Raw genomic sequence first — 120,479 nt, forward strand, 5'->3', positions numbered from 1 at the left:
CTTGTAGCACAAACTAGCTCAAAGTCATGTTTCTCTCTAAGTCCTTGGAGTTTAATACTGGGCCTAATGCTGGGTACAGAGCTATATGAGTTTTAATAACCATTTACATATTCGCACACACACCTTAACATATCACAACAGTGCATCCTCTTTAGAATAAATTATTAAATCATCAAATAATTTCTTTTGATAGGATGATATATTTTAACAGTTTTCTTTTCAAAGAAAAGAAAACTGGCCTATATTTAAATATATTAAAGAAACATTAATACCTATGTAGCTAACTTTGCTGGGATTCTACACAGTGGTGTGCAGGGGCTGCAGAGAGGCCTGAATGGTGTTTTTTAGCACATCTCTTGCTTTCACCATTCTTCATTTCTGCCAGTCAAAATTCCTTAATTGGCATCATACATCTCTGTGAAGCTGAAAAGCTAAGATAAGATCATGCTCCATTACATGTGCAGAGATTTACATGTGCAGAGATTTCCATAACCAGATTTTCCTATTATCATCAAGGTTTAAAACAGCGCAATGGGAATTAGTCATACAGAAGAAGTCAGGTATAGAGCTCATTTCACAGGAGCACTATTTGTACTATAGTACAAGAATAAGAGTTTCACTGTAGTTTTGTATAACATCATTTACCAAAAAAAAATTGGATGGATTTGAAGGTCCATCTTTGCTCGTATTGGTAAAAAGCTAGAACTTCTACAATATGTTTTTTTTAAAGTGTCTAAAAGTTACAGGTCCTTTTCACTATAAAATAAATAGGTTTTAGTTACAGTTTGTGAGAGATTTATGAAAGTGAAAACTTTTAAATAGTTTCTTTTTTTCAGATTTTAAGTCAACTATTACTGCAATGTCTTTTAAAATTTTTTAAAATGCAGAATAAAACATTTCTTTGGTTATTCAAAACCCTAAATATATCCTTAGAGCATCTGCAATAACCTATATTGTTCCTTTGTTTGAAGCTTCCATTCAGCAATATCTTAACTGAGATTTTTCATGGGTTAAAATATGTTTGCTAGCAGCCCTGCACCTTTTTAATCTTTGAAGACATGCTATCTCTAAAGAATGTTTTAGATCTTTCAGCTTTAAAACACCTGGAAACATGAGTCAGACTGTCTTTGTTCTGGTTTATTTTGCTGGTGAAAGGCACAGAGACTTCATGAACAACACAAGTGTCAGTAGACATTTGGGTGCTTTTGACCTAGTGGAAAGTCTTCAGTTGTTTTCTACCTGACCTGCATATAAGAAGCAACTACACACAGTAAAGCTTTGTAGCTGAGAAGTTGCCATGCCTCCAGGGTTTTGCAGGCAAAGGTTCAGCAGTCTTGCTTAAACATGTCAGAAGTAGCCCAGACTCAGGTGTGGAACTGGTGAATCATTTGGCAGAAAACCTTAAAATAAGATGAAAAAATTGTCCCAACAAATACTTGGGCCTACAGCTTGAGCCAAGAGATAAGGAATGGGGAAGTTCTTTTTATTCATTGACTGAAGTGGTTAATACTACCGATTAATATGTTAATTTCTTCCTTAATGTGCGATTTTGTGTTTAAAGCCAAAATTGTATCATTGGTGTGCACACCACTGTGCATAAATCTGACACGCTGATCCGCTGCCAGCAGGAACTACAGCCGTTTGTAACCACTGTCTGCTCAGGGTACTGTCCCTAGTAATCCATAGCACCGTGCTTGCAAAACAAATATCCTTATCTAACTATGTGTCTATCTATTTCTGTAGGTGTAACAAGTTAAATAATGAAAGTAAATAATTTTGTGAACAGTGAAGCTGAATGAGGCATGGTATTTTTTGCGTATCTTAACTCATTGCAGATTCTCAGTGCCATTCTCAATAGTCATGTAGAAATAAACACCTATGGCACATGCGCCTTTGGATGGATTACAGTGCTACATTACAAATAAACCCCAAGCTATTGTAAGGAAGAGTCATGAGAGAGTTAGAACACTGGAACATTTTTTTGTAGTGTAGTCACTTTGCCATAAATGCTTTTCTTGGTTTGCTGATTTTGTTTAATTCATAAAACTAAATAAGTTACTGTAAAAGATTTTAGGTCCTAAAATTAAATCTGTGTATTTTTCTCTTTCCCTTGGAATATTGCTAGTATGTTTGTATCTCAACCCTGAAGACCCACATCTAGTATTTTATTTTGTTAAAAAAGTGTGTACTAACTAGAAACTAACATGAACTGTAAATATATCCAACAGGTAACACAGAAGTAATTTGCCAGTTTTTGTGGCCAGAGTGCTATGGGGCATGATTCAAAAGTTGCTTTTTCCATAGGTGAAATTACAATAGAGTTAAGTCTGATCATTTAGGCAGATCTAACAGCTTGCCGCTTTCCAAAAGGGCAATTTCCTTTTCCCTGCTCTATTCTTGCCTTGTGTTTTACTGCTTATTTTACACCAACTCTGATGCTTATTATATTCCTCCACAGGCTGATTCAACTCTTCAGCTGCCTAATCTAGCAGAAAACTAATTCACCAAAATAGTGGATAATTTAATTCTGGTTTACAGAGTTATATCAGAATCTGCAAAGTATCTGGATAACAATAGCAAAATGAGGAGTTGTATACATGCAGCTAAGCAACTGAGCTCAGAATTCTCCTCTGTTTCCAGTGATAAATTGTCTATGTCAATCTGCCCCTTAGGGTTCTGTTCTTCAGGTGATCCATAGATCATCCATAGATTTGTCTCTCTTTCCAGTGATTCCTTTTTCAGCTCAGCTCAGCTCAGCTCAGCTCAGGAAGCAGTCACTCCCTCTTATCCACCATTAATTGAAGTCATATAGCATTAAAAAGAACCATTCTTGAATATTGAAAAAAAGTGGTAGCAAATTGATTCACTAAGACAGAAATTTTATAAAGTAGGAAGTCTGCCCAGAATAAATGCACACTGAGCATTATAAAAGCACTTAGTATTGACAAGACTTTTTTCTTATTGAAGTCAACACTAAATTATGTCAACAGCAGTAAAGCAATAATGGATATGGTTTTTGAGGAATTCAATTACTGTGCTTAATGAATAAGATATAAAAAAGATGCTTAGTAAATTAAGATACAATCGTAAGTATCCCGTGCTCATGTCAGTGGCATCAATTAAGCCATGGTAATCTAATTTACAGCATCTCAAGACAAGAAGAAAGCATAAAGTCTTGCCAATGTGTTTGAGCTCTCATTCAAGGATGTTTTCAGAAACTAGAGTTCTTTCCACTTGCCTGTGGTGAATTTTCCAGTGGTGTATTTATTTCACTGAAAGTCTATCCACTTGTTGGCAGTGTTCCTTTAAAAACAAATCTTTGAGAAAGGCAGGTAGCAAATGACCTGATAACACTGTGTTGAAGAGACATATCATTGTTTCTAATCAAACAGTGTAATTACTGTTTTTAAATTAAAAGTGTAAACAATTTCAGGTATTAATACAATCCTTTCATTTTCTCTCTATTAAGGAAAAATGCTTAAATGGTAATGCTTTAATGCTTAATGCTAATACTTAAATCTTAATGCTTTTAGCCCCCTTTTATTCCTGTTATCCATTCTAAGCAGTAGATTGAACTTAATGGGGCTTTTTGTGCTTCTTAGTGCTAGTTATGTGCTATTGTGAGAAACTAGTTATAGAATTGTTGCTGATATTAAAATTATAGTTTGCATCTGTCCTTTGAAAAGTCTCTGTTCATACATTTTTACCACAACCATATATAGAATGCTGATTTCTTTACAAGTGATTTAACAAGTTATTCTTGTTATTAGAGTAGCAGTATGTTTATAAGACTTCTGCAGAGAAAGTAAATGCAGTCTGAGTCACAAAGTAGTGCAGTGAATACTCATGGGTGAGATATTTGATCACACACAGGTATGTGAACTTTGCAGCTGATGGCAGATGGGAAAGATAGTTCTGGGTGGTGTACAAGAACATTAATTTAAATTCAACTGGCCACTTGGTCAGGCTAACTTTGACCCAGTAAATGATATAGATGTGAACTGATAGGCAATCCAAATAGCTGCAAAGCAACATCATTTACCAGACATGTACCACTGTCAGATAGCAAACCTTGGCATGGATTAGAAATTCATCATACCCACACCTCTGGCTCCAAATGCAGGAAATAATTACCAGTAATGAAAGCAGCAGTAATGCACAAAACTGTTTCTGGACATAAGATACCGTACTGGATAAAAACTTTTTATTTGGAATCACTTTTGAGTATTGACAAGCCCTTGAACTAGAAAAACCAAGTAATTTTGTAGTTCAGCTTTTCTGAGGGGATTTATCTGAAGATCTCATGCTCCTAAAAAATGGCTGGTCCTCCCTTTATTTTCTTGACACCTTTCACTGTAGTAGTTCCTTCAAGCCTGAGTCATACAATGAAACAAGATATTGTTGCAGAGAAGAAATAAGAACAAAATAGAGCATAACTTATTTATGAATCAAATAACATCAAATGTCAGCCTAAGGTCTCAGAGTTAACTAGTCCTGTCTACTTTTACTCCATTATGCAATACTTTAAATACATAATTTTTTGAAAATTTTTTAGATTAACCCTAATTCTCAAGGCTCTTTATACTGTAGTATTAATAGTCCACGCTGCTGATATGAATGGGTAGACTGACAGCTCTATTGGCCTCCAGTAGTTTTACAATTAATTACAAAAGCTGATTATTTAACTCCATAAATTCTAGACTGATGACTGGCCTTCCCATAGACTGGTAAGAGAGAATGAAAAAATCGCTGTGTTTCCTGAAAATGAAACTATGGAAATGAAACACAGTACCTGCACATTAGTTGAAAGAATATGCTCAGTTCTCGCTCTGGTGATATCTACGCTAGTGTAGAATCATCACCATTATGATACAATAAAATGTCTCCAGCATATGGGACAGTTCTCAGCCAGGTAGGGGAGAAACAGAACTCTGTTCTCAGTAGTTTTAATTGTTATGATTTGGTGAACTAGGATACTCCACTGCAACAGTGCATTTCCAACTCCAAAGGAAGGGAGGGAAGGGAAGGAAGGGAAGGTGATAGGGAGGGAGGGAGGGAGGGAGGGAGGGAGGGAGGGAGGGAGGGAGGAAAGGAGGGAAAGGAAGGAAAGGAAGGAAAGGAAGGAAAGGAAGGAAGGGAAGGGAAGGAAGGAAAGGAAGGGAAGGGAGGAAGGAAGGAAAAGAATATCATTGTCCAGAACAACTAACTGCAAGTATGCTTATGCAATTACTATTCTGGTGTCATAACATCCTAGTTTGTTTTCTGAAATACCCACAGCATGTCTGCACTTACCAGTCCCTGTCATAATTAAAATGCCATTCTTCCTATCCTAGTCCCTCCATCCACTTCATTAACCTCAACAATATAGGAAACCTAGGCAGAAAACCCAGGCTACTGTTCAGAAACCTTGGACCATGCTCCTAAGAATGGGGTATGGAGAACAGCTCACTTGAAGCCTACAACTTTGAACTGTTCACACTAGCCTCAAGTCACCCTCAGTTACACAGCAACAACAGTGACCAAACAGCATGATGCCAAGAATGTTCTAATTACTTCATCAGTCTTAGGAAGTACATATCTATTGAAAATAAAATAGGTAGTTGTGAATAACATCCAAGAGTCTTGCAGTTCTGTTTCTGGGGAATCCGTATGACTTGGATTGTGTGTGTAGCAGCCTGTTTGTGCTAATTGTTCTGAGAACTTCAGCACTCGCTAGTGCTACCTTGGTTGGGCATTGAAAAATATCACTGTCTTGAAGCAAGAGAGCTGTGTAGAGGCTACAAGGAGGCTTGGAAGACTCTGCTGTAAGTGAAACTTTTAAAGTACTTTTCATGTGGAGGGAATCTTACAAAACCCTTAATGAATACCACTAGATGCACACAGTATTGGAACAGGATGATGCTTGATAGGATGTCTGGCTGGAATGCAGAGCATGCGTTTTGAAACACCAGTGTTCTGTGAGGGGATATAATACTAGGAATATGCAATATAATCAGCACGTAACAATGTCAGGGGTAGTTAACTGAGCATTCAACAACTGCCTCGGATCATTTAGCATTGATTCACAGCAGTATGTTTCAAGCATAGATAATGCTTTACAACTGCCAAATGAGAAGACAAACTGCAAATACAACCAGTCACATTAATGTGAGAAGGCTAATAAGAGAAAAAACATCTCCATAGGCAGCAGACAAGATGTCCCTTCCATATTTAAGAAAAAATTGTGCGAGATGAGTGTGTGCCTGAAGGACGCTGGTATCTAATTATAGCATTGCCTCACACAAGCTCTTTCTATGGCAAAGGTTTCTGGGCACACCCTCCAGAAGCGAAATCTGAGCTGTTCATAAACAAGTGAGGCTGGGGCTGGGAAGCAGAGGGAGCATACTGCCTCCCCAAGACAGTCAGCTTTTTGGCAGTAAGGTGGCACCTGAGCTGCACTAAAAAGGACAAAAAGTTCTTAGGCACATAGAAAAGTCTAAATTCTCTGTATGATGAGATGGTTTTGCACACATATTCTTTCTGTGTGATGTGTGTTGGTTTTACAACGTGTGTATTTGTTTGAGATTTGAATATACTTAGCTTAGTTTAATTTTACTTCAGCTGCTGCTCTTATAAGCACCAGAAAATACCATCCTACCAAAAAATAGGTGCCAAGCTTAGGAAAAGAGCTTTTTTCTTCATTCAGTTGTGATAAAATACTAGCAAAGAGTTGGATTTCAAGACCTAATAATAAAAAAACCTGTGGTTATACCAGCAAGATGAGATGAAGTCACATCAGGGGTTTTTTTAAATCCCCCTTTCAAATGCCAGCTGATGAATCACAGGCCAGAGGTAAAATATTCTTAGAACAAATTTATGGTGTCATGTACCTGATAATATTGAAATATTCCTACTTGCCTAACTACTTTTGAGATCCAGTTATTTGGTATATTTCATCTTATGGACAATGTATTTAAGCTACAGAACAAATATAGGCTTTAGCTGTTAAAAATTGGAGGTACACTGACACATGTCTTGTACACTTATGCTTGGAAAAATGAGAGTGATAAATAGCAAAATCTTCAAGGAAAACTCAGGCACTTGCCAGAACCAGTTGAGAGCTTTCAGGGTACGGTATACAATTTTGGAAAAGTATGGCTTGCAAAACTGCATTTTTCCCCTGGAAATGTGCTATTGTTAATAAAATGTTAGCTAACAAAGATTTTTCGCATCAGATATAGAATTCCTAGTTGGAGATAAAGAGAGATTTATCTACGTAATTACTTGGCAGTTATAGTAGTCTTCTAAAATGCAGGTGTCAGGATATGTCTGCATTTGATATTTAACTCAGCCTGAAGAAGGCAATCCCTGCCTGAGCTGAATAAGTACCAATTATTTCTTGTTCTGCCCCAGTTAGGCTGTCTACTCTGTTCTTCTTTCTGTTGTATCACTAGGGGCAGAAACTGAAGAGTGGGGTGACTAGAGACATAGAATTGTAGAACTTGGGTCAGCCATCTTCTCTGGCTTAGCATGTGCCTGTAAAATACACACAACACCCAAAAATACTACACAAAAAAGTAGCTCATCCTAAATCTAAAGAGTCATCTGATCTGCCAAGATGTTACTGAGATAAAGATCAATTATATGTCCTGAAATGTTGGGGTGAACTTGAATATATCGAGGACTTGATTTTAGGTCTCTGTGTCCTGGTTAACATATTAATTTTTGCAGTCTTATACACACTATGTATTACAGCTGAGTCAGTATTAAGGTCAAAATCTCTCCCTAAGAAATGTGTTGCTAAGGTCACTAGTGAGACAGATGGTGTGATTCTGTGGGCCAGAGCACTCACCTCTAGGTCAGGTAAATCTGAGCAATCAAGTCCTAGGTAAGTGTCCTGACTGCTAGCAATATAACTGAACAGTATGAAACTTTGTCTTGGTGGTGGTTTGGTTCGGTTTTGGTTTTTTTTGTTTAGTTGTTTTGGTTTTGGTTTGTGCTTGGTTCAATGGTTGGTTTGGTTTGGGGTTTTTGGGGGTTTTTTGTTTGTTTTGAGTTTGTTTGTTTGTTTTTCTGCAGGCAGAAAATTGCTTTTAACATTCCTAAATTCATTTTTACATAAACTGCAGTATTGTTTTCAGATAAGCAGTCATTCCAATTTCTCTCCTTTCAGTCCTGCATTATACATTTAGTAAAAACTCCTTATTAGTTTGTTCGGCAGAAGGTGGATGGGAAGATTTCACCAGTAGTAAAGTAATTCAATCAGAAATGTCAGAATAGAGTAACAACCTTCCTTCAGAGTAGAATCACATAATAAATTGTATTCATCAGACTGTGTCTGCACACAATCATTTACAGTGTACCTAATGACTCCCGCAGTAGTTCATCACATCATTGTAACTTTATCTTGTTTGACCTCTTCTGTCTATGACTTCAGAGTAGCCAGGTGTGCTATTGTCTGCGAAACTATTTTCTTCTGAAACTGAGTTCATGTTCAGACAAATCACTCTACAGTTATTTTGTGCAAAATTACTTAACATGAGGAAAATATGAAGTATTTCATGGAACAAAGCAAGTACAGAAAATGAAGGAAAATTACGTAAGAAAAATGGCTGCCCATTACCAATAAAAAACCCTCCAATTTTGAAAGAATTACTAGACATAATTGGTAGTGGTGAAGCAGAAAGAAGAGTTCCCAATAAGCCAATTTGTATAGATACCGAGTAATATATTTTCTGGTTATTTCACAGAGGACTATTAGGGTTACTAGCAGATTAAATTTGTTGTAAAATTTTCATCTTATTTAATGTAAAGAAAAATTTTGCTGTATGTAGTAGTATTTCTCATAATCTGGGACCCTGAACTTTACAGGAAGTGGAGGATGTCAGATACTGTCAGGAAGCAGCTCCCCACTTTGTTACCAATTTGATTTCTCTCATATGAATGAGTACTAGCTGTAGTAACTAGCTGTAAGAGTTTACACTAGCTACCTACCTTTATCTTCTAGTGGCAGAGCACTCTCCAGGAGAGGAGAGTGACTGTGATCACATGCAGCCACGGAAGAATAGCTGATTCTTGCTTCTTTCCAGCCAGTGCTGGAAAATTCAGTTAAGCTAAAGGCAGATGAGCTTGCAAAGCATTTAAAGAACACTGTTTCTGTGTTGGATGTGGCTGAAACAAGATTTCTGAGAAGTAAAGCATTTAACCAAAATGAATGTGGAAGGGGAACTATTTATTATGATGTAAAAATGAACTAGAGATAACAGTGTGGTCAGTTGCCAGATACAGAATCTCTCAGGTCCCAAAACCCCTAGACTGGGAGGTAGTGCTCTGGGCTTGGGCCAAAGGGTGCTTCAAATTGGTCATCCAGGCCTTGAAAATGCCTAGTGACTTTGCACACCTAGCTGCACAGTCTTAGCCTTCTGTTGTGTGAGGCAGCTGGATGCTTCCTGGCAGTCTGCTTTCACAGGAATAAATTATTTTTTTCCGTCAAAACCATCAATTTAATAATTTTTAACAATCTTAGAAGTGAGTCAAAGCATTGTAACTGCTGACTAACTTGAATGGCTTGTATAGGGTATTTTGTTGGCTAAATGCCTTTAAGGCAGCATACCAATAAACCCTCTCCAGAATGTTGTGCTATAGGTTCTCAAATCAGACTGCTGTCTTTTTGTGCTTTTACATATTGCTCACTGACCTGGGGGACATGGGAGTGGGGGAAAACAGGGTGTGATATTGTACATCATTTATTTCACCTATTATTATTATTTCACCTATTCAAAATAGCCTTAGTGATTTTGAAAATTCTAAAATAACAAAGTGAAGGAACACACTTTCAGTTAGGGGAGAAACAGAATTAAGAACTTGCCATGTAGGAAAGGAGTTGATACCAGTACACTCTTCTGCCAGGCTTCTGACTTTATTCTAGAGAATTTTTCAGGCTACCACTGAGAGGAGACTCCATTTTAGTCCACTGTTGCAAAAAAGGCTCTCAAGGGAAAGTTTAAGTAGAGAGTGAAATCTTAACAGAAGGAGATGGGAAAGTTTGGAGTGAGAAAAATTGAAGAAATCATTTGACTTGAAGTCATATAGAAGGTCACTGACAGAGCCAAAGGTAGAATTAAATCATCCGACCCATTATCATATATTTTCTAATGGTCTATTTCTCATTAGCAAGTTTCTGGAAGCTCCTATAAAGAAATCTAATAAATATGTAATAAATCTATTTACTCTGTCCTTCATCCTTCCAGCTGAATCAATTCAGCCTGCACCCAAAAGCTTGTAGCAAGATCACATGCGTTTTTTTCTGTTACCAAAACTGTAAAAGATAAAAGCAAGGCTTAATTTGAAGAGAGGAATAGAAGGAAATTGTAAAAAACATCTACTCACTTTTCTACTGTTAAAGGTTTATATCTCCAGGCCGATATTTACAGCATTGTATCAGGACAATAACATACTCACAGCCCTTTGTTTTTTTTACAGCAGATGCTCTTTCCAAACATACTGGCCAGTTTTTGAACAGGGAGAACTACTCAAGATTCCTGCCAGTTTGCATGTGCACATTTGCTCTTGCCAGCTTTACCACGTTTGAGTATTTGTCCTGAGATTTTCTTTCTGAATGAACACTATACCCAAATCACGACCACCAGTAGAGAACAGAGGTAATAACATCCTTTCTCATTTAGATCAGATGTATCAGACATCATACCAATCCTTTTTAACCTGGGTTCTGCAGGCAGTCTGAGGCTGTTGAGATCTTCCCGCAGCTGTCTGATTCTTCTAGTGATGGTATCTGACATAATCCCTTTGGTTTACAGCCACAATCCATGGTTCTCTGGAGGCTTAGAGACAACTAAATAAAGAAATGTCAATCAGTGCCTGATCTGGGTCAGCTTTAGTCAAGCACCTCTACCAGAAGACCAGTTTCTATCAAATACAGTAGACAAGGTAAACCATGGCTTTAAAATATGTAACCATACTAGTGAGTTGTGAGCTTTTCTTATCCTGACTCCTAAGGCTGTGCATCAGGAGAGGCTGCATCTTCCTAACCAGTGACTTGTGAAAATTCCCAAGATCGCAGGAGTAAGGTGAGTTTGTTTTCCTGCAAAGCAATGCTCCAGCCCATTATGGCTCTAATTTATAATAAGTTCTGCTGATGTATTTTGACTACATCTTTCTTGAGGTAGGTTTTATATCAAGAAACAGAGGAAGTTATCCTATCATGCAATAGAGCACCTACTGAATTTTGTAGAACTTCTTAATAGTGATTAAAACAACTCCTTTTAGGGCAGTTTTCTCAAGAAGAAATTAACTTTGATATTAATGAGTTTATTAGTATGAGAACTGCATTTGGTATTAAGTCCTTTGGCCCAGTATGTGGTCTCTAAAGGTAGCACATTGCTGGTGCTTAATAAATAAGTATAGGAAACAAAGGCACAAATAGAAACACGCCTTTTCAGCTTCCAGAAAACTTGTGTGAGACAGTGATTATTGATCATATGCATGTAAGTAAGGTATGTTTTCCAAAGTAAAGCCTGAATACAAACACAATTATCAGAAGATTAAATCTCTTCCTGTATAATTTGAGAAGGGCGACACATATTACAGTAGTAAGAAATACTGCTCATAGCAATACATTTGAAGTAGCTTATATCATACTATATAGATAAACACTGAACTAACACAGACGTTGGGCTAAACTGTTACCAATGATTACATAAATATCCAAACTTCATCTTTTTCCTTTAATCATCTCCAGTACTCTAAGACACAAGTTTAATGAGATTATTTGTGGTATTCTGTGCTTCTAGTTTGTTTGTTGGTGTGTCTAAGCATCTTCTACCTCATCCCCAGAAAAAGTAAAATGTACTGCCAGAAAAATTAGTTCTAACAGAGAAAAAAGCTGATTCAAATGCGTGAAGATGAATAGAAATATTTTTCAGCAATAATTAGAATATTGGAATTGTATCCTCACAGTGTTTCTCATAATTGAGTTTATTTTATTTCCTTTCATGTACAGCAAGATTATTCCAATTAAAAGCATTTCTTTACCCTGACAGCCAGTAAGAGTGACTTGTTAAATAAAATTTTTGTAAAATTAATTTGTTTGTTACTGTTAAAAAAATGACTCTATATTATTTTAATCTCCCTGTAAAGTAAGTTAAAACTGTTGCCTTTATCTAGTTCTTTGTTCATTTCCCACAAGAACGTATGGACTGAATGATTAAGTTTCTTCTGCAGTTGCAGTAGATAATAACCCATATTTTCTCTTTATTTTTCTCTGCCTCTGTGATAGAGACAATTCCTTGGTCCTGACAGCTATCTACATTATGAATAACTCATATTAAAAGCTGTGCAAAAGAGAAAAAGAAGAGAATGCAATTTATTAAAACCTGGACCAAAAGATAAAGCTGGAATTGCATTGAGAAGCACTTCTCAGTAGTAAATCTGGCTAGTATCTATCTTAAAAGCTATCTGGCTATCCCAAAAGGCTGATGCAACTTGGATAACATTACATTGCTTGTCAGAGGTGATCTAAGGAGAAGAGAAGCACCTACATCTTCCTCAGAGTTTTGTGGGACAGATGAACACCATCTGTGATAATCAGAGCATTATTATGACAGGATTTTAGAGATTTGACATCATTTTAGAAACCTGTATTTGCAAGTGTATTTTTCCTTTGAAGGTTCAAAGAGCTGCAAATCACTTAAATCAGGTGAGAACACATGCCAAAGAGGACTGTTTACTGAGCAGTTCAAGGTGCAGGCTGCTTGTTGGTACTAGTCATCTCCAGCCTTTTTAACTCTGTTGAGCTGAAGGAACAAGAAGCATGCAGTACTACAGTAGAACATTTGTCAGGAAACAAACAAACAAAAAATTACTAAAATATAGGTGAATTGAGTTAGAACAATTCACACAGAGACCAGAGACACAAGCAATAGGGGAGACCCCCTCATTAAGTCACAACGTTCAGAGCAGGCTAGCTTCCTTTCCAAGCTCCTTATGAATCCTAGGGTTGGCTAAGTCCAGTCTTAGTGTTGGGTTTATGTGCAATGGGATTACCTATGCAACGTTTATAATAATAATAATACTGAGTAGCTACAGGGATTAGTAATGTTTCATTACTATTAAATCAGCACTATTTCAGTCAGTTACCAACGATCCATGACATGTAAGAGATGTCTCCACCTTGGGTAAGAAAGCATATCCTAGTCTCAGGTGAGGAATTTCAAACCTCATGAGGCATCACTGCTGAAAGAGAGAGTCACCTGTCATGCAGTCCAGCTGCAGTTCAGGGAGAGCTCAAATTTCGTCCATCCTCATGGTAATATTTTAAAAGTGAAGTAGTTGGCTACTAGTCAGTAGTAAAGACAAGACAGATGTCTTCATTTCAGCTGTACTCTCTTGTTCTGTACTTTAGTTGTCTTGTACTTTTGGGTTTTGAAACTATCTCTGGAAATATTTTTCTGAGGCACTTTCACTCCTTTATACATGAGTCTGGAGCTTAACAGCATGCAGGTTCACCACAGGGCATGAGGACTGTTGCTCCTTAGTCAGTCTGAACAAAGGTGTGGTTGGGGGTCAGGTGTGTTTGTTTCAATCACAAGATCAATGCTAATATTACATAGTATTTACTGTGATTTTATGTTTAATGCACTTTAATGCACTTCATACTTTTCTCTCATATTGACTTAGTGGTAAAGTATTAGAAAACTTCATGTTTGTATTCAGAAAACAGCTTGCAGTGAGATGGTGTCTATGATTTTTGTGAATTTTTTTCTTGAAAATAATATGGGTTTTATGAAAACGAAGGAAAATACTCAGAATTTTAAACCTGCGATGTAATTATTTCACATACGCATAACGAGATCATGTTTTCACTCATTATTAATCCTCCAATGAATTTACACTTGACTAATACAAAAGGCAGCCAAGTTTTTTTTTAGAAGCTAATGATTGCAGTTCAAGTTATCAGCTGAATGAACATGCATACTGCATTTTTTCAAGCAGCTGGAAATCTGCCCAGTATACAAGACAGAGATGATTTCACTGGCTATTTATCACTCTGCCTTTCTGACAATCTGTCCTTCCCGAGCAAGCTAATTTTCAGCTAACTATGGCACTCGCTGCTGAGCTGGGGTAACTCATGTTAACACGCAAGCTAAAGCCTTTCAGTACATGAGGTCACAGAGGCAAGAAAAAGTGTTCTGGTCTGTAAACAGAGTGATGGACAGAAGAAAACACCTGAGGAGTTTTTGTCACTCGCCAAGGCACAGAACTGCTACACTGTACTCTTTAAATGTACCAGCTGGCAGAACCAAGGAATAAAAAAGGTCAATGAAGGCATTTGTATTCCTATATTACATTGCAAGCGTGAGAACTGCAAATCAGAGAGATGTGTTACATTGGAAGTGGCTTTGTTTGACATTATCACAGCTGACAAGCAGCAGATGGGACAAAATGAGACTGTACCTAAGGACATGCTATTATTAAATATTAACCAAAATGTCAGTTCTTTGTACTGTAACCACTCTGGCAAAGTTCTGTTTACCTTCTAACAGAAGGCCAGTTATTTCCTTGCCTAGCTGAACAGATGTTAATTTTTCTCTTTTAAATTTCTTACTAACATACAAGACAGAGGCTGAAAAGTAATTTTCTACTTGCTTTGCCTTTTGCAATCATTTTGCCAGACATTTGTTACATAACTGATAGTGTACTAATCAGCAGAATAGTAGTATGGTTAAAATCGATGTACTTTACCTTAAAGGAAAAATCCACAAGTCAGAGAAATAATTCTTTGGAGGAAAAATACAAGAATGCATGGATTCTAAGATGCAGCTGCAGTTTACAGATACAGGGTTGAGGTAGCAGGTCTTGGTTCAACCCTAAAGAGTCGCATGTAATGTCAGTGTAGTCTCTTTCCAGTCAAGTATTCCAAATAATCTGGAAAAATTTTCCAGCACATGGGAAAGCAGGAAAGAAAAAACATTAGAAATGGAAAGAGGGAAATTCCTAAGAAGTATTTGATAATAATATGTTATGTTTTGATCTAATTGCAGTTCACACACATGCACAAAAATATTGCTCAGTGGTTTCCTACTAACTCATTTTTACAACTGTGAGAAGTAAACAGCCTAGTCAAAGGCCTTATTTCCCACAATTTCCAATGCACTTACTGGAAAACTAAATTTTAATTTAAAAAAATGAGAAAAAGGATCTCTCCTGGTCCATATCTCAACTCATCAACCCTTTGTTTTATTTTCTCTTCCCTGTCCGACAGCAGGGGGGAGTGAGTGAGTGGCTTTGATGGGTGCCTGGCATCCAGCCAGTGTCAAACCATTATAAAAAAAACTTCAGATGAATACTACTAATGTTTAGAGCTTCTCAATCTTACCAGTCTCCCAGCCAAGACTGTTGTCCAACCAGGTGTGGTATTCAGGCAGATATATGTAAATATGTGGAACTGCGACAAGTTCCTGGGGTCACCAAAGTCCAGTTCTTGGCTAAAAAAGGCAATCATGTTACAGAATCATTTCTATGAAGAAAATTTTTCTGCAGGAAATTATGGATTAGGTCTATTATTTTCTCTTTATTTTTATTTCAGTTAATGTTATTACTCTTTGAAAAAAATTTTATACCAATAATGTTATATGAAATATGTTTACTTACTTAATTTACTTTTTATAAAATGTTAAGGTTGGAAGAGACCTTAAAGATCATCTAGTCCCAACTCCTGCTGCCATGGGGAGGAACATTTCCTATATACCAGTTTGCTCCAGACCTTACCAAACCTGGCTTTGAACTGGGCCAGGATTGGGGACATCCACAACCTCCCTGGGCAACCTGTTCCAGTGTCTCACCTCCTCACAGTAAAGAAATTCTTCTTAATATCTAATCTAAATTTCCCCTCTTTCAGTTTGTACCGATTACTCCTTGTCCTATCTCTACAGTTCCTGATGAAGAGTCCCTCTCTGTCTTCTCTTTAGGACCCTTTAGATACTCGGAGGTTGCCATGAGGTCTCTACACAGCCTTCTCTTCTCCAGGATGAACAGATCCATCTTTCTCAGCCTGTCTTTCTGAGGGAGGTGCTCCAGTCCTCTTATCAACTTTGTGGCCTCCTCTGGATTTATGCTGGGGACCCCAGAGCTGATGCAGAGTTCCAGGTGGGTCTCACCAGAGCAGAGCAGAGGGGCAGAATCCCCTCCCTTCCCTGCTGCCCACACTGCTCTGGATGCAGCCCAGGACACGTTTGGCTTTCTGGGCTGGCAGTGCACATGGCTGGGTCATGTCCATGCCTCTCACCCACCAGCACCCCAAGTCCTTCTCACAGGGCTGATTTCAATCACTTCTCCACCCCAGATGTAGCTGTGGCTGGTATTGCCATGACCAAGGTGTAGGACCTTGCACTGCAAAATAAGCAATCTGCATTTTATCTTTGATATTTCAGGAATGCTTTGGCTTTGCACAATGATTCACAATAATACAATGAGGAAATTTCAGTATTTCTTATGAAAAGAAACTTCTCTTTTTTCCACTATTCTTTTACTATTAGAAAGGTAGCAGAGTATTTTGACTGCAACAACACATATACTGTTGCAGTTTGAGTATGTAAGGATAATTTCTCCTCTCATAATACCACATATCAATTTGGGAAAGCAGCGAATGACTATATGAGATTACAATGAGACAGGATTTTCTTTGGGTTTTTTATTCAATTAAAACAAATATTCAGGCTCCATTAGAATTACTGGAAAATTAATGCCACTTACAGATATAATGGCTATAACATGCCTTGAGTCAAGCAAGTTTATGGTCAGAACCGAGTAACTCTTGGATAACAACCATCTGGACTCAGGGCCAGGAATTAAAAGGATATTAGACTCTGGTACCCAAAATAATAATGTTTTATTGAGTCAGTGTAAAAGGCAAAGTGGCAGTTCATAACAGAATGTAATTTCAAGAGTGAAAGAGTGATACACTAATTGGTTAATGTGTTAAAGGAGTTTACAAGTTGCAGTCTTGGAAAATATATATATCTACACTTTCTAGTTCATTTTTATGGTAAGAATTATTCCTCAAAGCTGGATTCAGTCATCAGAGACTCACACATATGATGCTTTTTTCAGCAGTAGGAAAGTCTGTGCCAAGAATACCTGTAGTGGTCCACAAACCAGTCCCACTCTAAAGTCCTCTCAAAATCTTCTTTGTGACAGACAGAAAGCAGATTCATGATCCCAGCCACTACTGCTGTGCTGTGGGACATGTGGTTGGTCAGCTTTCCAGTGGCCTGTGGGTGGAAGTGTTGTTGAGGAGAAGAAAGGTGCAGTGTGGATGCAGATCATGCCTTCTCTTTAGCCATGCTGTTTCACATTGGTGCTGGAGTACAGCAGATCCATGCTGGAGGAGGTGGATGTGCCTGAAGGAGGCTGTGACCCTGCAGAAAGACAGGGTAGAGCCTGTGGCCCCATGGAGAGAGGAGCCCATGCTGGAGCAGGTTTGCTCCATGGTAGACCCATGCTGGGGCAGTCTGCTCCTGCAGGACCCATGCTGAAACAGTTCATGATGAACTGTAGCCTGTGAGACCTTAGTGAAGAGCTGTGTCCTTTGGGAGGGAACCCACACTGGGGCAGTGAAAGAGTGTGAGGAGTCCTTCCTGTGAGGAGGAAGGAGCAGAAGAGACGTGTGAAGAGCTGACGTCAGCCCACATTCCTCATCCTCTTGCGCTGCTAGGAAACGGAGGAGGTAGAGAGAATAGGGAGTCAAATAAGGCCCAGGAAGGAAGGAGGGATGGGGGGAAGGTGTTTTAAAATTTGAATTTATTTGTTGTTATCTTACTTTGATTTGACTGGCAATCAATGAAATTAATTTCCTCAATTCAAGCCTGTTTCTTCTTTGATCCTTCCCTGTCCTTATCTTGACCCATGAGCCTTTGGTTCTATTTTCTCTCCCCTGCTCAGCTGAGGAGGGAAATGATAGAGTGGCTTTGGTGGGCACCTGGCATCCATGGTCAACCCACCACACTGACAACTGAAAAGTGAGGAAGCATCTATATACACTTGAGGTCTTCTCTTCTAGTCAGCTGAATTATGGCCACAGTTGTGACATTATCTCTTCTGGGCAAGAAAAGGCACATTTCTTATGTCTGTTCATGTGGGAATAGTAGCAAATTATTTATTCTATTGTATATTGCTGTTTGCCAGCAGACATCTAATAATGTCAGAACCAGTGCCTCAGAATCGGCTCTATGAGATTCACATCCTGCAGAGGAAAGTTTCTCTGTCGGTTCACTTCAAAAGTTTCTGTTCCTCCTACTCCTCACTTTGAGAAGATGAATGAGTGGTTATTTGAGAAAGCAAGAGCAAGTAAATGGTTTACTGCTTAAGAGCTGTGCAGAGTGGACATATACTCTCATCTCATCGTTTCTCTCCACAGGGTGTTACATCTCATGGCTAGTAACAGGTAGATATAATTCTAGTTCTGGTAGGTCTGTCCCTTCAAAGCAGGTGACTATTGGTATTGACAGATGGAATTTTGCCGAATTATAGTAGCTGACATAGTACCCATTACTTACTGTTCCACTACATAATATTTTCTATGGGATTGGGATAGTTAAAGAGATGCAGTCCTCAGGAAAATTTTTTGCAAATACTGCTTTTTTTTCATGGGTCCATTTCAGAAGTGATCAGATTGGACATAGCTCTGAGCAACTTGAGCTAGTTGAAGAATGTCCCTGCTCATTTCAGGGGTGAGTTGGACTAGTTGACCTTTAAATATCCCTTCCAACCTAAAGTATTCAAATCATTCAATCCCTCATGTTGGGTAGTTGAAGAAGAAAGCCTAATCTGAATTATTCCAAACTGTCCTTTATGTTTCAGAGGAAAATATACAACAGGCTAAAAATATTTTTTATGTTTAAAAAGTCACTACATTTCACCATTCCTTATTAGAAGTGATCACAGACACCAGCTCCAATTGACAGACATCCTCCAATTGAACTTGCAATGAATATTTTAAAGGGAGATACCAAGGATCACCAACACTTTCCTCCCCCCCCAAAAAAAGGTTTCTTTGCCAAAGATGCATTGTTATAAAGTCCTCGGTGGATAATCAACAGCCACTAGTCTCTTCATGGTTCAAACTATGAATATTCTCCAAAAACTTGGTGAACTCTGGGGGCTTCAAGGGGACAGTGATGTGGTGGATTGACCTTGGCTGGGAGGCAGGAGCTCACCAAGCCCTTCTATGACTCTCCTCAGCAGGAGAGGAGCAGAAAGAAAATAACATGGGAAACAAACTCTCATGGGTTTAGATACAGGCAATTTAATAAAGCCAAAGAGAATGTTGCCTGTGTGCTAGCAAAGGAATGAAAACCCCTGAAAGACTTCATTCTTTATTTCCCACCAGCAAGTGATACCCAGCCACTTCCCAGGAAGCAGGACTTCAGTACATGTAGTAGATACTCTGAAAGGCAAACACCATAAGCAACAAATGGCACACCTCCTTCCTCCTTTCACTTAGGTTTTGTACATGGACAGACATCCTGTGGTGTGGAATATCCCTTTGGTCAGTTTGGGTTGGCTGTACTAGCCATGTCCTCTCCAAGATCTTGCCCATCCCAGCCTACTGGTGAGGGGTGGAATGTTACAGGGAGAGGCTGGTGCTGTGCCAGCACTGCTCAGCAGCAGCCAAGGCACTGCTGTGTTGTCAACACCTTTCCAGCTGCTAATGCAAAGCTCAGAACTGTGAGGTCTGCTGTGGGAAAATTAACTCCTCAAACATTAACTCCTCATAACTTCCACCTCAAACAGAACCAATATAAGTGTGAAGGCTGTACTAGATGTGTGCAGAAAAAACCCTGGCATATGTGTGACTTATTTTATTTGTGTGAGTTACATTATCCTAATTGAGGAGTCAGCCATTTGACTGCATTTGAACAATCTGATTCTGCTTAAAGTGCCTTTTATGGCTTCCAAGCATTCTAAAATGCAAATCTGCATATGGATTGCTCTCGAGGCGATGGTGAAATCTCTCATTATGTAATATGGCTACGTTTGGTCATCTCTAAGCCAGCAGACACTCAGTAAATGGAAGCAATTAACCTTATATTTAGTCCAATGAGATGAAATGTCAGAGAAAAGGACACCGACCTGAGGCATAGGAATAATTTATTAAAGAATCAGAGCTGTTGTGGTTGCCTTACAGCATGTACCACTGTACAAGTCATCAAACCATTTCCCTTTATAAAAGCAGAATTTCAGGCTTCAGCAACTATTGTGTGTATGATTCTATTGTAGGAGCTTGATTATTACAAAACTCCTTGGTATTTCATCGGGTTACAGCCCGTTCTCCTTTTTTGTACAAGCTACAGAAGAAAAATGACCTTCAAACTGTAATTGTGGGAAAATGCAGGTGTTGAGAGGCAAAGTCCTTTTTGTCAACGCAGTGCAATCAGGAGCTACAAAATGGTTTGTGCTCCTGCTGGATATTCAGAACCCGACAGGAAAGCTGTGGCTCTAGGAGCTTGTGAACCAAAGAAGGACTATAGGAGTTGTTTACTGCACAGAAGAGCATCAGGACACATAAACACATTGTAAATGACAGTTGCTGACTCTCAGAGGCATGAAGGAGCACTTGGCCTGAATTATCTGGAATAGCATCTTCTTCATTAGATCCACACAGAGCAAGAAATCAACAGCAAAATCTGCAGCCCATCTTCCAGTAGTGGTACAAAGGTACATGTATGGCCAATCTGAAAAATCGAACAGCATAACTGTTCCTCTTTCCACGATAACTGAAACATTGTGAAAATGAGGTAGGACAAGGCTTCTGAGAGTCATTAATTCATTTTCTGCTTGAACTAGGGAAAAGTCAAAACACTACTGATAACACAATAGATACTCTGTTTCCACTGTAGATTTGGAAATGTTTAAGTCAAAGTTGCATGCAGAAACTTAATTCAATACCTTACTTGTAGTTGTTATGATTTAGCCTCTAATTACAGAATTATACTTTGTGTTTTCATAGAATCCAGACTCAATTACTGCACCAGCTGGATGGATTGCTTGTTGGAAGCCTGTGTTCAATATTACCTTCCTTTCTTGCTTCATACAGACCAATTTGAAAAGAAAATTATGGAATTTCTCCTATCTCTTGTCCCAGTAATTGCCACTAATGTATTTCTGAAGTGTGATTACTTGCCAGTGGCTGAGGCTGAACCCACTGTGATGTAGTGTCTGCTTCAGCCTTCCAGAGGAATGTTTATTGGTGCTTGTGTTAATTTCCTGGAGTTTCTGTACTTGAGCTATACCTCAATTCCCTGCAATTGATCAAGACAGGCTAAATGTTTTTTAGCATGCTGAACTGTCTATACTTCTGTCCTAATTCTCTGCTGAGAAGACCATTATGAGGAGTGTTCAGTTCCAGTCTCTGACCAATGAAAATTGGTCATGAATAAATTATGAAGAGGAATTATCCTGATAATTTTCTTGAGAAGCACACAGATTGACACCTGCAAAGTACTATTTCTTCTTCATTATCATACTGGAAAAGTAATTGAGTATTCTGAGCCTGATGTGAACGAGAGTTACAAGGAACGGAGAAATTTTTTTCCAATGTTTCCAGCAAATCTGGAAGCTGTGAATTTCCAAACTGCTACTTCCACACATTCCGACAATGTAATGTAAAACCCTTTAAACCAGAGGTTTTTCCTAATTAGAAAACCTATTTAGCCCAGAGAAATTAGAAATAAGTTCAGAACAAAGGGGAAATTTTTTTTAATTTTTTTTTTAACCAGAAGTCTCTGGAATTTAGCTGTGATGATTTAAAAATTATTCTTCCTGAACAATGGACCTAAAACAATGCAACAGTACCACTGCCAGCAGGATCTTACATCTTTCCCTGCACTGTACCAAAAAATTCCTTCTTTATTGAATCTTAGGGTCTGTTTTTTTCCCCGCACAGTATCTGCTGCCCCATTCCTGTGCTCCTGACTCATGGCAATATGGTTAGCATGACTAATGCCATTTAATATGGCAAAGAGCTGTTGCTGCAACTGAGTGGTCAGGTGTCAGCCTCCTTCCTCCCCTTCACCAGGTCTTGAAGGACCCTCACACCAGGCAGACTTATCCACCTCCACCTCATCCTCAAGGTTCCTGGGCACTGGCCTGACTTCCCACCTCCTGATAGCATTGAAGGTCTCAGGCACCTGGCCAAACAGGTTGTGATGACCCAGCCACAGAAAAATGGAGCATACCATCACACAGAGAGTACTCTGTAAAATTGAGCAGTTAAGAGCCCTAGGTAGGACTTGGACAACAACTGCTGCTGGATAGCAAAACCCATGAGCCCCAGTTACCAGGGACACCTCCACTGTTTTCTGCTTCCAGTGAGGATTGACTATAGATTATGATTGTTTTATTGAACTGCAAACTAACCACCCAACCTGCAGAGAGTCCAGGTGATGAAGAAACATCAGTTAAGATGTTAATTTAAATTCAGTGATATGCTACTTATAAAATTGTGCTACACTGACACAAATTACAAAAATTCTGTGCCACTGTGATCATAAAATTCTATACTGTGCTGATCATAAAAATTGTCTTTAAAAAAATAAATATTTAATTATAATTACAACCTAGTGCCATCATTCTGCTGAGGTTCTCCAAAAGAAATAGTTTGTCCTTACAGTTGCAGTTGATAAGCAGAATTACAGAACAACAGTTTTCAGTTTAAGGTTGAATAATGACATTTTAGTAGGGTAGTGATCAGGTACATCATATGGAAAATTGTCATTTTATTCTAGTGGGGGGTTTTCGGTCAGTGTCTTGCCTTATGAAGCACAGGAACACAAGGACTGGAGAGCAGCTTAATTTTAGGTTGAACAGAACCTCCAGACAACTCTGGACCTCTGTCTTGCTGAAAGCTGGGCCAGTCTAATCTGAATATTCAGGGCCCTCTCCAGCAACAGAGATCTCAATACCACTCTGTATCAGTCTGCAACTTCTTCTCACTGGGCAGGAGGTCCTGTTACTACCCAAAGGTTCTGTACTGCACTGGAACTCAGAGCAGAGAAATCAGAATTCTGAGATAATTGTACATTGCAATGTGTGCTTTCAGAAAAAAAAAACAAACAAAAAATAACCCAAACAAGGAAAAGTGCTTGCTACAAAATGACAGAGCTCCCATTTATCCAGCTGGTTCAGGCTAATTCAAGGTCCCAACCAAATTCTCTAGTCCATGGAGAACCCCGTGTTGTTACAGCCAGATCTTTGTCAGAATTTGGTATTGTCTGAAGGGTAACTGGGATTGAAGGACACAATTCCAATGACTCCAGACTGCCTGTGCTCCAAGCAAATCTATGATGCAAGTCACAGCGGTGACTTGAGCCAGAGATTTCCAGAAAGAGAGGCACCTAAAGATGCAAGAAAATGACAACTGTAATGTCTGCAAGCACCCTACATCCTAAATCCAGCTGGCTTTATGAAGCTGCTTTTGCAAATTCTGCAGGATATCTGTAGGTGACAAAACCCTTCAAAATCTGACTTTGAAAAGCCCGTGCAATTTAAGAAAGCTAAAGATGATTGAATGTGAATTTGTCCTTGGAGGCAAAGAGATTATCACAAAAGTAGAATTCAAGAGAAGTATCTGGTTGGATTTTTTTTTCTGCAGCATGAGAATATGGGACAAATTGGTTGGACTTAAATAACTAACACATGCTCACAGTATAAGAATTTCTCCTTACTTGGGAATAAACTAATTGCAGGAAGATGTCACCCTGGAAAGCAGAAAAATCAGAACTTCCTAATAATCCTATATTTAGTCATACATATGCACAAAAATGAAAACATTCAGCATTTTGAAAGCCTGTGGATAACAGATTGATCTCTAATCATCACCTGGGTGTGATGCAACATACACAAATAGGAGGAATCCAAATGCATTATGGATGCAACACACCCTTTCTCAACTATCTGACATTAGTCACCGAGAAAGAAGTGCCTCAAGAAAGGGAACATTTCTCTGTTTCGCAATGGCTGTTCTTAACATGGTGAATGCATATGATTTTTTTGCCTACCCTAAAGCCATAACAACCAAAAGGATTTTTTCTTTCTAAATTTCTTGTGGATATCTCAGTGTGAAGAGTTGATCAATACTAAAAATTTTGGACTTGTTTTCATGCAAGAGGACTGTAAAGTGAGACACTTTAAAGGACTATAAAGTGGCAGCACTTCTTGAGTGTTTATTAATACAGAAAGTACTTTGTGCTGCATGTTACTTCTACTTTTTCTCCATCTTAATTTGGAATGCACTGCATGTACTGCAACACTTATTACACATGGAAATCAGAAGTATGAGAGGAAACAAGACCTTATAAATTCCAGAGAGGATGCTACTGAACTTCATTATTTAATTAAATTAATATAATTAGAGGTGTGCACACTTAGCACAAATTAGTGACTTGTGTGCAATGATATGCCTCTATCAAAAGGTAAGAGTCTCCTTTTTTTACTAATTCTCTAAATTGAAACAAGTTGCAAATTATTTATACTTCAAGAGACACAGATCTGAGAAGTAAGTGTTCTATTCAGATCATAACATTTTAGGATTCATTATTTCACAGAAAGGGTTCACTTTCACCATCACACCTCTATCCTTGTGTCTAGTAAAAAAATCTGCTGGAAACCAACCAACCAGAACTCATAAATGTGCTCAAAGTTCTGAAAAAGATTAAGCCTGTTTCCTCCAAAAATCCATGTGAAAATGCTTCAGAGCAGGGACTAGGAATCCTGCAGGTGTAGGTGTACCCTGCACGAGCAGACTGGGATTGGAAGGCATCTTGTGCACATGCAAAAGTGTTGTGGGCCTTGCAGAATTAGACTGGAACAACTTCTGAGGTTAGACAGACAATTGAATTCTTAATTTTACTTCTCTGCTATGCTTGTCTCGCCGATTATTCTGTCCTCATTCATAGGTATTGTCCAGGTTTGGGTTTTCTATTCTGTCCTCATTCATGGGTATTATCCAGGTTTGTTTTTTCCTAGAGTTATGCAGCATGCCTGTATTCTCTCACACTGCTGGGAGGCAAATTAAGAGAAATTCTGCTATATTAGAGAAGCTGCCCGGCATCGGTGTGCTTTTGCTCACTTTTCATCTCACAAGCTGCTTGTCCTCACTGAGCCACAAGGGACAGTATCAGGCCGAGTTTGAAGCTCTCCTGAGGCTTTCTTGCCCCTCCCATGACTGGCAGAACAGGAATTAGGGAGCTGCTAGACCTCTGGGTAATGACATCCTTTGAATTTTAAACAAATTGAGGCTCATCTTGCTTCAGGGCAAAAATTTGCCCTCATACAAAGGGCCTAGAATATACCATACCCAAATCAGCAGCTGTTGGGAATCTTATAACCCCCTGAGAGACCCGGGTATTAGCTAGTCAAGAAACAGGACACTACTCAGGCTCAAGCTAAGAAGTTGCTCTGAGAACAAAACTGTAGTCAGACAGGATGAATATGCTGAGCAGAGATGGGAGACCAGCACTAAGCATGTAAAAAGAAAAATGTTTCCATTTGCTGACGACAGTAAAGGGAGCATGCAACCCTCCTTTCCGCACAAGCTGATGAAAATGCTGCAGGAAAGAACTACAATTGAAGCCTGTAGTCACAGTGGAGGTTTGTTCTCAGGAGCCCACTAAAACATACAGACATGCTTATGTTGAGCAAGCAGCAAGGATAGTGACCAAACTTGGAGAGAATGTGGCTTCTTAGAGAGAATGTGCAGCCAAGAGCAAGGTTAAAAGAGTCAATAAAACCAGATAAAAACTTCATATGGAAATCTAATCCATCTTTATTTGATAAAGATAGTAACTAATGAATATGAGTCCATTTTGCCCTCATAATTCATGCCTGTGGGTGGTGTGTAAATACACTACAAGTATGTGTCTGACATTGGGCTTCCACAATGCTAACTGGGAGCTATGTAGGTTTTTGCCAAAATGCAACAGGGCAATACACAGATGACTTGTAATGATAAGTAGATAAAGGTTTCCTCTTCTCTTCCCTCCACTATTCTGAATATAAAAAGGTAAAAAGAGCTTCAGCTCCCAAATGGTTAAAAACAACAGTGCAAAACATGATTAGCACCTGACATCTTCACACCACTCTCCAAACACTGCATGACATTGCCTTTCTCATCTGCAAAAAAAGGGTTGCACTCAAGTCTAATTTTGGGCCACCCTTCCGTGCAGAAAGCATGCTAGGGAAGACAGATGCTATCACTCTGAGCATCTCCCTCTTCCTTCTTCTGCCCCCAGTTTTATATGCTGAGTATGACACCATATGATATGGAATATCTGTCTGGTCAGTCAGGGTCAGCTGTTCCGGCTTGTGTCATCCCAAGTCCTTGTGCATGCCCAGTCTACTCACTGCTGGGGCTGTGTGAGAAGACAAGGCCTTGGCTCTGTGTAAGCACTGCTCGTCAGTAACAAAAAAAAATCCCTGCATTAATAATGCTGTTTTCAGCACAAATCCAAAACATGGCCCTGTAATAGCTATCGTGAAGAAAATTAACTATACCCCAGCCAAAAGCAGCACATCATATTAAGAACTTGTCCACAGCTCCTAGTGAAACTAGACTGTTCCTGTGCAGATTTTCAAACTGAAAAGGGGTCTGCTTCTTGCTCATCTCTCTGCATTGATGGGCTTGATGAAGCAATAGAGAAATGGTGCTTTGCACGAAAGTATAGCTCTGGAAAACTCTGTCACAGATTTGCATTGGAGGAATGAAAAGTTTTTTATTGCTTTTATTGATAGGTGTGAATTCTGAGTAGTGGAAGACTCAAAAAAAATGCAATTTTGTGAGGCGTTCTCTAACTCTTCATTTGAAATTGCGTGCAGACAGAAAAAAACTGCAACAAATCTCTCCTGCCACAGATTGCAATGCACGACTGAAGCACCACAGATCAAGCCATCACCTGAGCAGTTCTTCTGTTTCCTTGCCTTTTCTATTGTGGCAGAGGCTAGAAACAGGCCTGGAGATATCAGCCTGCAAGTATTCCTATCCCCACCTGAACATCCATTCAATGCCTCCTGCATTCCCTAAGACCAGACCAAATCAGCACTGAGAGGAGGACTAAAGATACAGGTGACGCTATCACAGCTGAGTAGACAGAACTTGGGAAAACCTGCTGTAGTATACGTTTACCTTTGGGCAGATGGCGAAAGATTAAAAGAGCAATACTAAGTGGTTGGAACTGTGGTGGCCCAGATGACAAATCCTTCTGGTAACACACAAGCTGAGGAGCATGATTCATACAAGTATCATCTCTGCATTTGATTTGCTGTAGCCTTTACCTAGCAACACACATGGGAAAGGTACCTGCCAAAAAAAAAAAAAAAAAAAAAAAAAAAGCAATATCCTGTTTGTTTAACATTAGCCCTAGCCAAAAACAGGGCTCGGCTCCTTTTTAGGGGCCAGCTGGAGCCCTTCTACCCTACCACGGATGGGAAGGGGGACACACAGGTAGCGGTGGCAGAGAATTCAGAGTTCACACTGTGCAGGTGGTGGCTGCAGGTATCCCGGCCACTCCAGACGACAGGCGGAGGCACCTAGGAAAGGAACGGAAAGGCACCTCCGGCCCCCTCACGGCGGCAGCTCCGCTGCCCCACCCGTTTGAGAGCGCAGAGGGGAAGCCCCGGCCCCGGCACCGCCCGCGCAGGGCCCGCCCCTCCGCACCGCCCCGCCGGCACCTGGCGCGGCCCCGCCCGGCCGCAGCGGTGGGCGGGCCCCGCATGCAGATGCGTCCCCCGCCTCTCCGGTGCGTGCTGAGGTCAGGCTGGGCTGCGCTGCCAGCGCGGAGCAGCGGGGCTGAGGTCGCGGCAGACCCGGAGCCGCGGGGGCGGGCGCGGAGCTACGGAGAGCGCCTGGGTCGGGCCGGGAGCGGCTCCCTCCCGCCGGCAAGCCGGGGGGCTCGGCGGGGCCCTTCCAGCCGCTGGCAGCGGGAGAGCGGCGAGTGCGCGGAGCGGGGCGCCCGGCCCGCCCCGCCGCCCCGCTCCTCCATGCGGGCGGCGAGCGGGGCTGGGGCGCGGGGCGCCGGGGGCAGCGCGCTGCTGTGCTGAGGCCGCGACCGGGAGAGACGATGGCCAAATGGCTGAACAAGTACTTCAGCCTGGGCAATAGCAAGACCAAGAGCCCTCCGCAGCCCCCGCGGCCCGACTACCGGGAGAAGCGCAACGGTGCCGGCAGCGCGCCCCGCCCCGAGGGGCCGCCGCACCTCCACCTCCACCACCACACCTCGCCCGGCTTTTCGCGCCGCCGTCTGCGCGACGACACCAGCGACCTGCTCCGCGCCTATCGCGCCCAGAAGGACCGCGACTTCGAGGACCCCTACAGCGGGCCCGGCTCGTCCCTGCGCAAGCTGCGCGCCATGTGCCGTCCGGACTACTCGGCGCCCGAGGACCTGGGCGAGGCGGCCCTCAAGGCTTCATCCTCCTCCTCCTCCTCGTCGTGCTGCGCCACGCCTCCCACCACCGGCTCCCCGCACCTCTTCCGCAGCCACAGCGAGCGCCGCCCGGCGACGCCACCCGACGTTAAGTACATCTCCCCCAAGCACCGGCTGATCAAGGTGGAGAGCGGCGCTGGAGGCAGCGACGGCGCGGGCAAGAGGCACAACAAGGGCTCCAAGCAGCCGACGATTGCTGCCCCCTCTGCCATGAAAGATAAAGTAAGTGCCGTGCTCCTGTACCCCCGCCCCTGTAGGCTAGCTAGTAGGGCTGGAGCTGTGTCAGCCCCTGGAAGGGTTTTTGGCGAGAGGACCAGCTCCTCTGCATCTGGAGTCGCCGCTGCTCTCCGTCATCCCTCACTGGGTGGCCTGGCCCTCTTTAATATCTTTAATATCTCAGGGCACGCAGGCCATGTGCAGGAGTGGCACGTGAAGGGATGGTGGCCTGTCCTTTTGGCTTCCAAGCTCACCTCCCCACTGATGGAGTAGGTTCACAGGCGTGTCTAGCCCTGCTTTGAGGCGCTGCCAACCCCATGATGGGTACCAAGGCTCTTGGGTCGGTGTGCTCCTGCAGAACAGGGTGTGGGTCTGTAGGGGAATGCCTGGGGAGTGCTAGAGTCCCTTGAAAAACCTTGTGCATGTGACCCTAAGTTGAGGCCTCAGCTCCACTGCATGTGGTATGGAGCAGTCATATACCAAAAATAAGCTGGAAAAAAAAGGAAGAGTGGTGCCGTCCCAAGCCATACGGTCTGTTTTTAAGAGGAGAATTTGTCATTTGTTTTTTTATAAACTTTTTTTGCCTCCTAGTTCAGTGTCAGAGGTGAGGGAGTTCAAAGTCCTGTGTTGCAACAGCATGGCAACTTCCATGATACTGTGTTTCCAACTGGCTTGTCTGTAGCAGACTCCCCACACACTTGCACAGTTGCAAATGCTACCCTGCCTTTGACTGGTCACTCTCTACAAATTTTAACAAAATAATCTAGACACAGTACTGGAAAGTGGTGGACTGGGGAACTCAAGTTACAGAGAGAAGTAGCGTTAATTATTTTTCAGGCACAATACATCCCCCCACCTGTGTTGGTCTTGTGAGTATAGTTTAGTTTTTCTCAAATATTGGAAATAAATATTTTTCTATTTTGTTAATTTGCCTTTTCAACTTCAGTATAATAGTCACATCACAGGAATTTCAAGTATGTGCTGAATGTTATCAGTCTAAATGATCTGTGTGTACATGTTTAAATATGTAATATGATTGCATTGCCACACTTCCATGACAGCTTGATAAATGATATCTGTCCAGGTGGAATTCCAGTGAAATCTGCTTGTGAAAGTGATGATATAACGTGAAAAGTCTAGGATTTATTCTGTTGTCTTTGTAGGTGTAGTTCCTGACTGGAAGCAACTTCTTTTGTGGAAGTGATTAATTAAAAGTTAGCAACCCACTATATATGTTACAATCTATTCAGTCTTCTATAAATTTCCTATGTTGATAATATCATCTCTTAGGGGAATGCTTCCAGCAAAAGCAGCTGCTTGGGGCAAAATGTTTCTTTCTTTTTCTTTTTTTCCTTTTTCCTTTTTCCTTTTTTCCTTTTTTTCCTTTTTTTTTTTTTTTAATCATTGTTCACTTTTAGACCCTACTGAAATAATTTTCAAATCAGAAAATACATATTTGTTGCTAGGTAACGTGCTGCTTTGTATGGTCATAAATCCATATGCTGTTTCCAAACCTTTGTTGCAGGTTCTAAAACTTGTAGGCAAAAATCCTGTCATGTTGACATTTCTTTCAATTATTGTGAGAGAGAACTAGATGTGACAATAAGGAAATCTGAGCATGTCTGAGAAATAAAACCATCCCTGTGCCTAAAAAGCCAACTGTGCCTGCCTGCAAGAGCATTTGGATGTGAGAGGCAACATAGCTTGCCTTTTGTTCAATTGTGTTATTTTCTCTCAGCAATGGATTTGAAATCTCTCTCATTTCATAGCCCTGAAGTGTAGAGTTTGACAGGTGATCTTGGTAGTCAGGGGTCATAGAGGACAGGCAGGGAAGTGCTTCTCTTCTACACCTGTGATTCACAGAGGAAGAAAAAGAAAGAATTTAGTCAACAGAGTGTCTGTAGTTCAGTAGCAAACAAAGCAAGTGAAAATTTACTTCTCAAAGAAAAATATAATAAAGAAGATGGTACAGATGGAATAAAACCCCCCAAAACTAAAAGTCTGATTTCAGAAGAATCATAGACATGCTAATAACATTTTACGAAAATCTGTGTGTAACATAGCATAAGCTAGTAAACCTTAGGAATGAAAAAAGGATATGCCATATAGGTCTGTCTTCATAAAAGCATGTTAGTGTTTAATGATCCAGTAATGTCTATTCCATTCCAACATCTCTGTTTCACTGGGGATTTTTTTCTGGTTTCATTTACCAGGATGGAGTGCTGTTTTCCTTTATGTGTTAATGGAGAAGTGAGATGTAGGGATTTCAACAAATTCAGTGAGCAATTTTATATCTTCTGTGGTTTGTCATCAGTAAAGAATTGGCTGAAAAGCTCAATTGTGGGTGATACTTGAAAGAGTTACTGGAATGGGAAGGTGATTCAGGAAGGTGCCTGTTTGGTGTGGTTACTTATAAAGGGCAATGGCAAAGTGTGAGTAGTGACAGACTGGTTAGCTGAAATCCCTAGAGGAAAAGAAAATTGCAAACTAGCTGATTCAGGGGATAAAGGAAATGGAGATTTAAAGCAGTAGCAGATGTGATTGTATTTTGCAAGATTTTTGGACAGAGACTGTAAAAGTAACCACAGAGATGTAATGTATCTGGGATTCAGGAAGTTTTGATGTGTAGCATTAGAAATACCAACTAAAGCTGAAGCAGACAAACCCAAATTGTTGTGCACCTTTTAATAGCGAGGCGACTAAACTCTACAACAGATACCTAAAGGAGAGTCATAATTTCCAGACATCTTTGAATTCAAATTATTGGGTGGATTTCTTTTTATTATTTAAGTAATACAGTTAGGTGGATTTGGGGGCTTTAACAGTGATGTTTACCTTCAGACAAGGGGGAGCAGGTTGTGTTAGAATTTATGGCTGAAGCAAGCTCAGGTCCTACAGTATGGTGGATAAAAAAATTATTGGCTTCCATCTTTAGTGCTGGCTTGTGAGAGCTTAACTTATTTGCTTGCCACAGAGGAGCTAAGGAGTGTGGGCAAGTTGAAACAACATGTAGTTGTATTCTGGATCAATCTAGAATCTCCTCTATTTGTGTAAGAATAAACGTGAGACTTGGTTTAAGACCAACTCAATAGGCCAACCACTTGTGAAATGGAGATCAAAAGAAATGAGCTGAAGTCTTCTTGGGTGATTGTCCTCTATCTGGCATTATGGTGTGTGTAAATCCATGAAGTAATAATTGAAGGGGAAGTGTCTGTGTGAAAGTATACTTCGTATATGTTTTCACCTATTACTCATTTGAACCTAACCATTTCTCTGCCTGGTTTTGCAGCTGAAGAATCTGGGACACTATTCAAAGACAAGCTGTATCATACTTCATTGCAGGAAGTTCTTAAGATTTAAAAGCTGAGATCGTAGCATATGGTTCTTTAAAAGACGTTTAATTTGTAATGAGCAGCGTTTTGCACTCTCAGTTCAGCAGAGACAGAACAATGCAACAGTTCTGTATATTGAAAACAGAAGACACTGCAAGTTGCAATATCCAATTCCACAGGTGTTAAAATAATTTTTGAGACTAATGTCTCTTTGCCATTAGATAGGTTTGTTTGTAAAGGTCGGTTACAAAATGTGGTAGTCCTCAAGAGAGGGACTCTGAACAAATAAATCTCTAGGCAGTTATACGCTTACAGTCCAAACTCCTTTTCCCTCACATGACAGTCTGGACAAACAGGAACATTAGGGTCCAGGGTCTTCTTACTTCTGGTTCCCTGTTTTGTTACCAGCTGGTTGCCGTTGGTTCTGCAGTCCATATTGTAGTATGGTTGTTGCAGTCTATAAGCTGTGATCTATTTTTTTTAAAGTAATATTTAAAATGCTAGCTTTGTCTCTTTTAATTATTATTAATGTTCATAATTATTAGCTCCAGGTTGTACTATAATCTCTGTTCAAATTCCACAACACAGCCCTATAGTTCAGATAAAGTTCCACCTACAGCCTAACAAATCTAGCTACTGTTTTCAAGCGAACACTTGGCTGCTTTCAAATAGTAGAAAATTTTCAACAACAGGACAGGACATATTTCATGCAGTAGAGAATTACTTGATTCCACACAGTCAGAGTGGATCTAGTACAAAATCATGTGAATGTTGTGTGGCAGGAGCAATCAAGCAGGCAACTGTGCAACCAACCAGGCAACCGTTCAGGACAGCAGAGTTGCTGGTCTGCAGTTCTGCAAACAGTATCTATGTGTGAATTCTACACCTGTATAAGACAAAATGCTCTTCTTTCCATGGGATCCAACTCAGAAGTATATGATGCAGAGATCTGTCTGCTAGGTAAGCATGAGGGCTACAGCTATTTGCTGTGAAAGCTTTTCCTCCCAATGTCTAAGAAACAAGTACCTTTGCACTAGACTAGGGAAATTCTTCTTGAACTTCTAACATCTTGCATAAAAGTGATTAGACTCCACAGAACATTATTCATATCTTTATATGATTAAAATATTGTTGTAAAGGTTGACAAAATCCTTGTCTTCTTTACGTAAATGGAAGGTCTATGTTTTATTTGATCTTTAAACTGAGAACAAGTCGTGTGCATTTAACAGACTTTTGCAGCTGGTATTTCAAGATGCACTGAGAAAACACTTGAAAGATGTCTAAGCAGTACTGAGGTTATTTATATCAGTAAATATTGTTTCTAGAGATCCTAAACTACAAATGAACCTTCATGTCTTATTCCCATGTTTAATCCATTGATCAATGGATCAATGGCAGCAGAGTGTCAAGCTGCCTCTCCTTACAGTTGGTCCTACTCTGACACAGTCTTCCTCTCTGCATGTGGCTCCCATGTGGCTTCTTTGACTCAAAGGCAGAGCTCCCATGGCTCTGCCTTTGAGTCAAAGAAGAAAAAAATAGTCGTGGCTGCTGGTCTTGCGTGAATTGATTGGGCAAGGCCATGTGTAAAGGCAGCAAGCTATCTTTTTTCTGTGTATCTATGTTGTTATGATGCAGCTGTAATGCAGCTAGAAGTGCAATTTTTTCACATATGTCAGTCTCATGATTAAGGGACTACAGCAGTCTTGTGTACAGCAAGATACTCAGATACGACCTGAGCCGTTGGAGTCTTGGTGACTTTGGGGCTTTTTGGAATGATGTGGTAGGCTGTTCAGTTACAACTATGCCTGGCATGTGCATTGTGTGCACAGCTTGGAACACTCTCAGCTCTGGAAACCATCCAAACTGTCAGACTTTTGGGCAAAGCGAGATCCATGCAGAGAGAGATATCAGCAATTGGAAGGTGTGGAGATTTAAGGAGGGAATGGTAGTCTTGTGGAAGAGTTAATCATGTGTATACCTTTGCAGTAAGTATGTTAACCCCATTGTAAGAAAATACGTCAGCTACTGGATTCAAACAAGGGGACTGGCTCACCTATTCTGAACTGAAATATCCTTATTTACTGGCAGAGTGTAAATAAACACCTTCCGTGTGGCCTTATTCTCTCAAAAGGCTAATACCTAAATGCAAGTGACCATAAGGGAATGTGGCAGGGTGGTGGACCTTTGTCCTGTTTCCTCTCTATGCAACTTGTGTATCCAATCTCCATGAATTGCTCCCACTTGACCCCCAGTGAGCAAGATTACTGCATCATTCTTTCATCTGTAGATTGCTATGCCACATAAGAAGACTCTAGAGAATTTCTTGTAAAAGTTAATTTTTCATCTGTGAATGAGCAGTAGCTCACCAAAAGTGTTAAAAGAACAAATAATAGTTGTAGTAGTAGCTATGTCAGCTATGTCCTTATAATTGCACTTCTTTTGGCATTGTGGTTTTATGTTAAAGTCTCAGAATGATAAAACCACTAAGGGTAGGAGACAAGGAGAAAATATATATTTTATATTGTTTAATGCCAAAAGGTAGTAACAATATGTATATGACTAAATGTAGTAAGGCTAAATTGGATTGTGAAACAAAAAAACTTACATAAAAATGAATGCAGTGTTGCAGTTTTCATGGGTCGCAAAAGAAGACAGGTGAAAAGACTCAGAATGTCAGCAGTGAGTTTATTGCCCTACAGGTTCTGAGTTTAAATAAAAGTGAAAACTGTATGGTGGATACCACATATTGTATGTGAACATACTTTTCTAAATTACTGAACTGAGTCCAGAGCAGTCCATCAGTGTAGGACTTGCACGTCTTCCATCTTCATGGGAACCATAACATCCGTGAATGGATTCAACTGTCTACTTAATCACATCCTCTGATCTGTGTCTTACATCTCTCTGGTGGATACATCTGCTGGCTGATCACAAACTGTTGCTATAATAGTCTACAAGTTTAAGTGAATTTAGGTTTTCTTGCTACATATTTTGAAATTATTTGTAGAGTTCTGAAATTTACATTATATGTATATACAAACACATACATAGACAAAATATGATATATAGTATATAATTACTATTATGTGATATCTTATATACATAAATGTATGTATTGCTGAGAAAGAGGTTGTGGACATTCTGTCTCTGGAAACTTTCAAAACTTGTGTGGACAAGACCCTGGACAACGTGGTCTAGCTTTGGTATTATCCCTGCTTTGAGCAGAAAAGTGGTTTAATTCACCGTGACCGCTTCCCTGGGGAGCCTGTGCCAGTGCCCAGCCACTGGGTGAGGAACATTTTTCTAATATCCAATCCAAACCTTTCCAACACAACTTTGGGCCATTCCTTCAGGTCCTCAGAGATCTCATGGAGTGCTTTTCCCCATTCTATAGATGAATTTGTGCAGTAAGTGAATGTGGAGTTAGTCTGATGATAGACTCTAATGTACATAAGTATAGCTTCTTCTGCAACAGCATGAAAGAGTGAATAGGGCTTCGTTCAGATCAAATGTTCAGATCTCGATGGCTAGTTGAGAGTGATCAATGGGAGACAGTGATACTGTGAGGACATTAAGCAGGGTTGAGTACTGGTGATGTTCAGCAAGAAGGAATGAATTGTACTTTCTTCTGTAGACTGCCCTCTGAATTTTCACGTGGGTATATACAGGAGCTGGTTTAGGTAAGTCTGGATGTGAGCACAGAAGTACCAAGACTCGAAGCATAGCTAAAACAGCACTGCACGATTCTGTTACAACAGTGGGGCCACCGAAAATGCAGCTTTCTTACCACTCCATGATAGCACACATATTACCTACAGCCTTTTCTTCAAAACTGTCCAGGTAAGGAAAGACTGTTTTACATATCCAAGTTTAGGTAAACTTGCAAGCCAACTGTTAGCATTAGCACAGTTGAGATCTATACATGGACGTGAAACCTTCTATAGGCTAAGGTTATGCAGTTTATTGTGATTTAAATGCTATTCTAACTCTAAATAAGAAATCAGGCACAGCAAGAATTGTATGGGAATGTTTGTAATTATTTTAGCCTGATTAATGAGGAGTAAGTATCTAGAACAGGAAAAGGTGAAGCTGTGTTTCTTATTTTAAACATGAAGTTTGCATGTAATCTTCTAGTTTGCAATCAGATCTTGTGGCCAGTTTACCACTGTATTTGCTTGGATCACTGAAGAAATGTCTGTTTTTACAAGACTCTTTGCTCTCCAGAATCACTGACAATGGAATAGAAGAGAAGTTTGCGTCTCTAAACACCTTTGTACATGTTCTTGTTTGTGCTGAGCACTGCCCCGTGGTAAAAAATATGGTTTGGCTTTTCACCCCTTTGCTGCCCTGTGTCAGTGTGGTTGTATCCTGGACTAACAGTATGCTGGGCACTGTTTGGAAGTGGAGGCATTAATACGAGACCTAGCAGCTGAAACAGAATAATGGTGGAGTCTGCCAAGAGATAGGAAAGGACTGCGGTGCAGATCTTCCTGGATATGTCACTGTTTCTGTAATTGTTGCTATTAAACAGTCTATTTACAAGGAAGCAGACATAAGGTGTGGTTTTGGAGTAGTTGTGCATTGTCCAGGAAGTGTGAAAAGTTGCTTTACAAAACATATTCTACTAATGGCAGTATATGGGATATGATTATTTTTAAAATTTTTTTTTACTTCTTTTTACTTTTTTTTTTTAAAACTTTGTTTTCTAAAAGGAACAATACCTGTTAATTGTTCTATCTGTCCTTCCTTCAATAACTCTTGGATCTACTGAAAAATCCTTGAAGGTGTATTTTCAAATTTAGAAACCTGAGTGGATGGGTCAAGGAAACACCTGTTTCTTACTGAGGGGAAAGCAGGTAGAACGGCATTTTTGAACTTTGGGCAGGGGCAACCAAACAAAATAACAACAAAAGCCCTCCATATAATATTGTTAATCATTGTTGGCCACCACAATGATTAGATGAGTAGAGCACCTCTCATATGAGGAAAGGCTGAGAGAACTGGAATTGTTCAGCCTGGAAAGGAGAAGGCTTTGGAGTGACCTGAATGGAGCCTTCCAGTACCTGAAGAGAGCCTACAAGAAATCTGGAGAGGGACTTTTTACAAGGGCATGTAGTGACAAGGCAGGGGGGGATGGCTTCAAACTGTAAGAGAGTAGATTTACATTAGATTTTAGAAAGGTGTTTTTTACTGTGAGGGCGGTGAGGCACTGGCACACGTTGCCCAGAGAAGCTGTGGATGCTCCATCCCTGGAAGAGTGTAAGGCCAGGTTGGATGGGGCTCTGAGCAACTTAGTCTAGCTAAAGGTGTCCCTGTCCATGGCAGAGGGGTTGGCAGAGATGATCTTTAAGGTCCTTTCCAACCCAGACCATTCTATGATAGTATAGAGTGACTTCTGCTGTAGTGACAGGTCTTTTGTGAATACAAATTCTCAGAGAGGATGAAGAATTTTCATTACATAATGTAAAATGCGTTAACTGTGATTCTCTCAGAGACATAATCACAGTTTCTAAGTGTCCTTGCATTCTGTATCTCTGCTGACAGACACATGCTCTGATCTGTGACATTGGTGGACTTAAATGCAGCTCACAAAAGTTGGAAGAGGTATATATGCCTGCCTTTATATATTTATGTGCCTGCCCATGGCAAGGGGGTTGGAATTAGATGACTGTTAATGTCCCTTTCAACCCAAACCATTCTATGATCTAAGTATTGATAATATAATAATGAATATTATTTAATAAGAATAAATCTTTTTTAAAAGTCTCTCCTAATAAATCCCCCAAATGCCTGGTGGGCAGGAGAGGTATTTTAGATTTTTTGTTACATGTTGTTTATCGTAATTCCTCTTGGATTCTGCTAGAATAGTGTGCTTTTAATCACAATAGCCACTAAATTAGTGAAATAACTAATGGTTCAGTGCTGATGTTGCTGTTTTAAAGATAGCTCAATGTTCTGTATTTCCTTTCAATTCAAAGAAGAGATTATCCCTATTATTTCAGAGTAGTAAGTTTTCATTTGTTTCCTTTTTCATTCCCTTTAAAATGTGGGATTTTAGTCAGGTACCTGTGAAATTATGCATTTAGGTGTGTTCTTTCATTTCTTCCTGTGGCTGCACATGCAAATCACATTTTTTGTATATGCAAATACTCCTTTAAACTTATATTTAATATGATAATATTTGTCGGACTGTTTTTTTAAGACCGTAGTAGTACAAAGACTATGCATCAACAGTAAAGCTTGCAACTTAGTTAATATATAATAGAGGGATAAACCAACCGCAACCTCAGCTTGTATTTCATTTTCTGGGGGTGGGGTGATTTTTTTTGTTTTTTGATCTTGTATCTGCTGTTTAGCTTTTTAGCTAGTTATGGTTTTTAATTCATCAACTTGTCTGGTAACTGAGCTATACTCTTTCTTTGTCGTCTGAATTTTAATGGGCAACCTGCTAGGAAGAGTGAGCGTTCTCTAAATCCTTAACTTCTTTTGATCATTGCACTTGTGTTAGAGTTTCTTTTGCTTCATGTTACTGATGCCTCAAACAACTACTACTGCGTGTACATGTTAGAAAATAGTATCGTATTTGTAAGGGGTGCTGCAGAACAGGCTTGCATAGAGCAGGAATCAGTACTTGTAGGAGCTCACAGTCCATTCTCAGAATGTCGCTCAAGCATTCTGTTAAGAGATAAGCCACTGGTCTTTGACAATAACCCTGACAAATGCAGCTGATTCAGTCATTAATTTGGAGCCTGAATGGCTGCCTTCTGGCGATTCCTAATAGCCATGTTTTCATTTTGACAGAGAGGACCCATGAGGAAAGTTGCATTGAGGAAGGATTTGGCAGAGCAGGGAGCCAAATCAGATGTGTCCTGCTCCAAAGATCAGACCCTGTGTATGAATGCTCTCTTTAGCTGTCCTCACAAAGCTTCAAGATGTTGCCATTCCTCTGTGTCCAGGGTAGATGTGGCAAGAACAGCGTTTGAGCCTGGATAATCTGACTAGTTGACACTTTTAGGAGGGATGCACTGGTAGACAATGGATGTCATCTGTAATCTTCTACTTCCTGTCCAGTGTTTGTCCGTCGGTAACATGAAAGATCAATTTGGGAGTGGTTGAAGGAATTTAGCCATTTGCCTTGGAAGTGCACTAAATTAAAGGTGTGGAAGGGACACTGCATGCAGGCCCTAACCTGGGATCTCCTGTGCTGGCATTGGCCTCTGGACTGTAGAGAGCAAATGGCTGACTGAGACCACTTCGCTGGTTGAAGGGTTGTTGGGAGAAATACAGACAAACACAATGCACACCAAATATCCCTTTCTGGAAAGCTAATGATCTGTGGTGAGTGCAGGGGCGTCTTGATTATCACACAGAAAGACCTGCTCATACATGCCTGCGGCAAAGAGGTGACAGCCTGGTGTTCTCACAATGGATCTTTCCAATGTGGTGTTGAGGTGATTAAGATCATGATCTGGAGAGCCTCACTGCACAAGCAAGGACCTGTGATATCTGTGAAGAGAACTTGTATGTAACACTGGCAAGCTTTCACTTTCTGAGGATGGCATGAAGGGGGACAGTATATTAATGGGGACAGTGTATTAATCTGCCATGAAGCGAGTATTTTGTTTGTTGTGTGTACCATGACTAGAAAATTTGTGTACTCAGAAATTACTATTTAATCAAAAGGTTTTGTCTGTACTTAGTCTGACTTACTGCATAGAGGCTTGGAAGATGAGCTCATTTAGGTAAAAGAAATTTATGTGGAGATGGCACAAAAACTTGCAGAGTAGAAAACCTTTTTCTGGTTGAGATCTCTGAAAACAGGAAAAATAATCCCTGAAATAACATTGTGAAAAGGAGTTCAGACATTTACAGTAAGTATAACAGAACTAGCAATCATACTCATTTGAGGTTTCCAAGCTTCGTGGATTTTTTGAAAGAAGTAAAAATACTTGAGACTTCCTAGAAGTGGAGAATTTATAGCTGTTAGCAAGCATAGAAGAAATCAAATTCTGGCTCGGGCCATCTGCTACATCTAGGCTGAGAATTATTGAATTCTAGTATATATGGAAACAGTAACAGTCAGCTGGGGAGCCCTCTGACAGCTCTGCATTGTAAATCCACTTGTTAAAAGATATAATGTTCCAAGAAAGGAGAAGCAGGCTGCTCTTTCCGCCTGAGTGAGTGCTGGAAAGTGGGTTTTGAATTTGCTGTGGGAGAGTGTTGTTTAGGTTGGACTTCTTTGGGTGGCATTTTTGGGGAGTGGTCTTGTCTGACAGCATCTTATATGTGCAATTTTCCTCCTCATATACTTTGGGCAAATGGAGAAGAAGAAATGTCAAATAGCTATGTTAAGTCTGCTTTCTGTTTCATATTCTAGTACAGTTATGCTAAGAATTGGCAAGTATTATATGTCAACATTTGCAATAGGAGAGTAGCACAGAGCACATACTACCACCTAGCAGCTCTTGACAGGATCAGATCAGACAACATGGATGGCATTTCAGCTGCCTCACTTTTGGAAATAAACCTGTCCTTGTGACTAGGAGAAATTACTGCTGCATGATACACATTGTTGTCTTTGTCTCAAGTGTGTGCAGCTGCTGTCACTTGATTTGCTGCTTGGGCATGTGTTGCCAGACAGGGGGGAGGGGACTTTTTCCCTTTGTGTTAACTGTTTTTCAAAATAATGAGGGAGTAATTTTGGACACCAACTGAAAGAAAGAATTACGTTTTCCTCTCTCTACGATCCATGGCAGTCTGGTGATTTCTGGTCAAAAAGAAGCTTCCAGTCACTTTAAACTCTGAGTGGAGGAAAACACACAAAAAAAAATATAGTTAAAGCATCAGTCCTAGTAGTAAAATAAGTGAAATAAGTAGTATAAAATTGCAGTGTGCCAGTGTTACAGGGCCTGAATAATGACTCTGAAGTGTGTTAGATGTTTTGTTTCCTAATCTTAAAGGAGATCTCTGCCTTTCCTAATACAGTGTTCATTTATTCTGTGGCATTTGTGCAGGTGTTTGATCTGTAAATACTTGTGTGTCCTGTTTTTCTTCTCTGGTGGGGTATGCTGGCAGCAGGAGACAGAGCAGATGCAGCTTTGGTCTCTTAGCTGGCAGTGTAGTCCTGGCTCTTTGTTGAAAATATTGAAGCTGTTGCAATAGCACTGTGCTGTAAGTCTTACTAGTGCTGGCCTTAAAAATGTAAAGTAACTGAGTTGAAAAGTCCCTCTCAAATAGAGTAAGCCTTCAGGGCAGAACCCTTTAGGCTTGCCTGCTAAGAGTGATGAGTTGGACACAGTGATCTCTTGTGGTTTTTTCCCACCTGAATAATCTTATGATTTTGTGGGGATTCTGATGCTGAGGCCTGTCTCTGCTTTGCTTGCTTCAGACTCTTTTGCATGTTGCATGTTACATCTCTGTGCTCTGTAATAATTCTCATATGAGGATTTTTGCCTTTGCTTCAGTCCCTTTGTCATGTCCAAGAAACAAAGATTACCTATACCTCTTCAGTTTTAGGGAGGAACAGTTCCTGTGGCTTTAACTGACTGATAAAAAACCCTGTATGCTTACTCAGCATACAATGATTTTGCAGGGGTCAGGAGAGCGTAGTAATGTAAGGTCAAGTGTAAGGTTTTCTAACCTTCAGATTTTTTTTGGTGTTCTAGTAGAGGAAGAAAACATGTTCTGACAGTTAATTTCTTTTTGCTGCCTTTTGTCTCAGTTTACAAAATATAAGTAAATATAATGTTCCTTTGAGGGAAAGAATGATGCAGATCAGTTCAAGGATCTAAGTTTAGCCAAAAAGTTTGTTTTGTGTCTTGTTCCTTTTCAGGTGAGACCTAAAATTGTAAGGCTTCTTATTAAAGCAGTGAAAAGAGTTGCCTCAGAATATTTATTTGAAAAGTTTCTAGTAATATTTTCAGTTGCAGGTAATAAACCTTAAAAGCAGAGGAGATCATGTACGTGCAAGGGCAAGTGTGCTTTCTTTTCTGAATACTAGTAAACTTCTCTTATAGGATTTGCATTGGATTGAATATGCTGACTGGTTGGCTCTAATTTGTCTGTCCAAATAATTCCATTGCTTGTGCTAGTCAGAAATCTTTTTGACATGGAGTCTGTTCTTGTGAGGTTTCTGGTATTAACAGGAGCATACTTCTGTTTCAGTACCATTTAGTAACTGACCTGCGGAAATTGTGTATTTGTCCTCTGAACCGAGACTGTGCTTTGAAGATGACATAGGATGCAGCTGTGTGAAACTGTTTTTATTTGCTGATAGGATGTCATTGCCTTCTGCTTTGCACATCTGACTGGAAACTTCAGTAACAGTTATTTTCCTGTCTTTCAGGTACTGATAGCTGATGACTACTCAGATCCGTTTGATGCCAAAAGTGAGTTGAACAGAATGGGAAAAGGGGAGAACACTGGCTATATGGAACCATATGAAGCCCAGAGAATAATGGCTGGTAAGAAAAGACAATTGCACTTTGAGCTCTAGTTGCATGGCACTTCACAGGTATATTATAGCTGCTAAGAAACAGAAATGTCCTTTGGCATGGAAAACCATGTTTCTGAAGATGCTTAAGTAGTAACAGCAAATGCTGTGGAAGCATTGCATTTTCCTGCATGTGCCTTTATACCTAAAAGTACTGCTCTGTACCTTGTTTTTAAATATAGATGTTTTGTACTGTCATATGATAAGACAAAAGGAGAAGAGCAATAGGAGTTGGAGTGTGTATTGCTCATCTTGGCAATGTGAAGGCTGCCCTCTGTGTATGTGGTCGGGATGACCAGAGGATGACATTGTGTTGTTTTACTTAAGAACAGTTGATCAATATGCTTATGGACTTTTTCCTCGATCAGATTCAGACTTCTTGGTCTTCTTTCAGTCAGAGGAGGGCTGCAGAGCTACATCCTTCCGTAGCTTCCTTCTTTCCTTCCTTGCTTCTCTGATGTTTTTTTACCAGTGGTCAAAATGAGACACTCTTGGGATGCCTGTGAGCCTTTAACTCTTTTTCTTGGTAGTGACCTTTCTTTTCTGTCATGTAGGGAAGTGGTTAGTGGTGGTATTGCTGTCCATGTTTGGACTATTTGAACACCTTGTACTGGCATTATGCAACTCTATTTTCCATGTGTTTTCCTTATCTGGATCAATATCCTTCTTGTTGGCTGTGCAGTCTGTAAAATGTTCTGAAGTATGGGGCCAAGGGTTTTAATTTGTGACAATTTGACCAGTCAACATGCATCTTTGTGCAGATCAATTGTACATTTCTTGGATTTGTGCAGCAGGTCCTCTTTTTCTCATTTCGGGGTAAAAGCCAATCTTGTGCCCAGTTAAGTTGATTATATGCTTTCCTTTTCTATTGGCAGCTCCTGTTTTGGGCCCTCAGGAAAGATTAATCAGTGGGGGAAGATGAGGCTGTTGGATGCAAAGATCCTTTTTTCATGCAAGTGTTCCTATTTTTCTTTTCTTAAAGCATTTCTGAAGAGAGACAAAGGAAATGACACGGAAATTGTTCTTTGGAAGTTTTCAGTACCTCATAGAAGGGCTGGGAGCTTTTATTTCTCATGAGTGTAAATCTATTCATTGTAAGTTGAGCAATTTCTCAGAAAAACAAATTAGTCCAAGTAATTTCTTGCTCTTTATACAGCAGTGATGAGTGTTTGTCATTTAAACTATGACGTTTACAGTGCATTGGCTTGTTTCTTCCTGCATTTAGGACTGGAGTTTGTTCTCTCTCCTTTTCCGGATTAGCCATAACAAATGAGATGATTTAGTGGACAATACTGCATGGCTTAGCTGCAGTAAGGGACAGTGGGTTTGTAAGCCCTTGCAATTATAAGACACCCTTTTGCCTAACTGGTGCTTGGTGCAACTGATAAGATGTTGTACCTGCTCCATGTTATTATGAAGGAAACATGAAGAGCTCTCAAAGATGCTAAAAGGACTTTTGAAGATAAGGTTTAATTGATTATAATGAGAGAGCAAATATTCTGAATATGCATTTGACTGAGCCAGTAGGTGATGACTGATATACCTGAGAAGATGTTTAGTGTTTTGAGATCCGGGTATTTAGTTTCCAGTCATCTTATCCTAATAGAGAATATATCCATGGTGGATAAAGAAGGTCCCCCATAAAACCCCATGACATCAGCTTATGATGTCTATATTCAGTTGACTATATTCAAGCATGTGGTTTTATGTGGGGGCGTTTTTTTTATTGCTCAGGTGTTGCCTTTACACTTTGCTTGATAAATGAAAATCTAAAGGCATCTTGTTGGAGAGTTTTTAAAGACTCAGTTTATATTTGCTGATTGAGTTCTATTATGTATCTGCTGCTTTTGAAGAAGACCTTTTGACTGCAGTTTAACTTGTCTCAAAATATTTACTACTTTCTTTGTTATGTTTGTTAGTTTTGTTCTCTGATGAATAGAAGAACATCAGATGGCTATCTGTTTAACCTGACTAATCTGATTAAGTCCTTCTGATTGCATTTAACATGGCTTAATCCTAGAGAGAGGGAATTTGCATACCCCAGCAGAATGCACTGTTGGAGAGATGAAAAATAAAACAGCTTTTTGTCAGATATCCTATGTTTACTGGTGCACCCTAACTCTTGAATTCTGGAAACCCAGCGTAAGGGTGGTTGAAATAGGACCCTAAAACTTTAGTGCATTCTATATGTTGCTCAAATTAAAAGAGCATTAGGCGAAAGCAGGTGTCCATGTAAAATAATACCCTGTGATTGCAATATGAGAAGGTAATCTTACACATGAATAGAAACGCATGATGTCTGAAATGACTAATATTTTTATTCAGAACTTATCTTTTCTCCCCTAAAAGTTCTGTGGTCTTGCAGTGGTCAGGCAATTTGTTCTGATCTAATGTTTAATTTAAAAGAAAAGGCAGTCCTTCAAGTTGATTTATTTCAATTAATTATTGAATGCTCCATCTGTTTCCATGCTGTCTGTGGTTAGAATTAGGTTCAGTCGGGCTTGAAGTTTTTTCTGCTGATAATGTCCCCAAAAATACTGGCTTTTCAGATTTGTGGTTGTGATGATTGAAAAAAAGCAACCTTAATGACAAGGTTCTGAAAGACTTCTAAAAGAAAGACTTGACCTGAGGCTAAGGTAGAGCATGTTGCTAACAAATGCATGTTGATAAGAAGCTATCATCTCTTGTCAGCCAAACACATCTGCTGTGATATTGATATTCATAAGTGTCTGTCCTGTCTTCAGGAAGTCCATGCCAAAGGTTCAGAGAGAATCCCTGGCAATCCAGTTTCTGAAGTGCTGTGTGGTGAGTCTCAGCTTGGCTGGGTGTGCACCCAAAGCCACAGGAGCTGTTGTGTCTTTGCCTTATCCACAACCTGTTTGGAGATTTGATGTCCCAGTGTAACTACATATGTATGAAGGATGTTCTTAGTGATCTTCATATCCAACATAGAGTATCCTGGACTATGCATTGAGTGAGATTCTGAACTGGCTGCTATCATGCATGCATGCATGACAGCAATAGAGATGGCTAAGGTGCTGATTTCTAAGGATCCTGAGTAGTAGGTGGACCTAACTCTCCCCCCGGTGTCAGTATGTAGCTGTTGCAATGACATGTGGCCTGTCACAGAAACAAGCCTGTGCTGTCTTACCTAGCCTATAACAAGCATAACTGCTTGGATGAGGTGTAGGAGGTTCTTCATGCTTGAGAGAGAGTTCTCCAGAGAAGCAGTGGCTGGAGATGTTGCATCTGAACAGAAGTGAATGGCTGAGACACTGTCAGGTCAGAGTGCTGGTGACCATAACATTCAGGCTTCTCTGTCATCTATTCCTCTCAGGGAATGCTACGGGAAGGGAAGTTAGGTTCCACCTGAGTATTCACTCCCATCTGCCTACACTAAATGTCAAATACTGGAGAAGGATCTGCTTGCTTTCTGTGGTAATCCCCTACATGAGAGGAGAAAAGGTTTCTTCAATCCATGGATATGAGTATGGTTGGGGAAAATGTGTGCATTTCTTTGCCTTCAAAGTCCCCTAAAAGCCCTATTCTAGCCACAGCCTTCTCCTGACAGCTGTGCATGTTGACACAGCTCTTCCACACATCTCTGCCTTTCAGATGGAATTAACACCAGTCCTCAGATTGCATGAAACATTTGCAACCAAATGCCAGATCAAGGCTGTCTATAGCACAGCCGTCTGTGTGCTGCATCATGTAGTGCATCTAGAACTTGCCTTTGGAGAAGGATCCAATTTTGGATCATCAATCAGATGAAGATATGCTGTCAGGCAAGTCGTTGCACAAAGAACTGTGTTGTTTTAAGGTATGATAAAGAGCACTGGCCACAAGAAGGAGATAATAAACTTCATCTATTGTCCTTCTTGCTGCCTGGATTTGAAGAGAGCCCCCTGCTTCCTGCTGGTGATCTCCTGAGTGTGAGGTGCATAGCATAATATATGCTATAATATAAAATTCAGCTTACTTGAACAACAGTGAAATTTAGGTCATTTTAAGTCTCAAAATAATTTGGAACCACATTATCAAAAATGACTGAGTAAGGAGCAGGGGGGTGGGGCTGTTTGGTGAGAGAGGAAGTAAAAAAACATTATCAGGGGATGATGCCTACCTTGAGAAATGTGTGTTGGCAAAATCACTTCTGTTTTTTCCAAATCAGCAATTGTGTCATCTGTTCTCTAGAATGGTTAGGGAAGGAGAGATAGGGAAGGCTAAGCCCTTGAGTTAGGACAATGGTTTGAAAGTTGAGTTAAGGATGTGGTACATCAGTACCTTGATGTCTTAGAGATCTAGAAATGCCTCAGGTCTGTGCCCTGACAATTCTGATGTACATCATGTTTTTCCTTTGCTTTTATAGGACTGTGCCTGAGAGATCAGCCACTTCATGGGGTTCTGGCCTCTAGTTCATGCATCTGTGTCAAGGATGTGGTAGCCAGGGAGAAAACCCCTCTTCTTGTGTCTTAGAATTCTGAAAATGGAAATGGGTGCCATTTCTGAAAACAGTTACTTTCCCTGAGATATAGCATACTACGTGGTATTTCTCATGGAGCAAATGCTATGTTGTGAACAGACTTAAGAAGGTTGTCGTAGAACTATTGATAAAATATCCACTGTGCTTCTGTTCTAATTGGAGTAACTTTTAAGGTTACTCAGGGCATAAAATATATCATTTTGGACAGACAAAGTAGGTATTTGAGGAAGAAAGAATTTAATTTGCTATTGATGCATTTTTTACAAGAGTCTAGTCACACTTTTTTCCTGGGTACTGAGAATGTTAGGTATTGTAGGTGGGATGTGCTAACCCATGAGACTGGGGAAGGTGCTCAGTGTGCATTTGGTGAGTCCCAAATCAACACAGAAGCATGCTGCCACTACTACCTGAAGACTGGAAAAATCTAAGTAAGTCACAAAAAAGCTCCTGGCCATAAATGGAAAGCTGAATTCAAGTTTTAAGCCAAATATATGAGCTTGTGTGCATGCTCCAGGGCTAGGTGAGTGATATGGGAGAAGGACCTGAAGATCTGGAATCTATTCCTAGGGATGCTCTAGAGCATTAAGATCATGGTACAGAGATACCTGTTTTCTTGCCTGTGTTGTTCAATGTGTTCATCAATCTGACCAATGACACATTTGCACTACCAGCAAAAGTGAGCTTAGGGAAGTGTGTGATGAGGAAGGGCAGGGTTTTCATCTAGAGGGGCTCTACTGAATGTGAGCATTCTGTCAACAGGAGCTTTTTTAAAATTAAATAAGGGGCTAGTAGAGAAAATTCCAAAAGAAAAATCACAGCTTTGTTCATAGGCTCACTACATTAGCATCCTCTTCCTTTCTTCTTTATCTATGTATTTGTCATCCTGGCTGTGCAGTAGAACAGCAGTGAGTACCTCCAGCTAGCTCACACTTAGAGATTTTGTGCTTGGCTTTCTTTCCCTGCGGATGCAGAAAGCTGAGACTCCTCTCTAGCTGCAGACAGTGCTAGAAGAGTAAATGCCTTCCTGCACTTCACTGCATCTTTCTAGAGACTGAGGTAAGAGTCCATGGCTGCATCACAATGGAATCTCTAATGCATGACAGGCAGCCTAGCGAAAACAGTGCACCTGCCTTAACTGGGAGCTTCCCATGGACATGCTGGGAGAAGCAGCTCAGTCTTCATGCAAGCATCACAGAAATGCTGGGAGTATGGAGAAAACAGCATTCCCATGAACCTGCACCTACTTCAAAGGTCTTGGGTGTCAGTTTCCCTTGTAACTAGAAAGGCTGTTTTTTTGTTCAGACATGTAACTTCATCTGAATAGTCACTACAGCACATTGGTGGTGAGTCAGATCTTGTAAAATTCTTTACCAGGTGGCCTCTGGCATGTTGCTTGTTGGCACCAAGTTTGCAACTGCAAATAATACAAAAAGAGCAATGATAACTACTTTGATACAGGCTTTGATTAGGATGCCTAGATTAGCACGTACAGCATGGGAAATTTAGGAAGAATATTTCTAACCTATTGAAAATCACTGAGATTAGCAAACTAACCAGATCTTTAAGCACTGTAATGGCTCTTTAGTGGCTTTAAGATTTGCTGCCTGTCTATATTTGAACATGGCAGACAGCTGTAGCCAATACAGAAGGAGCAGGATGTCCAGTTTGTCCACTAAGCTCAACAGCTGACATAGTTTTCAAAAAACTTTAAGCTCCTTCTCTTGTTCCTATATTTATGTTTCAATTCTAATTCTCTTTGAGGATCTAACACTAAGCTAGCCATGACTAGAAATCAGCCCAAAATGAGAATTGGTCCATTGTCAAGCCACCTAATTATATTGTGAATTCCTCACTAGCACAATGTTTATTGTCCTATTCCCAGACGATGTGAATATGGCTACATGCTGGTCATTCTAATAGAACAAGTTTTAATTTCCTTTTTTCTTTAAAAGGTGTGGAAAAGTGCAAGGTAACTTTTCACTCTTGAAGTTTGATATGTTTGTGCTCTTACGCTCTTATGTCCACATTTGTAATGTGGAGAGCCACTGGGTAAGATTTGAAGATCAGCAGCACACAGAAGTAAGTTTGTAGCTGGTAAGAAGATGGTTTTATTTACATGTTGGGAGTTTCCTATAGAGCAGCACTGGAGATTTTGGGGAGCTCTTCCTAGAAGTGACGAAGAAGGGATGTCTGATGTGTTCTGAACATTCCTGCCATTTGGAGCATTGTGCTAGTGTTACTGTCACCTGCTGCTATCCTGTAGTGCAGAATTCCCTGCACTCCATGAGAAGTGAGGACATATGCTTTGAGCAGCTGTGCTCCATCTTTAAAGTATGCAAGATCTAATGTTAATTAGAAACCTCCTGGGCTTCAGCATCTATTTCAAGTTGTTTCTTACATCTTTAGGAATTTGGACAGAGATTCCATTAGGCAATTATTTAAAGGAAAGAAATTGTCTAAGAACAATTACAGAAGAAAACTTCTTCCTTGGCATTAGATCTAATGTGCATGAATTGAGACACGTTTGAAATAGTACTGGATCTGCTTTAACGCAAGTCCTTACATTCTCTGTGCAAAGCAATAGATCTTACATGGTCTGTGAAACTGTATCAGTTTAGAAGCATGTCCAGTTGCCAGGATCATCAGTACTTCGCTTTCTGTCCTTATGAGCACTTCATGCCCCATCAGTGATTGTGAGAAGATAATGCCAGAAAAGATAGAACCTAGTTTCTCATGTTGGGAGAGAGTGTGGTGTGTTGAGGTTGCTTTAACTGGGTGCATAACTGGGCTGGAAACCAGCTGTGCATAAAAGAAATACAATTTCCATATGTTTAAATGTCTCTCCCCCCCAGAAAGATTTAAGGCGTTCTCTCTAACGTTTGACACTACATGTTTAATTTAATATGTTTTGTTTATGATTTTTTTTCCCTGTTTTAACACCCTCATCATGGTCTTATAACTTGATACAGTCTGGAAGTTGACTAAATGTGAAACTTGAATCACAATCCTGAATATAAATTGAGTTTTTCTCAGTTTCTCTACACTTGTTCTCATTAAGACAAAGTTTGTGCTCAAAATAATGGAAACAAGATGTCCAGAACCTTGGAAAGCTACATCAGAATTGTAGTAGAGTAGTTGAGGGTGCATGCTGAAGGACTGTAACTTGATTCATTCAATATACTTGCTCACTGTCTCATGAATCTAGCCTATGTCCTTCCACAAAAAGCGGATAAAAAGGAATGGATGCTTGGATGTTTGGGAAAAATAAACCCATGAGCTCAAAATGCTGTTTAAACCTTGCCTGCAGTCTGGAAAATTTGTGTTGGTAGGGAAGCATGAGTTTCAAGCCACTTTTGATCAAGAGGGTTAATTTGTCAAAATCAATCTGCTTTCCTAATACAAGCACCATGTGTAATGTATGCAGGTGCTTTTTCCTTGGTGCCTACATGTGCTTTGCATGCAGCGTTGCCTTTGGCATAGGGACTTATATTTGTGTTTCTTAATATGCTGCTTTGATTCTGTGTCTGTTTTCACCTGCCAGTTATCACAGGTCTTCTCTCTACTCCATCCCCCTCACCCACAGATAAGTTTCAGGATTTTGGGCTGCTTTTCTTAGGAGCAGTGATGCTTTTAATATTGGATGTGAATTGCCTGTCCCTTCAAGACAGCAATGCTTCTGGCAGCAGTTTGAGCAGCACTGAGGCCTGTGTAGTCCAAGAGGATATGTAATTTTAGAAGTCCAGCAGCTGTCTCTTGAGAAATATGAAAAAGAGAACTGTGACCTGAGAGCGAAAGGAATTCAGTGAAGTATTCATTGGAATATTGGAATTCTTTTTGCTGGAAAGGTGAAAGAGCGGCTTGTTTTCTCATCTTGTGTCTTGCTGATCTGTTCAAGTCCTTTTAATCTCCCTCCCATCTCACTCTTACTCTCCTCCCCCCAGCCCATATCCTCTAGTACCAGATATGTTGAATTTGAGGGCGTCTCACTTTTCTGGTCATCTAGTGGAATAGAAAAGATGTATTTCATCTTGCTGCAAAGGATTCTCTTAAGTAGAACAAGCCTGAACATGAAGGTGTATGGCTGTTAAAGGATCCTCTGCCTGTGCTGTAGAGTTTTGTTGAGTTGTGTAAACCCTTAATTTGATAAAGTAAATAAAAAAATGAAACTGTTTCACATTTTCCCTTGTAGCAGACCTCTGTAGACTGTGATTTCTTCTGATTTAATCAGTGTTCCATCTGTCTTTTCCATGCCTGGAAAGGCTTGGAGGCAGTGAACACAAACTGAAATCAGTGGTTCATTGAATACAGCTTTAAAAAAGTCTCGCTATGAGGATATCCAAATTATGGAGAATGTTGCTGAGTGAGATTGTGTAGTCTCCATCTTTGGAATTTTTCAAGACAGGACTGAGAAACCAGAATGTGAGTAACCTTGTCTGCCTTCATAGCTAAAACTTGCCTTGAGTAGGACATTGAACAAGATAACTTCCTGAGATCTTATTTAACCTAGCTTATTTTATGATCCTGCAACTGATTTGTGAAAGTGAGAAGTGGTTGTGAAAGTCAGCACATCCCAGACCAGCATGCTGGAACTCATGTTTGTTCAGTCTCAGTCGATTTCCAGCTTTGCTGCCATGACCGTATCTTCCCAATACTGGTCCTTTTAAACTTTATCTCTGGGAAGATCAGGCAGGTGACTGTGAGGCATAAGGAAACAGTCTGCTGAAATGTAGCTTGAGCAGGGACTTTACCATTAATATTCCAGTTTTGTGGAGGTAACCCTAGATGGGCAGAATCCATGCTGAAAGCATGCTGTTGCAGCAAGGGAGTATGATTCCTGTCAACTGTTCACTATCACTTCTTGGGGGGGGGGAAGGAGCAGAGGCTGAACAGATGGGCTTCCAGACTGGACTCTGCCTGTATGTACAGTTCTGGAGTCTGTTGGCAGGAATTCTGGGCGCTTCCCAGGTGGGAGTATGATGGAAGTGCAGGTGACTGATAGCATTGTGGTCTTCTATAGCAAAGGAAGGGAGCTCTGTAAACTAATTGTTGGGGCTGACTGGGAGCAGTGTTATTTTATTAGGCAGGGGGACATCTTGCCAACTTTCCAGTTCAGCTCTCAATCTTCTCAAACTGATACCAGCTCTATTGTTTCCTGCAACATTGATCAAAAGCAGAACATGGAGAATTGGTTACGTGAAGATTCAGCAGTGTATGGGAGGTGTAGATTGTCACTGATGATATAGGGATTTGTTATATGGAGGTAGAACAGTGATACTAAAATAAAAAATGAGGCTTGCATTTGGGACAAAAAGTGAAACAGAAATCCCTTGTCATACTTGTAAGTTATCTTCAAAATTATGCTTTGTGTTGCTTTTCTCTTTCCTCTAATTCTTTTGCAAAGAGGCTTTTAGCCAAAGGAAATGTGAAAATGCTTAAGAGAAGCATTTTAATTAACAACTTAATGTTCAATGTCAGAATTACAATCCTGGGAATAAATATTTCTAGCCTAACCTGGATTTATTGTTTTTTAAAAACAGCTAGGGGACATTACATGTGCTGTGAAGTCAGAAGGAATTTCTACCTTTTCCCCAGCTAGCTGTGCTCAACTCAAAGGTCCTGCTTGGAGTTTTCCCTTTTTTCTTATTTTTTTTTTCCTAAACTAGTGAGGATTTTTCTCAGAAGAACTTCCTCAATCATTCTTTCACTTTATATTCTCTCTTACTCAAATAACTTTGTTTTTTTTAATCTGCACTGTACAGAAGAGTTAAGTAAGCTCAAAAAAGCTGGTATGGGAAGTATTAGTTAGGCATGAGGTGAAGTAAACAAGAGTATTTCTTTGAAGGAACAAGATACCCTTTAATCTCTGATATTTTGTCATCTTTGTTGTGCTTAGCTTGCTAGTAAATGAATAAAATTTTTGACTGCTGGTTTTACATTGAGACTCTGAAAGTCCCTAGTGGCAAAATATGAGTGAAACCTTCAATAAATGAAGTCTGTTTCTGACATCAGCCGTAATGTAGTAGCTACAGTTTCTCCTGTGCCTTTTTCATTTTGGAACCCCAAAGCAGATGAGTGCTTTCTTATCCTTTAAAGTCAATGGGAGGTGAAGATTCAGCCAGTTGGTTCTGTGTCTATGTTTGCCACAGAGACTAAACAAGTTGCCACTTCAGTTTACTAGCATTTTAATGTGGTTTCACAGCGGTGTCATAAATTGAACTTAAAACTTCAGTGGGAAGTGGTGAGAAACACAACTTTTGTGCTCTGTGCATTTTGTGTAGGGTGGCAACAACATACAGCTTTTCTCCTTTTCTGATTTCTGGCTATGAAGAAATCTGCCTGAAAGAGCTCTTTTGGAGGAGCTCAAACATCTATGCAAACTCAGCTGTTCTTTACCATCCTGGCTGCTAAAATTATTAGAGGCAATTGTCTGCAGGAGCAGCCTGTTCTTTCTGGCTGGGATCAGGTAAGCCTCATCTGGTTTTGGTGTGTGTTGGTGTGCTGATATGTGCATTAATTTCTGTCATTCCCTACTCAGGTAGAGACCTAGCAAGCCTTCAATGAGTTTCTACTTGCTAGGACTGTGTTGGGCTACTGTGACTAAATCTGTTGAATAATATCAATGTGCAAATAGAAGATGGAAATACTCAGTCTTCATCTGGGCTTGAACAAGGTTGTGCATTGTTCAGTTTCATGTGTTGGTGCCTTGAAGTGGAAGAGTCCACATACATCTTGGTTTTATGAAGCAGGATGTAGGCATGCAAAACTGGTGCTGTTGCAGGTTATACTAACAATTAAGAGCAACTCAAGTAAACCTGGGGGAAATGAGGTTTGCCTGAAGGAACTCTGGGCTTGCTTTCAGTTCTGCATTATTTTTCTGTGGAGTGGATAATTTGAAAATCTCTGTGATGAAGCAGTGGGTTTTGTGCTGTTCTGGCTCTTGGCTTTTGTACAGTCTAACAACAGTTGCACTTGCCTGGGATGGGCTGGAAGGCAGAAAGCGTGAGCTTTTTCTAAGCAAGTCCTGCAGCTGCACTTGGCTCTAATGCAGCCTGAGATTGTCTAGGTGTCTGTGCTGCTGCCTCAGTTGACACAGAAAGGGAAGAGGGAGATGAAGTTAAAAGAAAGGTGATGTCTTCAATGTATACCCTTGATTTGGTAAGATATTTTTGCTGAGTAGCACATGCTATTGCTCTTTCCTTTGGGGAGCTCTTCCTAGAAGTGACGAAATGCACCATCACTGAGAACCTGGCATCATGGTAGAATTTAGAGTGTATCAACAGACAGCCTCTCCTACCCTTTTTTGAAGGATCTTTTTGTATCCTCTTAAAACAAATAACAACCCAGCAAAAAATATAGCTTTCCGCTACTGTCTCCATGGGTAGGGTTTTGTGTGTTGTAAACATTTATATGCACACTGGTTAGTGGTTTAGAGATGCATATTGGAAAATGAGAGTGTAACTGGAAAAAATACCAGAAAATGTTGACTCAGTTGTATGCATCAGGATCATGATTGCAAAGAATTTTTTTAACATGACATTTTCTGACTTGACCTAAGTGGAAAATATCAGATATTGCTCTTCAGCATTTGTGATACTTCCATTGCAAGAAGTGAAAAAAAATACTGATTTATGATGTTTGCACATGACTGTCACTTGCTTTCTTACAGCCCCTGTTCTTAATGATCCTGTGCTGAATGCTAACCAGATTTATTTGCTCTTGTTACATATGTGTGAGCACAAATGCTCTTGACTGATGATGTGATAGACTGTATACTGCATGCATTCAAACACTGCTTCATGTCCTGTACTGTTATATAACTCAAGTCCAAGGTGAAAACCCAACATCGTGACACTGACAGATTACTCTCTAAGTGGGTTTTCAACTAGGAATGGACATCCAGTCAGGGTTCACCCGAGCAGTATAATAACTATGGATAAATCTGCAAATGCAGGCAAGATACTGATTATTAGCAGCTGCACAGCTCAGTGCAGAGTATTTGAAATACTACAAATGCTAGACACAAGTTTCTCCTTCCATCTATCTCTTGCTGACCTACTTAATGCAATGAATAAAGAGATCATAGGCTAAAGAGGATGAATTGAGACATTTTCCAAGTAATTTCAGTGTTCATATCCCTGTCACTTTTTCTGTGCTGTCAGCTGCCTTATAATGCATGCAAGGCCTTGGATGGTGATAAGTAAAATGTCTGGTTGCATTTGTTGACAGCTGAGCAGCTTTCTTCATCTAATCATGGGAAAGTAGAATTCTAAATTAAACAATTTTTTTTTTCTCCAGGACTGACCAGGAAATGTAGACAGTTTTTAATGTCTACATTAATGATTCTTACTGTATGCATGTGTAGGACTGTGCTGGACTTTTAAGTTTACATTGGAGTTTAACATTTGGAGTTATATCTGAAAGCTTTTATGTCCAAGGGGTGGTGATTCACCTTCATTAGGTGCTTAGGTACTGATCAGAGTTCACAGATTATCCCAGTAACTCAGCTTGAATGACAGAACAGAAAGATTGCAACTAGGACAACACTTCCCTTGGGGAAAGCATGTAAAAGTGGGCAAAATTGTAAATAACCACAGTGGCTGATCTCTGCAGCTTGCAACTTGGCAGTTGAAAAATTGCAAATTATCCCTGTGGCAAGTAATCGCTTTGGCTGTTCCTTGCAGTGAACAAGATAAAACCAGATGGTTTAGCATGCAGATGCTGTGTGGCTTTTAAGTCCTGCCAAAGGAGGAAAGGACTCCTTTGGTACTCCTGATAGTGCCTGCTCTTCCTGGAATGCTGGTAGGGGAAAGAGCTCTTGTAAATGAATTCAATACTGCTTCCAAAGCTTTGATTTCTCTTTGTTTTCATAGTAATTTTTAAAAAGAAAGATACTAATAAAGATAAAATAATGGGCATTAGTCATCAGAGAAGTTCCAGGCTATATTTTTTGAGCCGATGGTTGGGGTTTTTTGGGCTTTTTTTGGTTGTTAGGTTTTGGGTTTTTTTAATCATAGTGACACACTCATTCACAGGCTGGATGAAAACAGTGTACAATTCACATTTCTTTTTAATGATGCAGCCACTGGGTCTATGGAATAAATCTGTTCCAGGAGTTACTAAGCAGCAGTTTTTATCCCAGCCTTGTACCTGTATTGCAAATGCTAGCAGGTGGCTAAAAGAAGATATGTCTCATCTAGCTGAGAATACCTCTCATCTGACTTTGTTAAATCAGATATGGCATTTCTTCTGGCTACATAAGTCTACCGCCTTACTCTGCCATATAAGTTGTACCTGTAGGGAACTTCTTCCCACTATTTGTATCACAGGCCATAGTGGGGAGGAAGTCTGCAGGGAGGCCTCTATCTACTTAGCATTCTGTGCCTTCTCCCACATCCCTAGTAGGGCCATGCTCAAGGTCAGTTACATGCAGAGTAGATAACTCCCTTTTGTGTAATTCTCATAGAATAAAACCTCCAGCTATGAGGAAACAGCTGCATATTTTGTCTTGGTCGTATAAACTGCTTTTTGCTTACATCTGGTTATTCCTCACAATATTATCCTGAGTATATAAATATATATCTATTTATACTCACTAAAAGAATAATTTTGATCAGTGCTTATCTCATTTGATTCTTTTGAGTAAGCTTTCAGCAAACAGAGACTCTCACAGGCAGACATGTCTTCCTTCTGTATGAGTGTTGAAGGGCATTTGAATTATGAATGTTCTCTTCCTTCACTCTTCCTCTCAAGGTGATTCCTGTGAAGGTGAGATACTGTGTTTGTGAAGAGTACTAGCAAGGGAGCATCAGTAGCAGTCATGAGCAGCAAGACTGATCTAATTGCAGGAAACAGTCACATTCACTACAAACTTCTCTGTTGTGACATTGGACAGTTCTAGCTTGTTTAAAATAGGCATTTAGACTTTGGTATTAGAATGGCTTTTAAGGAGAATTGATTCTGTTTGTGCTAATCTTAAAGCAAATCTTTTGGGACACTGTAGTTAGTGTCCTGGGCTGATGAGAACCCTTCTGTTAACTGGTGTACATGGAAATCCCACCACAGCACTCTGTTTCCCAGAAGGCTTCCATTCCCTCTTTCCACAAGAAATGAATTCTCTTTTACACATCTTAGAAGTTTCAGAATGAGGATCTTGAATTTTCTGGTTTGCACTATTGCCACTTGGGTTGCTCTGTTTAGGCCCTGGAGCAATGATCTTTGAATTCCAAGGGTCAGTACTCCTGATTAGACAGGTCAAGAAAACTTACAAACAAACCAGGAATACAGCACTGTGATGTAACTGTCTGTAGCAGCATCTGGAGTTGGCTCCTGGTCAAGCAGCAGTAAATGTACATTCGTGTGGAGTTTTTTGGATTCTTTTTCCTCTCATCTAAACAAAAGGGCATCCCTACTCCTCTTCTGTGTCTTACTTAAAAATGTGTACGGGGTAAGCAGGTAAGCAACATGAAAGCACCTCCAAAGAGGCAAAGTCTGCAGAAATTAAGAATTTTAAACTGCCAGTTAGAGTGTTTAATCACTGCTTGCTTATCAGAAAATAAGGTGTTGAGGGGGAAGGCTTTGTAGAATGAACTTCTGCCTCCGGGGAACTGAAGAAATTTAATTTTTTATTTCTTTGCCTCTGCCAAAAGAGAAATACATCTCCAAGGATAATTTTCATGTCCTTTGGAAGCAGTACTGCTGCTCTTGCAGGCCACCAGGATTTAGGTTTTCTTCCCGCGTGTTTTGTTTTTTTAATTAACCTCCTTCGACTCCACCAACACCCACCCATCCTCTTCCTCACCCCTCCCCACCCAAAACGACAAACGTACGCTTCCTGTCTTCTGGGGCAGGGTAATATTTACTTGTTTTAATTTGGTACATACCTTCTGTGGAAAATATTAAAGGTTTTTGTTGCTATTTTATTGATACGTGTCATAAACAGTCTTCTCCCTGCCTTCTCCTGCTCTGACTGGCCTAGCAACTTTTCTTTATCAGGACTGCTGGAATGTAAGGTTGCTTTGAATGCTTCTTCCTGGGGTAATGAGTCATACTTGGACTTTAGTGGTATTTCCGGCATGATGCAGGCAATTTGAAGACATTGGTTTTCACATCATGGGGTTATGCCAAGCCCTCACTTCAAGGCAGGGGAACAAATATCTGTTCATTCCTGGAAAGTGGCTCACTTCTGAGTCACTTGGCTTCTGTTCAGAAGTAAAAATGAGGGAAGGAAGATCTTCTCATATCCAGCTCTTCCTGCAGCAAAATCTGGCATCGTTATCATTGGGTGGCAGTTGCTGCAGTCTCAAAGCAAAACAGCCCTCCCTGCCATTGGAATATAATTGGTGCTCTCTTGTGTCCCAGCAGTTGGAGGCATCCAGCTGGATCTGGAAGCAGAGTAAAAAGCAGTTTGATTTCTGGTGACCTGAGGTGAAATTTGAACAGAAGTAAAACTCAGCTTCTCTGGTGAATAGACTTTGCAGTCATAAAATGGGAATTCTGCATCCCAAGTCCTGAAAGATTTTCAGATTGTCTTTCCAAACTGGATCTGAAAAGAAACATTAATGGTGAGGCTTGGATTAAGTAAGCAGTTGGCTAAGTATTTTGATGTGTTTATCTGGGAATTAATTCAGTGGAAGCAAATGTTCATATCAGGGTGATCTTTGCATTAATAACTGTCTTATGCCTCTGGCAAATGGGCAAGTTACTGGTTGATGTGTTGCCTACTCATACACCTGGAGCAAACAGCTCACTGCCCTTCAGTGTGATTTCTTGCCAGTTCAGTGATTTTCCATTAGAAGCCCCAAGAGCAGAACATGTGTAAAGCAGAGGCTTGGGCCATTTCAGAAAAACTTGTGCCTTGATAGCAAGCACTCCTGCAGGTGAGACTTGGTTTTTCTGTGGTCAGATCTGGCTCTGATGTGACCTTCACCTGCTAGAGATTGCCAGGCTGTCAGGATAATTTTGGGGGAAACGCATCAGGTACTTACCTCAGTACCTCTCAATGTGAACCTGAGCATTTTCAAGTTTCTTTCTGCTCCTGCTGATAACTTCTGATTTTCAGGTGAGAATACAAAGAATGCAATTGGCTGTAGTCCACAAAGAGGCCTTGTTCCTGAGTTATGTTCTCACACACCTTTTTTTGGTTGGGTTTTTTTTTTTGTTTGTTTTGGTTTTCTGTGGGTTTTAAAATTTTTTTAACATGGTATTTTAGGTTTCCCAGACTTATCCACAGAAAGCCAGTGTGCTTATAGTAAGTCTTCCAAACACTTTGTGGACTGCCTTTTTAGGGCTTTTGAATATAAAATGTTTGAATCCACATTCCAAAAGTTCTGCTGTTTATAATTCAGCTCTGACTATCCTAGTTGAAGACAAGTTAGCCTGTTCTCTGACTGCAGAAGCACTCCCTCTCCATATGGGGAATTTTGCGTATGCAGGACAAGATGCAAGAAGTGGATTCTACTTAGGGGATTGCTGTTTGCTTGCTTGGTTTAATAAAATATCCATATCTTTCCAATCATAAATGTTTGGTCTGTCTGTGTGCCTTGAAAGCTTTTGTGAGTTCCAAATAAAGTTTCTTCAATGTTAAGATCGTTGTCACTGGAATTATCTGGTAAATTTGAGTGACAAAAATGTGAGTGACACAAATGTATTCAGTGAGAGCAGCAGCACAGTGTTTGGTGTTCACTGCAGGCTGGTTACAGTTTTGTGTGTAGTTAACAGCAGGTTGTGTTTTTTATTTGGTTAGTGGGAAACTAAATCCAGGTCAGTAGGATTGAAATTGTTTAAATGCTGACTTCTGAAAAGAGAGCAGAAGAGAAGCAACCATCTGGAGGAGACCTGTAGTCTGAATCCAGAAGTAGGAGGACAGAAATTCTTAAAGCTGAGAGCTTGACAGCTGTACTCTGTACAACCTTATTCCAGCATAGTGTTTACATGTTAATGTGTGTGTAATAAATAAATAAAAAAATCTACTGGGCTTCCCTCAGGTAGCTATGTATCTGAAGAAATTTAAGTGCATGCAAAAATGACCTTGAAAATCATTGTAGTTACACTAAAGGGTTTCTAGCAACAGCTGCTTGTTGGGGTTAGGAGTATTTCCAAGTTATTTTGTTCCATGCGTTCTGAAATACAATGAAACTTCATTCAGTAATGTGGCCAGGTAAACTGTGAATTCTGTACTGTTGAATGGAGATATGTGCAGCTAAATGTCCCCTGTAAAATCCCATTGGTGGAATTCTGTTCTCTGTGCTGAGTATTGCTCTTCAGCTTGTCAGATACAAAGGATGTTGATAACCCTTGTACTTTGCTTAAAATTCAGTTTCAGTGCTAGCTTTTCAAAAGTCGACCTTGCATCTCAGTACTGTTTTCAACATGATACCTTCATAGTCAGATTTGTCTCACTAGGATATGGTTTTTGGCTAGAGAAAGCAGGTGAGGGGCTGGTAGGACTGTCATTTTAATTTGGCACCAGTCTTGAAAGCTGTAGCTGAGATGGAGCTGGGTATGGTTTATTGTGGCTAGCACAGGTCTTTCCCATGAGAAATCCTTTTGTGTTTTATAAATAAAGATAAGGTTTGGATGTTATTAAAAACAGTGTCTCAAGACTTGGACGGTGCAGACCTGGCCAATCAGGCCTAGGGGGAGGTTTTTGACTGACCAATCTGGGTGACTTTTGAAAACTCTTTATATATGATGAAATCAAAACAATAAAGGCCTTTTCCTTCTTGCCACTGAGAACTGACTTCCCTACTCTGCTAGCTGCTCAACAGCGACAGTTCATCACTGTTACACCTGATAGGTGTGGGCCAGTGCACTTTGGAATCTGACATGCTGTCAAGTAAAAGCAGCTTTATTGTGCTGCTGTTGATTAATCTGTAAGTTAATGTGACTGTATCAGATTGCATTATAGTTTTCCCTGGTTTTCCGTGGAGAATGCACAAATTACTGTTTGCTATCAGACCAATAAGGAAGCTCATATGTCTGTCTAACCACTGATGCTGTGATTTGTTGCATGTAATTTGTTTAAAGGGTTTCCTGATAGAATACTAGAGGTTATCAGGACTTTTTTTAGTAGTGCGACTATATTGTTTGACCTCTTGTTAATGCATGCTTTTGTTTGAGATGAAGGAAATATCTATTGGCATCTGACCATTATAGAATGATATGGTTGGTTTTTTAGTCCGTTGCATCCTTTTGGGAGGCAAACTGTAGAATTTCGCCTGTTGGGCTCTGTAAGCAAGTAGTAATGCATTCAACATTTTGTTTTCTTGGCTTCATAGCTGTTCTGCTTCCCAGATGATATATCCCCTAATACTCTCCAAACTCTTTTCAGGAATACAGTGCATCTATGTGTAATGCTGTTGAATTATTTAGGGTTATTAAGGTGTTCAGTGTGGCTGATGGAAAGGTTACATGCTTCTCCTGTGGAGCTTTGCCAGTTCTGTAGGTTCACCAAGTGGGGAGAGCAATGTCAAATTGAGTCTTGTATCTCATAGTCTTGTCTCAGTTTCTGTACCTGTCCTGGTCAGGTTCTTGGTTTTAAACAGGAGCCCAAACTTCTGGAGCCTGTTTCTGTTAAAACCACTGATCTGCAAGAACAAGAATGATTTGTGGGTGCCTTCCAGACTGCTAGCAAAATTAGTGCTGTCAGACCTTCAGTTTTTACTTCTTCTATTAGCTATTAACTTAATGCACATAATTGTATAAAAATGTACTTTTTATCAGCAATAAGAATTTAAATTATATAATCATAAAATTAATTTTTTTAAGAGTTACATTAGCATAGTTGTAGACTTCCTAGTAATTCCAATGACTAGTTTAGCCCTTAGAGCTGTCGCTGTTAGAGGCTGTAAAATCACCATGAGAAATGTTTCATCACAAATGTTCTGTTGACTTCTACTACCTGATTCTTGAATACCAAGTTTGCACTGACCTATCAGTGTTTATAATGCCAGTACTGCTTGTGGTACAGATTCAGTTGTGCTGTCATTTATTGAAAGGAAATTTTTCTAATTTACCTTTTAGTAAAATTAATTTTAGTTATGAATGCTCTTAAAGATGAACTCTCAAACATATTTATAGGAAGATTTACAAAAGAGATTGCAGAAATATGCGTACATGCATATGTTTTTATATATCACTGAAGCACAGACTATGCTGAATTAATGATCTTAATGATCCACAAGCGTCATTAAGTCCAGCTCCTGGCCCTGCACTTCACTCCCTCTGGGTTTTAACTTTTCCTAGAAAATCTTCTCTGGTTTAGGATCAAATATTTGTAATTTTTCTAATTATGGTCCCTGAACGTGAACCACATTCTATTTACTGACAAATTTTTCTGTATGGTCTGATGCTTTGGTCCTCTGGGTAAAAGAAAAATGTCAATCAAGAGTTCTTGTACTGAAGTATACTCACACACAAGGAGCCAATAGTATAGCTGTTATTTGGCACACAAATTTGTGTTTGGCACTTAAAACTAATTTGGTATCATGGCTTTTGTTCCTCGGAAATGCACGTTTCTTGGTGTAGCATTGACTGGCTCCACAGTACTGAAAGACAGATACAAAGACAGATACATACCACATTTCCGACTTTAGAAGAAATGAAATGTTTATCTTTTTGATCCAGGAGTATTCAAGAGAGTTTTGTATTCTTTCTAATTCAGCTTTCTGTTAATGCAGCATTTTTTCTTGATTTGATTGTTCATAACTAGAAATTAACTAGACCAATCTTGCTTGTATTTACATCTTCATCAATTTTGGTGGCTATTTCTTCAAATTTTCTGTATTTTTAATATATAAATTAAATAATATTTTTCCAAGGAGCAAGAGCACTGTCATTTTGCAGACTTTTCACAGTACTTTGAAGTGGTTTCAACAAATTACTTGATTATGTTTTTGTTGATATGTGAATTGATTATGACTTTTGTAATAGCAAAAGAACTGCTTTAAATCTTTACTTCATTTCCCAAGTCCTTTAGTATCTTTCCAATTTGCTACAAATATTGGCATTCCTATTTTGTCATTGCAGTGGTCATCATAATCATATAACATCTGAAGTCAGAAGGGACCTCTTGATATTATCTAATAAAAAACCTTGTTCAAACAGGATCAGCTAGAGTAGGTTGCCCATGTCCATGTTGAGTCAGATCTTGAATATTTCCCCAAATGGATACTTCACAGCCTCTTCTGGCAACCTATTTCAATATTTGACCATTATCACAGTCAAAATACGTTTTCTTGTGTTCAGATGGAATTGCATATATTTTACCTTGTGCCTTTTACATCTTGTCCTGTCACTGGGCACTGCCAATAGAAGTCTGTCTACATCTTCACTGTCTTCCTCAGGTATTTATATGCATTGATAACGTCCCCACTAAAGCTTATGCTTTTGCTGAAACTTCCTGCAGTGTTCTATGTCCTTCTTTTGCTGGACAGGTGAGAACTGGACCCAGCAGTCCAGCTGTGGCCTCACCAGTGCTGAGCAGAGGGGAAAAAATCACATCTCTTGATCTGTGTTCAACACTCATAACGCAGCCCAGGTTAGCACTGTACCTCACCACTATGAGGGTGCATTGCTGGTGTGTGTTTAACTTGCTGTCCTACAGGACCTTCTGCTGAGCAGCCTGCCAGCCTGTTAGCCTGCAGTTGTCCAGTACCTCCAGGTCCCTTTGAATGCCACCACAGCCACCTGGTTTATCACTCACTCCACCTGGTTTTGTATCAGTAGAAAGAGTGATGGTGGCATTGCCTAGCCAAGGCTCTGCAAACTCCAAAGAATGGAGATGCATCCCATGACCTACCTGGTAACCTATCCCAGGGCTGCCCCACACACCAGGGGAAGAAGGCACCCCCAAGTGCACCACTTGGATCTCTTGAGCTACCTCGTCTCTGTTTTTCCTTACTGTGTCTTCTGATTCTGCCCAAGGTTCGGTTCTGACTGCTTTTCTGGCAGCTGAGAGCTGCTGTTACATCCCCCTTGATGTGAGCTAAGCTCTAGTTATCAATGCTTTTGTTTAGTGATCTTATGCTAGTCCTAGTTCATTTTTTGCTGATACTCTGTAGGCGTAAATGCAGACAATTATTTTTTTATCAGCATATATAATTATACTTTGGGATTTATTTTTTATGTTCTTTGTGTGTCTTCAAATTGCGCTTCAGAATGATCTCCTCCTGAAGAGTTAACTACACACAAATTTCAGTGTTCTTGGGAATTTATGTACAGTTGTTTCTAAGTGTGCTTTTTACTGGCTGACAGGGATTGTGTGCTGCCTGCAATCTGGCTCTGCACAAGCTGGGAAATGTTTGTGGAGGCATGAAGCTGTGGTTGTTAACTGGAGCAAACTTTTGCTTCCAGCCAGTTACCAATGTAGGGGTAGAATTTAGAAGTCTGTACAGGCTTGTCATCTCTATAATTATGTGGCTATTAAGAAATGGGTGGAAGTTGAATGCTCTAAAATTATAGACTGTAATGATAAGACATGGTTAGTAGTGATTCTGATGCAATTTTCCTCCTTGCCAACAGAGTTTCAACAGCAGGAAGGCATGAAGTCCCATCAGAAAAACATGCAGCTCTATGACACACCCTATGAACCAGAAGGCAGTGGTGTGGAATCCGATTCTGAAAGTGTGGTGAGTCACCGTTTACGAGAAAGCAAATTGCCACAGGATGATGACAGGCCTGCAGATGAGTACGATCAGCCGTGGGAGTGGAACAAAGTCACCATCCCAGCTTTGGCAGGTAGGATTCCTAGATCCCAGCCACAAAATTCTCTCTCACAGTTATAGCACATGTACTTGTCTTCAAGTACTTATGTTCTCTTGATATGCGTGTGTGTATGTGAAATGTCTGAAAAGTAAATGTGGGTCATCTCAAGCCTTTACCTGCTGCAGAAATATGGAATATTGCACTTTTTGTTTGGTACTTCAGCCAACCTGTCATCAAGCATCTTAGCACTTGTTTCATATTATTAAAACTTCGAATTCTCCCAATCTTTGTCCCTACCCGTTTTGATGGGTAGATGTGTAGATAGTGTTTATTGTTGAGGAAGTTGCTTTGCAGGGTCCTGAAACTGGGGAACAAATCTCAAAGGGACAGAGTGATGAGAGTGTTGGGGATGAGAAGGGAAGAAAAGAGATGTGGCTCTGGGAGAGAGCATGGAAGAAACCTGTTCACTAAGTAGTCAGTGTGCATTTATCCTAGGTAAATCCTGCTTGACAAACCTGTTTGCTTTCTGTGTTAAAACTACTAGATCTCTTAATGGAAAGGGAGCAGTAGGTGTCATCTATGTTGACTTTAGTTTTCATCGTGTTGTGCTGTGGCATCAGCTGTGTTTGTAATGTTGCAGCTTAGATGGGTGTACTAGCAGATTTGTGAAAACCCATCAGGGTCATTGACCTCCAAGGGTAGTGTTAGTGATTCATTCCCTTCCTGGAATATGGTTATAAGTGTGGTTCCTCTGAGGATATGTTCTGGAACCCTTCCTGTTTAGCATACTAATTAGTAACCCAGAGCAGAAGGGGAGGAAATGCCCCTTATCCATCTTGGAATAACAGCCGAAGGAGGGGAGGGTGTGTGGAAAGCTGCCACTCTGAGGGGCCTCAACAGGCTGGACAAATGGACTGACAACAACCTTACAAAATCTAGGGAGTGCAGATCCAAAGGCTTGTGTCTGGAGCAGACTAATGCCCTGCAGTGATACGGACCTAGCACTGGTTGAATTACTGGGATACAGCTTTGCTAGAAGGTGCTCAAGGAGTCCTGAGGGAAAGTGGACTAAATGTGGCTAGCAATGCTCCTCACCATCATGAAGGCTAGGAGCATGCTGGCCTGTGTGAATAGGAGCAATCCAGCAGATGAAGCAAAGTGACTGCTCCTCTTTGCTTCACATTTCTGGGACTATGCAGAATGTTGTGGCAGGATTCTGATACAAGAGGGATATTGAAAAATGTTTTTGTCAGTACAGAGCCACCAAAACGACAAGAAACTGCAGCACATGACAGCACATGTGAGGAGATGCTGAGAGAACTGAGCTTGCTTGGCCTGGAGTAGAGAAAACTTTGGGTGGGACGTAATGGGAACTTTCCAATGTGTATGAGGAGATCCTCAATAAGATGGAGCCAGTTTCTTCACAAAGGAGCAGGTGTGTGATGGGAAGAAGAGATATAAGATGAATCAGGAGTGGTTCTGAGTCAATATAGGAAGTTGTTTTCTTTCTCTGCAAGAACAGTTAATCATTGGAAACAATTTTCCAAGGAGCTCTTGGAGTCTCCATGTTCAGTCTTTTTTCATCCTGTGTGAAGCAATGATTGAATAAACAACCTGATCTGATCACATAGCTTCCCACACAAGGACAGTGATTGTGTGCTACCCAGAAGTAATTTTTCTTTCAAAAATCAGCAATTTCGTTTCGTAATGCTTATGTAAAGCTGTGGGACGGTACCTGTCTGCTTCCAGTGTGATCACATTTCACAAGTTTTTCAAACAGTAATACAGCAGCCAGAGAAACTGGATTATTAGTTTTAAAAGTTAAGTCTTAAAGAGTCATATGTGTGCATATGTAAATCATAGGCATTATTTTTCATGTATTGGTCATATTATATGAAATTGATGAGTTTTAATTCATTTGGAGTTTGTATTAAGCTCTGTATTCATCTTTGTGCCCATGTTTTTGGTCTTTATCAGGTAAATGCTGAAATAGGGGTTTTTTTGAGTTGTTTTAAAAAAGGAATATTAATTTTGTCAATTTTTTCTTTTTATCTACTTTTCGGTTTGTGTACATATAACCGTAAATTAACAAGGTCAGTCCAATACAAGATTTTATGACTGGCTTATGTATAAACATTCTTTCAAGTATTATGTAGTTATGCAAGCACACAGAACAAAATATTGCTTTACCGAACTAATAGAGTAAAAGGGGTTTAATTAAACAGGATTAGGATATCGTTGGATTACTTACAAGTTCAGCGTGGAGAATTCTTATTTAAAATAAGAGTAAACACTTTTTGAGATTAATTTCGTTTCTCTGATTGCATCTGCCATTCATGATAGATTAGTTTGTTTTAGGTGCCAGGTTATTTGTCACAAAGAAATTTCTAGGGATTGGCTGAAAGGACAGTTGGCTGCTGATTCATCTCCTGTCTCTATACTTCATCTAAGTCCTAGGAGTTGTAAATATTTAAAATAAGGAAAGGAGAAGTCCAGCTTTGAAGTTTGAAATGGTGGAAAGCTTGCAATGGAGAAGTGTTGATCCTCTGCTGAGATGTATGAAGTACTCTTCTGACTTATTCAGTGGTTCTATAGGGTAGCCCAGAAAGGGTTTTTTACAGTTCCTAGCTGAGGTGGCTTTTTCTGAAAAGTGCAGTGTTGATCTAAGTGGTATTAAAAATTCTAGCAATAGATAAGTCTCACTTTACAGGCCCACAACTACCATCTCCCAGTTACATGGAACTGTGGAGATACTGCAGGGACCTTTTTCTGTTTTGAGAAATTCATCTGAAGGGAGCAACAGGTATTTGTGATGTGAATTGCAGACATACAGACTTATGCAGCAAATGTTTTAGATTTGTCAGGTGATAGACTGCAGAAAAAAACCCCAAATGGCAAGCAAACTAGAATTACCATGAACCTAATTATTCATGCAAGTCTTTGAAGAAAAAATTTGTTCTTCTGCCATGATTTCAAGATTTGTTGCTGAAGCATAGCTAAAACCTGTTTATCTCCAGCATGGTCTTTGAGATTTGCCAAAATGAAAGTGTGCACAAGCTATGAAATCTGCTCGGGTTGAGGGGAGTGTGTCTGTGTTCTGACGTCTAAGCATGGACTGGGGCTGGTGTCGTGCTGGCATTGTGGATGAAGCAAGCTCTGTGTAGCCTGTGGATTTTGCACTGCTGAAAGATGTGTCTCTGTGTAGCAGCATTCTGATTGTCTGCAACTTGAGTTCTTTCACAAACAAATTTGGGTTTGTTTTGTTGGAGGCTGTACAGCTGAAGCTAAAATGTGTTTTTGATGACTTTTACGGGAAGTGAACAGGTCTTGTTAGAGCTCCTGCTGAGCTGGGCAGACTGGTTTGCCCAGAAGAGTTCAGGTTGGCAAAGTAACAGGAATAAAATAGCTTTCAGGTACACAAGTCTGGCTAGAAAAGGAGATAACACCAGGGAGAGCGCACTGGATAGATAGAAGATAGCATAGGCATCAGAGGGCCCATTCAAGAATGTCACACTGACACTGGCTTCCACTGAGTTTGTGAGAAATCTGTCCTCTTCAAACTGTCGTGTGGCCATAGAATACTTTTGGGTAAAGGAAATGCTTGTGTAAAGCCCATCTTAGTGTTGCTCTACAAAATAAATGGCCCAATGAGCAAGAGGGCCATTTAGTAGTAGTTTCCAGCACTGATCATGGACTCAGGGAAGGACTTATAAATGCCAGCCTTTTGCTGGCTTCCGCTGCTGTTGCACAGTAGAAAGGTGGTGCCTAGGACCCTGAGGGAGTTCTGGCATGCCACTGTCACAGGGCAGCGGAGAGGCTACATGGAGAGTGAAGAAGTGTCAGATATTGCAGTCAGTTCCATAACTGCAATGGCTAGATATACTTTGGCTTCGTTTAAGGGAGGATTCATAGCAAATTAACTCACAAATAAATAAAATGAGAAAAGGCCAGAAGTCCAGAGACATGTCTGAACTTCTAAACAGAGAAAAACCCCCAACATTCAAAAGCATCTGAAATTTAACTTTGTCCTGTTTTTGGAGAACAGTTGTATCTCTAACCATCATGTTAGTAACTTTATACATAGGCACATGGAAAATTCAAAAGAGGAAATGTTTTTAAGCAAAAAGAGGAGAGATTTAGATTAGATGCTAGGAAGAAATTGTTTAGCCAGAAGTGGTGAAGCACGCAAACAGGTTGCCCTGTGTGGCACTGTGAATGGCCCATCCACGGAACTGCTCAAGGCCAGGTTGGACGGGGCTCCAGCAACATGGTCTAGTGGATGAAATCACTGCCTATGGTGGCATCTCCCTGCCATAAGGGGGTTGCAACTAGATAACCATTAAAGTCATTTCCAACCCAAGCCATTCTATGATTCTGTGTTGTGAAGATATAGCTGTTAAGAGTCAGAACAGAGTTTGTTTTGTGAACTGAAATTTTTGGTGACTGAAAGATGTTCCTTGTTCAGAAGGTGACATTAAGCTCACTGGTTTTCAGAGAGTCCCCACGTTATATCCAGGTGTTTTTCTTACAGTTAAAATATTAATACTGCTCACTTATGTCATGGGCAAGTGTACACATGCAAAGTTTCTCCTTGTTATGTTAATCAGCTTTCATTATCCAGTAATGAGGTTAAATCTGAGTTTATATCAAGAAAGAATCACCTTATTTCTGCCATGCATATTTAGGAATGTGATTGAATACATTTGCCCAGATTTTGCAATAAAAAAAAACATTTGTGCCTGCTTTCTCTGAGTAGAGGGGGAATTTGGAAGTATCCAAAAACTCATGACAAAAACATATGTAAATTTAAAAAAACCAGCTCCAAAACACTTTCCTCATCCAACATGTCTCTGTCTGTTATCTTTTTGAACTTGAACATTGCAGCTGTCTGCTTTAAAAGACTTCTTTAAAACACTGAGTACTACCACCCACATGTCTAATTGGCTGTGTGTTACAGTAAGTTCCTTCTAAGTGCATGAGGCCTATGAGTTTTGTAGGGAATCCCTTCAGTTTTCCTTGTAACATTTTTCCTGCTGTTGCTGTTGAAACTCGCACAGTGGCTGATTGCGCTGTTTGTGCTTGTGAGCACTGTGATTTTTACCTCCTGACACATTGAATGTTCTCTGCCTGATCCTCACTAGATGACCTTAAAATAAAATCCTTGCAGCTAGGAGTGTTCATTTTTGATGAAGCAGCAAAACTCAGAAGGCAATGAGAGTCAGGAATATGGTGTGGGTAGATTCTCTCACTATTCCTGTCAACAGTCTGTCCTTTAATGTTTGGGGTTTTTTTTGTAAATATGTGGAATCTGTAAATGTAGAATGAGGATGCTGACATCATTAGTATGTGCTTGACTACAGATGTTGCAGTGCTCTAATAAATTACAGCTTTGCAAAATAATTTGTATTGCTTTTCTTGGAATAATATAGCTAGTGACAGAAATGAGGAAAGGCTATTTTTCTTTTTTTGTCTCTATTTCCTATAGAAAAAGGCAAAAGCTTTGTTCCAGCAGTGCATAAGTGGATGCACTGTTAATTCTTTGCTGCTTGACGATATTTCTGATATGGATAGATGGGTGTTAACCACCTGATTTGCACCCAGATCACTGTTAGGATGATACAGCATAAACTGAGGCAAACTGACCTTCTCATTTGCTTTTGGAATTAAGGCAGATGACTGAAGGCTTACTACTGCTACTTGTTTAATAGCATCATCTCAGGAGGATCAAATTATCAAAAGCTAAGATAAGCACTAGTTATTGTACCAAGGTTTAGAAGAGTGTAAATTTTGTTACTGGAAAAGCAAGAGTGTTTTAGGACTGTACTTTGCATAGTAAGAAACACTTTTACATGACACATATAACTTTGTAGATAAAGCAGTACATTTTAATGCTAGTGAGTGCATGTTTATTCTGTATGGGGTGTGAAAACCTCTCTGAATGCTACAGCTCTTTTGATGCTTGGTAACCTTGCCTGGAGAGGTAATTATTGTGTATTTTGCAGCTCAATTTAATGGAAGTGGGAAACGGCAAGCATCTCCTTCTCCCTCAAATGACCAGCACAGGCAATTAAGAGCACCTGGAGGAGGCTTTAAACCCATCAAACATGGCAGTCCAGAATTTTGTGGGATCCTGGGAGAGAGAATAGATCCAACTATTCAACTGGAAAAGCAGATGTAAGTAAGCACAGTAATTGCTCTAGCTCTTTGCCTCCCCACTTACAGGAGCAGCAAATCCCCAGATTGTACTGTCCAGCTTCCCTCCTCAGTATCCCCAAAACCCCAAAGACCTACTTATTAATCCTGTGAAGTGTAAGTAACTTTTGAACAAAACAGTGTTAAACAAGAAACTCATCTCTGGAACAGAGAATTTTGTCTGTCAAGCAGGTGCAGTTGTTCCATTTTCAACCTTTTTTGTTATATTGCATTAGTGAAAAAAAGTTGTATATCACATATAACCAAATTCTGCTTAAAAGCTGCATGAATTCCATGAATTTGTGGCTGCACAGCATGTTTCTGATGCATCAGATGTGCCTTGCTGTGACAGTCCTCCAGGGAGAAAATGGTAAGACCACTTAAAAAGCTTTCAGAAAAGAGACTGTTTTTTCTACTCTCGTGGTGTCAAAACTTGAGAGTGGTATTTAGATGCACTTTTATCAGCTCCACATTCAGGTTCTGGGTGAATTCCCTGTTGTGGATGTCTGGTCACAAGAGTGGCCCCTGTCCTGCCTCACTGTTGCTCTTCCTTGAACAATTCGGACAGACTGGATTGTGTGATGGAATGACCCACTGTCCTGTATCACACCCAAAGTGCAGTCTCAGAGAGTGGGCCAGAATTCCTGCTACACAGAGAAAAATCCTCATGCGGAGCCATTAACAAAGGTTAGACTGATATGTCTGGGCACTGAGAAGCGAGTGGATTCACGCAGGAAAGTGAAGAAACTCTGTCTTCCATCCCTGAAGGCAGTCCACTTCAGAAACTGTGATTCTGAGTTAGAGACAAAATTTGTTTGCGCAGGAGAGGGAGGGCATAATTTAGGATGGATGTGAATGTGCCCTCTCTGAGAATACTTTGTTCCTTAATGCTCGTGGTATTAAGAGGATTAACAATCCTTTTGCACTTCAAGTCTTCAGTGGGAGAGAATGTTCTCGTAGTATTTCAGGAGAGGTAGTTGTAGAAATTGCTTTTCCTTTGACATTCTGTTTTTGAGGTAGCATTTGGAAGCTTAAGTTTGAAACAGATAATATCATCATCTGCATGTTGTCATGTTCCATCTAATCAACCTCAGCTTTTGAACCATCTGCCCATTGACAGATTGTATGCTTATCTCCAGTAGAGGAAGTAGCAACCAGTATTGTGATATCAGTCACTGATATTGTTAGGCAAATGACTAAAAGGCTATAAATTTAACTGTAGATTTGGTCCTCCAGTATGGGTAGTACCAGCTCACCAAAGTTGCTCCCCCACCCCCAAACACATTTAAAATAACTGCAGGAAGGTGAGTATCTGTTACCTAGTTTTTGACTCATAAATATATTGTTGTGGTGTTCTTTTAGTATAACTGAAGCTACATGTAACAACTGAAAACAGTAGGGCTAGTTTCTTTCCTTCTTTAACTATTCAAATATCAGTGACATGTGGTTATTTTTGATTCTTCATTATGGTGGATCAAACCTAAACTGAATGCACAGTTAACAATAATGCATCAGAAAGTGGAAGATTTTACATTAATTGTACAATAGATTATTCACAATAATTCAAATTACTGAAGTTTTAGTAGTGTGAGACACCTCTGTAGCACATACCAGACCCTTCCTTCTTTTTCTACAAAAGTGGAGTCTGCTTTTATAGAAGGGAATACAAGATCTAGGAGAAAGGAAGCATACAAACTGGCAAGTTGATAGGTAGGTTAGGAAATTCCCCACACAGGGAGAAATACCAAGGTGTGTCAGTATATCAAGGAAATATTTTTAGTTACTTCTGACTGAGGAATCTGTAACTATGAACTTAGTAACTCATGGTCCCAGGAGAGTCAAAGTAATTTGTTCTATTTCCTCAATAACAGTGTAAAGAAAAAGTGTGTTCTGCTGTTTCCATTGTCTTATTGAAAGTGAATCCCTCCCAGCCTTATAATCAAGATCTGGTGGTTTCCTGTTTTGCTCTACTGCAGAAACAGAGTAGTGTTGTGCATTATATAAGCTGTAATAACTTATTATGCTTACTGTATAGTTGATGCTGCTCTCCTATCTTCACTGGAGCTGTGACCCCTAAGTGGCTGCAACCTGACCATTGACAAAGTAAGGGACATCAGGAAAGGCATTCTGTAAACCACTATCAGGGCGCTTACCTGGGAGGAGATCCCGATAAAGGTCAAAGTGTGTATAATGTTAGAATTTTGCTTTCAGGTTTGCAATGTTGTTATGATCCAATTATTAAGGTTCTTTGGAAATACCTCTGCCCGAATTAAGGTACAAACGAGACCATATGCCAGTCAATAGTATGAGTTTTATTTGATAGAAAATATGATAGAGAGAGAGAAGAAAAGAGAGAAAAAGAGAAGTAAGAAAAGAGGTGGGGGGGGACAGAAAGAGGGAAAGAGAAAATATCACCATCCGTGGATCCCAACGATGTTGCGTTGATCCTCTCCAGCCGGTCTTGTCGGTGGTGGTGGTCCCCTCAAAAGCACAGAATGCCATGGGTTAATATACACTCAGGCCAGGGGCAATGTCCAGGCATGTCCCCCCGGGGGAGGGGGCAGCCTCTAGCCGCAGACTCTGCTTGCATCACCTGCACTCCTGTGGTGCCAGGCCTAGCACTCTGGGGGGTCTGTGATGGATTGTGACTCCCCCTCAGCTGCCTCTCACGTGAAAGTCCCATGGATGTAGCCAGTGGGGTTGGGGGTTCCACAGCTGGGCCAGTCTGTGTAAACCTGGCTTCTGTGAGCTGTGCTCTGCCCCCACCCCAAACTCAGCCAGGGATGATTCTCAGCACAGCTGGTGGCTTTGGCCTTTGTGTATGCATACCTTTCCCTCAGCTTGAGATGATTGAACAATAGGTTTCCCTTTATCTAATCTCAGCAGTTTGACTCAGTCCAAAGTCCCAGTCAGGTATCTTCAGGGAGGTTTCTTTGATTGTAGCTTCTTTATACACTTTTTGTTATAATGAGCAAAACTTTATATCAATGTTTGAGGCATGAACTATTTCAGTCTCTGACAGCCACCCCATGACTCAAACATTGTAATAAATGTCTCTTTTTTAGCAATCTTCTTTAGCCTATAGGTTGTCCACGGAGGTGATGAAAAAAAAGATAATGGGAGAAAAGATAGAAATAGTAGAAGCAATAACATGAGCAATTATACTAATAGGTACAATAGTTCAAAGCATAAACTTAATTGTAATCATCAATTTAATTTTCATTAGTCAGTACCTCTACTCCGCGACCTCAGGAATTAGTGTTTTTAAATGGGTGGTGGGTGTGAGGGGTATTTTTATATTGTATCTCTTAGATGTTAGCTTAATATGTTTGGAAATTGGTTATAGAATTATACAGCTGGTTTTCATTTTTTTTTTGGTATAAATGTGGATGGATTTAGCAGGGATGTATGTTTTTTTCTTGACCACATTTACATATAGTTGGTAGAATTTTATAGGTAATATTTTTTTTCGCTGGATAATTCTATATGTCATGAAAATTACTTTTATGATACAAAATTAACATAAAGATTTTATAAAAATTATTGTTAAGCAATCTTATCTTTACATGAGGGCTATGCTGTGTTTTTTAAGATTCAGATTATAGCACTGTTGTAATTTAGCCTTGAAACAAATTAGAAATTATAGCTTTACAATCAGTGTAATTAAAAAATGAAATTGATTCCTTTTCAAATTCAGTTGTATTATCTCAACTAGTTTTTTCTCATGAATTTTTGAGGCAGAGTTAAAATACTCTCTTAGGATATATGGCAGGAGATTTAACAGCCATTGGTTTGAGAGCTGGTAGAAGGCTTTTTTGTATTTTATATACGTCATTCCATATAACGTTTGTTTTGTTAAGATTTTTTAATTCACTACTTAGTAAATTTGAAAAATTTAGCTAAATTATAATAATTTTAATTTTTTCTAAGGCAGAACTGAGAAGATTAGTGCATTATAAATTCTTATACCAACTCTCAGGATTAAATTGGTTGAGACAAATTATGCATCTATAACAACTTTTGCCACATTATTTTTCAGTAAAAAGACAAAATAAGTTAGATAAAAATCAAACATAAGAATATATAAAATATTTTAACTAATATTTGATCTTCTAGCAAGTTACTTGCAATGACAACACGAATAAATTACAAATGTTAGCAAACTGACAATGCAAGCAATTATGGTGACATTTTAAATTTTTACTGGCTCTCATGCAGCATCATTTCATGTGTTGGTACGTTCCTATAAAAGAAAAGTGAAAATGTGGCTCACCAGGCTAATTATTAAAATGAAATAAAACTTCTTGTTGCTAACACTAAACGACAGACTTTACATGAAGAAAAGGTCATCACATTTAGGCATGATTTTGCTGTTTGCAGATTCTCTGCTCTCATACTCGTTTTCTTTATCTTCAATGCAAGAGTGTTTGACATTCTTAGAAAAGAAAAGAAACAAGCTTCTCCGGCAATACTTGCCTGAGTGGAACAAGTTGTTAATTGCATTAATTTTTTTTTTTTTTAGTTTTAGTGATTTTTTTTTTTGGACATTATTAAATTTAGTGACAAGCAATGCCATTGCTTAAAACATTTTGAAGAACTAATCACCTTTTTAGTAACTAAGCATATTTTTAGTAACTAATTGCTTCTTATTTTACTTTTTCTTGCACTAAGTCTAAGCTAGGGTAGACAGGCAAGTAACAAATTAACTAAAGAAAGACAATACAACATTATCTTTACGCTGGTTGCTTGGGATAGGAATTTTCTCTTAAACTTTTTCTACAGCCTCCCAACAGAGGAAGCTGCATGAAAAATACCTAAGCTTGTACAGGGACAACACTATCTTCACAAGGCAGCAGCTTTATAATGGGCTTCAGGGTTAGAACCAATTCTAGTTTTCCACACAAACCACAGACTGGGGGGGAGGGTGGTGGGGGGTGTTCTCTAAAAGACAAGAGTTGCAGAAGTGACTTCAGGAGTGAAACCTGTCAATTCTGGTTTTTTACAACAAAACACACACACACAAAAACCACAAAGTAGGGGCGTGGGTCCCCTCCAAACAGGAGTTTTTAGGCTCCGCACAACACCACGAACAGGAGCTTTCCAGCTCCGCACAAAGTAGGGGCGTGGGTCCCCTCCAAACAGGAGTTTTCAGGCTCCGCACAACACCACGAACAGGAGCTTCACTAGCTCCGCACAAAACACCAAGGAGAGGCTTTTACTACAAACTACAGACAGGAAGGCCTCCCCACGAGACACAAGCAGCAGAATTGGCTTCAGGACTGAAACCTGCCAATTCTGGACTCGCACAACAAAAGAAACTAAAGGGAACTAGAACCCCCATATCAGTTTACTATAACTTCTGGCCCCCAGAGATGACACTTCAATTTCCACAATGTACTCAGAGAAAATTGCAGTCAAATTTCTAAGTGTTTAAACAAACTAGAATATGCACAACCTGTCAAAGAAAGTTGGTGTAAGAGAATTGTTATGGATGGAGTCATAACAACTCTTACCACCCTTTAAAAAAAAAGGTAGTGTTTGTATTTGTTAGTATATAGTATACTAACATAGTATAGTATAATTAATAATTATGATATAGTATAATTATTATAATAATTAATAATTATATAGTATAAAAGGAAGAACGTAAAATTATTTGATGAGAGAAGACAATAGTATTGTGAAAGGCACTTCGGGTTAGAGAATGCAATCCTGCCAACTACGCCAATAAAATGTTAAGATCCAATTATTAAAGTTCTTTAGAAATACCTCTACCCGAATTAAGGTATAAACGAGACTATATGTCAATCAATAGTATGAGTTTTATTTGATAGAAAATATGAGAGAGAGAGAGAAGAAAAGAGAGAAAAAGAGAAGTAAGAAAAGAGGTGGGGGGGACAGAAAGAGAGAAAGAGAAAATATCACCATCCGTGGATCGCAACGATGTTGCGTTGATCCTCTCCAGCCGGTCTTCTTGGTGGTGGTGGTCCCCCCGAAAAGCACAGAATGCCATGGGTTAATATACACTCAGGCCAGGGGCAATGTCCAGGCATGTCCCCCCGGGGGAGGGGGCAGCCTCTAGCCGCAGACTCTGCTTGCATCACTTGCACTCCTGTGGTGCCAGGCCTAGCACTCTGGGGGGTCTGTGATGGATTGTGACTCCCCCTCAGCTGCCTTTCACGTGGTTGGATGTGGCCTGTGGGGTTGGGGGTTCCACAGCTGGGTTAGTCTGTGTAAACCTGGCTTCTGTGAGCTGTGCTTTGCCCCCACCCCAAACTCAGCCAGGGATGATTCTCAGCACAGCTGGTGGCTTTGGCCTTTGTGTATGCATACCTTTCCCTCAGCTTGAGATGACTGAACAGTAGGTTTCCCTTTATCTAATCTCAGCAGTTTGACTCAGTCCAAAGTCCCAGTCAGGTATCTTCAGGGAGGTTTCTTTGATTGTAGCTTCTTTATACACTTTTTGTTATAATGAGCAAAACTTTATATCAATGTTTGAGGCATGAACTATTTCAGTCTCTGACAAATGTGTACCTGTGTTTTCCAGGATATCTTAGAAGACATTCAGATTATTCCATGCTTTTGCACTGGTGTCTTTCACAAGCTGTCATTGCACTTTTTTTAAGACCACATCACTGATGTTTGAATCTTTGACCTTTCTTCACAAATGCCTATATGCTGACATTTAAAAAAATAAGCATACCCAGGACAAACAGACCCAATATAGTTGAACAGCAAATCACTCAGGAACTTAAAGCTGATTACAGTGCTCTGCTTATCACACTAGGTAGCTGGAACAGGAGCAATCTGAGTGTCCCATTTACACGGGAGTATGACTCACACTTCTGGATTCTGCTGTTTACTGTCAGGTGTAGCCGAAACAGATTCCAGCCATCACATCTGAGTCAGATGTTCTCTCATCCACTGCTTTATTTCAACTCTTAAAAACAGGTTTTTGTTCCTCAAACCAGCCCTGAGATGTTTTTTCTTTTTCAATGGTATCTCCCTGATTTTGGCAATGTAATATTTCACTGCTGTTTTCTTTGGCCCTTTGGGGAGAAAAGGAAATAGACAATTTTAGCTAATGGGAATAGTTCTTAAATTCTCCCAAATCCATTTTCTGATTTACACTTGTGTTAATATTATTCCCTCACACTCAAAAGGTAACCTAGTCTTTAAATGGCTTGTTGAGAATACACCAGTAAATATCTAATGGGAGATGAGGAGAGCACTGCCTGAAATCATTTGCATCTGTGACTCCATTCTATTTGTGAAGTGATGAAGCTGTGAGGGCCTCCCTTTCTAGTCTGTCTTGACTATACAAAGTATAACCTCTTTTTAGTTCCCTCTATTGCAGACTTTGCTTCTAATCAAGCACACAATGAATTTTTAATTTGAGCACCAACTCTTTTTTTTGCACATTCATCAGATTTGACAATGGAGACACCAGCACATGGTAGTTAAGAGCATGACTTCTGTTAAAGGGATTTATCTCATATTTATTCACTTGCCTTTTAGTTGGAGCATCTTTCTTAGAATAAGAACAAATGGAAGACGACTCTTTTACACAAAGCATGAAGCAGTTCCTGGTTAGAGCAGACAGAGAGCACTTCTGATGTGTGCATTGTCATGCTTAGACAGAAGTGGTAGTCACATAGTGTTTCAAAGTGCACCTGGCGATTGCAGGGAGGGAGGGATCTTCCTCAGAGATGTGTTTGACCTGGTACAAGGCCAGACACATCACATTGCTCTGGAAACTTAGGGGAAGGGTGAAAGTGCTTACTTGTGGAGTCTGAGATTTTGAAAGCTGATACAGAGAGCATGTGCTGAGAAGCGTCTTTGTTTGCAGTGATTGGTTTCATGAAGGATCCACATCTCCTCTCCCAATTCCCTTTGTTCCCCAAATTGTTCACACTCACTCCACAGATCCAGAGATTTATATAAAGCTGCCACAGCTTTGTTTAGAATGTTTCTTTGTTAGATCTTCACACTGTATCATGCTTTTCCCTTTTCAAAGATTTTTTTTTAGCAAATCTTTTCCACTGTTAATTGTTCATATTCTCCATGCATGATTTTCTATTTCTTTGTTTTTGTTTTCTTTTTATCTTGTATATTAGTTTACAAACTGATGTATCCCAGGGGTTAAATAGAACAAATATGTATATCATGTATCTACTGCTCGCAAGACAGATTATAATGTGTTCCCCTAAATGGGAATTTCTTACATAAACATATACACCGATCTTATTGCATGATCTGAGTTTTTTCCTTCAGCTAACAGGAACTACAGGCCTCCACAATTTGTAATAACTTCAGCTAATGCTTTTTAACCTTAATATATTAGATTTGAAAGATATCCATATGTTATTCATAACAATTCATATCTTAAATAAAGTAACGATTTATTATATAACAGTGAAAGCAGTGTAAGTGGTAATATTTGTGTGTGTATTAATTTCTCTGCTTTTTTCTAGATGGTATCATGGAGCAATCAGTCGGACAGATGCAGAAAACCTGTTACGTTTATGTAAGGAGTGTAGCTACCTTGTAAGAAATAGTCAAACCAGCAAGCATGACTATTCTCTTTCACTGAAGTAAGTACTTGTCAGTAAAATATAGTAAATATATTTTATAAGCTCTAGCTTCTCTGGTGCAAGATAGAAAACTATCCAGTTTGTTGCTGCTGTGGTTTAGCTCAGAAGGGCTCCCAGAGAGTTTGGAACTGTCAGCCTGCATGATGTGACAGTCACTGAATCAGTACTTCCAGTCTGGGGATGTTAAGAGATTTTTAGTCTTCATTTGGTCCATTTCACTAAATAAACTTAGATTAATTTTTTTTTCTGGTTTTAATTTGAAATGTTCCTGCTGCTTGTGCTTTAGGCCAAATAAGGGACTGTATTGTTTGGGGTTTTCATTTCCTTTATTTTGTGTGCTTTACTGGAGTAAAAGTGTACAGCATTGCTACAGTTTTTGAAAGTAAAAAGCCCAGAATAGAGGATGAAAGACCTGCAGAATTAGGAAATGAGCAGTGTTCCAGTCTTAGTGCTGCTCTGAATTTGCCTCACCTACTTTAGACTGAGTAGTGTACATTACAGATGTTATCTTCAACATACCATAACACAAATTCATAGGGTTGGAAGGGATGTTCAAAGACCATCTAGTCCAACTCTTCTGCCCATGGAAGCATAAGTTCACTTCATTTTATAGTGGAGGAAGTTTGTAAAGGTTTTCTGTGTAGGAGAAAAGGAACTCCCTTGACCTTGGTGTAGTCTGTACAGGTGCAAAGAGAATTTTTTCCTTCTTTCCTTCTTGCAGGATAGGGTCTGATGTGGAACCTAACCTTCCAAGTAGGTCTGGGATACAGGCCTACTTGCCTTTTTCGCTAGCATTACACCTGCCAGTTTGGCTTTTATCCCATTTCTTTACAGGTTTGTTCTGAGATACATTTTACTGCTGGGATGATGGTGACACCCGATGGTAATGAACAGTTTTATAAATAGCACCAAACCTGGTTTTTTTGGTTTTTTTAGGTTTTTTTTACATTCATAGGTCCGTTAGAAACAGAGGCTCACATCTACCCTACTTTGGTTTGGTCTCATGGTCTAAACAGTACATTTCAGACTGGTATTATAACCCCACTTTGGGCTGAGAGGAAGTGCATCAGTTAAATTAATTTAAGATTCCATTCTAGAACTTGAGAAGAAAAATATTTTGTAGGACCGTGTTTTAAAATCAGTATTCCTTTCCTATTATTTTGGGGATCTCTCTATAATACAGCGGTTTGCCTTGAGCTGGAACACATCTGTATTAGAATTGTCGTTCAGTTCCTGTTATCTCTTTTGTCATTTGATCTGTGTATTCTCTGATATAGTTGTCCTGGAGATAATTTCAAACATTGAAGCATTAATGGCACAAGCTTTGGAATATATTTTCCCTTGGGCTTAAATTTTCCCTTAAATTCCAAGTCCTGGAGTATGATTTTTTTAAAAAGTATTTCACTTAATTCTCACACCAGCCCAGTGAATTTTGTTACTCAACCAGAGAGCAACTTCCAGAGGAAAAGGTGACAGTTAAATTTATATTTTGCTATTTTGGGCAGCTGAGGTCATGCCCTTAGTATCCGCTTGTAGTCCCTTTTCACAGGACAATAATGTTCACCATTGTCTATTAGGTGTGTTTGTGCTTCTCAGGAGCCTTTATTACCATGTGTGAATTAGCACTTTTTTCAGTTAAATGTCGTACATTTGTGCTTCAGGGAAGAAATAAGAATGACACCTTGATTTTATATTGAGATTAAGTAACAGTGATTTAAAATCTAGTCTTCAGTTTCATGTGACAAGCTTTTTCTAAAAACGAAACAGAAAGCGAAACCCAAACTACTTTACTGTAGTTTTTGAGTTTCTTTTTCCCTAGTAACAAAAGGCTGCTCCCCAAAAAACAGCAATGAGGATCTACCCAAATATTAACCTGTATTTGAAATGTGAAAAGTGAAAAGAAGGTAGAACTTCCTCCTTTTCATTTAATGTAACTGAGTATTTCACAATGGAGACATCTCTGAAGACTGTTTTTTCCAATAGCAGGAAATTTTTTATGTTCTGTGGACACTGAGAAGGCCTGACAGACTTAACTTGCATGGGGAATTTGTGTGAGATATTTGTCTGATTCAAATTCCAAAAATTATCATTCCAAATATAATGAAATGAGCTGGAAAATAGCTTCATTGCCAAATTAAAATGCATCTGTGTAGAAAACAGCCATAGAGGTAGTTTAAGTTGCTCATGTCAATGTCTGTCAAATTGCAGAAATTTAATTGCATATGGATTAGCTATCTCTGGGGGCAGCAGAGAAGGTCTTACTGAAGTACACATTCATGTTGCTCATTTCACTTAGAAACAAGGAATTGTTATTGTTGGAGACAAGTGTTTGAAGCTAAAAGTATTTTTCTGTGGATTGTCATCTAGAGAGCTCAGCCTCCTTGTCAGCATTGTTTAAATTCTCCACAGCAGAAGAGGGAAAGAATATGATCTATCTTCCCAGAAAAAAAAATGAACCCAAAGGCCTGAGGGAGAGCTGTACATTCTCTTGTATCTCCTCTGTTAGCCCTGAATTGTTCCCTGTGTTTCCCCTTCTCCTTATTCCTTCAGGGTTGTAGATATTTGGCTTTCTCATACCCACACCTTCTTTCCTTAAACCCAATTATAATTGCACGAGGCTGGGTAAAAATTGGAGACCCATACTCCTGGTAACTGTTGTGACCAGGAATCCCTGGCTGCTATTGAACTTCCTGATTTCAAATTGCTTGTCTGAGACTAAGACCTGTTTTTTACTAACAAGCAGACAGGTGGAAAAGGTAGAAGCAGATGTGCAAAATGGAAGAGGGAGAGCCATTTCTTATAAATGTTTTAGGTGTTTAGCAATTACTTCAGTGCACATCAAGCTCATAGAATTGCCTTCCTAACAATAGAACAGGCTCTCAGGATAGGGCTATCATGTTTCAGTCTAGCTCAGTGAAGACCAACTGGGCTCTACCAGCTAATCCTTTCAGTCAGGATTTCCCCTTCCCAAGGCTCTTGCAGCAATGTGGACCATGCCGACACCACTTCATTTCCTGACTCACATTTCAGTTTTGGGAAATGTGACTGTTCTTAATTTTAGATTAGGATGATCTCAAAAGTTAGCTAAATGTACAGTCTGTGAGTAAAAACAGTAACAGGCTTTGCTTTCTGCTCTGTCTGATAGCTCCTGCACAGTTGCAGCTCCTGGAAGTGCAGAGCTGAATTCAGAGAGGGTGGTGCCTATTGACATCCTGATCCTGTGGACTCATAAACAGGCATGTGGTTTCCCTGAATAGCAAAGGAAACTGCGAGCTATGTTTTTTTTGTCATCACGGTCTGTAGAAGTAGTCCTGATTTCCAAAGCTGAGTACATAAACTTTGGGTAATCCTGGGCTTTGGATAAATGCTGGGCTTGTACCTTTCTGTTGATTTTTGTTCTTGGAAGTAACTCTTGTAATATTGTAAAAAATTACAGGTTTTTTCCTGTCAGTATAATTTACAAAGGTGTACTGGAATTTTCAATGTGTCTCTTAATCAGCAATTGAATAAAAATATTATAACATGTATTACTAGTCTGCTGTCAGCCTAAACCATAATGATAGGGTCCTGGCTGTTAGCAGAAAGCACAGATTCTGTGACTTCTACAGAAAATCCAAGAACCTAAACATTCTCACTACCTTCAAAGCAGCAGATGGGAACTGGTTATAGAGAGTAATTGTCACACATTATGTGCAAATGAGCACTACTAGACCTTGTTTGTAGGGCAAGAGACATTGTTTGTTTTAACATGGAGACAGTGTCTGTCAGGTGTAGAATGACAGTGTTGTGTAAAATGTGCTTGAAAAAGCAAAACTGAAAAAGGAATACCAGTTCATAGGCCAGCCTCTGAATGTTTCCTGCAAAGGATTTTCCAATTTATTTTTTATAAGTTTTTCAGAGGAGATTTTATTTTCTTGTTGCTGTACATTGACGTGAAACATCATAGGCTTTGTTCAAAGTAACAGCATGTAATAAAGTTTAATTACAAAATTATGAAATGGAAAAGCATTTCAGAATGTAAAAATAACACAACATGTATTTCCTACATTGCTAGAATTTTTTTTTCTGATGTTACTGCAAAGTCACTTTTTTCCTTGTGCAAGTGACATTTCATCAAAATGCATGCAGAAATCTGTTCTGACAAAACAGTGCTTTCTTCAGCAAAAACAGTGTTCAGAAGACTTGGACAGACTTTCTGGTTGTGAACAGTGAATGATGTTTCAAAGCCATTAATATTTCCTGGAGAAAAATACTAGGTTTAATATCTAATTAATATTTATTAAAACTTCTTTTATCGTACTTCAGGCATAAGATGAAAAAAGCACATTCTGATCAACTGTCTGCCCAATTCCTTTCCCATCTTCACTGGGTTTTGAAAACTAAAAGAGAATGCGTGGGGAAGTTGTAATTCAAAGTCTCTTGGTGTTTTTGTTGTGTTGCCAAACATTTTAAACAAGGTGTGACTGATTATTAGTCATATATCAAGTATTGTGTCTGTGTAAACATCTGTGCTTGAGAGTTCCAAAGCAATTTGGTGTAGGGATTAGCAATTAGCAATTTTCTTCTGTATTGAAAATCACAGGAATGGCTGCAAAAAGGAAAGAAAGGATAGAATATTGTCTCTAGTCACACAGTTTTGTCACTGTTTTCCCTCAGTTGAATGAAAATATGGGGAAGAATTATTGCAATATTTGAAAAACCACAATGACATTCAGGGTTCACGTGGTAACAATATCACATGCCTTAGTTCAGGTCCCAGCACCTTCTCTTGCAAAATGTGTGTATCTTATCTCTTCAAGGCACTGGCTCTCATCAGTGTTCACATATGTGAATTTGGGATCACTGTTAGGTTCTTTTCTTTGAAAACCTTGGGCCTGGCAGGTCAAAAGAGCTGAAACACAGGCATTCCAAAACCAGGACTATGCAGGCACTTGTTTAGGTAGACCCCAACAGTGCTTCAAATAATAAACAGAAACTTACTTACAAGCAGTTCAGCCATGAAGATTTTTTTCCCCATCATTACCTGAAATTTCAGTAACCTCTTTGCATACTAAAATTAGAGCTTAGATTGAAAGAGTTTTCAGGAGAGGAAGTATGACTCCGAGGTTCCTTTTTGACATGGTCGCTGTAATTCTAGTCACTGGTCTAGCACCAATAGTGCAATTAATCAATGCGGATGCATTCTGCCCTTACCAGTCTATGAGTCCAGGCTTTCCAGATGAGGGGACACTGTGAGACAGACTTCAAGGACAAGTAGAGAAGATGAGGCAGCACAGAAGGATCCTTAATGTAGAAGTGAATAGTTTCACAGAATAGTTTACATTTGAAAGTGTTTAATTCAAGGGCATGATTTCAAGGTGCTAAGATGACTTTCTTCCAACTTAACTTGTTCTATGTTATAGAAGATGAGAATTGTCTGGTTTGATATGTCTAGTTGCAACCAGTGACAGTTCATTTGGGGTATTTGGAGGGCAGATAGCAGATTCACAGTGTAATTTTTGGAAACTAAAAGAGAGCAGAAGGGGAGTGAAGGAGGAAAATATTTGAAAACATAATTTTTGCTTTCACCCACCAGTAAGCCTGAAAAAATACTCAATTTAAAGACTTCTGGACATCCAGAAAAGTAGTCAAGATTGAGATCAGTCTGTCGTAAGCAATGTGGTATTGGCTACAGACCCTAGCAATAAGTAAAACCAATTTATTGATTGAATGTTCTTGCCTTTGAGTTCTACTCCTTTATGAAAGAAAACTTGCGTGTGAGACACTGCAAAGCTTTGAGGTCAGTTTCACATACCTTGCAGCTGCCTAGAGAGATCTAGCTGTGAATAGACCTCTGGAGGTGTTGAGACCAATCCCCCTGCTCAAAGCAGTACACGCTTACCAGGTTGCTGAGTGCTTTGGAAAACTTGTGAGGATAAAACCCTTCTGACCTGCCTGATCCTACTCCCTGGACTCTAGCATTCTTCTGAGGAAGAAGTCCCTGTGTCCAGTGGGAACTCCCTTGCAGTTTGTGCTTGGTGACTGAGAAACTTCTCTTTTCTCTGTAACCCTCCTTTTTAGGCAATGGGTGATTGCAACCTGACACCCTCCATCTCACTTCTTCTCCTGGAGACTAAACAGACACAATTCTTTCAAGCCTATCCTCATGCATCATGTACTCCCACCCCCAGACCATGTTTAGTGGTCCTGCTCTGGATATGCTCCAGTATTGGCATCTCTTTTAATATGGAACACACCTCTCCCTAGTCACAGATGCAACCTCACGAGTGCTGCAGAAGAAACAGTCACTGTCTTCCAGCAGCTTGCTGTACATTGCTATGCAGCCCAGGCTGCAGTATGCCTTCATGGGCAGACCATTGAATCATTCTCCTTCCCACCGTGTGTCCTACCTACCATAGTTCCTTTTCTGGCCAGTTGTGCCCCAGCTTGCATGGCTGCTTGGGTTTGTTCCATCCCAAGGGCAGAAGCCATAGATTTGCCTTGGCTACATTCCATTAGCCTGCTATCCATAATTTCTAGGTCATGTTGTTTTTTACTCCCTTCACAAACAGTGTGGTCTTCCAAAAGGCTGACCTGTCATGATACAGCAGAGATTCTTTATGTGTAATCTCAATGACTATGTGCTCCTCAAACATGAATATATACATAGGTTCTTCTTGGGGAAGCAACAACTGTCTGTCATGAATTCATGGCTTGTAGCAATTTGTTCATACTATGTGCATTGTCTTCCTGTTCTAAAAAGGACTTGTGTCTTTTCCTTTTCTGCACTAAAGTGCATTGAACAGATTGTTCTCTAGTCCTTGCTATACCTCTGAAATGTGCATGCACCTGTGATTCCATTAATTTATCTGCACACTTTTATGTCATGCTGTAGCAAAGCAGAATCATAGTAAACTGAAGAAAGAGAACAATACATCTGTCCTTGTAATAAGTATTTAAAGATGTTGCTTTTATTTAAGGCAAATAATTTAGAGATCAATTATGACTTGAAAGATATATTTTCCCACTAAGAAATTTATATTTCAAGAAAGATTTTAAGCATATAGAGTCATAATTACAGTGTCTGCCATGGTTTCTGCCCACCAAAAAGGTTCACTTCATCAGACAATTGTTGAATACATCTGAAAGATATGAGCTTGATTATGATACAGGCACTTACAAAGGGAACCCTGCACCTGCTAACTAGAATATGGCAGATTTTAGAGAAGCTGGTTTTAACATGATTTATTTTCCTGCTGCAGCTTTCTGTGTCATCTTAAATTGGGCTTCTTTGCTGACACACACCAGCTCCAGTTTTAACACTATTGTCTCTGCCCCTGGACACACCTAGAAGAAACAATGGCTTGGAGCCAGAAGGTTAGGTATTGGGACATCAAACAAGCTTTAAAAACCTTCTAAGCCTCATTTAACATCCTGACATGCAGGAGCTGTCTTTGCACTTGTGCTGTCCTGGCTGAACTCTACACTCTTAAAGTAGCCTATATGTTATGTTGAGACAGCAGACGCTGAAGCGTCACTTCTGGGAAGAGCTGAGGTTAGCTCTACCTCTGGTGCTGTGTGGCAGTGTGGGTGCCACCCATCAGAGTGGCATTGTGTTGGATGGGTTGCGTTGCCAAGAGCAGGCACAGCAGTTCCATGGCACTCTTCTGCTTGTGTAATCATGAGCGTTCCCTCAAAAAGCCTGTGCCCTGTGCAGGCAGATCAGTCACCTAGGAATTGAATGCTTCTGCTGTGGAAATCACACTGTGGTTTCTGCCAGCAGAAAGGCCACAGGACAGCAGCCCTTGCGCAGTATAGTGCTTAACATAGTGCAGTATTATGCCATTAATCTTGGGCATGTGCTCATCTGGAGAAGTTTTCCCACCTGAAGCCACCAGACTATGCACAGAGATGTGTTCTGGGCAGTTACTGTCAGGGTGGGGTGAGTAAGGTCTGTCCTGAGGCATCCACAGGGTAGAATGGGACAGGTTTTGCCTAGCTGAGCAAGGTTTGTGGCCTGCTCGTGCCTGTGAAGGAACCCTCAGGCCTCTGACAGGCCAACACCATAGATATCTTTGGGTCCAGAAGTAATGACTGGCTATAGTGAAAAGTGTTCGTAGGAAAATATTGAAGGAACTGGAGGGAGGGGCCCAAGGGAGGAAATAGATTGACTTTGGCACACCTCTGGATCACTTTCTGGGTTAGATGGCCTTGCATGTGGATCCAGGCAGCACAGGTGCTGAAAACAGAAGACTATCTTAGGCTACCTTTGTGGGGGACAGTCCATGGGGGTTTGCAAGTAGTAGTCACTCTGTCAGCCTGGCCACTGTCTTGGCCTGTCACCCAGCAACTACTGGCATTTTTTTCTCCTACATTCCCCTCCATAAGGAGAGCTTGTCTTGGTGCTGCACCCTCTTCCCTGTGCATAAGTGTGAACTTACACTTTGCTTTCCTTACAGGAGCAGTCAAGGTTTTATGCATATGAAGCTGATGAAAACCAAAGAGAAGTACATCCTGGGTCAGAACAGCCCTCCCTTCGACAGTGTTCCTGAAGTCATCCACTACTACACCACAAAAAAGCTGCCTATCAAAGGAGCAGAGCACTTGTCCTTGCTCTACCCTGTGGCTGTACGGACTCTCTAATAAAACCTAGTCTCACCCCTTCCTGTGGATGGGAGGTGAGAGGTAAGCTGGGGTGCACAGAATTAATTGCCAGAATTCAGAGTTTGAGTCTGTGATGGAGAGAGGCAGCCTTTAGTCTTGTGAATGTGGGCTCTCTGCAGAGTTGTCTAAGGGACTGTGTGTGTGATACTCTTGTCCTGCAGCATGTCTCTAGAACTGTATTGATAGATAAGAGAAAGAACACTTATTTTAGTGCAAGGAGAGCAGATAACCTTCCCAGATATTCTATGTGAATGAAAGTGCTTCCCAACAAAAGTTCTTCCTTCATGTTTTGAGAAGAATCAATAAGTTCTTCTCAGCAGTAAAAAAAAAACAAACTTTTTTTCTCTTGCTACCCTGAGAAACTTCTCCGTGAGAAAGAGTAACCTTACTCTGAGGGACCCTAGGGTGTTCTTGATGGACCTGAGAAGGAGCTGCCTATCAGGCAAGTCTCTGTCTCTGGTCACATAGCTTGATGGGTTTGGGATTTTTTTAATGCAGTTTCTTGGGGTAGTCAAATACTGAACTTCTATTAGACACACAATCTTAAAATAATTTTGTGAGAGCAAATAATGGTCAATTACTTATGAATAGGGGATGTAATTAAACAGTAGTTTGTTATATATTTTTATCCTTTTTGGTACAATAATCTCTTAATGTTTACTGTCTTCATTTGCAAGTTTCATTTGTAGGTACAGGCAGCTAATTCTGTTTGGGGCCGTTACACCATAATGTTTTAAGTAGTTAGGATAAGTCATTTTGATATGTGGGTTCGTATTTATGCATGAGGGTGGTCAAAGGCTTTTATAAAGCTTTAGTAGGCAAAATCTTCACTTGCTCATTCATCTGGATCAAACAGCTGTCCTACTGATGTAGCAGGCTAACACACGTATGTCACACTGCCTTTCCATAAGATGGCTTTTGCAGCTGTGAGAACTGTGGTATGCAGCAGAGCAGAAATTTATTTTTCTGGTCTACCAAGGCATTCTTAAAGCACAGCCTGGTGGACACATACCTTCTGGCCAGTGTTCTTTTTCACCATTAGCAGAAGCGTCCTGCTCTATTTTAGTCACTGTCAGCCAGAAGCACTATAGAAGCTGCTCTGTAGTCTAGTCCTGCCAACTCAGTGTCCATCCACTTGGGACATATTCTCTACATGCTCTGTGTACTCATTCAGTGAGATAAGTGAAAAATTATAATTGTATACAAGCTGGAACTGGGGAATCTATAACCTTATAGTCCTCATGTTGTGCCATCTCCCACATATGTCTAGAATGTCGTGCATTAACCCATCAGCTGATATAGTAGCAAACTGGTTATATGCAGGTTATTGTATTTTACAGACAGCAATAGGACTGTGAAATTGTGTGCTATTTAATTCAGCTTTCTTAGCTACTACTATTTTTATGTATGCTTAGAAAGAAGTGCAAATCTGAAAATTGTAATGGAATAACCACTTACTGCCTGTAAAAGTAGTGCTTCATTGTATTGTCTAATCTGATAAGAACCTCAAGGATGACCCATGTACTGTCACTGGTGCTAAATATTCTGTTTCCTTTTAAGGCTGCCTTATTTTTTATATGACATCCAATGCAGATTGAACAGAAGTGGATCACATGTATGTGAAGAGCCCAGTGTCATTCTGTGCAGCAATGGTAGTGGGTCAAACTGTTTCTGTCTCACCCAGAATCAGAAGCTGCATTGTAATAGGTTTTCTGGTTTTTTGAGAAGGGTGGCACAATGGAGGACAAAGAGACAGCATTCCTCTCCGAGTGAAAACAAATTTTTTCATTTTCATGCACTCCCTTTTCATGCACTCACCTACCTGCATTTTTTATTTCCCTACAGTCTTTGCATAACTCTTTATTCTCTTAACATCACCCAACTGACAAGCGCATACAGGCACTTTTAAGTTAGCATATTCTCTCACCAGAGTAGGAGATTATGAAGGTGGCAGAGCTCACACGGGTTAGGAATCAGGTGGCAAGCTGCTTTGTCTTGGTCTTTGTGGGGTCTAGCAGCACTATCATGCCCTTTGGGACAGAAATAATGTCATATTTCTTCTTTTACATGTTGAATCTGGCCTTGTTGCTGTTCCATGGTCTGTTTTTCTTCTTCTTTAAAGGAAAAAAAGTATGCCCCTACTCTGTCTAACAGCAATTACCAGTAGAAACCAACAGCATCATTAACCAAGGTCTTGTCTGGCTTCCTTAAGCACTTTGTCTTTAATTCATGGGGATAACTATTGTACCAGACCTTTCTTGACGTGGGTCTGATCAAAAGTCAAATGAAGCCAGCAGGTGCCATTTTATTGCTGTCTGCAAATTTTGGGTTGGGATCCATTGTTTCATACAAATTGTGTGAATATGCATCATACAAATGTGTATACAGCTAATTACAGCTTCAAGGATCAGATCAAGGTTCTTGGTTCAGCAAGAGGAAATCTCAGAAAGTATTGGTTGTCCATGGGAAGGTTTTTTTATTATTTTTCTAAAAGACTTTTAGAAAGTACTCAGTAATTGCAGAATAAATAAAACCAGGATTTTGTTTGCACTGTAATGTTGTCTTTGTTTATTTAAGTGATTGTATGATATTTTTCCAGTGAAGGAATATGCTTCCCAGATTTTTTAATGTACAGTGAAAATGCAGTGTGTTAACAGTGTGTAGTATTGCATATAGGTGGAAGATCTTGTAGTGATCGTGCCTATATAGCACATTAAAAGTTTATTTTAAAAAAAAATTATAAACCTCTCCCTTTTCTTCCTCTGTTTATTATTGTGTACTCAGATTGTCATGAGCAGCTAATAATTGAAGTGGCCTTTTAGAACAACTTTTGTTTGTGTGTCTTAACTGTGTTGTGAAAGTAGTCATTAGGTTGTAATTTGGTTTGGAGTCTGGAAAATCATATGTCTCAGTTCTACCCTGACTAATTATCTTGATAATGTGCACCTTTACAAGGGCTGACATGGGTGCATGTGTGAATGACATTGCTGGTGGTGTCCAAGGAACCCAGTTATTGCTGCTCACAGCATAACAGTGGTGAGTCACTTTTTGTAGACTTTATAAGAGGTGTTAATTAGGCTTCTATTTTGATGAGTATTTCACAGCATGATGAAAGCTGTGAACATCTGTATGGTGTGTAGGAGAGCTTTAGTGGCCAAGATTGCACTTCATGGCTCCTTCCATTACTGGAAAAATTATTTAGGTTTGTGGAACCACAGCCATCACCATGGTTTCTGTACTCAATAACAGATTATTCTCTTACTTTGAAATTAAGTCTTCAGAGACAGGATGCAAAGTGTGGTGCTGTCTTAAGTGCAAAGGTACAAAACAGACATTTTCAGCTTCTCAAAGAACATGGTCTGAATGTATACTCTGGGGAAAACTGGTTACTGCTTGGAGGATAACACATCTGTGTACTTCACCATCTCAATGAGGTTTTGTGCTTTACCTCGATGTCATGGTTCAAACTGGCAACACAAACATGTGTCATTGTTGGTGGAGTCAACAAATGATATATTTTATGCAGGCTCTGATTCCATTTTGACACTTCTACATTGCTAAGCTATACTCTGGAGGACTTGGTCCTCTGCTGCCGTAAGTTATTCCTGCTTTCCTTGGGTCATACCTGAAATGGTGCCTGAGCAGAACAAGCAAGGTCTTAACACATGCTTAAATAAACAGATTAAAGATCTCACCCCACACACTACACTGTCTCTCTGTAGAAGGGGGAGAACAAAATAGAGATGAAAAAGAACTGTCTGTTCTCCTGAGCAAGGTCTGAGCAAGGGTGGAAGGGAATGAAAAGTGGGGATTCAACTGTTTTTCATATATTCTTTCTTCCTTAATGATCTGCAATGATCCCACATAAAATCTGCGTATTGGTTTGTTTTATTACTTATTTCTGGTGTCCCCAGTAAGAAGGTAAAAAGAAAATAAGGAACAAAATTGCAGCAGCTGAACAAAGTTGTTGATCTGAAATGAAGCAAATGGAAGTCCTACTGAAAAAAACATTCATAGGTTGCAAGGAATGACCATTTACAATCTGATTTTCTGCAGCATGTGATTTCCTGTCTCGAACCTTGAGCTTCCTCTGAGAACCAGGTATGCGCAACCTAGAGATGCTGTGGTGACTTCAGTGCTCTGCACCTTGTATTTAGTTCTGTGACAAGATCAGACCAAACATTGCCTGTGATTTCAGGGTCCCTGAATTGCTTTCATTGCTGCTGACAGTTCCAAGACACAAGCTTGGTGACACTTGTTGGCAAGTTGACTGTATTAACCCATTTCCCAAGTCTGCCTCCAAGAAACAGTGGTTCTAACCACAATAGAAATATCAACAGGATGGCTGAAAATCTGAGCTGAGTAAGCCATGGGGATGACTAAAACACAGTGATTACATGGAATTAATATATAGGAAGAGTTACAAGATTGTTTATGGAATAAAGGCTAGATTGTGTCAGGTGCTTTGGGCTGGGCCTGGCTGAAGTTTAGCTATGAAAGTATAGAGGAGAGTAAGGGAACCATTTACAAGTAAGCAGCTTATTAACTGCTATGAAAGTTGAAAAAGCGTCATAGAGAAAGTGTGGGGATACTTTCAGAAAGGGCAGACTGTGAATGCTAGTAAGGCAAGAACCAAGTGTGAGACACTGAGAGAATTTTAATTAGTCTATAAGGAATCAGGCAATCTTTACCAGTCTGTAACTGATACTGTCCAGGGTCTCTCAAGAGAGACACAGAAGGGACCTTCAAGAGATAGCCCAGAAGCAGAGATTATGAGGAGAAACTAAAGAAACTTGACAAGAATCCAGAGAGACTTAGACAAGACCTCAAACAAAACCCTGGGGAGGAAAGGAGAGAATACAGGATTACCTTGGGAGAAACACAGGGGACCCTACATCCTTACAGACAACACACAGTAAGGCTGGAGCTGCTACACTGACCCTCCCAACTTCTCTCTTACACTGTGTGTTCTCCCACGTAGGACAAGGAAGTTATGTCAGGAACCACTACACTGATCAAACCAATGTCAGGAACCACTACACTGATCAAACCAGCGTCCCTTCTGAACTATCCTGTGGAACACAAAGGTCGTACAACTCGTGAATTTACATCACACACATCCATATCTAAAATGTTTTTGGATCTAACTTTATTTAGACTCTGCACTTTTATTTTGGTCTTTAACTGCAAAAACCAGCCCTGCGCTCCCTATTCTTTATTAATTAATTATTGTTAATTACTTTAAAATACAAAGTTATGTAATATAATTGTATTAAATTATTATAATAAAAGCGTTCCAGTTAGTAACTTTTTATCGCCAGGATCAACTATGATTTCAACCTGAATATTGGCAGTTCTGTGGAAGTAAGGGCCATGTAAACATCCTTGATTTTTGTTTTTCATTCATAATCTCCTTTCAGCACAACTAGTAAACCTTCCTCTGAAATCATCTTAGTATTTACCTCCAGTAATTAGATCCATTAAGAGACAGGACAGCCTGTAAGATTTTGTCATCTCTCTCTTGTGTCTATACATTAAGACTATTTTTATTTCCATATAAACATATCAACATGGAATGATTTAGGTCATTGAGTCCAACATTTAACGTAATGCTACCAAATCTGCCACTAAACCATGTCCTTAAATGCCGTATCTTTTAAATACCTCCAAGGATAGTGACTGAATCACTTCCCTGAACAGCCTGGTCTATGATTGACAGCTCTTTCAGGGCCAAATTATTTCCATATTAACGCAATCTAAACCACTGCTGGTACAGCTTGAGGCTGTTTCTTCTCATCCCCTCATTTGCTGGGAGAAAAGGCTGACTCCCACCTCACTACAACCTCCTTCCAGGTTGTTACAGAGCGAAAATTTCCTCGAGTCTCCTTTTCTTCAAGCTAAACAACCCCAGTTCCCTCAACCACTCCTCACAGGACTTGTGCACCAGACCACTCACCAGCTCCGTTGCCCTTTTCTGGAGACACTCCAGCACCTCAATGTCCTTCTTGTAGTGAGTGGCCCAGAGCTGGACACAGAACTCACAGTGTGGCCTCACAAGTGCCAAGTACAGGTGGACAATCCCTGTCCTGGTCCTGCTGGCTATTGCTGACACAGGCCAGGGTGTCTTTGACCTTGGCCACCTGGGCACACTCCCGGCTCATGTTCTACCAGATGTTGACCAGCACCCCCAAGTCCTTTTCTGCCAGGCAGCTTTACAGACACTCTGCCTGCAGCCTGTAGTGCTGAGTGGAGTTGTTGTGACTGAAGGGCAGGACCTGGTTCTTGGCCTTGTTGAATCTCACACCATGTTGAACCTCAGCCCATTGATTCAGCCTGTCCAGATCCCTCCACAGAGCTTTCCTACCCTCCAGCAGGTCAACACTCCCACACAACTTGGTGTTTTCTGCAAACTGATGAGGGGTGCACTCAGTTCCCTCATCCAGATCAGCGGATTAGATGTTAAACAAAACTGGTCCCAATGCTGACCCCTGGGGAAGAGCACTTGTGACCAACTGCCAGCTGGATGTGACTCCGTTCACTACTCTCTGGACCTGTCCATCCAGTCACTTTGTTACCCAGTGAACAGTGCACCCATACAAGCCATGGACAGCCAGTTTCTCCAGGAGAACGCTGTGGGGGACAGTGCCAAAGGCATTGCTGGAGTCAAGGTAGACAACATCCAAAGCTTTTCCCTCATCCACTAAGTGGGTGACCCTGCCATGGAAGATCAGGTTGGTCAAGTAGCACCTGCTTTCCCTAAATCCATGCTGGCTGGGCCTGATCCCTGGTTGTCTTGTACATGCTGTGTTATGGCACTCAGGGTGATCTGTTCCATGGCCTTCCCCAGGCTAAAATGCCTGTAGTGCCCCAGCACTATACAGTTCCTCCTTCCAGCTCTTGTAGAAAGGCATCACGCTGGCTAACTTCCAGTCTCCTGCGACCTCCCTGGTTAGCCAGGACTGCTGGTAAATTATTAAAAATTACTCAGGGAACACTTCCACCAGCTCCCTCAGTACCCTTGGGAGGATCCCATTTGGCCCCATAGACCTGTGTGTGTGTCTAAGTAGTGTAGCAGATTCATAATTCTTTCCCCTTCGATTATAGGTCATCATTCTGTTCCCTGTCTATGTCTTCCAGCTCAACAGATTTATTGATACAAATATTTTGTCTTTTACTGCAAAAGCCAAATTAAGTTCTAGTCGGGCTTTGGCCCTTTGAATTTTTTCTCTATATAAACTTGTACATTTTTAGTCTTCCTGAATGGAGTGCCACTTCTGCCAAAGGTCATAAATTCTTTTCTTTACTGAGTTACAGCAAAATCGCTCTCTTGTTCAGACTAGTTTTCTTCTCCCTTCCCCCGTCCCCAGGCCCTCCCCACCAACCTCCACCACCTGTCTTTTGGTATACAGGGATGGTACTTCTGTACCTTTAAGATTCTTTAAAAATTGCCAGCCCGCCTAGATTCTTTTGTCCTATAAGACTGCACAGAATCACAGAATCATTAAGGCTGGGAAAGACCTCTGGACCATGGAGTTCAACCCTTGAGTGATCATCACCATGGTGATTTCACCACCTCCCTGGGCAGCCCATTCCAATGTTTAACAACCCTTTCCATCAAGAAATTCCTCCTGATGTCCAATCTGAACCTCTCCTGGCACAGTTTGAGGCCATGTCCTCATATCCTGTCACTGACTGCCTGGGAGAAGAGGCTGACTCCCCAGCCAGCTACAACCTTCTCTCAGGGAGTTTTAGAGCAGTAAGGCCACCCCTGAACCTCCTTTTTCCAGAGTAGGCAACCCCAGGTCTCTCAGCCTGTCCTAATAAGACTTATCGTCTAGACTTTTCACCAACTTCACTGCCCTTCTCTGGACTCATCCCAGCACCTCAATATCTTCTTTGAAGTGTCTCCCAAGAGACCCTATCAACTAGGCCAACTCTTCCCTACAGAAGTCCAAGTTAGTAGTTCTCCTAACCCCAGTCCTGAATTCTCTGAGACTCAAAAACTGTACCATTTCATTATTACTATGACCCAGGCATCCTCCAGCCATTAATTCCACCAGTTTTACTGCTATTAAGCCTGTTCTTCTTCTCTGTTAAACAAATTAAGCAGTCCCTTCTCTTACTTGTCTTTTGTGCTGCCACCATGTGACTGCCTGAGTAATTCTGATTTCAAGGTGCTGAGTATCATCTGAGTTAGAGTTTGAATTGCAGAGTCCAAGCTCTACTCTGTCACTAACAGGAGCTGTTGTGAAGAAAACTGTGAGAGCATGCCCCTTTTGCACTTGGAAACTGCTTTTAAGCTCACACTTTACTGCTGACTCCTACCTGTGCTACTCTGTAGTATCTTCACTTATGTGACTAGTTGCCTTGTATCTTCTTGATTCTGCCCCTAATCCTGACACTTTATCTTGGTTTCCAGGCTTAGCCTCAGGCCTGCCGTGTCCCTTTGCACATGCTGTTTTACTACTGAACTGAGACTGACTTGCTGGCTCAGAATCATGCCTGAAAAAACAAACAAAGAGACAAATAAAAAATAACTCTTCATTCTGTTCCAGCTGTAGGTTTCATTTCTATAGATAACATGTGAAAATGGAGCTTGACAGCAAGAGACATTATTCTGGGATTACCAATGCTGCTAAACTGCTGTATTTTTTACACGTTGAGCCGCTGCCTGCTTTCATGTGCATTGTTCCTTCAGTTTTTATGTCACCCATTTACAGCTGTGGCCACCCAGTGGCTAGAGAAGGAGGCTGGTTCATGGGCAAACCAAAATTTTCCTGCTTTTTGAGAAATTACATTCACCAAACCCAGAGCAATTATACTGGGGACTATTGTGATTTCTTAATTTTTTTTCACCTATGCTAAATCCTAACTTAATGCTAATCATATCATGATTTTTCTCCATATTGAATTTTCTTTTTACTGAATCCTAGAATTTTGATTATTTCAACAACAGCAACAATGAAAATGGAAGATATGTTTGGCCTGCTTGTGCTCATTTTGGTTTTTACATTTGTCTCTCCAGATGCAGTTTTTCTTTCCTTCCTTCATCTTAATCTTCCATTCCTCCTCCTTTTGCCTACCAACTCGAAAAGCTGAAATGTAACTGTCAAATATTTTGGTTTGAGTTTTGTAAAATTTTTTTTTTTAATTATGAACATTTTGATGGAAAATGAAATTTTGCGGCCACTTTCAGCACATTTGGTCTTGATGCAGCCAGTCAGATAGTGCAATCCCCAGGATTCTGAAGGGGCTGAAGAGGATAGGGCTGTGTGTTCCCCCTGCCCAGAACTGCAAGCAGGATTTAAGCCTCAATGGGCCAAGACACTGCTGGGTTACAGGGAAGGTCCTGCAGCCCTGTGAAGACTGACCAACCCCCAGCTTGGCCTGAGGTGGGGACCTGTTCAATATGGAGACAGAGCAAAAGGAAACTCCTCCAAAAGTGGATCCCTCCAACAGGCAGGCAGTGATCCTCTTTTCTGTTGGCTCACGTGCCCGTCTGGTCCTCCACAGCCTGAAATCCTCCTATTCCCTGCCCCTGTGGGAATAAAAACTGTGTCTCTACAGGACACACTGGGAGCTGTGTAGAGACACTCCTTCGACAGGGAGTGCAGGAAGAGGGAAGGGAGATTTCACCCAACCGCATTCTAGGTCTCTGGAGCTGACATACTGGGGGAAATCACCTCACATGCTCTTTTTCCTGGGAGCAGAGCTCCCTCATGAGGCAGACTTCAGGACGGCGATTCAGCTAGGTAATGGTCTGTAGATGCAAAACTGCCTGCAGCTCCAAGGAGACAGGCATAACCATCAGCCCTCAGCACAGGTACAACGGGCAGAGGATGCATCTTGTAAGAGGTGAGGCTGGGGAAAGGAGCGCTAGATCCTGCTGTTTTCCAGGAGGCCCAGGCGCCCTGCCAGGCTTGACTTCTTCACCAGACTCTAGAGACTCTGTTGCTTAACTACTTAGAAATCAAATCACAGACTTGCACCCCTATAAACCCTGCTGCCCATCTAGCATGCTTTTTTACCCTCCATGTTGATGTTGTCCATGCACCAGGGAGATCATCCTGGTAACTGTGCAGCTTGGATTAGTCCATGACAAATGGTAGGACAGTGGTTCTAGCCTGGGGCAGTTCATTCCAGGTGTACTGACACCCCTTCACTTGAAAGCAAACTGGTGCTTCTGCTGCCAAAAGAATTGAGAAAAAAAACATTGACAATATGCGTTTTAACATAACGCTTGTCTGTCCTTGACTCCACATGGGATGGGAGCTCTTGCAGATCAAGTACAGCAGCATTCAGCAGTGGTGTGAGATCATCACTTGGGACACAATAGTCCCTGTTAACCTTCACCTTCCACCAGACGTTTGCATGGGCCATATGGGATATTTAAAAGATGCTGATCAGTGTTTGGGTCTCCAGTGGGTGAATCAGCCTACATGTGGGAGCCAGGGAATCTCAGTTGCTGCAGTATTGCTGCTGGTGCACTGTTGTGGTGGCAATCAGCACCTGCTGTTCATTCGCCCACGGTAAGGCCACAACAGAAGAATGTTCTGAGAGGCCAGAGGAGCTAGTTAGCTGTTTAATGATGGCTGCACTAAAAGCTCATTGGTGCCCTCTTGGGTCCTTGAAGTACACTGTCCTCAGGTAGTCTGTGCCAAGGATACCTGGGGCCTCCAGGACTGTCCAGAATAGTGCATTTTTGCCACAAACCCAACAATATCCATTAGTAGTATTAAACATCTCACATAAGGGTGAATAAGAACCTTGGAAGTCCATGCAGTAAAACCATCAATATCAATCTCAGAGAAGAGGGAGGTGTATGCCTGCATTCTCTCTACAAGATAACTTCCTCAGCATAGTTTAGTGCACATGGCCAGTGTTTGTCCTAACTTGTTCTGAAGCTCAACAAAATAAAGAGGTACTCAGTGCAGCAAGACAACACTGAAGATGCAGAATCCTGCCAATTAATAACTGCCATAGCTGTAGCATGCTCAGCTCAAAACTCACATTTCCTCAATTATTGGGTGCCATAAAGGACTGTGGTGGGTTGACCTTGGCTAGACGCCAAGTGGCCACCAACAGCAGGAGAGAAAATAAGATGAAAACCACATGGGTAAAGATAAAGGCAGCTCAGTGAAGAAAACCAAAGGCTATGCATGGCAACAAAGCAAAGCAAAAACATTTATTCTCTCTTTCTCATCATCAGGTGATGTCCTGGGAAGTAGGGCCTCATTATGTGTAGTTACTATTTTGGAAGAAAAACACCTTTATACCAAAATTCTCCCACAATCCTTAACTTCTATTTTATTGCCAAGTACAACATCACATAGTATGGAATATTCCTTTTGGTTTGTTTGAGTAGGCTGTGCTGGCTGTGTGTGCTCCCAAGCTCTTGCCCACCTCCAGCCTACTGGCCATTGGATGGAGTATGAATAAACAGCCCTGAGGCTGTTTGGTCATGGTGTTCAGCATGACTAAAACACTGGTGTGCTATCAACACCATGTAGCTGCAAGTACAGAGCACAGCTCTACAGTGGTTGCCATGGGGAAAGTTAACTCCATCCCAGCCAGACCCAGCACACTCACCATGCTCCTCTGTGAGTCCAGCGTCACCCAGCTGCAGTCAGAACCCCATCTCCCTCTGCTTCACCCCTGCAGTTATGGAAAGCCCTGTCCCCTGCCACTCCAGGCTGACCCTCACACGAAACCTTCTCTTTCCCAAAAGCAGAGGAGGAGGCATTGGAACCTCCTTCCTTGTCTCCACACAGCTGTCAATTGGCGCTGCTGGCCACTCTCCACTGTGCTTTCTTCCCCAAGCCTAGGAAGCAGGACACTAGGACCTGCTTGTGCCAGCCATGAAACTTTGTTCCTCTGCTTCCTAGTGGGCCTGAAGTTGCCTTCATCAGAGGTCTGCTTTCCCCACAGCCTTCTGTCCCTGGGCCATTTTTGGAAAGATGCAGCAGGGATGGGATCTGTCTAACTGGCCACAGCAGGTCAGCCCTCATGGCTGCCAGCAACTGCAGCAGTGAGAACTGGGTTACAGGTTTTGTATCTGTTCCAGGGAAGCACAGTGTACAGCTGACCAGCCTTTCAGCAGAGCTGTGCCTTGAAGCAGCTGCCAGATTGCAGAGGAAAGTGGCAGCTTTGCTCTCCCCAGGCTCTGTTCCCTTTGCTGGGGTACAGCCAGCAGCTGTTTGTGAACCTGCTGTGGGCTGGCTTACCTGCCTCAGCCAGCTCCTGACATCTCTTCTTTGATGAAGCTTCCACTCAGGCAACCTGCATCTGCCTCTTCCCAGTGCCCAGTGCTACCTTGGTCTTCTTCTGAGGGAAGTCTGGGCACAGGTGAGGGCTCTCAGCCAGGCGGTGCCCTGTAGGTCAGATCTTAGCCCTGCCCCTGTGGGCGTCTGTCTCCACTGCCCATTCTCTTCTGGGGCTTTGCCCCCAGGCTTGTGAAGGCAGCATTTCCACAGGAGCATTCTGAGAGCTCAACAGGCATACCTCCTTGCCCTGGGCCACTGCCCAACTGCTTTTGGATACTACAGAGCTAGCTGGGGCTTCCAAAGCTTTGGTTCACCTGGAATCCAACCCTGGCTGTGCTGTACACTCAGGGCTTGCATCCCAACAGGAGTCCCTGAGCCCTGGTGCCAGTGTTGACTCCATCACCCATCTCACAGTTCCAGCTCTCTGAGAAGGAAATAGTGACAGTATTTCCTGTGCCAGGAAGAAATGTTTCCCAGTCCTAGAGCTGCTTCTCTGGCCATTTCACTCAGTGTTCCTTGTTTCCCAATGATCCCCAATGTAATGGGGACAGGTTCTTTTAAGGATCCTTTGCAGAATTAGAATGGATCACAACGTTGTAATTACAATTAGGTCTTTATTATTACATAAAGTGAGTCAATTTCAGACTGAAAATCTTTTGCAAATGCAGCAGTATCATTCTGGATAACTTCAAGCATAGCAGAAATATTGAGGGCAGTTGTTCCAAGTTCAACAGTTGCTAAAGTTGGTAAATTCTTTCAAAATTTTGTATTTTCTTGCAGTCAATTATCTCCTGAGTCCCATAGTGTAATCACATGTAGAAAGAAAACACTGCTGCATTTGATTGACTTTGAGCTGCAATTAAATTAAGTGGAATTTGGTCATCTGAGTAAAAATTTGGAGAAAAAGTCATTACATTAGGGAAGCTTTATGATGCTTTGAATTGATTTAAAAAACATAGAATGAAGAATGTGTTCCAAACTGAATACTGTGATTTAGCTCACATGTTGAAAGTTGCCTTTCTTTATGGAAAGGCAACTGCATTCTTTTTAAGTTTTGTTTTCAAGAAAAAACTTCCATGAAGCAATACATCCTTTTCTCTTTCATCAAAAATCTGTTCCTTGCAGTTCACTTTCTGCTAGAATATTTATTCCACTTTAAAGTATCGTAAACATCGTGGAAGAAAAAAGATCAGTGAAAATGTTATTTGCAATTCGTACAAAAATATTCAGCTTAAGATTTTCTCTCAAAATAGATGAATCAACCATTAAAAACTCTAATCACGAGTTTTTAAAATTGGGAAGGTTGTCTGAATAAAAATTACACATCTGAAAGTGCTACATAGGAGGAGTGGCTTAAGGAAGGGTTGTTAAAAGGTGTCCCTATTTGGCAGAGACCTTGGTGAATTTAGGAAGGATCCAGCATAATATTAGTTTAAAACCCCAGACTCTAGAATCCACCTAGAAAACTACAGTATTTCAAATAATTGTTACAGTTGTAAATACAGAAGGTGTGAAAAAGCAGGATTTAATTAAGAATGTCTTCTTTAAAGCAGGTCCTTCAATGATGTAACAGAGAGGTTCAGGTGTTGTGAGAGCTTCACAAGATTTGGTGCTTGGAGGAAAATGTTAAAGATGGGATGTAACAGGAAAAGGTGCAAAACAGTTTGAAAATAAGAGTTAAAAATTGCATTGAAGGGAAAGTCATGCAGAATAATCAAAGAAGAGTTTTCTCTTGTGAGATTTTCCTGCTGGCAACATGGCCAATAATCAGTTTAGAAGGGTATCCCATGCAATCATTTCCGTCTTTAAAATGGCACTCTGGGCAAGTTTTGGTGATTAGCTCCTGGTGAGTACGTGCATGTAAATGTGAAAAAGCTCTGAATGACAAGCAACAGATGTAAAATAAGAAGCCAGAGACAGATGCCAATGTGATGCACATGTGCTGCTATACTTTGGACAAATGCAGTGTGATCTGTCATGCAGTTAACAGTAATGCAAGAGAAAAGCAGGACAGTTCAAACTGCTTGAGTGTGGTATAAATCAGATCAGTGGAGGTAGTGCATTATTCTCCAGAACTAAAAATACCTTCTCCTGGAAGCTATGCCTGCCCAATTAAATGCCTTGCAGGTCTGGAAAATTCCTAAAATCATCTGTATCCCCACAGACATGGGAACACCTTGTCGAGTTTACATCATTGCAATTTCATCAAGCCCCATTGCACTGCTGGAACTTTACAGGCAGCTGAAGAAGCTAAACAAGGCTTCTAGCCATGCAGTCCTTGCAGGCACTGTTGCAAGGGAGAAAGGATGTGTGGATCTGTCCAATTACTGCATGCCTTTACAGGGAAAGCCCACTTCATCTAGGTTTCTCTGCAAGTGGCATGGATATCACTTAACTGTTTTACCAGGAGTAAACAACCCATGTATAATTATCCCTTCCAGTGGGGAATCACACTCTCAGTGTAGGGGACACGGGTCCCAATTTTTTATTATTTTGCAGTAAAAACCACCGTTGACAGGAAAGTGCATTAGTGCTGCTGTCAGGAGGGGGCAGCCGTTGCTAACTGCAGCTCTGGTTCTCACAGCACAGTGCTGTGTCTGCCTTTCTGGGGTGAATTTTCATGCCAAGTTCTAGTCAAGTGGGCTTCTCGCCTGTTTGCGAAGCTGTCAGTTTTTGTCAAAGCTGTTCAGGACAGATACCATCTTCTGGGCTGAGCTGGACCAGCACGGCCCATGTAAGCTTCCCAGGTAATACGGTGACAGGGTTGGTGTCAGCTGAGTGTTACCTAATTAGTATGGTATGTAATTAGAGCCACTTCGATCACACAGAAACCAGGACACTGATACCTGTAAGAACCACATCTCCTATAGAAGTTCTTGTAAACTTTGGTTTTCTTCAGTCAGATGAAGTGAATCCCAACTAGGTATAAATCTGCCATCTGATGGTCTCACAGGAGTGTTTCAGACTGCACTGACAGGTGTAGATAAGCAGTGAAAACTGGATCTGTTATGGGGCCAGATATCACCCTTACCTATTCAAGATACCTTTCCTTCAATTGCACATAATAATTATCTCCTTTGTTTGTTGTTAGAATACTGACCTTGTATTTCTACGGCTTGAATTTCAGATTTCAATGAGAATCAGCTGTAAGGGGCATTAATAAAAACTTCATCCAAGGACTTTTGAAGTATATTTAAAAGTTTTATTGCCTTCAGTTATCTGTGTACTAGACCCTGTTTTATTTTTTCAAGGATTTGGGTCATAATTGAATAAATGCAAGATAAAATTAATCTCCATGAAGTGCAGAGGTCAGCTTCAGCTCATTAGTGATCAGTCTGGATTCACCAACTGAGCTCACTGAGCTCACATTCTCAGTAAGAGTGGGTCAGAAAACGATCAGGGAACTTTCAAAGAAAACAAATTGAGGAAACATCTCAGAACTCAATTTAACCAGAAATCTATGTCTCTTTGGGGTTTTTAACTCAAGAAGAGCAAACAATGAGGAATTATGTAGCATCAGATGCAATTAATCTTTAGACAGCTACTCTAAAAAGTAATGCATAACTACCATCTCTCAGAGCTCTGTGAAGAATGATAAAATTTGTTACATTTGTACAGCATTGAGATACCCTGCAATTAGAAATTTAACCCCCTGAGAAAACACAGAAATTACCTAGCCAGATGATAGTGAACAGATCCAGGTATTTGCTATGTCTATGATTGTGCTCAACCATAATCCACACTCTCAGTTTTGCAATTTACCACATTCTTTCTCCCAGACCAGTGCTATTGTTGGAAAACTTTTCCAGTGAATTATCCATACTTTTCTTATAGAGAATGAGGCATACAGCAGTCATTTCAACTTGTATTAAGTGACTGACAGGCATGCTTGTTTATGGGTTTTGTTTTTCTTGTTTTAGTGACATAAAATGCAATGCAACACTTTGGATAGGCCAGAGAAAGCTCACAGGTATTTTTCATTTCTTGACCATAGCTGAATCTGGTCTGCTATGTCTCTCTGATGCAAAGCAAGTCATGCTGATGCTGGATTTCAGCATAAATTATCTTACTTAGATTATTTAATTTTCATTATTTTTCCTGTGTCGTATCATACAGCCAGTCTAATTGGCTGTAAAACAAGCAGTGTAGGTGCAAATGCATGTGCCAATGCCTTTACTTTTCTTCAGCTGGATGAGATCCAGAATAATATTAGGAAATTGAGAATAAAATATTCCCAAAACCACTGGAGGCCAAATGATAGTATTCTCTGAAATGCATGAAAGCTGGAAAAGAAATTATCTTCCAGGTAAAATTAGTGATGTTATTATAGTTGACTCAATACTTCTATCAGCTATTTCATATTCATGCACTTGTGCTCCCCCGGAGGCCAGCTATGAGAGAAGGCTTCAGGAAGCACAAGGCTAATTATTTGCATGAATAGCATTTTCATATGTCCTCTAGCAATAGCATCTGAAAGTCTCAGTCACAGAGTGTTTTCAAAAAGAGCTATCCTCTGAAGCTCACAGGCGATGAACCCCACACAGCATCGTTAGGGCAGTAAGAGGCAGGAGGAACAAAGAGTGAGAATAGAATCAGCACCACTGACTCAGCACCTGCTTCTGCTCAGAACAGCTTCAGCACAGCTTTTTGATCTGCCTTTCCCAGAGTGGTTTTTGCACAGATTAAAGCTGAGTCTTAGTATGCGGGTTGGATTTAAGCCATGATTATGCGTTTTGCAGAACTGGGGCATGGAGATGAGATCCGAAGAAGAGTAAGTTTTTTGGTTGATTTATTTTTTGTGTTATTTCTGAAAAAAATTGTTGAGGAATTCCATACAACTGCTTATGCCGTATTTCCTGTCATCCAGATAGCAGTGGTGAAGAATCTGTCCTCTACACTGGCTAAAAGGGACCTCATTTAGCATTCAAAATTCTCTGGACAGTTTTGATTATTTGAAATAGCATGGCATGTTCTAGAAATAAATGATTTTAATCCAATAATGACTGACTAGATGCTTTTGTATGCATTTTTATGGATTATTAATACTATTTGTTACATTCTTGGATTATTTTCCCTCTTTTTTTCCCCCCAGAGACATTCTTATTCCCTGGGGTTTTTTTCCTGAATATTTCTAGAAGTCAGAGTTTACACTGCAAGTTTTTTATTAATTCTGGAGGGATGAGTATGTATATAATTTATCTAAACCCACATATAATATTTCAGAATACTCTGAATGTTCTTTTTCATTTTGCCTTTCTTACAATCAAATGACTTTATATTCCAAGTTCATTTTCTGCAAGCTTCTGTCTCTGTTCGCCTACCTTAGGTTCACTGATGGACCAACAGCATGTCTGCAGCATGCACTTGAGATTTCTCTGTTGAGATAATTTCAGTTAAGCAGGTGCAACATGTATGATGGTTTGATAAATGAGGTATGATGGTTTAACCCCAGCTGGCGACTAAGCACCAAGCAGCTGTTCACTCACACCCCTCCCCACAGTGGGATAGGAGTAAGACTTGGAAGAAAGAGGTAAAACTTGTGGATTGAGGTAAGAACAGTTTAATAATTGAAACAAAGTAAATATCATTATCACCATCATCATCACCATGACAACAACAATAGTAATGAAAAGGAGAGAGGAACAGGAACGCAGCTGAAGAAAGACAAGTGATTCACCATACAATTGCACACCACCTGCTGGTCAGTGCCCAGCCTGTCCCTGAGCAGTGACTGGTGACACCTGGCCAGCTCCCCCCAGTTTATACAATGAGCACGACACTCTATGTGATGGAAAATCCCTTTGTCCAGTTCACATCAGCTGTCCCGGCTGTGCTCTCTCCCAGTTTCTTGTGCACCTGCTCATGTGGCAGAGCATAGGAAACTGAAAAGTCTTTGATTTAGAGCAAGAACTACTTAGCAACAGCTAAAACATCCATGTGTTACCAACATTATTCTCCTATTGCATCCAAAAGACAGCACTGTACCACCTATTAAGACAAAAATTAACTCTATCCCAGCAAAAAACAGGCAAGGATTCACCTCTTATCCCATACCATTTATGACATGCCAGGTCTCATGCTCCCCAGCACCCCATCACCTTTCTTATCCTTTGATTGATATACCCACCACTATCATTCCCTAAGTCTGTGGACTCTCCCTATGAGAGGGTCTGTTGAGTTCATTTAGTCCATCACCCTGGACTGTCATAACAGTCTTTCAGGAAGGAAAGATGGTGTGTCGTGTCTGATTGTTGCATGTTGTAGACAATTCTGATTCCATCACCACTGTGCTCATCCAGTTTCACCTAATTTCATTCTTCATTACTATGGTGATCAAAAACCTGGAGTTGTGGAGATGGATACTGTGAGGCACCCAGTGTGATGAAGGGTGCATAGCAGCCACAGAAATGATTATATACAGTATGTATATATGCATGCATATAGCAAATAACATCATACATTTTAATTCATTGGCTACTCTCACCCCAGATGAAACCCTCTTGGGGTACATGCTGGACTTTCCCATACTCCTCCATTACCCACCAGGTGCATCCAGGGTCTTAAGCAAAAGGCATCCCACAGATAGGTTTTCCTATGTCTAAGGCAGGGATAACCCAAACTGTTCCATTATCCCTTCTTGTTCTGTATGTACTGCATGGCCTCTCAGATGAGGAAATCCCTTTGCCAAAGCACAAACTCAGCCAGTTCCATGCAAGAGAAATCAGCTCATCCCACTTGGAAGTAGCAATTGCATCTCCTGCCTTTAACAGAAAGATGCTTCCAAGTGAACTTTGCTACAGTTTTGAATGTAGAAATAAATTATACTAGAGATGTTCCTTGCAAGAAAAACCTGTAATTGCTTGGAAGTCCAAAGAGGAATAATGTCTGCAATGGGGCATGGCTGCATGGCACGCTGACTGTTGGAGGCTGACCTTGAGGGCAAGCAATTTGCAAAGTGAATGGTCACAAAACTGAAAGTTGTCAAAACCAATAGCAATAAATAATTACTAAGTTATTTGAAAATCAGAATAATTTGTATTTAATTAAAACAAAGACTTCAATGACATTTAGAGCCCAGTGAAGGATATTTTATCAGCTGGAATCCCCAGAAACTAATTTATGCTCTCAAGTTACTTTCAATTTGTACGTCTTGTTTTGCACATCCACTTGAAAATGACATGTTTTTTTCTTCAGGCCTTCTCTTGACTTGAGATGATTTGAACATTGGGAGCAAAAGAATCTTTGCTGTCTTCTGAGTCAAAACTCTCAGCCAGACAAGAAGTGTCATGGCCAGCATGGAACCAGGACAGCTTCAGAGGGGAAAGGGAAAGCAGTGAAAACTGGATTTTCTACCCACTAACCATATCACATGATCAAGTTCTTAAAGCACTCAGTGCTTATTATTAGAATTTTTCTTTCAATAGACCTCAAATTATGTTTCCCATACCTGACTAAATGATTTTTTTAAAAATCACCTGAGCACTCAGACCTTAGCACTGTAGACCTGGCCATGGACTCTGTCTTTCATTATTCTGAGGAAGAAAAGGATGAAGGGGAGAGTTAGTTTGCAGGGGCTAACATGGAAAAGTTCAAGTTGAGATGATTTTTTAATTTTGCCAGAGGATCTTATGACTTGGGCTGTACCTTCACTACAGCTTGCCAAAATCAGTGAGGATGTAACAGATGCAGAGTTCTGGGCAGAAAAAGTTGAAGTGCAAAAGTCAAACCACTTCAGGACTGCAGGCCAAGGCATCCACCCTGCACAGTGCAGCATAACACTGTCCAGGATCTACTCAGGAGAGCTGTTTCATGGATCATTAGCTCTGAATAATAATCTTCTGTTGAGGATCACTACAGTGGCACTATCCATATTCCTGAATATGTCTTGAGTTTGCCTAAGCACACAGCTGTAGAATAGGATCTGAGCCGTAGGATAGAATCAGTAATATGGACATAATTAATTAGACATCATTGACGTTTACCACTTCAGTTTTTAATCTAAATTTCCACCTGCTTTTAACACTTGTTTCTTGGATGCCTAATCAGGTTCCAGAACGTTGTTGAGCTTTATAAAACTGAAAAAAAAATGTATAATTCTTGCTTTAATGTCTAGTACAATAGGACTGGATAACATAGTGGAAAACCTATCTATGGAACAAGAAAATACAGAAGGCGAAAGTTAGTATGGCAACAAAATCTTGAGAATATCTGACAAAACCCAAGTAACTGTTGTTCTCACTGAAATAATATAAAAATACAAGAAACAAGTAAAGGAGAGTTTCTCCAGCACAAAATCCATGCGAAAATTCTCAGCTCAGCTCCTGCATTCCTACTCTCAAGTTTCCACTCATTTAATGGTATTTTATGTTCCAGCTTTCCTAGGAAAGCCAAAAACCTGGCACAACCCTAACAAAACCACTGGAGGCAATCACTTGCCTGAGCTATTTACTGTCTTTATGCCACAGAGAAGCATGAGAGTATATAGTGGTGGTGGTGCTTCCTATCGACCTTTGCCTTTGCTTGGACATGAACCTGAGTTTAGGTAATGCAGTCAGAAGACTAAGTAGGAACTATGTTACAGAAAATTACAAGTGAAACTCCACTCCAGGATAGTATCAAAAGAGCAGCTTTCCTGCCCAGTACACCTTGTGGTGAAATTTTCTTATCGCCTCTTGGCGCCTTTGCTATAGCAGTTTGCATGGCCAGTTCAGTGGGCAAACTTGCCAGCAGAAGTATGCACTATAGCCTTTCCCAGATCTCAAGAGCTTTGGGATAATTTAGTGGATATATTTGCAGGGCCAGGGAATCAGGTCCCAGACATTCTTACTCATAAATGAGAGTCCTCAGTTTTACAGAAGTCAACTCACACCACAGTGTTTAACTCACAGCCTAGCACTTCCCACTCAAAACAATGGAGATTCTTCCTTCCTCCCCGATTCTCAGGAGAAAAAAATGGGATATGATAACGGCCAAGATCTTTGAAATCCGGATGTCAGTGTATCTTTAGGTTAGTGTTTATTTTTATTGCAATTGCTTGAGTAGGAGAGAAGATACTGTTTTCCACAACAAGACTTAATGAGGAATGGAAGATCTGTAATACTAGGGAATTTATACTACAGTGATAAATTATTTTATTTGTTTTTCCTTATTTTCATTCTGTTCCATGTCCATGTTACAAGAACGATGACACCAGAGATTATTCATATGAATAAAGTTATTAGCCAATATACTGGCCTACTAGTACAAAATAAATATGCAGGTAGGAAGCAGTGTAATTTAGTTTTTCAGTCTACTTTTAGAGCAGCTAATCTGTAGCTCATTTAAATTCATCATTTTAAAAGAGATTTCTAGCACATGTGATGGTGCATTCCTACTGTCTCCTAGGTTGCTCTGAGATCTCAGGAATTCTTGTTAGGCTTTGTCCTTGATTAATTGCTCCAGGCTGATGAATCTTCCCTTAAACTTATCAGAAATATTTTATTGTGGTCCATAGCAGGAAATTCTGTTGCCTAACCAAGGAAGGGGACAAGAGATAACCAAGAGATAACCCTGAAAGCCTTGGAACATTACTTGCCTGAATCATAGCTCAAGTGAAATAATATTATTGTTACTGAAATTTTGAGGGAAATTGCTGACCTGGACTGAGGCCAGGATGGAGACTGACTGATGACTAAAGCCAAACATCTTGCAACCCTATGACCAACAGTCCCCAGTGAGGCCCTTTGAGCTTCCCTGGACTGCAGAGGCTGCACCAGCACCTCCCTCAAGGTCTCTTGGAGCTCACCAATTCACAGGTTTGAGAACTCAGGACAGTCATTTAAAACTGAAAACAGGGCCTGTGCTGGTACCCAGCTCCTTAGGGCTCAACCCTTCACCCACAGATATGCAAAGACATTTGGTATGAATCTTAACAGGTACCTAATAGGTACATCTTACAAATATATACACACACACACACCTCTCTCAAGCATAGTATGAGTCTTGCCATCTTGAATCTATTATGAAGTCACTGTTGTAATAAATCTTGTTGCATCCCTTTCTAAATGTTAAATGTGTCAATGAACATGCACTGCCAAATCTTTTACACATAAACCATTGACCACAGGGCTGGGGCTAGGATGGTGCTCAGCTGCACCCAGCCTCCATCAGGAGTTTAGAAAGCAAGGGGGGTCCTCACTGAACTTCATGGATCAACAGAAGGGTCTCCCTTACCCTTTTGCATCGTTACCCTTTTGCATACTCAGTCAATGTGTAAACCATTCTAAACTGATTCTAATCCAGTTGTGTTAAGTATGTTCTATAATCCAATTGTCCTATGTATGCTTCATCTCTATAGTAGGTCATAGATTGAACTTTGCCACCAAAATTTATATTCATGCTTTTGCCAATACCTTCAATGGTGATCCTTTAAATTACCTAAATCACTCATTCATGACATCATTGAAAGAAATCATCTTATTACAAGTTCCAAATGGAGATATAACTGTTTCTTCATGCCACTCACAGACCCCAGACTATTGTGGATGCTAAAATATATTAGACAGAAAAATTAAATGGAGGAAAAAGCAGTTAGAAAATTGAAAGGCAGCATGAGGCTCAGAAACTTCAGCTGACATATTGAAGCAAACCTGGTCTCTCAGACAATTCCTAATACTCCCTGTACTTCCCAGTGCTACAATCAGGTTCTGGGCAGACTCACAGATCTTCCGAAAGAAGACAAAAGAGCATGGCTGTTTCTCCCAGTTAAGAGAAGGCTTGAAGGCATTTGATTACTTTCTCTAAAAATATCAGGTTACAAAATGCTATGTTGGGTGAGAAACTTTTTGAGTTAAAACATGACGTTGGTATAAGAACAAATGGGTACAGACTTTCCATCAATAAGTGTAGAAGCAAAATTTGGGAAGGCCACTGGAACAGGGAGGTTCCAGCAGTGCCTGCCCCCAGGACTGACAGAGACAGGCTGCGAGTCTGGCTTTTGAGAGAAGCATGGCTGAATTTTTCAGAGGGCAGTTTGATGAGGTGCCAGAAGGAATGAGGCCTCCTAAGCCAGGAACCACTGCCATTCTGGGTTCTTTACCTCAAAGCTTATCAGCGAAGGCATCTCTGGACTATAAATCATTTGCTTGGCACTCCAGTATACAGAAATTCCTATATTCAGAGTACATTACTTATGGTGGGGGTGAGACACAACTTCCTTGTCATGATCTGGACACTTGAAATAACGTGGTTTTTTTCCAGGAAATATTAACTGGAAATGATACATACAAGAGATTTTCACACCTGGATTGTCCTAGGTCATATTATTGATAGCAGCCTGAAATGCAGACCTCTGATCACTTTTACTGCCAGTAGTCTGTCCAGCTACTGTGATCTGCCATGAGGCAATGACAGCAGCTGACATCACTAGAGGTCAAGCAGTGAATATATTTTCTGCCACAGAGATGTGCTTATCCTTGTGTCTTCACTGCTATTTGCGAATCTTCTGTCAGACTAGCTACAGAATTCACACCATCAATATATAAAGGAAAAAAACAGAAGAAGCATGACAAGATTTCTCAGATGTAAGCTTCAAAACCTCCCTGGATAAAAGGTCTACATTTCTTTCAACGTTATGAGTGGAGAAGTGTTTGTTATGCCCATGTGAGTGTGGCACAACTCACTATTTTTGGTATTAAATAAGCAAGTGGTGCTGGTGTGTAGCCGAAGTCTACATCTCTGCAGCAATGTGAGCACAACAGGGTATAGCTCATCTCACACTCCCTTTTATGGTGCATGTTTCTCATCACATCTAATCTTCTAAAAAAGAGCTTTCCACAAAAAAACTTTGCCTTTAAAAACTTTTTCTCATAGATGATGCACAAGGACTGCAGGTAGGGATGTGATGGCAGTAAGAGTCTGAGAGGAAAACTGTGTCCTTAGAGTACCAGGTGGCCCTGCTCAGGAAGTGTGCATACCTCAGGGAGGCACCATTTCCTGGGTCCTTAGGCTGTGCCATCTATACTAGCCGAAGGTCTGGTCTTGGAGAAACAGCAGTTTACAGATTGCTTGGAGAAGCTCCAAGTTTTTTTCCCTCAGTCAGACTGCTTGTGGCCTCAACACTTTTCACTTCCTGAGGCACTGTGCCCTTTCTACCAGCACTGGCTGAGTAATCATAGTTATTTTGTCATCCCAAAAGACAGAAGGGAAAATGTTAATTTTCTACTCACAAACTAGGTCTCCTTAACCTTTCTTTCCTAACGGACCTGCAATGTGTAATAAGGAACTCACTGGCTAAGGACACTCACATTGGAAACCTCCTTCCTCATACTCATGAAAGGGTTTGCATGAAGCTCAGTGAGAACCAGCCTAGCAGAGCAGGTAATGTAGACTTTTGTGTAAGAAGTGTCTAAATTAATCTCACACTTAGGAGCAACATCTCCAGTTTGCCAGATCAAAGTGACCACTACCAGACATTTCCAGCCAAATCAGAAGCAATGCAACTAGAATGTGCAGGGCAAAGGTTGACAGCAAGAAATTGCTCATATTTTTTCCACTTTAACTTTTTGGCAGCCCTGAAGCAATCACAGTTTCTCCCACCATCAGGAATGTTGGGAAAAAAATTAAATTATTTCCAAAATCAAGTAACAGCTATAGTCCTTAGGTGGTCCTTGCAGATCTACGCTGGTTTCCATGGCAGTAACTGGTAAATATCTTCTTGAATAGATCACCAATCATACTCTCACACATAGACCTTAGCAATATAATTTCTCAATTGTAGGATTGATTATTCTGTTCGGATATTTCAAGATAGAACCAACTAAGAAAAAAAAACCCAAAGAAAAAGGTGGAGAGCCAATTTTCCTTTTCTAGGGAAAAGATAGGGATAAAATTGAAATAGGAAACTTTCACCACTCAATAACATCATCTGAGAACAGGATATTAGCTTACTGAGGACTTTCCAATTGTGAAAGTGAGGCGTTTGATACTTGAAAGCAGTGGCATATTCATTCAGAAGATGAAATACAAAAGTTCTGACTTATTACTGCTCTGAGTTATCTACAGTAGCAGTTTTTCACTGATCATATTGATTGTTACAAAAGGTTTTTGCAAAAGTACTAGGAAAAAAATTATTGTTCTTATAGGTAAAGGAAAAAAAATAACCACCTGGAATATACATAGCATTTTATAGCCAGTGCTCTAGAAGTAGAAACAAAAATTTAATATTCTTACAAGAACCTTCTATTTTTCTAGAAGAAATGTGTGAGAGGTTCTATGTAAAGTGACAATCATCTGAGGAAAGCTGGAGTACCATGTGTGATCCAGGATGTTGTTTTACAGCTTGCATTAAAACAGAGCAATATTGCAAAATTGATTTGGCTTATCCTTCTCAACGGTATTGACATTAAAAAAGGAACTGCACTGCAGGTTTTGTGCCAGAGTATGGGTGGTTTAAACAACATGTATCTCTCATTCCTAAGTGACTCATACTATTTCCTGTTTTCTGTAGAATACTGTATAGCTTGCAGGTCTGCCCTAAGTATCAATATGAAAAACCATGGATATTGTGCCACTTTCTATCCAGCTTTTTTCTTATAACTCAAGAGAGAATCTAAATATTTATTCAAAGGTAGAATATGAGCATCTGAGCACAAATGGAGATCCAGCACCATAAGCAGCAATCAGCTACCAAACCTCACTCAACTTATTACTTCTGTTGCTGCTCATAGCGAGAAAGTGGCAATGATGCCAAGTATCTGTATGCAAACAGATGTTTCTAATCAGCCTCATTCAGTCTCGTTTGCTACCTGTAATTTACAGTCTCTAATGCCACACTTGTTTCTATGCAAGTGTAACTCACTAAACAAGATTCATGAATAACTGCCAGGGGACCTTATTTTCCTTTTGTATTTTGGACAAAAGTACTGATAGCCCTCAGTCAGGCTATAAAGCCACTTCCTCTGCAAGTGGTGAGCAGACCAATCAGATTTATTCAGAGCAAGAGAAAACACTGACTCCTGGTGTAGGCAAGTTAACTAACAGTGCTGTGTTTTGCTGCAATTAGATAATCATGTAAATTCATGCAAAAAAGAGAAAGAGCTGTTTTGACCAGAGTCTGAATTTTGGGGAACATTTCTATGTTGCTCCTTGGAGCAACAGATCTAGTGCAAGAGCTTCTTGAAGACCCAACAGGTAAAGCTTCTTATGCTTGCTTTATGTTTCACTACACATTTCAGTTTCTTCTTTAGCTACTCTGATATGGCAGGAGGGTCTTTGCCTAACTTGTACTCAAAGAGAAAGAGCCCAGGTGTAAAAACAATCTGTACAGGGAGAACAGAGTGACCCAACAAGATGAAAATATCAAGTCAATTTTTTTGGTTGAAATAATGAAATGGTGCCCCAATGGAAATTATGGCCAGTTGAAATACATATATATCCTGGAATAAGACCAATCTGAAGCATCTGTAAAGAAGGACTCTATCTTGTGGATGGAAGTTGAGATAGTGGACAATAACCCAGGAAGGACCAAATTAAAAAAGAAATACCAAGATGACTGTTGATCATCATTACTCTCTGAAGACAGCTTGCTCCTGCATGCCAAAAGTACCCACAATAATGCCAACATCTAAAAGTCTCCATTTGTCTTAAAACTCAGTCCAACATATTGCATCTCTTGAACATCTAACCCATACTCTTCTGAAAACAAGAAAAAGTTCAAACCAGCACTACAGTCCTAAATAGGATTACCTCTTCTTTTTCAGAGGCTTTCTTCCTCTGAAAGACAGGCATTTAAATAGGTGGTGATGACAGTCATGTTTTTATGAGGCAGATAATGAAACAATGTGCAAAGATTACTATTTCTTCTCTACTAGAAAGCACAGGATTTATACAAGTAATGAGTGAAAGCAATTGCAAACTACTCAGTTTCCTAACGACTCAGTTCTCTAGCAAATGAATTCTGGGTCTGAAACTGTGTGCTCTCTAACAACTTGTTATTTCCAAAGTCTAAAATATACCTGATTTCCTTAATTTTCTTGCTAGAAGAATAGCCCTCTCTGTGACGTGGCCCAAAGAGAGAAGGTGGAGTGAATCATGAATCCCTGACTGAAAGATATCCTCTGGAGTTTCCCAGCTGACTTCCTGCAAGATCTGACTGTGGATTCAAATTCATTACTCTGAGCTATTGAGCAGAAGAACACTGGTCAGTTTAGCTAGCAGCGAACTGCCAGGCAATCATTAGACTCATGCAACACAAGACCACCCACACTAGAAAGAATTGCGCCTGGTGGAATTATTCCAGCAGAAGCACAAAGATGATCAGAGGGCTGGAGCACCTCCTCTATGAAGAAAGGCTGAGAGAGTTTCATTTGTTAGCCCTGGAGAAGAGATGTCTCCAGGGAGACCCTACAGAACCTTCTAGTACCTGAAAGCAGCCGACAGGAAAGCTGGAGAAGGGCTTTTTACAAGAACATGTAGTGACAGGACAAAGGAGAATGACTTCAAATTTAGAGAACAGGTTTAGCTCAGATATTATGAAGTAATTCTTTACCATGAGGGTGATGAGGCATTGCAACAGGTTGCCCAGAGATGTTGTGGATGCCCCACCTCTCTAAGTGCTCAAGGTAAAACTGGATGAGGCTTTGAGCAACCTGGTCTAGCGGGAGGTGTCCCTGCCCATGCCAGAGAGTTGGAACTAGGTGATTTTTAAGGGATTTCCAACCCAAACCATTCTATGATTCCACGAAATGCTGAGATTCCAGGGCCTGATGAAGAAAAACAGGCCCTATTTCAAAAAGCAGGTGCATTTTTGAGAAAAAGGATATTCAGATCCCATGGGGTCAAAGAAGGGATACAGAAGCTGGAAGCCTCTCCACCAGGTTATCAGTCCAGTGCTCAGGGCAGTCTGCAAGATTTCCTGCAAAGTCTCCACTCACTATATGTGCCAGCATCTGCTCCAGGGTTAGGAGCAGATTCTGGTCCTGCCTGTGGCACTGGATCTGCCCAGAGGTGTTTGTGACATGTTGCGTTTATGCCTGGTTTCAAACCCATGGTTTCCATGCTTTAGTTGTCACCCATTTATGGAGCACAGAGCAGTTGCTGCCAGAAGAAGGTGTTTTGCATCTCCTCTTCCATACAGCAAGATAGCAACGTGGTCTAGCAAGGTGCTTAGCCCCCAATTTGGGAGCAAAAAAAAAATCAAACCATTATTCTGTCAAGGCAAACACCAGCTATGGGAGTTAAAAGTGCCAACATTCAGGTTAGTACAGTTGGCAGATGGCTTACCCAGCTTTATAATGTCAGTGTGGTAGGTTTTGTATCTTTTTAAAAAGGGAGCAAACCTTGAGTTGTGTTTGGCTGATTGCTGTGTGCACATCTAGTGTTAAACAGCATAATGGCAGTGTCAATACAAGAACAATGGCAATTAGTTCATATCAATAGCTACTCATTTTCACTATTTTTGCATTAAGAATGTCAAAGGATGTAGAGAATCATACTATGCTGAACCTGCATTTTCAATTATCTAGAAGTGTTGCTGCATGCCTAGTCTGTGCATGCATTTGTTGCAGTTTTCTCTTGTGCTAAGACATTTCTGAAAATACTGCCATGTAGCCATTGACAGAGAAATACTTTAATATGCTAATGAAATTAATCAACTGTTTAAAATTTGAGTTAATATCCCATTTTCCCCTGGAATGCTGTTAGTTTAAGAAATGTTTCTATTAGTGAGGTGAAGAATGTATTTTGTAGTGAGTGTTAGGCTCAGGTAGAACTCTGCTCCAACCAGTAAGCTCCTCTCCTCTCTTTGCCATTTACTGTTGTATTCTGTGGTTCTGCATCCAACACACAAACCAGTTTTGGAAACAAATCTTCTAAGAACTGATCTCGTCTAACACTCAAAATTGGCAACTATTTGTTGCTTGAAGCAAACTTTCAGCCTACCAAGTACAGCTTGTAGACAAATTTGTGGTTTATTCCAGGCTTTGATTTGCTGATTGGTCATGTTTATCATAAACCACAAGGGGTTGTGAACTGCCATGCACTGAAGATCTTAATTTCTGTTACTACAGCATCCAAATAACAGGGTGGCTTCAAAAGCCTCCTGTAAGGTGTAACCCACAGTCTAAGGCATTTCTACTCCATTGGTGAAGAAAATGTAGCCCTAAAGGTTTGATTGGTGTAGGTAAAGTCTGACCACTGTAGAGGAATGTATATAATAGCTTTACACACTTCTATATATGTGTGCTCATGCTCAATAGTATTTCTGATTCAGCCTCCCATTTAGTACCCTTTCATTAACTGAACTCTGGACTCCCATGCAAGGAAAGCTGCAGCTCCACCAAAGGCACCCACAAGAGTTTTTAATGTGCTGAAGGCCCACACAGTGTTGTTCTGTAATCATTACCAGGTATAAAAAAATATTAGAAGCAGAAGCCAGAAACAGAAAGAAATGGGGGAAAGGCTGTACCTAGTACCAAGGGAAAGTGTATCAGCATAATCAACACTCATCCTTAGTAAGGAGTGTGTAGGTGATGGAGAGGGAATGCAAAATATTTTGCACAGCTTCCAGTGCCAGCTGAGCAGCTACATGAGAATGTCACTATGCTTCTTTGCCTCGAAGACATTCTCTGTTTCAATGAACTGTAAAAGTATCTCTGCTGATTTAGACAATGCAAATATTTTGTAGCTAATATTTTAAAGAGAACTGAGGTTTTATGTAACAGTGTTAAAAACAGACAAACATGCTGGCATGAGGTTTTTATTTTTTGTTTTGTTTTGTTTTGTTTTTTCAAGGGTAGGGGGTGAGGAAACCACCAATCGTGCCCAGAGCAGGTTCATCATATAAGATAAAGAAAGTAAATGGTCTATGAGAAAAAACCTCATTGCATGGGGACAGACAGGGCTGCAAAGTGCTTCTGCAAAGAGCCCAAGAAAAGGTCAGTGGTGAGCAGATCACACTTCTAATGGTAATTCATGGGGGTAGATAGTGATAGCACAAGTGGAAATGGTTTAACCTTTAGGGGGAAAAAAAAGGTGTGTGGGGGATATTTAGATTAGATGGTAGGAAGAAATTCTTTATTCAGAGGGTTGTGTGGTGCTGGAACAGATTGCCTGGAAAAGTCATGGATGCCCCAGTCCCAAAGCCAGGGTGGATGTGGCCCTGAGCATCCTAACCTAGTGGATGGCATTGCTGCCCATGGCAGACAGGGCTGGAACTAGATCTTCTTTAACGTCCCTCCAAGCCACACCACTATGATTCCATGAAAATCCTGAGGCTGGCAGAGACCAGCTCCCAAATTTTAGCACTGTTTATTTCTGCAGGATTTTGTCATTAATAGTTTAAGCATGCCTTGAATTTTCGATCTGTTTAAAGACATGAAATTTGTTAATTAACATTATTAATTCCATTTGTCAGAGCCCCTTAAAGCATGATTTTTGGAGATGGTAAACATTTAACTGCATTTTGCTGAATGGATGTTCTATACAGATTTATAAAATACTGAAAACTAATAGATAACCATGAAAAGAAGTAGTAGAAAGTTACTTTTTTTACTTTGAAAGTGCCATTTTCACAAAATCTTGTGAGATTCCTGAAGGTCATTATTTTAATGCTGTGCATTCATCTAGCCAGTGTGATGAGCTCCTGCTCAAATCTCAGCTTGGCACATGACTGCCATTGGAGATCTGGGCCTTAATGTCTCTGGAGCAGGACTTTGATGCCTGAGTCATGCAGACTTTTCAACATTTCCAGCTAAATCTTTTACTTTTGAGAGAGGTAGACAGGCCTACAAAGGTCCCTCTTTGTCAATCCTGGGTAGGTAATTCCACTAGGTATATGGGGCTATTTGTGGAATTATTCCTTTAACACTCACTTTGAGCTGAACAGATTATTGTGCCACAAGTGCTAGAGTTCAGGGTCTCCTGCACACGAGAAAGAATTGAACTAACAATGCTGATGAAGATGTCAAGAGTGTGTGCCATTGTCCACCAGGAGAAGCAAGTGAAGATGCTACTTTGTAGTCTGGACCTGCATTTTTACCCAGGAAAACACCTTTGAAGTTGCTTGAAGAATCTGGGACCAGTGGTTTGCTAGAATGTCACTGTAGTTCCACAAACATCTGTAGATAACAGCCACAGTTACTGCTCAGAAATTTCAGAGCTGCATTAAAATTAGCAACATCAGAAAAAAAAGCATATATCTATGTCTTATGGCTCTTCTACTTTGTAAGCTCCCCACCTCACATACCACAGTGGAAACTTACTGTTGGCTGACTGTCATGGGCTAACCCTAGCAGGCAGCTAAACTCCACATCACTGCCCCCCTCCAGTGGGATGGGGAACACAATGAGAAGGCTTGAGGAAAAACCATGTATTGGGATAAGAACTGTTTAATAGGTGAAGCAAAATCTGCACGTGCAAGGTAAGAAAACCAAGGTATCCATTCACCACTTCCCATTAGCAGGCTTCAGGAAAACAGGGCTCCATCATGCATCTTTCATCTATAATCATCACCAATGTACAAAATATAAATTAAAACTTCCTTCATAAAACTTTTGCATCTATCTGGACTTCTTTTCTCCTCTAATGTTCAATCAACTAAAATGCAGTCCTGCTTCTGGTGCTTGGAAGGCTAATGAACTTGTTGTGTGAGGAGAGCTGGCCAATGACTTCCAGTTGCTCATTAGTAAATAAGAATTTGATATTGCTTGGCCTGAATGGAGCAAAGGAGAAGGAGGGGGAGTATGTAGTCTTCACTGCATTAATCAGCCCACATATTCAAAATAACGACTGTAACATTATTCACTCACATGGCTGATGTTCTTCTATGTGCTGAAAGCATGAAAAACATTAGTTCCTAGCATTATCTAAAGCCACAATGTAGATTTGGAATTTGCATTTTGCAGAGAGCAGCACTTGTCTGCTTGGGCCATTTTTAGTGATGAGATAAGAAGCAGCAATAAGCAGAGTGGGATTTGTGTCCCAGTTAGCAGTGATCATGACTACGTATTGGCAAAAGCATTTTTGGATTTTTTTCTTTACAAAAAAGGACTGACATCTTATTTACAGAGGAGTTTTCAGAGATTATGAAGTTTCTACATACCCTGACTTTGTT

The 120,479-nt window shown here is 40.4% G+C and overlaps 1 protein-coding gene and 1 long non-coding RNA gene across 4 annotated transcripts; both read left to right on the plus strand.

The window, feature by feature from the left end:
• Window positions 1-27,784: 27,784 nt before the first annotated feature.
• Window positions 27,785-90,683, plus strand: SHB (SH2 domain containing adaptor protein B). Of its 2 annotated transcripts, none has more exons than XM_085043718.1 (6): window positions 27,785-28,694; window positions 42,366-42,483; window positions 64,516-64,731; window positions 70,701-70,872; window positions 79,365-79,484; window positions 80,440-81,678. In XM_085043718.1, exons 1-6 carry the CDS (start codon window positions 28,110-28,112, stop codon window positions 80,537-80,539), a joined length of 1,311 nt encoding a protein of 436 aa, XP_084899844.1. In that variant the 5' UTR covers window positions 27,785-28,109; the 3' UTR covers window positions 80,540-81,678. The 2 variants fall into 2 exon arrangements, with proteins under 2 accessions (XP_084899844.1, XP_084899843.1); XM_085043717.1 differs by lacking the exon at window positions 80,440-81,678 and adding an exon at window positions 87,923-90,683 and having other exon boundaries at window positions 27,788-28,694.
• Window positions 90,684-116,382: 25,699 nt separating this feature from the next.
• LOC146424607 (uncharacterized) lies at window positions 116,383-119,953 on the plus strand. Of its 2 annotated transcripts, none has more exons than XR_014846981.1 (3): window positions 116,383-116,624; window positions 118,160-118,302; window positions 119,358-119,953. It is a non-coding gene; the product is annotated as an uncharacterized LOC146424607 (long non-coding RNA). The 2 variants fall into 2 exon arrangements; XR_014846980.1 differs by having other exon boundaries at window positions 118,165-118,302.
• The last annotated feature ends 526 nt before the right edge of the window (window positions 119,954-120,479 follow it).

This window comes from Lichenostomus cassidix, chromosome Z (assembly GCF_008360975.1).
Source record: "Lichenostomus cassidix isolate B80296 chromosome Z, HeHo_3.0, whole genome shotgun sequence".
Taxonomy (NCBI): Eukaryota; Metazoa; Chordata; class Aves; order Passeriformes; family Meliphagidae; genus Lichenostomus; species Lichenostomus cassidix.

Excerpts from the sequence above, each read along its gene's own strand:
- SHB (XM_085043717.1), top strand. The coding sequence starts at position 28,110 with ATGGCCAAATGGCTGAACAAGTACTTCAGCCTGGGCAATAGCAAGACC. Across the intron at positions 64,732-70,700 it reads CACCATCCCAGCTTTGGCAG|CTCAATTTAATGGAAGTGGG; the intron begins GTAGGATTCCTA and ends TGTATTTTGCAG. Across the intron at positions 70,873-79,364 it reads ATTCAACTGGAAAAGCAGAT|ATGGTATCATGGAGCAATCA; the intron begins GTAAGTAAGCAC and ends GCTTTTTTCTAG.